This window comes from Amblyomma maculatum, chromosome 8 (assembly GCF_055883805.1).
Source record: "Amblyomma maculatum isolate TAMU_Amacu chromosome 8, ASM5588380v1, whole genome shotgun sequence".
NCBI lineage: Eukaryota > Metazoa > Arthropoda > Arachnida > Ixodida > Ixodidae > Amblyomma > Amblyomma maculatum.
Window position 1 is genome coordinate 114,909,523 of NC_139351.1, and position 144,179 is coordinate 115,053,701.

A 144,179-nucleotide genomic window follows, 5' to 3' on the forward strand; every position below is an offset into this window, starting at 1 on the left:
GTCGTACGTTGACTGGCCATTAAAGGCCCATTCTTTAGGGAATCCAGCATCGACTTTATCAGCGTTTTCAAAATCTTTAACGTACCTGCGCTAGACGTCAGGTGTCATAGCAGGGCACTGATTAGTCGGCTGGTTGTGTGACGTCATGAGACCACGTGACAAAAAATTTGGCAGGGGCTGCCAACTTGGGCGGATCTTTTGAGATGGGAGAGTGAGATGGTAATTAAACCCAGACTTACTACTCCAAGGCGGCGCACTGATTTACACGTTCATAAGGCATGATTAAAGCGGAGCTATCTCGGGAAGTCTTTCACATAACGACAGCGTACGACTACATTCTGTATGTGTGAGATCATACAGAGGAACAAATTCAAGAATTAATGAGTAAGCGAGTAGTAAAACGTATGTACACGAACGATGATTCACGTAGGGAGCCACAGACGAGAGCCAATAACTATTTTGTGTCATTCTGGTAATGCCAGTGGGGAAGTGTCTCTCATTTTGTTTTTTAACGCAACTGCCTCCGACTGCCATAACTCTCTTGAAATTCTGCGACGATAAAACTTGCTTGTACATCATGCCTTTTTTGAGCGTTTTCTGCTACCTTGTTACACGCAGAATATGTTATTACAAGGCATTGGCGCTCTCACTTTGTCATGCTTTTCTACCTTATTCTGGTCTAGGCAGGTTGGTTAATCATAGATGACGTCGCGCCTGTTAATAAGGAAGCGACAGCCATGACCCTTCTCAAGAGGGGACTATCTTTTGATCATCCATCGATTGTGTGTGCGTGGAGAGGGAGATATTGTAAACAATAATTAAATTACCGTAATGAGTGTCCTGCAATAAATAATACGGTGGCCGAGAAACAATACAATGAATAAAGTAAAATACAGCACGTGTTCCCCTGGCATGTCTCTATTCGGAAACGTATCCAGGTCTTCGTCAAGAAGCCCAAATGACGGTGTGCAAGCCCAGTTGCCTACTTTTTTTGCGGGTGGATATCGCTTCGAATATTACCCGGAATCGCTGGATAAATATTTCTCTGTGACGAACAAATTCGTCCACATCTCGCCGTTATTGCACTTTCTGGCCCTATTCCGCCCGGTATGGTGAAAGATCACCCCCGCACGCATATTGCTGCGACACATTAACGTCACGCCGACAGAAGCCAGCCCTGTCGGAATACCTTTCGAGAGACGGCATCACTTGTTATTTTGGTTTCCTGATGAATAAACATCATCACCACAGAGATAGGTTGCAGGATGGTCTCACTTTGCGCATATTCGCGTGGTGCGTTGATTCCCGACGGAAGATGCATACGGGTATTAGACACAACGCAGGCTCCAGATTGCGAACGATCATTACTTGCATATCACTTTCAATTCTTCAAGGTGCACCAGGTAGTGCGTTAGTATTCCCTTATTTTCCTTTATTTATTTATTACAAAATACTCTACAACAATACTCTACAACACTTTAGGTTGAATTCTCTAAATAGCAGAAACATGACGGAACCACACTGCGCCAGAAATGCGGCTGGGGACTCACTTTGCTCATACTATTAAACTCATAAAAAACGCGCGCATAGTGGTTAAGCAGTAATAAAGTTATAAACGCGGTATGAGAAAGTACCTCTTTGCCCAAACATTTCAGGAAGCCGCGCCCAAGTTTCAAAGCCGCTTCATAGTTTTCTTCATGGGTTCGGCTCTTGATATGGCCAGCGTGAGGGACTGAGCCGATCCCAAAATTCTACGACTCTTGATTGAAGAGATTTTAACTGGACTAGTTCTCATTCACAAAGCCTTTCATTATCAAGCTAAATTCTGCTGAATATATTAATGTTTTACGTGTATAGTTCAGGTAAAGAAATGGCCCCGTGCAGCGCGAACAGGCCCATTTTATTTTGTAAAAGAACGGCCACGCAAGATGGTCCGCCAGCAGCGTATTTTAGGATGCATTTCTTGTTCGGGAAAAACAAAAACTGCTATAACACGAGAGGACTCATTTAGATCAGTGCCTGCTGGAACAGCCCCGCTGTAAGCGTCCTTGTGAAGGTGAGACCTGGCTGTCCAATGCCGTAAACCACGACGAGCGGACGAAGGTGTCCGGTGAGCGGCTCAGTGAGCACAGAAGTGCAGCGTGACTGCGTTCAAAAGATATCTTCTCTCGGCGGGTGAACGTCATCACGAGGTAAAGGGACTCCCAGCATTCCAGATCTTTTCACAACACAACTGTGCACCACGAACAGCAGACGTTTCTGCTATGTGCTCTCTCTTTGAAACACAGTAGCGGGAAAATGTTTACAGTTGCTTGTAAGGGCGACGGGCCAGCTCCTTATAGGACGCAAATTATGCCACGAATAATGAGGTACACTTAAATGAGTGATTTATTGAATAATCCATTCAGTGATTGATTGGTTTATTGACTGATCTACCTGATACGCTACCGGGGCTGTTCCTACAGTGGAACAGTTCGTGGTGTCTTAATGCAAGTATCCCGGAACAATCTTAAGGCCTTGGACAGTGTACGTTTGCGGGGAAAACACGCTTGATGTCGACGTAGGGATGACTGCGTATACGAAGAAGCATTGTGAAAATCCAACTGAGCTTTGTGAGAAGTCGTTGCATGGAGTCCGAACTTATAGGGAGAAGAAACAAAGAAAACAACGTACGTTATACAGAGAAATACAGAACCGAGAAGAAACATAATCGCAAAGTACCTTCATTTCAACTCATTTAGGTTGCGCTGAGTAAGGTTATGTTGGCTTAGAATCTTTAGCGCTCAATGCTGGAGAGAAACTTCCAGACGAGGCCACCATCACTGTCATTTCATCGGGCAACGAATTTTCTGCACGAGAGGCTTGAAAGAAGGATAATGGATTTCTTTTTCAATATTCCTCATCTCCCCCCCCCCCCTCCCCTCCCCCCCCCCCCCCCACCTCCCCAAGACTTGGAAAAGCCCGATGATAGGGGGCAGGAGGAGAGAGACCTTCTTTCATCGCTAAGGTAAATCCGCCTAAGCCTGTACCGCATCTTCGATGTTCGCGATGAACCGCAATTGGGATCTGTTAGCGGGAATGGATGCTCTTAATGTTTCATTCTGATAATTTCAGTAACTAGGAGACTCGGGAGATGATATAGATTCGTGCGTGGGCACTCATTGGGCAAGTCGCTTTACTTGTATTCTGTCTCGCAGACACTGACCAACACTAAAAGAACGTGGAAATGGTCAGGAAGTGGAGTGGTCGGATCCCCAAAGCGGCTTCTGCGTAAAATGACGTTCGCGGTTGGCCTGCTTTCATCCATTTACTCATCATTACAACCGAAGCATGAGCATAGTAGATGACTTCAACAAATTACTCTCATGTGAATAGCACATATATGCACCATTTTGGTTTAGTAGCCTTACTGGAAAGACTCATACACATGAGCCGAGCATAGGAGATTAGGGAAATGCGGAGGCCATATGATGTGAAGATAAATGAATATCCAGGGCCCTATTTCGTAAGCATTCGATGGATATTTCCATTTTTTAGTTCCACTTCATTATTTGGCATTACCGACTGCTGATGAGTACTGTAACCACGGCTTTGAAGCATCCTTGGGAAGGGACCGTGCCATTGGCTCCTTGGCGAATGGAACTTACTATTGGCTGCACATAGCAGCCAATGATGAGCCGCTATGTGCTTCGAAAAGCGGGGGCTGTCACCGAAGCGGGGACTTCCTGCATTGTGTTTCTGCGATTCACCGCTTGCTGATTTCATCTAAGGCTGCCATCGCGGTGACGTTACGCCAAGTGAAAAAAGAAAATTTACCCTTATAGCGTACACACCACTCGCGTGTTTTTGAATGTTTTGGGCATTGCTTTTATTTTGTGCTAAATGGTTATCGCGCGAGCTGCAAGGAAAATATGAGAATCTATTGGAACAGTGATACGGAACTTTTCACCGGGGCGTGAAGGCCTAATAAGTGTCCTCATAGGGAATGTTTTATTAGTACCACACGCCAAATATTCGTCGCCACAGAAACTTCACCAGGGAGTGCAGTCTGTGAATAAGCGTTCCCATAGATAAAGTTTTACTTGGGATTGCCGCCAGATGATCGTCCCCGCAGGAAGCGTTTTATGAGGGATTACAGGAAGAATAGAGGTCCCCGAAGGTAACCTTTTACCTAGGATTGCTGACCGATTAGGCGCACCCAACGTTTCGTCAGGCAAGGCCGACCGAATAAGTGAATTCGAAGTCGAAGAAGCAACGTGGCTTACTCCAAATATAATGAAATAAATCTTTCATACAAACCTGTCAAATTACTGCAACTTTTGCTTGAAAGCAAAACGAGGCCATGACAAGGTGATTACTGAATAAAATGCTTGTTAACTGATGCAGCTGATCATGTAAACGCAAATGTCTCACGAAACTGGGCAAGTGCATATTTATATTGTGTATTTCATTCCGAGGAGGGAGCATATCAAGCAAGTCCGCTTGCTGTTCCATAGGAGTTTCTTCTTAAAGGTATATAATGTGCCACGATGCATTCCATTGTGTCTAACGAAAAAGCACCCGAGGGACCAATAACTTCAAAACCTCTACCCTATTCCATCGTCTTTTGCTCCTGCCTTTAAGCTCCCAGTGCAATTTAGCGTGATTAGGTTTCTTCAGCAGACAATGAAAAATAACCGTTACAGCCCCCATTGGCGCTGCTAAATCTAAGGGAGAAATATAAAATATACGCCGATGGCATGTCGATACCGGCAGCAAACTCATTTGCTTGTATCTTCCCAGCGCTGCTATTTATCTGAATCTCATTCTTTTTGAAAATATGCATAATAGTTTACAAATGGTCGGCCTAGTAAGAAAGAAAGAAAGCGAAAAGAACGACGAGGAGTTCTACAGTAGGCCTTATCAAATAAACAATGCCATGCTGATAGCCCTGTTAGCAAAACTAACCAATCTAGCACAGGAAAGATTTCTTAAAGTTTTATGCTATTTACACGCAAAACAGTTAATAACTTCATTTTACAGTACGAAACTGATTGGCTAAGCGCTCGGCCACCGAAGTGTCTCAGGCCAGTCAAGTACACTCCTTGCCTGCTTCTGGATTTGTTTATGAGTCAATCATTGATTATGCATAGTGTAGATTAGATCTTTGAAACATTAAGCGTATTCAGAGATACATAGCAGAAGGCTTGTGTATAGCGCACGACAGGGCATGCAGGCACAAGAGGGGAATGTAATAAGCCTTTCTTTAGATTATCATGCCTCCTGTAATTGTATCACCACCCCCACTGCCATCATCACCACCGTCGCTATCGTTTCCATTAGCCAAATACCGTACACTGCAAGATGGAGCCTCTCTCTTATGCCTCTAATTAACGCTGCCCTGGGCCACGCGAGGCCACCTTATCGCCTGTAATTAGTGCAGTCAAGCCTGCCACAACGAAACGACTTACAACCAAATAATGGATGTGACGAAGCAACAGTCCTTCCCCTCAGAAACCGTAACTGAGGCCCTTGTATTGTTTTTTCAAAGTAATGTTTTCCTACAACGAGATATATCAAGCATTCAGTGCCTTCAATTGGTAATTTCGTGCTGAATATTTATGCTTCTAACATTGCATAACATTCCCCTAGCGTTAGATGAAAAAAATAAGGAGGGCAGGGGCGGGGGGATCCTTAAGCGTTGCCTTAGGGTATGAGGCGACAGCGCTATGACTCCCGTTTGCGGCTCGTGTGAATATCCGCTCGCGTACATGTACTTTGCCATTCGATTCATCGCTAATACGTTGATATTTGCCTCTGTTATCTGACGCACTCTGATATATCGTCGTACGCTTCCACAGTACGCTTCAAAGCTACAGAGGAGGATTGGACTCCATCTCCCCTTGGCGTCTCAAAGGAGCTGCTAAAGACACTAACTCCTGTTCACTCGGTCATATCACGTGGTCGCGTGACGTCACTCAACCCTCCGACGATTTGGTTCTCAGCCATGACACCTGCCGACTTCAACTTCCAGAGCCATGCCAATGAGCTTTCCGCTCACACGCCTAAAACGCAGAATTTTCAGCAAAACGGAGCCTTTAATGCCCTCGTGCTAAGACTGAAATCATCGCGTATAACCTGGTCTGTTGCGCACAGTACAAACCGTGCGGAAAGCGTGCACGTACGGCTGCTGTGTCTCAGGTGCAGAGTATAATAATGCACTTTTCTTTAGTGAACAACACGATCGTCTATGTTGTAACATCTTCCGTTGCTCATAGATGATGGCGGGCATTTCAGTCTAGGTCTAGGGACATTCAGGGCAGACGCACACGTCGTGCATCGTACTGATTATTGTTATACAGCTATTATTTAGTTAAAAAGTCCGACGCAGAGCTCAGTTTTTATGTCGCTCGCTTACTGAGGAGACAAACCTGGCTTCAATACCGGCTGAGGTAGCCGCGTTTCAGTGGAGGCGCAGTGCAAGGCATATCGTTACACTGCGCAAAGCCAGTGCGCGATAAAGAACTTCATGCAGCAGAAATCTGCAGCACTTCCTTCCATTACTCCGTCCGTCATTATATCATGTGTCAATTTCCGAAGTTGAAACCCAGAAAACATAGAATTCAAACCACCTTACAAAATAAAACAAACAAAAAAGCATTCACTAATTTTGGGGGGAACAACATCGTCAACTGTGAAATCTTAACGATGATCCCCAAAAACCTTTTGCGACAATGATAAATTGCCATCATGGTAGTTAATATTATAATGATTCGTGGTTACCTGAGATCCCATCGATTGTTTCAATGCATACCCAAACAGGTATGGTTTGTATATACGTGCCTACCGCCGGATATGGAAACCACGACTTCGCGCTTTCAAGGCAGAGCACTATATCAGCTGATCTATCGGACCAAGTTTCGATCTAGAATTCCGAACACAAAATTTAGCGATGAAATACGAACCGAATTAGGCGGTATAATTGGCCGCCGGCATTTGGGAACATTTCGCATCGGCCTGCTAAATATGCATGAGGTCGAACGCCGCCGGCGCAGAGCAAGTGCTAGCGGCTGGCGAAAAGAGAGCATTATAGACAATTATAGCGTTTGGTTGCACGTATTCACAAAGCTAAATGAAGAAGCAAACAAAACAAAACAATAATTGACGACAAAATATATTCAATAGCACTGCCAAGAAAGCGCCCTGAACTTGAAAGGCAATGCAGGACGTCTTCTAGACAGCCCGAGGGTGTTTACCAGCAAGTAAACTTGTATGCTTGCAACACCGGTCATGGTCCCATGTCGCCGAGGAGGTGGACGACGGCGGCATTGCGATGAACGAAGCGATGCTTAATGACGCGCCGTAATTAAACCTGGCAGGGCGTTTTGAAAAAAGACCAGTCTATAGAACCCTGAAATTAAGTCACCTCGAAGAAGAAATAAAAGCGGAAGAGGATGCCGACAAGTGTACACGAAGGAGTCCTAGTACCGGTAAAGCGAACTACGCGAGTCAGTTCCATACAAATTTCTGGGACATACGTGAGCGAAAAACAGGTGCTCAGCGGACCCGTAATTTAACCCGTGCACTGCAAATCAGCGCGCTTTCTGTTGCACCGCACGCATTGCGCGCGTATACGTCGGATTTAATCACCGTAGGCACCGCGTACAGCAACAACCCCGAATTTGGGGAGGACACGCTCATAAACTTAAAGGTCCGGCGCATAAATTACTTTGCTGCATGCCCCCAAGGGTAAAACAACGCTCGAACACACAACTACCCTTCAGTGTTTCGACAGGATTCGTATGAGTAATGCTTTGGCTCTCATTCATAGCATTTTAGCGAATTTAAAACCCTTCGTTATCACGACGCACGATCTCCTAAACGCCAGGTACGGTACAGTTCTGCCTAGCGCAAGAAAATAAAAAAAAACTTTTATGAAGCATACGAAAGCTTCATTGGGGCAGCATGAAATATGATGCATTCGAGGCCGCCTGCTGTGCTCCTGAAAACCAAATCTAGGGTTCACGGGTATCGTTATAAGCACGCGACTGCTAAGACGAAGAAAAAAAATGTCGACAGTCGTGCGTACAAATTTGTGGCTCTAGCAGCTCCGCACCTAATAGCGACACACCCCTTATTTACAACGTGAGAATTTCACACCAGTTAATGACATATATTAAGCCAAACAGAACGCAACACAAACGTCTATAGAGTAGGGGGCGCAGGCGGAACAGACGCAGCTCTCGACTATGAGTTACATTGGGGGAAACACGCATAGCAGCACAACATTCGCCAGAATGGTTAGGCTAGCATGAATACGTTATAAGAAGCAGGCAGTGTGGAAACCGGTACGTGGGATGCTCCACGCACGCGGACATCACCACCACGTTTCTGCATCCCTCTTGTCGTCTCTCGAGCTGGGAACACCAGCGTACGCTACAAGAGTCGCCTCTTTAAAAAACAAATTGCAGCGGCGCTGGGAAGAGCTAGGCGGGCCTTTACTCAGCGAGACTCTTGCAGCAAACGCAGGGACGTGATTCGGAGAGGCCTACCGCCCGTGTCGCAATAGAGCTCGTTCTGGTTCTCTGCACTGCACTTATTGTTCCCGTGCGTTCGGCAGCGCACGAGTGCGTCAAACGCTGACTGCGGAAGCAACGTTGCAATCAGATATGCAAAGTGGACGTCCAACTACCGATACGCAGATATGCAGGCTGATGCGATAAAAGGATACGGATGTGGGCACGTAATACCACGTCAGTCCGGAAGGCTATAATACCTGTGCCGCATGAGCAACTCGCAGCTCCCTCGATCTTCCTTCGCATGTAGTGCCATCAGGTAGACTCCCTTCAATGTAGTGTCACCGGGTCACATGGCTGACAAAGAGCTTCTCAGGGAAGCCTCCACAGGCCCGTTAGGGGCTGCTCAATTTATACGGGGTCTTTCCTAACTCCCTACCCGTAAGCTTCAGTTTTCAGTTAATAAAGTTTCAGTTAATAATCAATCAATCGATTATTCAATTAATCAATCAATCAATACAATCCAGTCGATCCAATCGATCAATCAAACAAACAAATAATTCCCTCTTATCGTGTGGCGAGCGCGTGTTGAGAGCCTCTCAGTTCGAATGAAGTATCATAATTTTGGTTATAAATAGAAAGAGAAATCATTTCTTTTTCTTTTTCGAAATGAAGTGTTTAGCGTTCAGCTTTGCTTACAGCGCGGTTTCGCCCGCTCTGCTGGCCGGAGCTCCTGGTGTGAAATTCGATTTGAAGGAGCATTTTTATCCCAGCTTAAACACTGATGTAATGAGATAAAATAACTGCCATTAAAAGTGAAACGAACGCCAAAATTTATGTACAGAAATAGCTCAATATTACTAGGGCGAGAGCCTTCAAGGCCTTCGCCTGCTCGGACCAAATTATTTCCGCTAGGAACCACTGCCTTTCTTAAATGGCGTTGCGAGAGACGGCAAGCGCCTCCCTTTTCTTTTTTAACAGCCCAGCTTTGTCAAAGATAGCCGTTGCTGTGTGTTTTGATTTCCTCCCAGAGTTCCAAGCCTCTGAAGCTAGCGTGTGCCACTAATAATCTCCTTTCCTGCTTTCCTTAGCACAGCTGCACTGTATACATAAACGGACACTGAGGAGATACTGAAATTGGCTAGCGTCGATAGAAACTCAGCGGCCAATCACAAAAAAACCAACTACTCTTTCCGAAGACTAACCTCCTGTAATAAAAAGAAAAAGAAAAGACCAAGAACTAATATCAAGTATGGCCGCCATAGGCCAATCTCTGAAATAGTCGTCAGTAAAGCGCGAGGTTGATAACGCCAAATGCAATTGTATGATTAGAATTGTAACACCCTGTACATAACTGCATAACTACTGCACTGTATATATATATATATATATATATATATATATATATATATATATATATATATATATATATATATATATATATATATATATATATATATATATATATATATATATATATATATATTGTATTCTACCACTCCTCTCTTAAATGCCCTCGGGCCTTGAGGGTAAAATAAATGAAAATGAAAATTGATCACTGAGGCTGACACAAATTAAGGCCACGCGTCTGAATATCAAACCAAAATTTATTTCGAAAGTGCCAGTGCATGTATACCACACAAAGCAAACACAAAGCAAACAAGAATAAAAGCAACCTGAATCTTAGAAGCCAAAGTCTCGAGCTTGATGACACCACAGGCTGCCAGTTACGTTTCGGTATGGTTCAGCTACGCGCTTAGCGTGACCCCGTAAGTTCGTTCTTGAGGCGACTCGATTTACAAATCTCAAAAAGCAAATGACGCCCAAGTGTCCAGGCCCCTACGTGCTCCTCAGTCGAAGTTCATGCCTCGGCACGAACTGGCGAGCATTTCGTTTTCTTTTTTTCTTCTTTTTTGCGCAGTGTACACTTGGGCCACAGCAAAGCGCGATACTTCGTGCCTGCGTGTGCGCGTCACTCAAAGCCAAGGCAGGCGGAAGTACTGTCGTAGGTTCTCCGTCCGTCTGACAACAATTCAGCGCTGTGCTAGCAAGCAAGATGGTAGGAGAGGGTATACGAACGAAGGTATACAGAAGTCACCGCGCGTTGTACAAGAATTACCCTGCTTGGTCAGAGCAGGGCCGGCATTGTTGGGGTGGTATCGTAGAATCTCGCTAGATGAGATACGGCGTACTATTTGGTTGAATGCTGTGCCACTGGGAAGATATAAAAGCTGGATGTCGCGCTATGCGCGAGCGTATTCTCGGCATTTGCTTCCTGAAACCTGTGTGTTTGAGTGCAGTCTTTTGAAATTCCTTGCAAACTCTACAGACTATTCGAAGACGCAGTTACGTTCATAGTATCGCGGTATAAGAGCCCTGACTGCAGTGCATCGAGAGCCGTGTTGGGAGTATTCTACATGTATTCCGGGAAAATCATTATGTCATCAGGCAAAAAGAAACGAACCGTCTGTAATAACCATATCGCTACAATTCTTAGACGGGATGGTGACCTGTGGCTCCTCTCTTACTCAGCGTAATTGCTATCAACACGAACAGTCATCACTAGGGTAAAACTATACCAGTCGCAAGACGGTTACTACGCAGCTTACGTTCCCTATTATTGAGGGAACAACCCAATGCATTGTGAATTGCGCTTCGCAATGATAGCAAGAAAGGGCATCTAAAGGTCAAAAAGCAATTAAAAGAACTATTAACCCAGTACCAGGCATCGGAGGTAGCTGCTGTCAGGTTTTAAGCGCTCTTTTCCCGCATTTTGTGGCCACGCTGTGGAGAACGCCTAAGGAAGCACCATTAGCTATAAGCTGTTTTCACTGGCCTCCAGGTTAGCAAACACGCCACTGTGCATATTTGTTTTAGCGAACCTACCTAGACACATGGCTGCATAACCAGTGCTACTAAAACTATGATTACAGAATAAAAAGACCTAATGTCAGCACGTAGCAGTGCCTACTCGTCACTGACGACTGCGGCTCTCCGATGGCAGCTGTCAAATGGATAGCTTCGCTCGCTGAAAGCGCTGCCGATTCGTCACCGCTAGGATATTTTTGGTTTCCAACCAGTCCGGGCGTCTCTGCCCTCAAAAGCATCCCACAGACTGTGCGGCTGACGCCGCAGTGCAGGCCGGAGACTTGTTGGGTTGGAGCCGGGATGAGACAGCAAGGCTGGTGCTAACGGAGCGTCCGCTGATAAATAGTTGTTACGAGGCCAGGCCGTAGGCAGCTTTCCTAGTCCGCGTCCCTCATCGCCAGAAACCACGAAGTCCGCGTTTAACTCATTTATTGGTGATTACTATAGTACAGAACAAGCAGCTTGAATCTGAACGGAGGGAAAAATGTGAGCACCTTTGATCGGTGGGAAAACCAAACCTAAATATAATAGCCTTTTATTTTGTTCAACAAAACTGCAGCAAATTAAGAAAATTCGATAGCTCTGAGATTTCGTCCGACCACTTGTTCGAGTTACTTTCCAGGTTATTTGTGCGTGGTGCAAAATCGAAGCGTTTTCATGATTATTCGTTAGCTTGAGCCACGAAAGAGCTGATTTTGGGAAGAAAATTCACTGCAGGTTGCTTGCTCCTACAGCACACCAACGCTGAAGACCAAAAAAGCATCGTCAAACTGGTTTACTAGCTAACACTGCGCAAATATAAAAAAAGTTAATGATTTGCTTGTTGCGTACGGCGCTACTCGAAGCTGAGTCGACTCCGACCAGCTTGCTTACGTTTACTGACGGTATAATAAAAGTGGCTCAAACGTAAACACCGATCTGCTTAAGCTAGAAATAAACACATCGCCGTACCTCCGCTGCGGTGGGGAGGAGGTATGGAGTGTCACACATTTCCATACATTTGTCGCCGTTCAAGCACGTCCTCAAACAGCTGCTGTTACTGTTGCTGCCGCTGTAATGCGCCGCACTCACAGCCATTCATCCATCTACTGGCAAGGAGGGCGCAGCGAGGTTCTCTCTTTCTCGCACTAAGCGACGCGGCAGCCGGTTTCGTCGCCGTGGATTTCTGAGACGGGTACACGACAGCTCGCCGACAGCGGAGACCGACGAGGCCTGCGAAACGGACCTGTGACCGCCTTCTGTCACTGCGTACACGCCCCGCGCTTGTAAAACGGTGCAGTCGCTCCGAGGAGGTGACTGGAGGCACTGTAACCGAGGATAAAGAGTGTTGAGGGAGTCGCTCGAGGCGCCATAACTAGGTGTATCGAGTGAGAAAAGTTAGCAAGTCTTTAATGAGTTAAAGGAAAGGGGAGCAAGAAGAGGAATACGGCTTATTCATCTTATCTTTCACACTTTGGTGCTTGGTTTTTCTGCGGTGTTCTTTTTTTTTTTTTTTTGTTGTTGATCGATGTACTGCTGCTAATGACTCGAGGGAGGTCCGTTTATCAATTTTTTTACGCTGGGAATAATTTTTCAAACTGATGTATGTACTGCTTTATTATAACGAGGTCAACCGTAGTTTGGTAATAATCCTGATACAAAAGACATGAAGGCAAAGACTAACACTGGCAGCGTGTAACCTGTCATTGTCATCTTGCGCCTCTTTTTTTTATTTATTAAGCAGCTAAATGACCTGACTGATGCCAGATGCTTAGTGTGAGCCCTTCGTGAAGACAGTGCAATTACTGTGCTTCAATCGTATAAAGTTCGCAGAAACATTCCCTTTCCCGACGCCATGCATCGCCATCATCTGTATAACCGCACGGAATTCTGTTCCTTGTTGAGGGCTGTTTCGTACCTAACCGGTGCTGTACCTTCAATAGTAAATGTATTCCCAACACTCCATTTCGACTTCCAGTCACTATCGATAAAAGAACGGCGCGGACTCAAACGTAGAAAAGATCCGACGGACAGTTCAATTACATGAAACCCTGGAATGATGACCCTTCCATCAGCTCAAGCAACTCCTCTCTATTCATTAAAGTTTTTCTTCTCCTCTAGTAGGCACAATGCGTGGCTTTCAACCCGTAGACCTTGAGTTCGAATCGCGACGGAAGACCCCCCCCCCCAAAAAAAAAAAAAAAAATCCTAGTGATAAAATAAAAAAGTTCAATCATTTAACAGAGAGGCGGCGGCCTTTACTTCGCACTGCACGTCATGTTCTAAACCAGGCAGCAAAAAATCGCCGTCCAACATTGGAGTGCTTTGATGATGCCGTAGTACTGCATGTAGAGCCGAATATTGCCAACATAGCCCCAATATTGGGTCAATCATTTGTGTTCCGTAGAAAATTTATTCCACCTGTGACATCAAGTGTAATGCGAGCCTTATGCTGAGTTCGAAATTACCGCGCGAGGTCATGCGGCTGTGATGTCACGATGTTTTAGATGCCACCTTTCCTAGACAACACCAACGGGTTTCGAGGCCGATGAGCAACTAATGCTTTCGTATTTTTGTCTAAAATCAACCAGAGCAATTTGGATGTATCATCTGTATGGGAAGCATTCAAGGTCGCGCGCAGTCTGCGTGATGCAGATCACATCTTTAGCAGTGTAAGCTAAACAGTTAAAGATAAGATAAGATAAGCTTGCAGCCTTTCACCGCGCGTCGTGCACCACAAAAAGGCCATCCCTGTGATGTCGGTGAAAACTTCCTATTGTGATTACAATTAGCGCGATGCGGCCGCCCAGTTAACTACAGCAGAATCCTTATAGTTCGAAACTGGATATGATAAAAAATGTACTCAAATCGTGGAAACCTAGAAATCGTATTAGACGCGTTTCGATTAGTGCCACTTCGTTGCATACATCCCACCTCATGCACAGGGTTTGAGACAGGTTACGTGACAGTCAGCCACATGCTTGTCAACGCTGCGCGGTATTACACGAGAAAGAGCCCAGGGAGCTCGTAACAATGGCTCCTGGCGGGTTCTGTTGCGTCTGTATTTGCATGACCCTGTCGGTCTCGACAGCCGGCGACAGCGGTGCGAGGGAAAATGATTGCGCGACGTCGCCAGTTGTCGTCTACTTCTAGATGGCGGGTCAGAAGAGAGAGAGAAGGAGAGAGGGGGGGGGGGAGGACAGAGAAAACACTGGGAGCGAGAATTTTTTCGAGAGAAGGCGAGGCGCATCATATTTCTTTACGTGCGTGCAAGAGGGCTAGAGGGAGTAGAGGAGGAGAAAGTAGAGGGTCTTGACAGAGGGAGCCGAGCGATGGATGCAGCTGACGAGGCCAATGACAACAATACGCTCGAACGAGTGAAGACACGCAGCAGCAGCAGCGATCCGCGCTCGGCGTCTCGCAACAAAAGGCCGGTCCCGCGATAACGAGTGGCGGCAGTGATCCGGCGTATGTTTGCGCATATGCTTCTAGCGTTCTGTTCTTGCCTACGCCTTTGCACAGATCAGGGGCGCTCTACTCGTAGCGGCAAGCTGTCAATCTAATGCGATGAGAGCGCCGATTCAGCGGGAAAAGGAAATGGTGGGGCGAAATGAACGGAACAGTTGATGACACTTCGGTAAGCTTTTTCGTCCCGATAAAATAAACAAAGAAAAGAGGTGAGAGAACTGGTGCACAATGACAGCGAGCGTTATGTTCGGCCTGTCACTGATAAGTCAACGTTGTTGCCATGTGGGGAAAAAGGATACGAGAAAAGATGTCCAATCAGACGCAGCTGATCAAATTGGGACGCCCTAATTTTTCATTCCATAATTGCGTTTATTTTTGCTTAGTTTTGTTAGACAAGAAAGACAAAGGTGGATGCCACTGCCTTGTATGCAAAATAGCGAAGATGGAAATCGAGCGAACATTTAAACAGGTTGTCTTCATGCATAAGCTTTTTCGTGTTGTAGGATCTTCCACTGACAGTTAAAAAAGTCAAAAAAAAAAACAAAATAAACAATGGCATTTACGTCAGAGAAAAACAAAACACTGCAAAAAAGTTAGTGAAGTGTTTGTCTTCTCGGACAAGCTGATCACATGCCGAGCACGCTGGTATACTTTTGAGGCTCCAAGGGATAACATCTTATATACAACTATGTTGTTGTGTTGTGTTGTGGGGTTTAACGTTGCAAAGCGACTCAGGCTATGAGAGACGCCGTAGTGGAGGACTCCAGAAATTACGACCACCTGGGGTTCTTTAACGTGCACTAACATCGCACAGCACACGGGCTTAACTGCAGATTCTATTCAGATTGTGCGAAAATACCATGCGAGAGTTTTATCTTGTCGTCTGAGTATTCCATAGAGATTTCGAGAAAATGCAACCAGGCGCACCCCCAGTCTTGCTTTTTCTCTCTTTCACTTCTCTTCCCACGCGGTGCAAGGCCGCACCAACAGGGATTAAGTCCCATTATGTTCCATTTATCGACAACGCGTTCTTCGTTTTAACTAGGGGAATATTACTAGCACTTGTTATTTGCATTTGTGCAATGTTTTCTGCCTTATGTCTGATGCGACTCCTAATTACAAAACATTATGTTTATCTTTTAAGATGCGATAATCTTGCGTATTTTCACCTTTCCTATTATCTGATTGTATAGAGATACTTATTGATGTCTTGCTCTGTTTATTTCCAACTGACAGGAACAGTTCCTGATAAAGTCACAGACTTTCTGGGCCATCTTTCGTACGTTGTTTTTTGTAACTATCGTACGAATAAATAACTTTAATTTTGGTTCTGCCGAGGTGGCTCAGTGGACTTCTGAGAGCGAAGGAACGAGTTCGATCCCCCTCATGGCAGCTGCGTTTCGATGTAGGTAGAACAGCAGGAACTCCCAAGTAATGTTCGATGTCAGCGCAGTTTGAAGCTCCCCGGGTGGTTGAAATTATTCAGGAGCCCTGTACTTCACCTTCATAAACCATTCCTGTGGAGAAAGTGTGGGGCATATGCTGCAGCAATAAAATAAATAAAAAATAATTCCCTATATTTTATGCTGAATTGGATCAGCCGCTGCAACTAAATTTTCATCTACAACATTGACGTTTCAGGGCAATAAAACATACGGAAATAATGTTTATATGAAGCTACGATGGCTTATGTACTTTTATTTCTATGTTTTCTTTTTAATGCGTTACATGCTCAGTACGGGGCATCGTGGAAGGGTAGTTTAAAAACCCAAAACGCGAACGGTGACAAACTAGAAAATAGATGATGCTTCAGCTTAGGAGTGAAATGGGATTGCGCCTTTTCTTCTTTTTCTCTTCTATTGTACGCACCTCCAATATACATACGTTATAACGTCGCACACATCCCAACGTATTTTCTGGCCCTTCTCTAACACACGCCCACTAACGAGGTTTTGAGGCGTACACGTGTACCGTGCTCGTCCGGGAACGCCGATGACTTGAGTCCTATCACCGACACCAGAAATTGCACAATTTTGCATTATAGAATTATGTACACCCATTCCAGAAACTCTTCGTTAAGCTCGACTTCGTCTGGCATTTTGTTTGACATTTTACATTCCCAAGTCATAATTTTCAACGAACGCCAGTCGTCCTCGGGTTTTCTGCGCCACGAGTTCCTTAACGATATCGCGTTAAGATATGCGAGGACAATTGTATACAGCAGTAGCTGAGAAAGCTCTCAGGACAAAACAAAATTTTGCAGCTAGTGCTGAATATCAAGAGGCGGCTCATTTAATGACATATTAAGCAACCTCAGCATAATTGGCCAGCGTCACGACGCTTAAACCCGTCGTTTGCCGGCTCCTTAATAAAGTTATACGTACATAATAAGCCGATCTACCATGTAGACCGAAGAGAGATACAGAAATAGAATAGAAAGGCACGGAGGTTAACCACGCGATGTCTAGTAGGCTACTCTATATGTGGAGAGGCGAATAAAGGGAGGAAAAGGAAAGAAAGAGCGCCGATGAAAAGAGTCTGTCACATGTTTATAGATCTATAGTAAAAGGGGATAGAGAGCGTGCACTTAAAGTCTTGAACTCAACCTCGAGTCTTTTAAGAACTTGGGGAGCGGCTTTACTGCTTTCCTTTCAAATGAAAGTGTTGTGCAAGGGCCCAGAATCTTAGCTTGTGTATGAGTGTTGTGCAAGGGCCCAGAATCTTAGCTTGTGTATGAGGCAGAGAAGAGAGTCCAAGCGGCGTAGTGTACAACCAGGAAGACACGCTCAAATGGAGGGCAGTCGCAAAGTATGTGAGAAATCGTTTCAACACATCCGCGCTGCTCACACAGTGGAGAGTCTACCATTAAAGCATAGTTTCGTATAAGCCTCGAGGATTACCGTGATAAAAATAAAGCTATAGTTGTGAGAGAAAGGCGTAGAGGCTGCAACGTATAAAGGAATTCGTCAGCAGAATGCGTGAAACTATGATTAAAAAAAAAAGAAAAATACTGTGCATTTCCGAACAGCCCAGAGGAAACGCAAAGCCCGAGTATTGCGAACGTCAGCAAACTCATCGGGTCCGCTCACGCCAAGATGGCGTGAACGACGTCGAAGTCTTCTCAAAGAGGGGCGCGAGGACAGCGTAGGAGGGGAAATTATATTTAACTCTGCCTTCTGTGGACGGCTTGTTTCCACCCGAACATCCTCCCTTATTTCATTTATTTCTTTCCTGACAGCGCCAACGCCAGAGGCAGTTTCTCACGCTACAGACGCCGGCTGTTCGGCGCTGCCTCCACGTCTGGAGCAAACACCCTCTCTCTCACCTGCCTTCTCTTCCTTGCAAGTCGGTAGAGGAGGCAACCTCCGCAGTAGCGCACGTTGGCATTAGTAGACTGACTGCCTAACGCGACGAGAAACGGCTGCTTGGATAAGCGTAAATATATATAATGCAAATGCAAACAAAACGTCGGAATGCAGATGCTGTCACATATTTGAAAACTGCGTAGTTTTAAGTACGAAACAGCCTGCTCACCAATATGACTTTTAGTGTTTGTCGCCTTTTCCGCTCTATTCCCTACTTAATGAAAACAAAAATTGTACCGTATATTTAATTCAGATTCCAACGGGAGCTATGTGTTTTCTCTTGTTTTACCCACTGAGCGTCCATGGGAAGCTTCTGCAGACTGGCCTTGACGACGTCTCCTAAATTCACGTCAATCACAACGCTTAGAGCCCAACTGCGTCACTAAGTGGCATTATTACTTTCTATTGACTGGGAAAGTAACGCGACTTTGCATTTTTCCTGCAACCTATAGCTTTGCCACGTGATTCCGGAGGCGCTCCGCAAGCGTCTTCGTCCTGCGCGGCGCGCACGGAGATCGCGGAAGCAGGACAGAAGTTGGACCTTACCGACGTCCCTCGTCTGACGTCCGTGGGTTGACGTCGTCACTGCATGCGCCAGCTGACGGACGAATATTCGAGGCAAAATTCTCGTTCACTCCCCCCCCCCCCCCCCCCCCCTTGCCCCTCTACCTTCCTGGTGTTTTTTGCGCTCGGCGATTCCTTATTGTTTTGCACCACATCCAGGCGATGCGTCAGTATTCGCTGTCTTGTCCCACTCCCTACCCGTGCAAGCTAACAGCTGCTCGGACATCACTCGCAGCTACGCAAACGCGAACGTGAAAATCGTCCATGTTTATGGTTGGGTCCGCGGCATAAGGCTTGTAGGCCTTTCTGCGGCGTGAACGCATTCATGGTCGTAATATATTGGGATGTAAAAAAGAAGTCAAGCATTTATAGCGTGCCTCGTAATAAGAGAGTCCAGCTTGGTTACTGTGCTATGTTGCTTCCTATTACTGGCATTGTTTTCACATAGGACATAGAGTTGAGTATTACGTATGTTACCCCCTACTCTCCTCCCTGGTACCTTCACTCCATCTTTCAACTCTCTAGTTGCCTATGCCAACAAACTAAACATATGCACGCACGCACTTTGTATCTAATACGTATTTAACTGACGTATAGAGCGAAGTTGGGTGGAAGGCAGGAGACGGCATACTTTGGAGAATGTGCCCTGTGTAATATTACGTGAGCCTCTTGGTATGGGCATGGGCAACGCGACAGATTTTAAATTCGGGATAATTACCGCTTTTGCACTCTCATTTCGGAAGAGAAAGAAAATTTCGAGTTTGTTCAGCCAGAATAGATTATAATAGGTGAGCCTATAGGCTAGACAGGGGAAGGTTAACAAATGTTTAGCTTACCTTAGGTTAGTTTACGTTAATTTATATACCTCACTCGGGAAGCAGACACACCTCTCCGTATATGCGGCACTACAGATATGATCATGCACAATAGTGATGGAACCGCAACTGCTCAAGTGAAACCAAGGCGCGATGCTCCAAAGACAACGCATTTCTGAGTCTGCAGCCTGAGAATTGCTTTCGAAGCTTCATGATGTTGAAAACTGTCCAATAAAAACAGTAAAAGCGCACAAAAGTCTCAGCATTTTTTTTCTTCGTGTACTATGCATGATTCAGATTTGAGCTGATAATATTTTGCTGCTCTTTTTGGTGTCGGCAGTGAGCGGTAGTAAAAGGGCTGTGTGTGGCGAGCGAGCGAGTCACAAGCCTTGGACCTTGTAATGCGGAAATGCGAGAGCAAAAAAGAGAGAGACAAAAAAGAAGACAAAAAGAAACTTTGGAGTCCATGATTGAAAGCGGCGACAACATCCCGTCCAACGCCTCGTCTGCAGCAGCGGTCGAGAGCAGGCGCTTTCGAAGCGTAGTCTCGTCCCCAGAGTGTCCCGCACGACGCCACGCTTTTCGACAACTCAAGACGAAGTTGTCTGCTCTTTCCTTTTTGCTCGTCTACCACTTTGCTTAGCTCTTCTTCCTTAAAGTAAGTAATTACTTTTCTGCAGCAGAAGGCTCCTCACGAAGACGAAAAGGGGCGAAGGGTCAGCGCAACTGATGCTGACGGCCCCGCAAGTGGCCCGAAGCGAGCTCAATGAATTGCTCTTTAACGCTCCACGAGGGATGCGGGGTGCCGCGGCAACCGCGCAGCGGTCATCAAAAGCTCGTCTCGGGTGCGGGCCGTCATTTTTGCGTTACTCCCCGCAGCCTGGGGACGACGTATAAACAGCCAGAGATGATTCCAGCCGGATGTACTACTCCTTGGAGATACGAATCTCTTGCGCAGTAGCTCTGCCCGTCGCTCTGCAAACAGCGGCGCCTGCAGCACGCACGCAAGCACCGGGGCGCGTATTAGCAAACCATATCCCGTAGGAGCACTCGAGCAGACGACGCTCTGGCTCGTGATCCTCCGAGCAGCGCCACCAGGCGACAAATAGTGGATATATTGTCAAAATGAATAAGAACACATTTAAAGGCCACTGTTCCGTCGTTTTGGTGGCGTAATGGATTAACACCACGTATCTCTTCACTGATGCTACCTAAATATGCGTTCGACTCCTGTGTTGTACCTTTTTTCTGAATATTTTCTTTGCAATTGCCTTCACTGTAATTATATCCTGTCTTCAGTGAGTGTATGTTACCTTTAGGTTGCGTTTACAGACACCTTTAAGTAACAATCGGTATGACAACAGTTCCGCTAAGCAATTACCTTTCCCACAATTATTTCCTGCCTCGGTGAGTGTATGTTACCTTTAGGTTGCGTTTACAGACACCTTTAAGTAACAATCGGTATGACAACAGTTCCGCTAAGCAATTACCTTTCCCACAATCATTTCCTGCCTCGGTGAGTGTATGTTACCTTTAGGTTGCGTTCAGACAGATCTTTCAGCAACAATCACCGTTTAACTCGCTGAGAGCGTCGTCTGCTCCAGTGCGCCTGCGGGATATGGTTTGGCAATACGCCACCGGGGCAGCAGTGGCACCGATGGAGCAATTCTATATGTTCCACGCCAAGGCGAATCATAGTCCGGCTTCAGGCTTCGTACGAACCGTAAGACAACTTCTTGTTGGGCTAGTTGGTAGCTGATCATGGTAAATTTAAAGGCGCCGAAAACCACACACACATACACACAAGCCAAGAAAACGGGCCAGAGCGACCCGCTTTTTGTTTTGCTTGTGTGTATATGTGTGTGTGGTTTTCGGTATCTTTAAATTCACCATGATCGTAAGAACCAACAGAGCTATGGGAGACGCTTACGCAGCGTGTGACCCCTGACGCTGAGTCCAAACAGGAAGCGCGCCTACAGTTTGGAGCCCAAGCCATCCATGGCACACATACACATAAAAAAATAATAAAAAATCCGATTTGGAGGAAAGAAAATGCGTAGAAATTGTCGCAATTATTTGTTGATACTTCAACTGCACCTTTAAAGGCAAGCAGAAAGGACTTAAAGCAGGGAGGGAGAAAATAGGCGTTGTAGCGATGGGATGCTTATTAATTTCGACCACCTGGGCATAATTAAAAGGACACCTTTGATGGGTCTAATTCAAATATAGCCCTTCGCAAAACAAAAACAACAACAACAAAAATGCATTCTCCGCCTCCTTTTGGCTATGCTGATGTCTGTCCAGCAGAAAAGTATGCATTTATAGCCGAGAAAAATTGGTTCATCATCATCATCATCATTTATTTACCCTTAAGGGCCCTTTTGTTAGGGCATTACATAAGGGGGGGAACAACCGTGACATAATACATTGGTCGATAATACAATAATATAAAACAGAAATACATGGTACAGGGTTCATCTTGTAACTATTCTAAAAACAAAACATCAACGTTAAACATCAACATAAAAGACACTGCTGCTCAAGAACAACCTGAAAAAACGACACGCACTAAGAAGCGCGGAAGAATCATTCAGTACTTGAAATGTACTGTTAATAATTGCCTGAATTTATTTGGTTCTGTTTCAGTGACAATGGCATCAGGGAGTTCATTCCATAATGAAATAGCGCTGGGTAGGAAAGATTTATTGAAAGAGTTAGTGGAGCCGTGTATGCGTTGTAAACTTAAAGAGTTAAAGAGTCGGCGTGAAGTGCGAAGCGGCGTGTGGAGGACAGAGGATCTTAGCTGTGGGAAGTTGTAATATAATTTGTGGAATAAACAAAGCTGTGAAATTTTACGCCGAAGTGCCATGGGTTGAAGATAGAGGGATGATTTGATAACAGTTACGCTATGTCGTCTGTCATACTGCGATGTGATAAAACGGGCCGCGCGATTTTGGACGGCCTCGAGCTGATTGATTAGATAGGTCTGATAAGGATTCCAGATCGCTGAGGAATATTCGAGTTTGGAACGAATGAATGTTTCGTAGGCGAGTTGGCGGATAGAACGGGGTGAAAAGGCGAGGGAACGTCTGATGAAACCAAGCAACTTGGAAGCATCCTTACAAAGGTTTTCAATGTGCTCAGACCAGGTTAGTTTATTGTTTATAATGATACCAAGATACCTGTATGATTCTGCTTCGGAGAGTGGTATAGAATTTAATGAGTACGGATAGCTGAGGTTATTGTGCTTTCTTGATACATGCATAAACTTACATTTAGAAATATTCAGTTGCATTAACCATGTGGAACACCAAGTTTCTATGAGATTTAAGTCACGTTGAAGCAGAGACTGATCTTCGTTAGTAGATATGCGACGGTAAAGGACACAATCGTCGGCAAAGAGGCGGATACAAGATGAAATGTCATTAGGAAGATCGTTGATGAATATAAGAAAAAGGAGTGGTCCCAGCACCGATCCTTGAGGGACACCAGAGATAACTTTAGTATTTTCCGAACTGTGGTTGCCAATAACTGTATATTGTAGGCGGTCGCGAAGAAAGCAATCAATCCATGATAAAGTCAAAGGGTCAATGTGGACGGACGAGAGCTTTGCCATTAAACGCCGATATCTTCACGCCCGCCGTCTCATACGTAATGCCCCGAGAAAAACAAATTGACAGAGTTAATTCAAGGGTACCCCTGGAATCCTAACAAAATAACTCTGTGCAGGCGCATAATTTTTCCTTCAAAAGGAGCCAGTGATGGTTGCAAATGTGTTTTGATCTAGGTCTTTTCTAAGTTACGAAATGCGCGTTTTTACCCAGAGGGGTGTCTGGTGATTATAACGCGGCACACTATTGGTACAAGCTGACTTGCATTAGCCCGATAGCGTTGGAGGGGCAGTTGTAAAAATCTAGATGGCATTGTCCGTCACGAAGAAGCCTCATTGGCCGAGGTAGGTTGTGACCGTAGTCATTACATCACACGTAGTCCCGCCTCTTAAGGCAAAAATGAATGATCAAGTGGTAGAACCGAATCTCTCACACTTGGATCGTGAGCCGAGCACGCTACCTCTAAGCCATCAAAGAAGGCGTCGCTAATTAGTAGTATTAATTATTGTAACTTTATAAAGCTCTTTCGTAGTGCCTTCAACTTGAAATTAAGTGATACCTACCCTCATTAACGCTTTCATATCTGACGACATCACATAGCACACAAGAATCTCGCATTCTGCCTAATATAGAATGTGCATGGTTGCTTTGACTATCACTTCTTCAAAGCAACTTGAAAGGTAGCACGGGCTAGGCCACAGTGACACGCGGTTTTAGTGGCAAGAAAGGTACGGCTATATACGTAGCTCCTCGGAATCTCGAAGAAATCATCATCCTCATCACCACCACCACCATCATCATCGTCATCATCCAGGGTATGCCCACTGCAGGGCGAAGGTCTCTCTCCCACATTCCTCAAATTAACTCGGTGAAATGCTGGCGGCATGCACTTGAGCTCAGCAAACTTCGTAATCTCATCCGCCCACCTAATTCTTTTAAGCTCAGTGATAGGCTTTCCGTCCTAGAAGTGCTCTTCGTATATACGTTCGTATGATGTGCGATTCCATCTCTTCGCTCGGCTACGCTTAGCGTCGGAAAGAGGGAGCCGAGGTCGTAAGAAGATTGAGGGCGCACGCATCCCAGTGTTATAGTTGCGCCCAACGTTCCCTAACTTACCTGCAGATGTCTTTATCCAGAAGTATTTGTTGCCTGTTGTAACCGTCGCGCATGTGCAGTAGCAATGATTTGGAAGCCGAATAATTTATAAAGGCGCACTGCTGTGAACTACCGCCCTCTCATGCCACTCGGGAAATAGCGAATGCAACAGAGTTAGCGTCTCATGAGAGGTCGGCCTCTGATATAGGCGCGAAAAATTCAGTCATCAATACCACAGAAGCAACCTTGTTGCGACTTTAGGAAGAAGGAAATGAAAATGCACGGGCCTGATACTGGCTGTGTAGCTGAGCCACCTCCGCTGCCTCGTGCAGATAGAAGAAACAAAGTAGACAAGAAAGAAAAAGAAGAGGGAGAGAAACAGAAAGAGGCGCGTAGCAACAGCCGTCGTCCACCACCTAAGCAGTGGCGGGTGCAATGACGGCTTACAACAGATAAAAAATTCGGTGGCAGGCTAGCCCCCGCTGCAAGCGGCGTTGACCTACCAGTCCCAGCCCCGTAGAGTCAGGAACAGCCACCCATCACCACCGCACCCAACAATACCACGGAAGCAACCTTGGATCGGAAAAATCAAAAAGCGTACAACCTTGCGAGTAATTTCGGAAATGCGGTGTCTACGGGCGGTGCTGATTTTGCGTTATCAGCGTCAATACCCACGCTCAACACCGGTTTTTAAAGCTCTCTATGTTAGTGAAAGGTTAAAAAAAAGAAAAAAAAAAGAAACAGTATAACGAGGTTAAGAAGCAAGAATGAGCTTATATTGTTAGGTACAAAATATTGTTAACATTTCTTACTTAGAGAACACTAAGCGAAAGAGAAGTGTAAAGATGGGACGCAGGTGCCCACATTTTCAGCTAGGAACCCTTTATAAACAAAACGTGCCTTTGAGGGAGGGGCGGGAGAAGCAAGTGGTCACAGCTGCAAAGAATTTTCGAGCAAACAAGATTTCGTTTTCGGCGTTAAATCGATCCGAGGCTTGAGATCACACAGCCGTTTTACCCCTTCTCATCTCCGACTCGAGAAGAATATGTATGCCACTCCTATTCAGCAAAATAAAAGTGGCCCAACGAATAAAAAAACCAGCAGAAAAGAGCAACTAATTTCAGCAGAGAATGTGCAAAGTTGCAGTATTGCACACTTTGATCCCTCGCTTCCAGAACCCGGTTTATGCTGGTCGTAAATTCCATAAAAAAAAAGATAAGCACGCAAATTGAGAACATAAATATATAAATAAATAAGCTCAAAAGGCAGAAAATGCTGCCCGTCGACCGAGAAAGGTTTCCGAAGCGCACCAGAGGGAACACACGCTGAAGACTGTGCACCTCCAAGTTATACACTACGAGGCAGGCCACCCATGTGACATGGCATCTCGCCGAGTAAGGCGCCACGGTTCCATGATGAACGAATTTGCAATAACTTCGCTTACCTTCCGTCATGAAATGCTTGCACGTAGTTCTACTAACACCTGCAGCAAGAACAGAAGTGCCAGCGTCGCAGAAAACGGCAATCAGCAAAATGAAATAAAACCTGTAAGCAAATAGTTGAAAGCAGCTTCGACGCGAGGAAGACAAAAACTAAGCAAGAAAGGCAGCCGGAAATGACTTAGAAAATTGGGTGCGTGAGACAACGAATCGCTTGGAAAGGCCCCCGCAGGCCTGTAGAGCTGGAGCAAAGCGGATTGAACGACTCTATAGCTTCGTCCCGGCTATGAAGTGATCCGGAACGAAATTCCTCGGAGTAAGCGCGAAACGGAATAGAAAAAAAAGAAAAGAAGAAGACAGAAATGGTCACGCAAGCTCTGGATCTATAAAGAGATCCCGGATTCAACCAGTCGGCCCACCCGAAATTCGATTTCCAGTACAAACTCTCCGTGCGTTGCGTATTTCTTTTTTCGCATTGTTTTATTGCATTCGTCTTTTCACCCTTCCTGTGTTGTACTGTGTTCTGGTGCGGAAAACTGTTTCCTGGAGCTATGGGGTTCGGAAATCCTAGGGCAAGCCGATTTACATGAGAACAACACCCCGTGAAACACGGAGTAAGGCTTTTACGCTTGTATATACGGAAGGGAGTATAAGAAAAAGAAGAAGAAAGAACTAGACGAGGGGTTCAAACGCAAGGAAAACGCTGTGCAGGGAATAATTTTTCGATGAGCATTACCGACTATTCCCTAAATATCAGTCACGAAATGATATATTGGTTTTTAACTGGTTAGCTTTATAATATTTATCCAATTAATGGCTTTCTTATTTTGACGCAGAAAATATACTTATATTTTAAGGCTGGACCTTATTGTTTTCTTCAAAACTTTTCCGACGCCAAGCTTATAAACGGGAAATGTAATAGGTGTACAGTGATAAAGAATGACTACAGATGCCCCGAAAAAGTGGCTTCGGGAGTCTTAAGCTGAAGAGAGAAGAAAAAAAGATCAAATAATAGTGCGGCATACTACAGTTTTAAGTTCACACAGGTAAAAAGCTGAGACAACCGTGTGGCAGAGGGATGATGATGACGAAAACGTTTATTGCCTGCCACAACGATATGGACAAGAGGAATGCTCATCGGGTCTCTAGTCCGGAATTGCTGGAAAAGGCCGCTGTCCGTGCTCTTTGGACGAGGCCGCGTGGCTCCTCGAAGTCCGAGCTGGGCAGGGCCGCCTGCCAGCCCTACCACGTTGGCTGATTTGTTATCACTGCTATTTTTCTTACAAGTCCATACTATATGGCACAGACTTGCCTTCTGGGTCCACAATTTGAACTGCGTCGAAAAGGACTCGGGCTTAATGGCGTGTAGGGGGTGCTGGATTATTGAAGGATACAGTTTGCAGCCTTCGAAGGCGACACCCTTCTGATTTGTTAAGGCTCTTAGAAGGCCTCGGAAGTGCCTTTCTTTCAAGGCGAAAATGCTGTAATATCTCTTAATATGTTGTTAACGGAGAGGGAAACCTAAACCAGTAAGGAAACAGAAGAAAAAACAAAGAAATTTGGGAACAATAAGGCTCCGTCTTAAGGGTACGACGAGGCAGCATTAACGGTTCCCGTCTGCAGCTCACCTTGAGCATTCTCGTTCGCTTTCCATGTACAGTACAGTCCACTGTTAAAGGGAACATGAAACCACATGGCTGCTGCGCTTTACAACGCACTCTTGAGATAGCCGGCGACAAACGGTCGCACATGGTGCATTCCCAGTAAGCACGGCCGGCTGATTTTTCCGAGCATACACATGGTGACATCCATCCTCGCTAGCTGTCGACGGCAGCGTGTTCTGAAGTGTTCCTTGTACTGTACCTTGCTACACGCTTAAATAACCAATCGCTTACTTTGTGCCTCTGCCATCTTCCACGTACTCTCCAGCATGCGGTTGCAAGCTGTCCATTTACGGCAAAGCAACCAGGCATATATAGAGCCCAGCCAAGCTGTACGGTGTGCTTGTGGGCGTAAAGGTAGCATGGCTGACTTGCGATACGAGGGCCCAGGAGAGTTTGACTCCTATCTCATCCTCTCATCTCAAACGAGCTTACTGAGTATGCAGCGCCTGCCTGCTCGGCAATGCCACATGGTATTGTGACGTTACACAACCCTCTGGCCAATCAGTACTCGGTCATGCTACCTGCCAACTACCACCTGCCAGAGGCCCGCTCGTAATTTTTCGTGGACAACTTAGCGACAAAGCCGACGTCGGATTTTCTGCACAAGTGCACCTTACACGCCTCGTAAATAATCGTAAATAAATCCGTAATTTGTGAGCATATTGTAACTGAACACTAAGATTAAAAACCGACAGCTCTTGCATATCGCTTGTAGGTTCCCTATTCTAATGAAATGCCGTGAAGTCAGTTCAGAGCATCATATATCCGTTCTGACAGATCGATCACGTCTCAAGTGATGACAACACATTGACACCAGCGCGTGAACACCTGCTCCCAGGGAAATGACTGCGCGTCGTATAACCCCTACCGGATCATTTTCAGAGTAATCTACACCACATATACTTAAAAGAATCAAGGTACCGTCATGTCATTAATTGTCTGGATTATTTCAGTAACCTGACGACAGAGAACAGAAGTGCACTTTCTACCTCTGCTGCAGATTATTTTTCTTCGCGTGACAGGCAGTCATCAAAAAGTTCAACGCGAACGAAAAGTAACGTTGTAAGGGTACACGGCATTTTGCAAATAGACATCATCATCATCATCATCAACCGGACAATCAGCCCACTGCAGAGCGAAGGTCTCTCTCATGTTCTTCGAATTAACTCGGTCCTATGCTAGCAGCAGCTAATTGATCCCTGCGAACTCTTTAAACTCATCCGGCCACCTAACTTTCTGCCGCCCCCTTCCAAGCTTTTCTTCCCTTGGAATTCAATTTGTTACCCTAAGCGACCAGCTGTTGTCCGCTCTACTCACTACATGTCCTGCCCATGCCCATTTCTTCTTCTTGATTTAAACTAGAATGTCATCAACTCAAGTTATTTCTCTGACCCACTCTGCGCACTTCCTATCTTTTAATGTTACACCTACCATTTTTCTTTTCATAGCCCTCTGCGTTATCCTCAACTTAATAAAAACTCTTTTCGTTTCTAATAGACGTCCTGTGACGTAAAAACAGGACGTCTAATAGACGTCCTGTGGCGTATAACCTTACAGGCAACGGGTTGAAGCGTCACGTACGTGACCCACTCAGAACCGTCACGTGCGTAATTCACAAACAGAATTCACTGGACAGTCTCTCAGGCAAACAGGCTGCGCGCGACACGATCGTGCCACGAACCCCGCAAAAAAAGGTGCTCGTTAAATGTCAGCAGGGTGGAGTCAGTATCAACAAAGCAAACGGCGATACCAGAATGGACCCGCCTCGAAACTTTTCTAACCGACTCGGGAGCACGCACAAAGGTGATCATGGTGCAGACAAAAAAAAAAAATAATCTGAATCAATCATACAATCTGATGCAAAAAATTTGTTGTGGTTTCACTCTGGTTAACCCTAGTTGAATTGCGATAGCAACGGCGGAAGCTTCTTTTTCCTGCTACATTATTCACCTATCCCGCCCTATCAGTGTAAGGTGGTACATTATTGAGGGACTCTTCATTTAAGAGTAGGACGCGAGAGCGTAAGTTACCAGTCTTCTTCTTCTTCTGCACCTCCTCCTCCTCGGCTGTTCAAGGTCAAGCGTGGCTTCCGCCGGAGTCACGCGACGGTTCGGAACCTGGCGCAGTATCAATATCGCAATAAAAATCAGGTTTACCAGTAACGGTCTGACATTTCGCTTGCATATTGACCGCTTGTTTGAACCTCTGAGTTTTATTGCACCGTCTTTTTTCTGCTCCGCTGCTGCGCCAGCATGTAGTGGGTGGAAGCACTTCCAGGGTGAAAGTGGGTGGCATTCCTGATGGGTGGAGGGCGGAAGTTAATGGCCCGGTGGTAAAGTGAAGGGTGGTGGGCTTCTCTTATAGATAGCGCAAAAACACGACTATGCTAGCAGGTCGAATGCGGCCGGCGTCTGAGTGAAGCCTCCGCTGAGGTGATGCAAAACAGTTCAAGAATAAAATATCTAAACCAAATCTAAAAGAAGTATATCATAGTAAAGCCAAGCAAACACGCCATCCCCACTTATAACCCCTTTCGTTTTGACATTTCACTTCAACCTTCGGCCTTTCAGAACTACAAAACCGAAATCTAACCGTGACTTTAAGAATGAATACGTGATTTTGTGAAGAAATCAAGTGATTCTCATTTGCAGACTACATCCCCCCGCATGGGTCCTTCTCTTCTCAGTTGCTGCAACGTACACTGCGTGTGTACATCGACGTGTGCATTCCGTGATCAGCCATGGTAAACATTCTCGCTTTTCTTTTTTTCACGGGCCTTGTGGACTTGTGGTAGAGCATCCGCCTTGCATTCGGGAGGTACCATGTTCGATTCCTGGTGCGGCCGGGTACCCATCGGGTTTTCAATTAGTACAAGCTTTCCCCCGGCCTGGTGCTCAACTCTTTGGGGTGTAATGCTTCGGAAAAAGGCACCATATTGGGCTTTTGCCGTGCTAAGCGGATTTATTGTTGTACGATGGCGGAACGGATCACTGTCCCATCGGCACAAATATTTGGGACCAATAACCCCTTTTCGAGTTAGCTTAGAGTTCACACTGTTCGCGCTGCTGGGTAGATGTGGGTTAGTGGGTGAGGGGATGGTGGGTAGATTTTATTGATGCATGGAGACTCCCTATGCCGCCGTGTTGGGGAGTGGTCGCTCTTAGTGCTGATGTAGAAAAAAATTGGCGGTCTAATCCGTACCGGTTACCCAATGCAAGTGGCACTCCTCAGCTCAACTTATGCGTAGCTTGCACTCAATGCACTAATCTGAATAACTACAATGCACGAACGAAAGAACACACACACACACACACACACACACACACACACACACACACACACACACACACACACACACACACACACACACACACACACACACACACACACACACACACACACACACACACACACACACACACACACACACACACACACACACACACACACACACACACAAACGCGCACGCATGGAAAGAGAAAGAGAGAGAACGACATTCGCACGAAAAACAAATTAAAACACACGCGCAAAAAAATCTGGAAAGATTAGTCCAAGAAAGCGAAGCAGGACATTCTCGGAGACAATCGAGAGAATGGAAACGCAACGCATGCATAAATCAGGTCCTTATCAACTGGAATGAGACAAATTGCGAGCTCCTAAGACAGACCCAAAATGAATAACGAGAGAAAGCTTAAACACATCGTCGTATTCTTGACACATTTCTTTTTCCGCGAATTTAAAGCCTATCTCCCGAAAGAGAGGTAGCAGCCAGCAGGTAATAAAGGTGCACGTTTCGAGGCATACACAAACGAGTGAAAGCAAAGCGATGCGAGACGACTGTTACAACTACGGCGACTCCTTGTACCTAATAAGAAAAGAGCCAGCTACAATGTGCTGTGCGTGTAGAGCCCACAGACAAAGAAGCTGAACTGGACCGGTTCGCTATACCGAGTGTACCCCGTGGGACACACTCGACCCACGATACAAGGTTTTCGTTCGTCCGAAGTCCAATTTGGACCCGTGGTCTGCCGAGCGGGTTCCCAGTTCCAGACAGGTCGTGCATCACTCGGCCCTGAGCCGCACGAGGGAATGTCGCGAGCGGGTAGGGTGAGGGGTAAGGCACTCGATCGTGCCTCTCTTGTGGCGGGGCCACGGTGCGGTCAGCTTTGCAGAAAGCATAAAGAAAAGATCGCGAAGAAAAAGTGCAAGCAAAAGAAAAAAGAAAACTTAATCGAGTAAAGGGTTGGCCAGCGAAAACAAACAAACAAAAAAAATGCCCCGAAGGGTGCACGGGACCGTGTCTAGGACTCAATGGAAGGCTCGAGTGTGAAATATCAGTAGCCTTATTGCGACAGGCGCAGGAGAGGTGCAGGGGTTGGGGAAAGTAGCTGCCATGCACGTGTGTATCCAAGAGTCCGGACTGCGGTCATGGGCGATCGAACTCAATCAGGATATCGACCTACTGACACCTTATTAAGCCGTGCATGTATATGAGAAATACTTTATTTTATGTTCTCTATTCCACTGCACTGCAGCGCAATGAGAGCACTGCACTTGTCCCGGCGCTGGCTCGTAAGTAAACAGGAGACTTTGCTGAAATCTCTTAATTTTCGGCTGATAAGACGGACCCTGGTGTTTAAGTAGCATAAGTTGATAACCTATTTCTTCACTGTCAAAAGTTCTAGATAAGACGCTTCATTCTATGAGTTGCGCAAGGCTAGTTGATACTATAGAGTCGTCGTGTTGAAACAACGCTGACACGCATCTATGCTTTGCGGGGCCTCGTAGTCTAAGAATTGTCGCCCCTACTTGCACAGGTATAAATTCTGACCGTATGAGTGTAGCAGTTCTCACAGATTAACAAATTGACATCTTCAAAATCGGTGTTGAGCCTGAGTATCTAAGAGCACTTAAAAATTTATAACTTTCACTGACTAGCTGGAACGAACGAGGAGCCGTTTCAGAAGCTGTCAGCGGCTGCTGGTCGGAATTATTACATATACATATTTATATGTTGTGAGAGAAGGCCAGGTCGAGGCGGCAAGGTCGTCATGGCAAGGCAGGGTATGCCGTGTCTAGCGTTTCACCCGATGGCGAACCCAGGCGCGTGCCGGAATCGGCGCTGCGGGACGATGACGATGGTATGTACAAATGAAAGAAGGAGGAGGAGGAGGACAAACTTTATTAAAAAAAATGTAAACACTCCCAGGAGGACTTCTTAGTCCTGGAGCCATGAAAGAAGATCCATGAAAGAAGATTCATGGAAGAAGATCCAGCAGCTCACGCGACGAGTCGAAGAGGTCGACGAAGTGAAGCCGAAGCCTTGTTGACGCTGCACAGCTAGTTCGAGCGATACCTAGTCGCTAGGTACTCGGTCATCGCCTACCGTCCTGGCGTTCCAATAAACACTTTACACTTGGTGAAGGTATCTCGGTCGTTGTCCCGGTCCCCGTAAGGTTTTTCATGCATGAACTTGTGATCTGCACGCTACCGTATTAGGCAGCAATGCAAGAAGCTCGCCGCCAACCATCAGCCCCCATCCCAGCCACTTTCGAGAGAATGATGGATAACATTCTCAGTGGGCTCAAATGGGACACGTGTCTTTGTTATCTTGATGACATTGATTTTTTCTCGAAAGATTTTTCTTCCAACCTCCTTCGCCTTCAGTGCGTACTCACGTGCCTTACTGCAGCCGGCCTACAATTCAAGCTGAAAAGAAAATGTTACTTTGCCGCTACCAAGCTGACGATATGTTTGTTGATGTCATCTCCAAGGATGGCGTTCTACCTGATCCTACCAAACTTGGTGTCATCGCAGACTTCCCAAGGCCCACCATCTTGAAAGAAGTTCGCAGTTTTGTTGATCGGTGCTCATATTTCCGCCATCTCATCCGCAACTTCGCCAGTATCATCGCGCCTTTAACGCATCCTCTCCTGTTGACCACCAGCCTGTGATATCCTGCGTTTATTATATTACGCCACCTACTGGTCACTCCCCCTATACTCCACTATTTTGACCCTGCCTACTGGACATAAATACACAGTGATGCAAGCGGCGTGGGTCTGGGCGCTGTTCTGGCCCAATGGAAATCTTGATATTAGAGTATGTCGCCGCGTATGCTAGTCGTAACCTCACCAAAGCGGAATCTAACTATTCTGTGACAGAAAAAGAGTGCTTGACCATCATCTCAGCAACTGCCAAGTTTCGTACATATATTTACTGTCACCCATTCTACGCCGTTACAGACCCCCACGCGCTCTGTTGGCTGTCCTCCCTCAAAGCCTCCATGGCCGCCTCGCCCGCTGTGCTTTACGTCTTCGGCTGTACGACATACACGTCGTCTATCGATTTGGACACAACCACACCGACGCTGTATGCCCTTTCCTGTTCGCCGCTTTCAAACGATTCAATGGATGGCTTCGTCGGTGCCTACGATATGTCGCCGTTTAGCATATCCCATCCAATCGGCATGCCATCTGAGCCGTGATAACGAGATAGAAAGGCACTCAAAGCCAACCGGGTGCGCCGGGAGGATATAAAGGGTCCCGACTATGCTTTTGGTAAGCCTGGTTCTCTGTGGTGAAAGAGCGAGCCAATTGCCGGCATTCCTCGGTTTATGTGTGTGCTTCAGACAGTAGATTGGCCTCTGAAGCTTCGGAGCGGTAGGACAGAATGGTATCTATGGTGGACGTAAGTTCACGACCATATAAAAAAACGAACGGGGAGAACCCAGTCGGGGTCTGCGCAGCGGTATTGTAAGCGTATATTACGAAAGACAGCACCTGGTCCCAATTGGAGTGAGCGGTATCGACGTACATGGCTAGCATGTCACTAAGAGTGCGGTTAAATCGCTCAGTCATGCCGTTCGTTTGGTGGTGATAAGCTGTGGTACTACAGTGAATGATCTGGCACTGCTTAAGGAGGGCTTTGACGGTGTCGGAAGGAAACACACATCCGTGGTCACTGAGAAGTTCTCTCAGTGCGTCGTGACGAAGAACCAGGCGATGTAGGATCAACGAAACAACCTCCCCCTGTGGTGGGAGATTGCAATGCCAGTGTTTCCACGTGACGTGTTAGGTGGTCAAAGTCACCTGCAACGATGACCCAGACGTTGTTAGCCGAAGCGGTCAGAAGCAGACTATAAAGATCGATGCCGACGCGGTCGGAAGGGCGGCTCGGGCAAGGCTTCAGTGGAGCGGCTGGCTGGTAGGGTATAGGTTCCTTCGGCGTTGGCAGGCGGTACAGGATCGGATATATTGACGAATGAAGCGGTGCATGCCGTCCCAGTAATATCGCATACGCAGTCGAAGACACGTTTTGAGGACACCTGCTTGGCCGCACTGGGAATTGGCGTGGAAAAAGGCGCAGATGGCAGCACGGAGATGTCGGGGAATCACGAGCAGATACTTTCACCCCATAGAATGATAACTGCGGTGGTATAAAAGCCATCACGAATGGCGAAATGGTGGGCTTGATGACGAAGTGCACGGGGCGGAGACGTCCCTGCGGTCGTAGACAGGAATGTGTAGAGTGAGGAAATCTGCGGAATCTTCCGTACAGGCCCGCACACAGATTCATTAAACGTCATCTCACGACCATCCAGCATCTTCTCTCTGTCCTCTGTTCTCCTGTTGTCATCGCTTGCCGCCAAGTAACATTTGGTTAGAGGTGCGGCGTATGTCATCCCCATCCTCGCCTTGGAGCATCGACGCCATCTGTAAGCCGAGACCATCGACCGAGAGCCCTGGCAGACCGCCGAGCAGCTTCGCCCCAGCCCTTCAAGCCCAGACCTGACCAACTACCACCGCCCAGCCCCCAGCCCGGACCTGAAGACAATGAGAACAGAGACCAGCTAGAACCGAGACGAAGGACCCGAAAGGCCCGAATGACCCGAAGGAACCGATGGACACGAACACGCAACCCCCACCCAAGCTGCCCGACGTGACCTCGAGCCATCGGTCCCATGGACTCTGGTGACGGATGGTTGAGAGCTCCAGGGAAGGCGGATCACCCACGCATCAGACATCGTACCGGAAAGCCATTCTATTCTTACTTCTTCCTCTTCTTCAAGCATCCAGACACGCCCATCATCATGTTGTTCGTCGTCTACGATCGGGACGATCGCTTGGTGGCCCCGGGTCATGTTACGGACGAAGGAGGAAGAAGAGGACAGTGGCGCGGGCAGGAGCGCGCGCGCTAGGCCCGCACACAGATTCATTAAACGTCATCTCACGGCCACCCAGATAGATGAGAGAAAAGATGATAAATGTAAAGCCTGCGAAGCGAGGGGGACCCTCAACCATATACTTTGGGAACGCCCTAAGTCTCCAGGAGCTAGGAACAACATTAAAAGTAGAGAAGCATGGGTAACCCTGCTGCGAAGCGAAGTCCTCGCTGACCAGCAGAAAACCGTCCGCCTGGCGGCTGAGGCCGCGAATAACCAATGTATATTCGCCAGTCCTTAGTCGCGGAGGTTCCAGCCCCCGTTCCTCAGGCCTGCGTGCCAGGAGCGGGGAGTAGAGGGCCTCCTAAATTGGTGGAAATTAGTTTTATTCAATCAATCCAGCATCTTCTCTCTGTCCTCTGTTCTCCTGTTGTCATCACTTGCCGCCACCTAACAATATATATATATATATATATATATATATATGGAGCTCAACCTATTCTCAAACTTTCAATGGGTGTACGGGAGGCCTTCTGGGTTGAGGTCTCCCGCTGCGATGAGAGTGCCAAGTGGGCCACTTTTGGTAAGCAGAACTGGCGCTGTGGGATGAACCAAACCAAGCCGGGGGCTTATATATATATATATATATATATATATATATGTATGTATGTATGTCTCATTTCTTCGGGAGCTCCCAATCAGGAAGGAAATGACACAGTTTTGACCAAACTCACTGCGCATGCTCTTCTTGACAAGTAACCTAGCTTTGATTCTCAGCCTTTGGAGGATCACTATGGCACCGATGGTGACTAAAGGTCTCGAAAGGTGAGGTCAAAGGGTCTTCTGACCCTAAAGAAGGTCATGTGCCCACATTGTGCCACAAATGATCCACTTTTTGACTAAAAAGAAGCCCCATAGCTTGTTTGCTTTTCGGAGAATTCGCACCAGCCCATGGGGTCAAAAGCAGCTGAGCAAAAGCATAGATCGCAACTGACCGCCCTCAGGAAGGCTTACTGATATGGATGCATGCAGCGAATACTTGTACCGGAAAAGAACCCCAGTTCTTTTTCTGCGACTCAATCACAGCCTGTTCTTAATGAGGTCGTAAATATGTAAAACATCCACGAGTCCTACCGTGGCAAGGTACACCGTCGGCGTGACATCGATGTAGAGGTCGCAATCTATGCAACGCCCGAAACCAATGCTCTCTTGGCCGAACTCTGTCCCATCACTTTCGACAGGCCAGAATCGTCTCGGCTCTGATGGGCGTCGTTTGCCAACAGGCTCAGGCGGAATAGAGTGGCTGTAATTGCGACGTCTGTCTAACGCGCCTGCGCAAACCACGCTTGACAGGAGCCCGTAAAAAGTCGTTGGCCGCTGACGCAAAAGCCTCTCTACGAAATAATGCTAGCATATACATGCAAGAACAAGGAATTATGGGCTGCAGCGTGTAGTGGTGTGACTGCTTCGAACGCTGAGCCTAGCGGCTATAGCTTTACCGACGTTGTACCATTTCAACTTTGAAAAGGTCGAGTGTTAAAAGACACCCCGAAAAAGAAAAGTTAGCTACACGGCACCCTGCAACGTTGAAATAAATTCCGACTATTTCAGCTTCGTTCTGATAATATACCACGCAGTCGAAAGAAACCAGCCATAAACCAGGTCGACGACGATGTTTCAAAGTGTCATTTTCCAACACAATATTTTTCTGCTGTTGTAGCAGCTTTGAGGCGGCGTTATTTTTTTACCATTCGGCTCTCTGTCTCCTGAATGATCGCTTCTAGTAACACGTAAGCAATAAAAAACAAAGACGAAGACTAAAAATTTGAACGAAGAATAAATCTGCAGGTTCGCACTACATCATCATCATCAGCCTGATTATACCCACTGCAGGGCGAAGACCTCTCCCATATTTCTCCAATTAACCCGGTTTTGTGCTAGCTGCATCCACTTGACCCCTGCGAACTTCTTAACTTCATCCGCCCACCCAACTTTCTGCCACCCCCAGCTACGCTTTCCTTCCAGTTTGTTACATAAACGACCATTGGTTATCCTCTCTTCGCACTACATGTCCTGCCCATGTCCATTTCTTCTTCTTAATTTCTACTAGAATGTCGGTAACTTGAGTTATTTCTCTGACCCACTCTGCACGCTTTCTATCTCTTAATGTTACCCCTACCATTTTTCGTTCCATAGCCCTCTGGGTTGTCCTCAACTTAAGTAGAACTCTCTTGGTTAGCCTCCACGTTTCAGCCCCATAGGTCAGTACAGGCAAGATGCAACTGTTGTATACTTTCCTCTTGAGCGATACCGGTAAGCTGCTAGACATAATCTGCGAGTGCTTGCCACTCGCAGATTATGACTACACGAGCACTACACGAGCGGACAAAGCCTCAGGGCGCGTTCGAAAAGGCCAAGGAAATATTCAGAAAAATGTACGGAATGACACAGGATCTTAGTTAGGCTTTTAGTTGTGCTCTACAGGTGTAAACGTGTTCCATTAATCCTATTGTTTTGTACCTTGGCGTTTATTACGCATTTTTTAGACATCTATTATGCAATAGAGCAGGGGCTGCAGTATGTGTAAATAACGAAATAAATAAATAAAATCTTTTTCTGCTCTTACAGTAAAGAGAAGGATATTATTACCCTATGTTTTTGTTCGTTTCAAGGACTGCTACCTTCTTTCATATAAGGTACTCTTCTTTCCAAGCTCCTGATTTCACCGATGCATGGAAACGTATTATGTGTTGTTGATTTGTAAGTAACATATTTATTATTTGCCCTTTACTTTTCATGCCGGGGTCATTACATTCGCATCACTGCTGTCATAAAATGAGTTTTATGACTTTTTAAAGTGAACATGTCTGCATCAGTATATGCAGCTTTTCATTTCTTGAAATCCAGCCGCCACGCTATGTATATATATATATATATATATATATATATATATATATATATATATATATATATATATATATATATATTCATTTCTTGAAATCCAGCCGAAATCCAAATACATAGCGTGGCGGCTGGATTTCAAGAAATGAAAAGCTGCATATACTGATGCAGACATGTTCACTTTAAAAAGTCATATATATATATATATATATATATATATATATATATATATATATATATATATATATATATATATATATATATATATATATATATACGTGGATTGAATGAATGAATCAATCAAACCACGTCACGAAAGCAGAAGGAATGCAAGAATGCGGTACATAATTTTAAGCATCCAACATTTATGCAGGGAAACGTTTGGTTAGGCTCCAAGTGCCCCAGGGGAGAGTGTGACCGCCCCGCCGCGCAGACCAGAAATACGTTAATCAAGGCGACCGTGTATCTGGTCTGCTCTTGCGTCATTGTCGTCATCAAACGGCATCACCAACGTCTCCATAGCGCAACAACCATAAATCACCAGAGTACCATCCCCATTCCAAACGGACAAGCAGCACTAAGCGCTGGTTGTATACAAAAAAAAAAGTAATACAGAAGATATCGCATTACTTAAGCGAGCGGAGAAAAGAACCATGCATCCGCCTCCCTCAGCCGACTCGCCGCGCCAGGCGTGGCGGTATCGAGCGCCGGCCCGACACTGGCGTCTCATCGGCCACTGCCGTCACCGAGACGCGACCAGCGGCGAGAAAGAGCGGAGCCAGGCGGCACAGATCGAAACAGTGGATCGAGGAGGCAACGGTGGCGACAACGCAGATGGCCACGCGCAGTCGACGGCGGCGCAGCAGCCGGCAGCTGCACGCTGCGCCGGTGGCTCGCTTCGCCCATTAAGTGCGGAAGTCGTCAGAGCACTGCCCAGTTCGTCAGTGGGCTGTAGTAGAATGCCCCATTCGCCTCCGACTTTAGAATGCGCTCACCATTACGTGTTCCTTCTCCCCTATTTTCTTTTTTTAATTTACGTGTTGAATCTTAATTTGGTTTGATTTAGTTCTAAAGTTTGTCAGTTCCTGGACCTACGGCGTTGGGACGGTAGGTCAACGCCGCTTGCGGCGGGGTCTAGCTATCCTTGGAAGCCTACTCCCAATCAGACAATCTGGCCCTTACATTCAAAGACATCACCGATTACTACAAGGAGGAGCACAGGCGCTACCCGGCCCCTTGTAAAGGACTGGATCGCGCTGACGAGCGCCTCCTCATCAAAAGTTTTACCAATACAGTACTGTGCCTGGCGGTGCTTAAACATTTCAACCCGTCCTTTGATGGTGCGTGTCAGTACTGTGGGAAGGTGGCTGACACCTTCCACATGGTCTGGGCGTGCCAGTCAAACCCATTCATTCCCCCCAACCCCAATCCAACTAGAGAGGACTGGGAGGCGGCCCTGCTCGGCTGTCAAGACCTCAAGGCTCAAAAGGCCTTGGTTCAACGGACGCGGGCGGCGTTGCTTGCCAATGGGGCGCCGGAATAAGGGCTCCACCTAGTATTGTGAGGGGAGGAGACGGATACGTCTCTAAACCAAACACCTCTGTGACAATTTAATTGTTATTTATAAATGTTTTAACCACCACCAGCCAGCCACCGAAATTTATATGTTGTAGGCCGTCATTGCACCCGCCACAGCTTCGGTGGTGGACGACGGCTGTTGTTGCGGCGTGCTTCTTTCTCTCCATCTTTTTTTTCCTTTCTTCTCTACTTTCTCTCTTCTGTCCGCACGAGGCAGCGGAGGTGGCTCAGCTACAGATCCAGTAGCAGGCTCGTGCATTATCTTTTCCTTCTTCCTAAAGCTACAACAACTACAACAACAACAAAGCAATCCAAGCTATGAGAGACACCGTATAGGAGGGCTCCAGAAATTTCGAGCATTTGAAGGATCTTTAACGGACTACGGCGTCGAACAGTACACGGAGGCCTTGCATTTTTGCCTCCATCAAAAAGCTCTCGCCGGCAAAGCCGAAACAGAACCCGCGTCCTTTGCATCAGCAGTCGAGCGCCCTAACCACTGAGCCTCAACGGCGGAGCAATTACAGGTTAAATTTCAGTTGAACAATACGACGTATAATCCATGGTAAAAGTAGCAATACTACTATAACAGGAGTTAGACTGAAATCAGCCTTCAGTTAAGTGCTACAGGTAGAAACAAGACATATAAACAAAGTAGCAACTGCGAAAAATCTGCACTGAGAGCACAAAAATAATAAAGGAACAACGCACTAAATAATGAAAAAAGCAGTAATTGAAATACCGTAAGAATAAAGTTAAGATGAAACTGTTAAGAAAGATATACCAATAAAATGAATACCAATCATACGTAAAATTATTGGTGCCGAGTAATAAAAAAGAAAAAAATTACAAAATAAATACAACAAATTGTGAACATCATACGTTGGAGATGAAATATATGAGATATTCTCAGTATCTATCGATAATTAAAAGGTGGAAGTGAAAAAGATTCAAGAAATATCATGTACGATAGCGAAAGCAAAAAGTATTAGAGGTCATGTTTAAATATGTGCAATGACAATGCCGATTTTACCAGAAGTGGGAAGTAATTTCATAATATTATGACACAAAATGAAGATGTCAGTTTCTAAGAATTGGAAGTAAGAAACACACACTAGCGTTGCACCGAGTGCAGTTTACATGTGTAATTTACCTGCTATTATTTATAAGAAAGTTGGCTGGCAAGTATTCTGTAAAAGAAAACCGTCAGGTTTTGAACTTGAACTTGAACTTGAACTTGAAGACGTTGAACATTTGAACCTGAAGACGTTGGTGACTCATGAAGTGAAATGGTCATGGAGTAATTTTCTGATATTAAAATAAGCCGTGCTGCGTGTAATAATTAGGGTCGCCCCGTTTTGAACTTTTTGAACGGATGATGCACAGCAATAGTAGACGCTGCCATATGTAACGTTGATTTAATCAATATATGACTATGAATGAAAGCTAAATAACGTGATAACAGTGATAACAATGCATCTATGGAAAAAGAATAGACGTGCTTTGAATACTGCTCGTACGTCGAATGCTATTTTCTGCTCGCGGAGGAAATTGTGGCGAGATAACTTTAGATGCGTATGTAGTTCCACGCCGTGGGATTACGAACTATAGGCTGCATGAATAGGATGACAGTGGAGAGCTATGTTATGGCGAATTTCAAATGGCAATGCGAGAACGGTTAAACGGGGATTCTTGCGAAATCCTCGTAGGAGCAACAAGTCTAGAGATTTTAGGGACGGTACCGTCGCCGTGTATTCAGAGCTCGGGATGCGAATCTTAATTGCACATTCAGACAGTTATACGGTTAGATGAAAAAGATTGCTTTAGATCGCCGTTAGGAATTCGCCATTACATATATTCTACAAAGGTCGTTGGTGGGCCCTAAAATAAATAGGAATTGTGTTTTTCATTAGTTCAGGAATTAATAGTTACGTTGACGCCATTCAGCACGTGCATAAAGATTTGCTTAATAACTAACGGTATCGAAGGGTTCAGTGCAAAAAGATAACGGCCGCCAAATGGCAGGAATCGGTGGAATGGTTAAAGCTAATGAAATTATTCCTAAGCTCGTAGGTTTTCCGCACAGAAAACGAAAGTGACAATGACCTAATAAATTAAATTCTGCCAAATAATTTTCGAGGTGCCCAAAAAACAAATCCTAAGCAAGTTCACTAAGGTAGGAAGAATTTAGACAGGGCTGTAGTTACATGCATGAAACGTCGAAAGGTAATGGAATGATTACTTTAAATATCAGGTTTATTACGTTGCCGGTAAAAGAAAATTATGTGCGTATTTGAAGTGTCATCTAAATATAGCTATATTATAGTGCATTTTGAAGCGGAACCTTTCAAATGTTTTATATAATAAAATATTGTTTTCACGGCTCTAAGAGTCGCCTATTTCACAGTTTGGTCCTGAAAGACTTAACGCAATATAGGAAAATTGCATATGCGCATTCTTTACTTTTTTTTAAAAAAGAAAGATGTATTTAGTCACCTTTTGCATATCGCAAAAATTTTATCACTTTTCCTAATTTTTTTTCGATGCTTTCTTCTAATTCTATCAATATTTTTTCTAAAAGTTGGAACTGGAAGATCTCTTTACGTTGCGTAAATGGCTCAAGTAAATATAATACACGTGTATAGAGAGGTACTTAAATAACTGCATTGTGGTATACGTAACACTAGTTTTGGTTAAACTTTACGCATAAAAAGGTTTGCCAGAACCCCTCCGAATCAGCTGCTTTTTTCACGATCCTGAAAGAGTTAGAGTAGCCATACTTCGGACGACGTGTATAATCCAAATTTCATAACTTTAAAATAACAACAGCTGTTCGTGTGCATATAATATTTGTCGTACTGCAGCAGCTTCTAAAACTATATAAATTAACGTTTTACGGAATCGGCAGGTAGAGATTGTTCAGGCAAGCCGGTCACCTAAAAAGTGCCAGCAATTTAGTATCATTATAAGTATAATCATTTGTATATCTGCCGCAAGCACTGATCTAGTTTTGGTGACTCGGCGAATTCTCGGGTTGGCGGCCACCACCCCTAACCTCTCATGGTGCCGTAAGTATGAGCAATATAAAATATAGTACCGTTTCGACCTCTACGTCTGTTAGAAACCATGGTCGGATATGGTAATTGTGTCCCGAGGCTCGAGATGCTGCATTCATTACATACGCTCGATAAAAGCCCAACGCACCGTGATGAGCCATTGCTCGTTAATTGGCAAAGCTTGTCCGTGGTAATCCCGCTAAACTGAGACAAAATTCGAGTGCTAGAAATGCTTGTTTCACTATTCCTTCAACTTGTAAACGCGTAAATTTTACTGCGATAATACGCCAATGTGAAAGTAATATTAATGGTGATGGCCAAAGTGCAAAAAGCTGGCAGAAAAGAGTCATCAATGGCAATGTGAAAGAAAAAAAGAAATCACTTTGAATACCAAGAAGTATAACAAGAATGCCTAAAGAGGTTTATAGTGTTCACTTTAGGTCGTTCCCTAAAGATGGTTCATACGTGTTTGAATTTTATGCTCTAATGAAGAAATCGCAAGTACTTTGTTGCGTGAGCTCATACGCTACATAACCTGACCGCCAGCAGGCGCATATACTCTTAATGACGTAATCAGTTTCTTATTGCCCAGTAATTACTTGCCATTGTTACATTGTGCCCCCGTTAGTGCTAAAAGCAGCTTTCAGTAGAGGTGCTGTATTCTCTGCGCGCGTCAAGGATGCGCGATGGATAATTGGGATATAAGCGTGGCCCGTTCAAACAGCGGCTGGCGCTTCGCGAGCAGGAGCCGACATTTGCTACTAACGTCACGAAGAGACATCGTTTGATCAAAGGCTTGGTTTCAGAATGACACTCTTATTTTTCTTCCAGGTTGATTTGAGAGGCTCCACTTTCCTTTTTTTCTTTGTCGGCACTTTGAGCGCGCATGACTATCTACATTCGCCTCTGTTTTCTCAAGGTGCCGCGAATTTCAAATTCGTCAAACGGTTTACTACATTACTGCAGAAAGCAAATGTCAAGAAACTTAGCTGTTTTATATTGCTTATACTTCTCGCTTATTTCGCCTGCTGCGCACTTCACGTCAACCGCCAGGCTGACCTTTTCTCTAACCGAAAAACAAGGTCCTTTAGCGGGCAAAGTTAACGCTATAGATCCAGCGCTGATGGACTGTGCAAGCTACTCGCACACATGATGGGAAGCTACATTCACCCTGCGCTTGGTGCACCTAAAGTGGTGTCCATAAGTCTGCCGCTTTTCTCACAACGACTAGATATACCCACCAAAGGCCGTCAGAATGCCATTTTCAGCGCGAAAGCACCTATTTCGACCGGTTACCATCAGCCTAATCGAGTGTTGCTGTGGCAACAGCAAAGCCTAGCTTTGCCGTACATGGTCATACTACGGCTTGTTATGAGTGACGGTGGATACCATGATCATGGCCAATGTCATGGTCGAAGCTAATTAGGCCTAAGTAACAGTAATTAAACCTATGTGAAGCGCAGAATAAAAAAGTGAAGTATGAACGTGTCTGACAGCACACTCACGTAGTCATGCCTTTCGAAGTCTGAAAGGGTTACACTTAGCTAGGCCCTATAGGGCTAGCTAAGTGCCCAATAGGGTGATCGGTGGACTGCGTCTCTTCTTGCCGTGCTTGAGCCGACACGCGGGTGCGCCGAGAATCATGCCCTCTTTTCCCGGCATGGCTGGGTAATCGTTGTTTGCGTTTGAGCTTTGAGACCATGGGGAAAACCAGAGGAACGAAACACAGGCAGAAAAGACAAGAATTTGAGGAAAACACGCAAGAAGATCTGTGCTACGACGACGATAGAAATGTAGAAGGTGTCCCTGCAGCCGCTAGCCAGAAATTCAGCACAGCATCGATGGAAGACGAATTCGGGGCCAAGGACAATCGTTCAAAAATGCAACTCAGATTTTATCATGCATCCCATCCTCTGTGGGTGGCTACCGATGGCCACATTTTTTGAGGACATTTTCCCCAATTCAATGTATAAGCATGCACACGACGTTTTGATAGTAATATCTGAGCCAGTTTGTAGGCCTCAGCACATTCACGAATACTAGCTGACATCAGGGTCAATAAGGTCACATAAGAGTAGCACGTTGCTGTTGCAGCATTAGCTGGTCGCAATAACACTTTCCTATGGCTAATAAACTTTATTAGGCTCAGCCAACTCTTATAGGAATAAATAGCGGATTTAGCGCGAAAGCATGCATTGCGGTCTTTCACACAAAACTTGCGCTTATAGCTATGGCTAAACCATCGCCATTTTTCTTTTTTCATACTAGCAGTCGTTCCATTTGGTCTGAATTTGACCCGGTACACCTAGCTCCGATCAAAGCAAGGCTCCCCTGTTAGTAAAAAAACTTGACCCACTAAAAACGACACGAGTCAGGGGCTATATCTCGAGTGGCAGCCACGTGCTGCGACAGTATACAGCCCTTCATAGCATTTTCCTCGCAACCACCGTTCCCAATGCTAGCGCTATCGAGCATCGAAGTGCGCTGGCTATTATTACCGCTAATAAGGGTACGCTTTAATCAGGCCGTCGACTGCTCTCTGCGGTTTCCTGCTTTCGTTTTATGTTTTTATGCGCCTTTTATCACGAGCAAGTAAAAGGAAAAGAAACCTTCATTAGAGAAAGCGCACTGTCTTCAAACTGACGATAGCAGCGGACGCTCGGCGGGCGTCCTCCCCGTAATAGCACGCCACCACACACGCACACACTTGGCGCCCCCTTCAGGCCAGGAGAGCAGCGGAAAAGATCAGCGACGGTGCACTACATACTTAACGACCACTGTCGACAGCAGATGGCGAAGGGCGCAATGCTGCGCGCATCCTAAAGAGAGCACCGAGCAGAGCAGTCTGGTGCGCGTCATCCAAATTAACGCTTTCAATCCTGCCGGCCGCAGGACGACAGCGCGGCGGAGGCCGCGGAAGCACACAGCGCCTGAGCGCTCTTTTCAGAGCCAGCGCGGTGGTAGCGCGGTTTTGCTAATTAGCGCTAATTGCGAGGAAGCCGCGCCGCCTGAGCCTCCGTAGAAGTGCAGCGTTTGCGTGACCGCAGGAAATGTTGTTTACTTGGGGGCAACGCCAACGAGATATTGCCGCCGAGCAGATCAAGCTATGTGGCATGATTGCAACGGCATTCAAAGTAGCAATCTTTGTATGCCGCTTGTATAAGGCACGGTGTCCGGCTGCTGAAGATGACACGACAGCTTTAAAATCCCTATTCGGCGGAATATGTGGCCTCGGCACTGTGGAGAGAAACTAATGATCGGCTGAGAGCTACAAGGTGATGTGAAAGTCAAACAATTTCTCTGAACAGAACAATCGGTTGGTCGAGTCCTGGAGTCTAAGTTCTGTGCCTTGAACTGCGAACCGGGAACGCAACGTCTGCATCAGCAAGGAATCATGTCACGTAACGTTTTTAAGGTAAAGTTAGGTGTCCAATTTAGCCCCCCCCCCTCCCCCGCCCTCCCCCTCCTGCTATTTTTGTTGCGAGTGACTGTATGCTCGCAGTAAAGTAACACACCTTTGCTTGCTTGTTCATCCTGGAACGCCCTTGTAGAGAATGTTTGCTTTGTGTAATGTGGTATACTGGAAACGGTACAGATATATTCCCCTTGTGCCGCTTGTATCTAGCACATACCCTGACGGCTACAAAGCTTATTCTGAATATGTGGTATGTTTGCAAAAGCACTCAATGTAGCAGTCATTTAGGCGCCAGTTACCACCGGCCCAGTTCCTAGCGGCGAACGCCTCTATTATTTGTTATATGGCATTTTTCCAAGTCGATCTATCCGGACTCCAGAGTAACACTCTTTTGCGTGTACTAAGCGAAGTTTTTCAATTGGCATTTATGGGAAATTTGGCTTAAGTCGTGTGCCTTTAGGTTACTTATTCGTATCTGACGCCACTTGTAGTCCCGTAGATGCGCATTACCGCTTTAACGCCATCATCAAGAAGAGAGGACTTCATATACCACTGATCTTATAATAAATTTGAATGCATGATAACAATGGAGTTCTTGCAGTACCTTCAGAACTAAATTGAATTTTAACTAATGACTGATTCGTGTCTCACTCAATGAAGAGAAGTGACGCAAGGCAACCATAAAATAAGGCAACTTTAAAGCTGACTATCTGCCTCACCATACGCTCTTTAGGCTCCTGTGTGTTTTGCCTCGACGAGGTTTAAGGACAGGTTGGCCGTGACGCCGATGGCACTGCGTCACCGTATTTCCCCGTGGTAGTGACAGTGCTGTAGGCAACCAACAGAAAGACTAGCGTGGTACTGAAAAGAACTCTTTATTGGGTTGACTTGCGCCCAACTAATCAACTCCGCGGCGGCGGTAGCAGCTAAAACGCTCGCTGGCCGTTGAACTACGAACGCCAGCGGCACTCTCAGCGCTCAACCTAAAGTAGGCGCAGAAATATCTATATAAAGCCGCAAAATGCGATTGGAAAAACAAGGAAAGTTATGGAAACGCACAAGAGTAAGTTGAATCCCACAGATAAACCTCAGCTCACCTTGCGTTTCAAAAGAAAGTGATAAAGCCGCGTCTCGGCGACAATGGGCGTAAACAAATAAAGAACACAAGATCTCTTTGTGCAGTGCAAGCAACGTTCTAAGAACGTTGCGTGCAAACAAAGTGATAAGGCTGCACAACAATGGCTGCCAACACTAACAAATGGAAACTGCAAGGAAGAAGGCTCTTGCTTTCTTGGTCTAGTCTGAGAGGTTTAGTGTCCCAAGCAACTCAGGCTATGAGAGACGCCGCAGTGGAGGACTCCGAAACTTTCGACCACCTAGGGTTCTTTAACGTGCACTGACATCGCACAGCACACAGGCGCCTTGCTTTTCGGCTCCAGCGAAATGCGGCCGCCGGGGTCGGGACTCGACCCCTTGGGAACAGTAGTCGAGCGCCGTAGCCACTGCGCCACCCCAGCAGTGTAGGCGCAGTGGTTAGGACGCTCGACTACTGTTCCCAAGGGATCGAGTCCCGACCGTGGCGGCCGCATTTCGCTGGAGCCGAAAACCAAGGCGCCCGTGTGCTGTGCTATGTCAGTGCACGTTAAAGAACCCCAGGTTGTCGAAATTTCCGGAGTCCTCCACTACGGTGTCTCTCATAGCCTGAGTCGCTTTGGGAAGTGAAACCCCACCAACCAAACCAAACCTAACATTGACACATCATGTGGTTGAAAAGTTAACTGTTATTTGGCTTCTAGTCCTGTACCCTGCTTGTCAGCACTCGTATTGTACCCCTTATTTGTTGTGCGCTATGGAACCCCACGGGCCATGTAGTGGCCAAGCTCTACTGGGACTCGAAAGTTTGCTTAACCCAGGACGATTCAAACAGATCGGGACAGACCGCTTCCCCGCGCTCGGCGAGTATGATCTTCCCGGCCTCGATCCGCTGCCGGAGATGCTTGCCAAAGCCAGAATACTGCCCTCCGACGCAACCGCGGGTACTTATGAAGGCGCCCGCAGCACCATATCCCCTCCCGAAGAGGCCTCATTATCAAAACTGCTTCTGCCCGCGCAAAGCCCAACGAGGCAGCGGGCGCGCGCTGCACAAGAGAAGCGAGTAACCGAACGAAGCAGGATTGCACAGAGAGGGAGGAGGGAGCGTGTTTCTTTTGGAGAGAGCGAGGCTTAGAGACTCCAAACAGCAAGAAGGAGAGAGAGAGGTGGTTATGCCGCGCACACAGCAAAGCACGCGGGCGGCTAATTACACAGTAGGGACGCAATTTTCTGCGCCACCCTCTCTGGTCTGGCACCTGCAAAAACAGAGCGTATACGAAACACGACCGAAGCACCCGGAGCGGCGTCCACGTCAGCGGTGATTGAGTTAACGGGCCTTTCATCACGACGCCTCGGCGGACGCTATAATACCGTCATTAGGGTACCAGCGACCGACTCCAGCAACACTGAATATGATGCGAGCTCTTCGCCGCACTGGGATGGAGCGTCCACTGCTGTAGCTGCGTGGCTTTGCGAGAGTATGTGTTCTGTGTGTTGCGTACGTAGGCGAAACGAGGCAAACGCAGGTGAGGTACGCGGCGAGGCGGCAACTTTATACGGAGATAACGCGTACAGCGCCTCTGTATGCGTGAAGATGTTTCCGCAGGGCTTGCTCCCGATCTCTCTATCAGATGCCCCCTTTTGTGCATCGCCTGTATACTTTTCTTCACTCTCGTTCTGCAAATGACTATACTTTGTACGCTGAGGACCTCTAACGAAGCGACATTGAACGGCCAAACAGTAGTAATGACCAAATGGTTTCCCGTTGCGGTGTTTTAAATGGCTCGCATAGTGGTGTTACACGCGCAGAAGCAAGGCTGTGTCTCCGTTTCCCCTCATAACACTGCCGAAGGATAGTGTAATGGGGCGACGAGATAGCGTGAAATGAGTACAAATGTCGAATAACTACAGTAAATGGGGGACAAGGACGTGTTGCTCTTTTACGCTGTTTCCGTTCGATTAACACCCAAATGAGTAAGGCCAACTTTCTGTGAGGCCACATTTAATTGTTGGGAGCTTGTGGAACATTTTAAGGTAGTTTCCAGGCACATGCTGATGGAAATGGTCTCAGAATCCTATAAAGGGCAAAAATTTAATTCTAAAGTTTTCCGTGGGCTTGCACCGAAAGATTGCCTTAGAAAACGAATGATGTTAAGAACGTTTTTGAAAATATATATGAAAAAAAAAAAATGCATGCCTGCGGAGAGAGCATCTGCGGATATCTTGACTGTTAAAGTGCGATTGTACAATGGTATAAAAATTACGTTTAAAGACGTTTCCTCAGAAACTGCCCTTAAATTCTGGGTATGCTACACGCAAATGAAGAACGGGAATAGAAAGACAGATGCTCAGGCGGGCGAATAGTTGGAAGCTTTCTGATTTCCTTTTTAGAAGTAAGCGTAATAGAAACATCGGCAAAGCTTTAATATGACTTCCTGCTGGCGAAATGTGTTAATCTGAAGCGGCGCAATTGATGCCGTTGTATATTACGATCATGTGCCTCTTGTACCAACTCGCAGTCATACATGTCTCTATTATCGCCTTTCTGATGCTTGATTGGAATTCGTTCTAAGGCTGCTTCTTTTCCTTTCTCGGTCTTCACGAAAAAGAACAATGTTAATAGGAGTATGACGTCCATTCTTTTTGCTCGTTTTGCGAGTTCAGGTAACGCAGTAAATCTTTAAGGAACTGTTCCCCCGGTTGAAATCTACGCCACTGTTGAAATAACACTAAGCGCGATGCGATCGCGCGTAGCAGCTTCTGCAGAATTATGTTTGCCGCTTTGATGAGTACGAAAACCGTGCGCACAAAACTGGAGCTTTAAAGTACACTTTGAATTTTTACGCTAAAGATGGCGCTACATACGAAGTTCCGAGATAGCCCCCTCGACCTCTTTCCTACCACCTCTTTCTGCTCCCAGATGATCAGCCGATCTCCCCTAGCAAGTGCCCTGGCTCCCTCTATCGGCAGCGCCATGAGACTGCCGCTGAGGCTGCGGTGGATTGAGGTTGCAGTGGATGTGGTGGAAAGTTTATTAGAAGTGTCTGCAAAACTATTTACTAAAAAAGCTTAAAAGACTGAGTGGCCACTGACTGGCTGGTCAGAATGATGACACTGAGTCAGGTCCGACATTAGTTTGCAGGCGGCAGACAGTTTGAAAGTTTGTCAGCAGTATGAAACAAGGTGCACTTGCGCAATTGAAGTTTTCGCCAAGTCACCATTGACGTTTACTCAACATGGGCCCGAGATAAGTACGATGTACAGAAGCGTACATATGTACACTGTGGCCTTCCACACACCACAGCAGATGCTATACGCGAAAGCTGTACATAATACAAAGAAGTTAAACCCTGCAGGGTAGACCTACGCCAGAAAATTCACGATCAGTAGGTCTGGATTAAAAGGATCTCCTAATTTGTTGTGTAACAGAAGGACAATGGCATGTTTTGAACTTCAATAGAACTCGTTGGTCGAAAACATGTGTTAGCTCTACCCACAAGTGAACTGTCTATCGCCTACGGTGTTACACCTCACCGCGTTGCTACCTTTCTTCAGATGAGCCAGGAAAGCGTTAACATAAGAGTTGACCCGCAAACGAAGAAAGGCTTAGCATTTCTGCTAAGCACCTCTGCTTAAAAACGAAATAACGCTGTTTCATGCAAACATGTTCTCTCCTCATCCTTTCCTCATTACTTCGCCAACATGTTTTCCTTTTCCACGATAAACCAGGTTGCCCAGCAGACTGTTTTCATTGAACATCTGGTTCGTCGCATCTAAGCGCACAAAACTCAACAGGCTGACGGCCATCTCTTCATGCGTATTCATTTCCGTATAAGCGCTTACGGACAATGGGGAGAAATTGTTCTTCGCCGGTGGAGATGCATAGCAAAAAGAACATTATCCCCGTGGGCGGAATATTTACAAGAAAAAAAAAAAAGATTAAGGAGATTGAAAAATTGTGAATGCAGGTGGCTCCATCAGAGATGAACTTCGCAAGTGATCTGAGGTGGGTGACAAAACGTTCAGTGTCGGTAGCCCATAAAATATGGGCTATATCTCTGTTGAATTAAAAAATCTGGTTACGGAGTTCTCTTCGTTGTAGATGTCTCAGGTTGCAATCTAGAGGCGGGAATGTTATATAGCTGCAACCTCCCACGAATACGTATACGCTTTTTTTTTCTGCCTGACAAGCATCGACGAAGACAAAAGTTCCAAAGTATTGATTTTTATTTAAAACGAAAAACAGAGAGTTTCCTTATATGCAATTTACAGAAGAAACAGACTTCTGCTAATCAGGTAATCAGTGCAGCACCTCCTACCTGTCCTCACCTAATTCAAGAATCTCAAACGCAAATCGACTACTAAAACTCAAAAGTGTTTCTTTGAAAGTATTTATATCTGCTGCCGCAACGGCTTTATGGCCACGATGTCTGTAAGCTGAACATGTGACTGGAATTTCAATATCTTCGGCTATGACTGCATATTCCGAAGATTTTGCTGGATGTCAATTACTGCTATTCTAATTAGTCGGAGACCTTTCCCTGGATGTGAAACATACATTAACTACCATGACCGTTTCATTTTCGAGAAAGCTCGTCACTGCCTGGAGGAGGAGTGGGATTACTTCAGCCACCGTGATGCTGTCGTCACAGCCACCTGTAGCAGTATTTTGAGGCAGCCATTCAACAACGCGCGCTAGGGGCAGTGGATGTAAAACTAACAAACCCGATACACCGAATGTGCTCATCCCTCTGCTGCGGCGCGTGGTGGTAACAACGAGAGCGTGGTGGTAACAACGGTGATTCGGGAACGAAGATGAAGGTCATACCCACTGGGAAGGTAAAAGCCTCGGAGAAGAGTGCGACGATCGTTTAGCGCTTGAAACCAGGCTGATATGCGCAAGCGGAGACGAGCACTCTGGAAGATTAAGGGAATGCTTATGCACCGGTGGAATGCTTACAAAGTGGAGTGCTTATGCACCAAGGTAGCAACCGAAGGTGACCGGAGATCGCGTGTCCTAATGAACGACATTGCCAAAGCGTTAAGCCTTTTTATGGGGCGTAATCATATATTACATGACATCATTATCCCACCATCTTTAGGACTGCCCAAATTAGGCCTACTGAAAGGTCAAGCCTCTTTCTTGCTGACCTCCAGTTAACCCCGTCCGAAGCCGCGGCTGCTATTAATTACCTCAGGAGCCCATGCACCTCTCCCTCCTTCTCTCTTCTCTGCCCAGTCCTGATTAAAAAAAAAAAAAAAAAAGCTTCTAAAGATCAGGTAAGGCGATTGGCCCAACCTCCCATAGATTATTGCGGCAGCTTGTTTTTCTTCAGTCATAGACATCCGGGCAGCTCCAAAGCGTTACATTACGACAATATCAGCATTTTCTCGAAGATGATATTTTCTTATTGCAATCACAATCTTTCCGCTTAGCTGCGGCCTCAAATTTAGCGGACTCACATCTGTGGACAAAGATGCTGCCTTCTAAGACAGAGTCGTGAAAAAAAAAAGGTCAAGTTTAATTGAGCGGTCTCTGAGGACGGTAGGGCACTGTTTGAATCTGTAATTAGATGCTGATGACCCTGGTTGGTCAAATCACAGAGACGTCATCAGTCATTTGAAACCTGTGTTCAATGCAAAGGGCTTTGCGAATATCTCTACGGAGTCGGCGGCAACTACACAGCTTCCATGACACTGCACGGTTGTTGTGACCCGCTAGCGTTCGTCAAGGGAACACGCCTACCTCTTAATATCGGCGAGACGCTCTTTAAGTATAGGGAGCGGCTCGATCAAGCGAACGCCATTTTAGGCGATCGTCATGTAGTCTCACAAAATGACAGCAGACACGGGCCTTCTAAAGCAGTTTCGCGCCGACATCAGAAAGGGAGCAGCGCCTGCAATACCACGCTTAATACAAGGCGCGGCCCGGCGTCACGGTTAGGCAAGTTGTCGACTAATTAGCTAATTGGCTGCTTCTTTTGGTTGGGACGGTGCTGTTGTGGGGACCAAACATCGAGATATTGAATGCATGCACGTAGCGTTTGAGGGGATTGTCTGACAAAGCGGAAATCATTTATTTACGAAAGTTTTGTACAGGGAAGGTGCGCGAGTGGTCCTTCAGGTGTCGCCCCTTACAAACACTAGGTGGGCATTCCTTTACGGGAGCGCATTGCCGTCACCAGCGACCCTGGCCCACTCGACCAAGGCCCGTTGGGCCGTCAGGTAGTCAGAGCAGCCAAAATAGGGTCGCCTCCCAGACCTCCCGCGGCGGGTGCTTGCGGGATACCTGACAAGATGCACACCTCACGTAGAAGTTGTTGCTATTCAAAGAAAACGTCACCAATGCTTCGGGCCAATCAAGAGCGCGGTGACACGCCCGGACTGCATACCTGTGTGACGTGTCCTTCTGTACGGGAGAGCAGTTGTCAGACATTAAAATAGATCAGACTGGTTAGGTGGAGATAATGAAACAACTGCGCTGGCGAAATATAATGAGAATTACTAAATGGTGTTCTCCACCTTTATTTCCTTATAAGGCCTTCTATACTTTCACCCCTCGTTACAGCGACTTGTGAGGCGCAGTTCGTTGTGTAGACTTGTAAAAAAGCAACAACGTAGTTCGGGTAGGGCTATATGGAATGCTAACTAGATGACAAGTATAGGCTCATAAGATGAGTCAGTGACCCTCCTGTAATCAAGGCACGCATTCACAAGTTGAATGCTCTTTGGTGGCAGTACCGACTCCTAATTGGTAGGCATGTCCGTGCTACATCCGCCAATGGCGACATTCAAATGGATACAGGGACGGGCTGAAGCCCTATGACGCACTGGCGTTACAAACGAAAAGCATGCTTTGTCAACGCAGCTCCTTTTAAATTCAGATGCGTTCATTTAGTGCAAAGTTTCGCTGATCACACTTTGCTTCAGCTGTGTGCCCCTTTGGACTTCTTTTTTTCTTTCTTTTTTGCAGCAGAGTTGTGCCAGGTTTGTTTTTCGCCGTATCTTTCGTTATAACCATAGCCAGTCAAGCGTAGCAGAGTTCCATTACTTTGCAAATTCTGTTGGCGCACTACCTAATGAAAGCAAAATATCTTTTAGGCAAATACGATTAACTCTGCGTCGCATAAGGCTTATTTTGAGCGCAGGTGTAAGAAATAATAATGAATGTCATCCGAGAGCTGAATGACGTATTTGATGACGTCCTAAATGCACATTTCCTCGCGTTGCGAATGCGACCTTATTCAGCTGCCGGGAAAGTGTAGACGTCAATATTCGTTACAGTAGATGTATTCATGATGATGTACACCTTGTATATGCGAGTGCACACTGACTGCAATCAAAGCCTTATGCAGCTTCACGGAGCCCAATTGTGCAGCTGTTCGAGCAGTGTTCCTAAACATCAGTGAATAAGGTTGTTACGGGAGGTGCATTTGCCTGATTCTGCATGCGGAAGGGAAAGTCTGCTGCTAAGGGCATGTATAAGGAACGCGGGAACGAAAACGTCATTTCCTTGTGACGTGGAGGTATACAGCCCAGGCCGGTTGAGTTCAAGGTGCGGCACAGTGCGCGAACATCACGCGGCAGTTTCATGAACCGAGAGAAAAGCAAAAAAGCTGCTTGGTGGCGTTACAGTGTGTCACGTGCTTTAGCCGGTACACGACAAAACACGTGATTTTCAGACTCTTTTAAGGTCAAAATACCATTTTAAGTATACGTAAGGGTTTATGGTAAGGTCTTAGAAAGCCTTTCCAAACAAACGCACACTAGGTGTCGCCATATTGGTCGTGGACCGTGTGGTGCGCTCGGATAAAATCTGCAGCAGAAGGAGTTATCTCGCCTTTTCGCTTGTTCGAAAGGCAGGCGTTTCGATACCAGCAATCGTATCCTTATTTCTCCTGTGCTTTTTTTTTATGGCACTAAGAAGGGGAGGGCGCCATCATTACCACCAGCGGATGTTGGTAGAACGACTTTTTTTTTGTTCTTACGATAAGTTCCACTTGGGACTTCAATCACGTTATTCTCCATGTTGTTTAGGATCGAGAAAGAGGCGCATATAAAATCGCGGTAGACTTAGAGCTTTTTTTTATTTATTTCCTTAGCGACTGACTGAAATTACACCTGAATTTTAAGCGTAGACAGCAAATGTACCTGAAAAAAGAACGCAACTCCCAAGACTGAAAGCCACACGCAGTGGATCAACACCACTTGTTTCGAAAAGAATTAGGGGTCTCGAACCTTACTCACGCAGCGCAGGGAAGACCAAGGCTCAGCAGGCCAAATGGGCACAAGAACACTCACCTGTAAAGAGAAGGAAACGAACAACAGTGTTATTTAAAGTAAATACAAATGCACAGTAATGCTGGAGACGTAACCGCAGTGTCTCCGTAATGACAAAGCTCCTTTATTTTTAGTCCCATATATCACATTTGGTTGCCTTAATTAACGAGGGAAAGAGGTGGCGCGATTTCTGTCAATCGTTGAAAGACCACTACAGTACCTGATTCCAGTCGCAGCGGGGCGCACGAATAGATTCCAGGAAATTGGGGCTTGTATTACACTACATATATTATGGTGAGGCTACCAAACAAAAAATAAAATAATAGTCGTTTTTGTTTGTTTGTTTGTTTGTTTGTTTGTCTGTTTGAACAATTGCTTGTTATTCCATTCAAATCTTATCCACAGTTTCAAATGGCCGCTGCAAAATAGATTTCTCTGCATTGCTCTCTCAACTATCTTTTCCGATCCTTGGACGTCATCACAGTGTTTGCTACGTTGCTGGTTGCACTTGGTGAAAACGTAGTGAAAGTGGCGCCACGGGGACTACACAACAGCTCAGCGAGCGATACGACCGTCTCCCAGGAAAAAACATCCCCACGGAACACAGTGGCCAAGGCCCTTAAAGAGAGAACCTGTAACCAATAGTGTCGGCCAAATGTCACGGCGTCACGCTCAATCACCTTGCTCTTTTCAGAAAATTTCTTCGGGTTGCTATTAGTTGCAATGCAGTTGACCGCGATGTCGTGGCAATAGACCGATGTGTCATTAGTCGCAGGGCTGCTTTCGAAGGATAATTAGCTGCTGCGTCCTTGAGCTGTATCCGACTGTAGCGAAAACATCTGTTTATCTTTGCCTCAGACGTTGACGAAGCGCGGGTGGAAGTAATATGGTATGACACAGAAATTAAGTCGAACTCTCGCGTTTTCTTTGCCAGGGTTAGCGCCAGTCATATTGATTCATTTTTCAAGAAAGGGAGGTTCACTCAGACAGGAACTAAATATAACTCAGTGTTTACCCACGACGTACTTTTCGACCGTGCACTGTCAAACCGCAGTACGCGTATAAAGCAGGGCTGCAATGTAATGAGGTAACTATAACTGGCTTGCCATGCGTCTGGGACACGAACGCAACTTAGCCTGCATTAAAGGGGAGCGAGAAACGGCTGCTAATTTGGTTAAGCACAGCCAACTTGACAAGCCGCAGACACTGGAAGTATGAAACTACAAACCACTGTGCAAATGGGAACTGACGGGACAGCAGCCGAGATGAAGAGGACGACTGCTGCGCGGAACTCTACGGATCCAAGCACAACTGGACATTGTTTTCAGAAACATTACCAATGTAACACGCACATGCCGTAAATGCAAATGCGTATAACATGGCGCTGTTCAATTTTGTGCTCCGTCGTGGGGTGCTGCAATGACACAACCCGCTGCATGCGTTACGTAGCAACACCAATGTATAATGTAAATTCGCCGAAAAAAGGTTACAGAAATGGGCTGTGGGGAAATGCTCTAATTAATAAATTAATATAAGGTTTATTATACACTCTATTTCTATCTTCTTACCCTTCTCTTTATAATTCACTTCTACACAATCTCTTCTCAAATACGTCAGTGGGTATGCACGGCCTCCAGATCCGAGTCAGATCGGTTTCTAATATAGATGTTGACTCCAAATAAGCTTCTATCCAAATGAAGCTGATGAAAATGAAAATTAAAATGAAAATGAAGAGTGATGAAAATTATGACCGCATAGGAGATCCGCCAGTGGAGAGGAAAATTGAATCGGTTGTTTTTGCTCTCCCTTTTGACGGAGCACACTTGACCGTAAATGTAATATTACAGATATGGTTTAATTTATGTTACCTGATTATCTAATTAGGCAACAGTTAAATATACTCTGAAGAGTGCCACATGGCGGGGCAAAATTGTCTTTGTTCTCACCCAAGTACGGTGCTCTGCTTTTCTTACATCCTTTGCTAAAGTCGTGTGAAACGCCCTGTATAAGCAGTCATATCCGGCTACTGCGGGCGGATCGAGAACATCTAACACCAATTAGGCAGATATATTGGTAAGCCTGCAATCTTCGGTCCCCTCAATCTGAGAAAACATTACAATAATACCAGCCCCATTGTCACGTAGTACAGAGACGAAGCGCTTTGTTTCCACACGGTTTTCGCAATGCTTTCTTGCCGCGTCAGCCAGTGTAGATGGCTTTTGCATTGGAGGTACCTTATAGCCCCCGCCAACGCTATAAAGCGGAGGCGCTAAGATGAGCGTTACAACAGTACAACTCTTTTAAAACAGTATCCTAGCAGTCAAAAAACTGTCTACGATGATGGTGGTGAAACATTTTTTGAGACACAGATAAGAATTGCACAAGCCCGGTGGGACCTACAGTCCAGAGCATCCCTGCCGAGTGCCGCTGCCTTGTTCCGCCCCACTAAGCGACGTTTGTCCCCTTGTTCTTAGTGGAGCAGCAGAAATGGAAATGGGTGAAAGATATCGGTGATGTTAGGAGGCCGATTTGCTTTGGATTAAGAAGAGAACTCATAGAGGTGAGGGCACTTGTTCTATTATTGTGTAGGGTTGAAATGGTGCAGTAATGCGAGACGTTTGCATGTGTGGGATTGAGGTTGTTTTCAGGTCGTGGCCTCCCCAGCGAGAGGCATTTGTGTGGAGGAGGGAAACAAAATCTCGGTTCTCAATGGTGGGCGTGGATTTCAGAGTAATAATTGGGAATGGACGGCGGTCTTGGACACTATGTTTACGTCCGTGTGTCTGGCACCCTGTTTACAGAGCAACCTGCCAGGGCATGAACTTGCCCCTTTTTCTGGTACACACTTGAAGCCAGGAGTCTAGATTAGTTTGGCTTGTGTGCTCTGGCTGGTGAGTATCCCCCAAGCACGGATATAAGCTTGACGTCACGATAGCTACGTGAGGCGGCTTGGGAGTGAGAGAGGATGGTTATATATTCTTCGTTTCTAGTGATCGCCAGGGATACGGCGGCTTCTTCGGCGTCTGCGGAGTTGTTAGTCGCCAGTGAGACGGCAGCCATTGTCAGGAATTGGTGGTTGCCAACGCTCACTGCAGTCGCTCTGCACTCTGCGTACATGGCTTCATCGAGATAATTAACGTCATCGTTGGCGCCACATATTTGCTGCGGTACTCTCGTTCTATGCATTGAAATCTGGCCGTCTAATCGGGTTAAAGGTCGGAAGTTAACAGACTGTCGCAATCCCTATGCGCGGTAAGGAGAACTCTGTTCAAATTTTGAATTGTGAGATGGTATCTTTAACTGCATAAATAGAATAGTCAGATATGCAATTTAAAGCGAAAAAAAAAAAAAGAAAATTTCAGCTTCCAGATGACACCTTCATTTCTCAATGTGCGCACGAAGAGGCCAAAGAGGCTAGTGATTTTTCGAAGCTGATTTCGTCAACTGCTATAATCACTATAATCAAAGAGCTCAGAGCTATTGACAGGCGTGTTGTAATAGACTTCGTAATATGAGCTCATTTAAAATAAAGCATGAAGTAAATTGGGCCTCACCTTTAGTTAATATAGTGTATAGCAGGCACAAACCAATTTTACACCTTATGTTTTTGTGCCATAGAGCGCCACAAGAACAAGCGATCAGAAAAAGAATGCGCACTCGCTTTTGTATTCTTACGACAACATGAATTCTTAAAAACGTGGCCAGTTTTTTGCCTTTTGCAATTTATACTCTAATGATATAGCTAACTTCTGTGCACCACGTGGCGCCATGTCGTTGCAACCTTAACACGTTTTCAGTTACAATCGCAGTCGGCTCTTCGAAGCCTAGCGAAACCTGTTTCGTACAGCATGCATAACCAAAGAAAATAAAAACTGACACGTGACCGACGGGCCTATCAGCCGGGATTGCGAGTCTTAAATTTCCCTTTGAGTAGCGCAACACATCACACACCTTAATTTACATTTCCTTGCGTTGTAAATCTCAGTCTTCTTGTACTTCATTCCACTTACACGCTTCTACCCGCTTTGCATTGGGGAGCAGTATCCTCAGTTTGTCGCTGACACGCTCTCCGAAGGTGCTGCTATCCGGCTCGCCGGGCTAGCCGCAAGCCTTTGACACTTCGCAGGCGCTCGCTGGGGACCCATTTTCAATTAGACACACCCACAGACCACGCGCAGCGCCGCTGAACTGTCAAGTGAATAGCGCACGCAACCACTTCAACGGATGTAATGAATTCGGCGTGCGCATGCCGCTGTGATGCTTTCGCTTCTCTTCTCAGTTCCTTTCTCTCCTCACCCTCCATCTTCCACATTATCCACCCAGTAAGTTTTCTAATGGCAGCCATTCTTCTCTCTTCTCCCTCCTCTTCTATCTCTCAAGCGGAGGGAAGGTTCCCTCTTGCTCCACAGCCACCAGTCCACCCTAGTAGGTGGTAGGTGGTTGCGGAAGGCTCCAGAGAACACCAGACCCCGGACAGTGTTTCGCAACAGTGGGATTTTATTGCTAGCGTGTTAAAACAAGAGGTGGACTCCGGTAACCGGTTCATCATTGCCTGATAACTACACGCTGCAGAATCATCTTGCTCTGTCCTTTACAGCATTCTGATCACAAGCCTTCGCTATTGGATAACATGTTGTGTACAAAGCAATTACAGCCTGAGGAGAGAGAGTTTCGGGGTACGTTTGCCGTTTTCCTGAGGGCGAACTGCTGTGTTCTGTTTAGTTTAAAATAAATTGCGCTGACTGCACGCAAAATTGAAAATTTCGTTGACACGCTAGGTGGTCTGGTGAGTATGCTGGAAATCTCCGGTGATCCAAGTGCGGAGTCACGAAAGAAAACTGCCAGAAGTCTCGTTCTCCCAATACTGAAATCGGCAATTATGCCGGTCACGCATTATATGAATGTACGAATTATGCAAGCAGAGATTAAGTCTTTCTATCGTCCTCTCTATACAAGCCCGCCTTGAATTATGTGATACTACTATTATCGAAAAGTTTCGAGAAGTAAGGTATTTCAATTTATCGAATGTTTCCCACATCCTAAAACCGCAGTACATACTGCCCCGTACAAGATCATCTACTCTTAGTCGGAACACGCATGCAGATGATCGCTCTTTTCAAATCGCTACTGGATCCGACCCGACTGCTCATTGAAGCAGATTCGCAGACCATTGCAGGCAGCGCCTTAGGGTCTCTGTACGCCAGCGCCATTTTGCTTAGCTCTGCGGCCACATAGACGTAATGGCGCTTTCAAAAGAGCGACCACCTGCTCGTATGTTTGCACTAAGTGTGGACGACCCTGTACATGGGAGGGCTATGCACAGCTGCGATTATAAAACGGATTACCACTCTCCGGAGGTTACCCAACTACCGGTATCCGATTATTACAACACCAGTGTTTCCGTCTAAGTAAATCACTGAGAGAAAACGCCTACTTGGCGATACTGCTCAAACAGGACAAGCAGCCGCTCCTGCCTCAATAAACCTCCCGGCAACCTCTCGCTCACACACCGCGGTGCGGAAAATTAAATGTCGATCGGGCAATCTCTCAGCCACCGCCTTCTATATACACCGCATGTATCGACGGTGCGTGTAGGAGCCCGTGGCTCGACTTGGGAGGTTAATGCACGCACGTCGAACGCTAGTGAGAAAATTGACGACGAGTAGAGAGAGCTACGAGGGCGGGGCTCACTCTCAAATGCATAGGCTTGAAAGAAAAAGACATAGAATCAGTCACGCTACCATGCCACGTACGGCACAGGTGTGTACACACTATCGCGATTCCATCAAAAGTCGCGGTCCCTTAGGTACGCAGGGAGACATGTGTTAGCACGGACTGGAGGTGCGGCCAGAACGTCACAACGCATGCGGCCGTTGCATCGAATGAAGTTGGGGTAATGGAATGTACGGCTGCTGTCACTGCTGGGACTCATTATAAGGAAGTGGCCCAAGCCCTAGTACCGGAAACAAAGAAAAAATACCAAATGGCACAGTTATCTCGGCTGAGCTGACGAGGTGTCAAGACTGAATAATGATTGAATGCATTGATGACGATGATGACGCTACAAGGGTAGAACTGACACTGTAATGAAGTGAACGTGAAGCTAGCGTCCTATCATACAGCAGACAACATGCAGTCAATGTCACCTATAGGTGCGTACCACAACAACATTCGTGGAAACTGCTCGGGAGAATGAATGTATAAAGTGTTCTAGCGTCGTGCAATCGTTGGACTACAGTGGAAGCAATAAGGCAATCAGTAAACAGGTTAAATAAATCAAAGCGAGAGCAATGAACCTGTCAGTAATCTGATTTTAATTAGGATCTTGGTCTGGGCTAGTTGGTTCATAACTATCACGAAATAAACACAGCGCGAAGAAACAGGACATAGGAAGAAGACACATACAGCGCCAGTCCCGTTTTGTGTCTTCTTCCTGTGTCCTGTTTCTTCGCGCTGTGTTTATTTCGTGATAGTAATCTGTTTTTCGCGTTTTGTTTTATCCCAACAACTTCTCTCTGCTCCGTTATAGACACTGATTCGTAGCGACAGTGCACTGCTTACAAAAAGTATTCGTTGTTTTTTGTTTTCTTTTAAACCTAATTTAATCTGCGGAGAAGGAAATTTTACCCTCTTTAAATCAATACTTTGCCAGCCACACGTTCGAGTACGCATTGCATTTTCTTTCCTTCCGCAAGGAACATAAGCGACCGCCATCAGAACCTCGAATGTAACCGCTGTTGCATCGAACAGCACAAAAGACAACATTTGTGCAATCGCTGTATAAACAGGGCTTGCCGAATGCGCAATCTATTGTCAGGAACATTGCTTGCGAACATAACAGGATAGTGCTAGAACAAAACAATTCCGCGTGATTTCCACTTTCATTATAGCAATACTGAAATGTCATGGATCAGAAAGACCAGTGTTAGAAATGCCTCAGCGGGTTGGAAAAAGATGATCGTTGAAACACCAGAGCATCCGGCTGTAAACAACATTACGAAAACCGAAAGTTGTCGTTTTTTTCTATACGAAAAGGAAAATATTTCGCTTGTTTCAGGGACGATCATGCAGCGCATTTGCATTCTAAGGCAAATGCGGAGCCAGCGGCAACTCTTCACTTGTATTCTAAGGGACTGTTTGAAATAAAAGACAATCTGATATTATGATCGTCAGAGAACAGAACCGGCGTACGTAAGAAGCTAACCAGAAAGGCACACTTGCTTCCTTATTTGTATTACTTTGTCCCTGTTCGTGCAGTCCAAAACAATTTGCGTCTTTAAAAGCCACTCTATATGCATGGGCGTTTAAATTGCCGTTGATGCTTCCCCTCACCAGCTGGAATTGTGCTGCTACACAAGGTTTTCAGCGGCATTAGGCTTAATTGTAATTCGAGTCGACGGAACGCCGCGAAGGCACTTAAGAGGTACATATTCTCCGAAACGCGAACGCGTGCACCCTAGAGCACAATGTATTCAGGCATAATTAGGAAGAGAAAAGTTATGCGCTGATAAGTGAACACCGTAAAGATAGTTCAACACACTTTACATGAAATAGTTCTTTTTCTTGTTCTTATTTATTCCAGTTCCGAGGCCGCATGTTTGCCCATCCTATTTATTAGGAAGTCGTTTTCAAGGAAGACAAAGTCTTCAGCGGCAATAAGTTTTTCACTGTCAGAAAACGAGCGTTCGGAGAACTACGAGTGGGCATAAGAAGAACGAGTGCTGTCATTCGTCGAAAAGAATAGATGCTTATAAAAGAACAGTTCACAAGAAAAAAATTTTTTTTTTTGTAAGCGTCGCCATAGTCACTACCGCGTATGCGCCGCAATCATGGCAACTAGTTGCTGCGAGCCACACAACAACAACAACAACAACAACAAGCCGGTCGAACGGAGCAAGATTCGGAAGACGCCAAGAAGAGTGATTCCCTTTTCTCAACGGTAGGGTCCTCTGCGCAGCGTCACCTGGCGACAAATAGCGCAAATACTGTCAAAACAAATAAGAACCCGCTTTTCCCGTCGCTTATGTGGCACAAGTTAATATCAGCTTCATAACAATATATCAGCACTTAAAATGTCTGCTCAAATCACCTGAGTGCAATTTTTTAATTTTTTTTTTTTTACAATTCACAACATTCATATGAATTACAAACATTTTTCCTGAGGTGTGTTCCCCTTTAGGTTGCTTTAGGTGTTAGTTTTGATTCATAATAGTCGCAAAACCAGCAGTGAACAGAGCCAGGAGGTGATGGTATGGCAACGGTTCCACTATGAAATTACCTTACTGCAATCATCTCCTGCCTTCAGTGAGTATATGATACCTTTTGGTTGCGTTCAGAGACACGGCTTAACAACAACCGCCGTTTGGCTCACTGAGAGACAACCAGTGAGGAGAAAGAAGTTGCGGGGCCCTAACGTTGAGAGAACTGAATTACGCTGCCAAGAGGACGACAGAAGAAAGAAAAAAACAAAGAAGGAGAAGACGAGAACAGAGAGAGAAGAGGAAGAAGAAGCCGGTCAAATGCAAGAATATTCGGATAAATGCCATATCCACAGAGATGAGAAGAAGATTCGGAAGACGCCAAGAAGACGCGCCGAATCGCCGATGACACCATACGATTTGCAGCCAGTGCATCGGCGACTAGAAAGTTTGAGTCGCACTTTTTGAACAATCCGTCTGGTAGCTTTCGCTACGCATATCCAGGCTTTATCGAGTTGTGCCGCTATCAGATTTTCTTCTATTTACAAATCGCATGTAGAATAAAAACAAAAGGTGATGTGAAATAAGCCCCATATATGACACATTCCTCCCTGTTATGATCAGTACTGTGTGCTAAAGATTAAATGTTACAAAAATGAGACCGGACTGAAATAGTTCGAGAAAACGAAGATTACGACTACCTTAAGAATACATGCCGTGGAGTAAAACCAGCGAAACGTTGTTTTGTCCGAATTCCACTCTGAGTCTGCAATGACATTGGACTCAAATGAACTAGAACGCGTCCGAGTAGCACGGGTACAATATTCGACTAATAGGTCATCCCCCTATGAGCTAGTGCTGAAAAGGCGCGACGGAAAATGTAAAGGTAAGCCCATCTATACAGAGTGAGAAGTTTGGGCTTAAACTGAACATTAAAAAGACAAAGATCATGGCGTCTTGCCCTACCAAGTCCTGGAGCATCAAGGGACAAGAAGTGGAAGCTGTGACTGATTTTCTCTTCTTGGGCTCCAAGATTACCTCGGAAGGAGACTGCAGCCATGAAATTAGGAGACGCCTGCTTCTGGGAAAGAGAGCAATGGTTAGCCGTGACCGCCTAATAAAGAGCGGAGACATTAGTCTGCCAACCAAGATCCGTATAACTCGTGCTATGGTCTTTCCAGCTGGGATGTATGGATGCGAGAGTTGGACTGTGAAGAAGGCTGACCGGCGAGGAATTGACGCGTTTGAATCGTGGTGCTGGCGGAGACTCTTGAGAGTTCCTTGGACTGCCAGAAGATGAAATCAGTCGATATTGTCGACCACAAACCCCGACTGCTCATTGGAGAGTCAAATTCTAAATAAAAGCTCAGCTACTTTGGTCATCCGATGAAAAGTGAGGAGTCGCTGGAGAAAGATTTATGTGGGGAAAGGTTGAGGGTCGCCGGAGAAGGGGTAGGCAGCAAACGCGATGGTTAGATGGCATCCTCGAGGCACTGCAGATGAAGTGAGAGACCGCAAAGCGTGGAGTGACATGGTCCATAGGGTCACGAAGAGTCGGACACGACTGAACGACTGAACTGAACTGAAGCCCATTTATACACTTCGAGGTAGATGTGCCTGAATACTGTGGGAATACATCATCATCATCATCATCATCATCATCATCATCACCACCACCACCACCACCAGCCTGACTATACCCACTGCGGGGCGAAGGCCTCTTCCATATTTCTCTAATTACCCCGGTTCTGTGCTAGCTGCATCCACTTGACCCCTGCGAACTTATGGAATATAAAGCTCTGCCAAATCATGGAGCACTTGGAATGCGGCACTGTCCCTCCGTTAGCGTAGATAACACCTTGAAACGTCCTGTATCAAGCAGAAGCGGTCGAACTCTGCGTGCCACAGGCGACTGGAAACAATTTCCGCTCGACGTTATTTTACGTGCGGGGAAAGCCGCCTATCTCGTGTGGCCTCGACACGGGGCCTCTATTTTTCGAAGGTTCGCCTAACCCAAGCGCCTCTGCTCTCGACTCCTCTCCACCTAGGACGTCTCGGCGTGATCGAGAACACACGGGATCTCGGAAGATGCTTCCCTCTGCACAAACCATTCTCATTAACTTCGGGTCATCAGCGAAGTCATTTGCTGCGGCGCGAACGAAGACTGGGTACATGTTTGTTTGCACACATGGCACATAAATAGAACGCGCATGAATGTATACGCCGCATTTTTCTTTCTTTTCCGTTTCCTTCGCCTTCTCACCAACGATGAATGTGGTCACGCTTAATGCGTAGCTCAGTCTCCTCATTATTTCGCTTGCACGCGAGAAGTTTGGACCTTCTCCCTTCTCTTCCTGTCCCACTCCTCCTCTAAACCACGGCAAGAAATATATTCGCAACCAAGCGCCGATATAAGTGAACGACTTCAACGGTTACAACACTATAGTGTTGTCATTGGCGAGGGAACACAGAGCGCGAAAGCTTTACATGAGGAGGGGGCTATCATTTTTCAAAAGTGTATCGCAGGTTGTGTATATTGCCGCTGAAGACGTCACGGGGCATTCGTACTGCTTTAATAGAAGCCCACGTAGTCAAACCAGAGTCATAGTTACGAAAAGTGGAATGTTCTGATAAAATATGTCGCCTGTGGTCAAGAACATGTACAGCCACTAATAAAATGAACGGGGCGTGCATGCTCGGGAGAAAATTTACTGTACTTCACGACCAAATTGCCTGGTGCACATTGGTAATAAACTTTTCTTTTTTTCTTTAACCGGCCACATTTGTTTGTCTTTGTGAAGAATTCGGCGTGGACGTTGCCTAACATCAACCTTACGATTCTGGACCCATATATTCTCTCAGTTATAAATACAAAGTAAACCACAACTCTGTCTATTTACAGGTGGAAGCGCTAACTCGGTTTGACTTTTTTTTAGCATAAAATTACCCAACGTTTTCACGATGACCCAAAGCATGAGACTGCCTGCACTACCTGCTTCAAATAGGCCCAGTATATTTGGACTGCGTAGAAATTCGCCTCGGTAGAGGGTAAACAAAGGGCAGCAATTATTCGAAATAAGTTCGATAGTAAACAACCGTACTAAGAACCAACAGGAACACGATGACGATGATGTAAAATGAACATGATAACCAAAAGGGACACGAATAACTAATAAGGGTGTGATGAACCAATAGGAATACAATGAACAGGTAGGCCACCAGTATGACACTGAAGAACAAAAATGAGCCCACAACCAAATCGGACATGAAGTACCATCAAGGATGTGATAGACTAATTAAGGTGACGATGATCCAAAAAGAGCACGGTAAGCAACCGACAAAAAACAAGAACAGTGCGATTAACCAAAACAGCATGATGAACAAAAAGGGAATGATGTACCATTATGGCCACGATGATTTGAAACCAGCATGGTAAGTAAGAGGAACGCGATAACCAGAATGGGTACAACGCACAACATGCGCCACGGCGATTCGATGTGAGCACAATTACCAGCTGGTACACGGAGAACCAGTAGGGGTGCAATAAACCGATAAGGGCACATTCTCTAAAACACCTATAGTGCTTGGTCTGCCTAGATAGTGTTTTCACTTATCATTTGAAAGAGACGGTTTCTCGGAATAGCTGCAACACCTCTTCTAGTTACCTTTCAAGGGAAACTTAGGGGTTTTTTTTTTTTCTAACATATATTTAGTTCTGAGTCCAATCCCATACCTTAAATTCACCTCTCTCCGGTAAAGAAAAAGTTACTCAATATATTACGTAGAAGCATTTTAAAAGAGCGAAAACGACGAAACCGAAAGCGAAAGTTGGTTTCGGCCAACCTATGACGTAGTGACATACCAAGCTATGACGATGACGTCACAAGAACGGTCGTAAAAGCAGTCGTGCACACGTTGATTAGCTAAAGTGACAATTGTAAGTGACAGGTGGGGTCAGTATTTGTTTGAAGTGACTGAAAACAAGATAAAAACTTTGTACCTTCCCGATCAAAACCATGAATTGAAAATTATTAAAATTGACTAGCGCTGTAACAAAATAATTACAGTGCTGCGAAATTTAGCACAAATGACCAGGAAACTAGGAAGAACGTTCATTAAAATCCTTGGAGGGTGAAAAAATGCCGGAGTCGAGCTTTAAGAGAGAGCCCATTGCACACAGGCAATGCTGTTGTAACAGGAAGTGAAACAGAGCCTGGCTAGCAAGGTTACAGAACTGCGTGCTTCAATGGTAAAAAAAGGTGAAGTTGAAAGCCACTCTAAGAATGCAACGCAACACTGAATTCAATTACCGTCGAACCGTCTCACCCGTACTGTTTTTGTCACGGTGTACAGTGCTCTGTTCACCGCACCAATCCTAAGGAAACCAATAAGAGGCAATGCCAGAAAGACTCTCCAGTTGTTTTGTAGTTTCACTGTATGCTGAGTGAAAAGCTATGAGTATTCACAGGACTGGACAAAACTCGAGTTAGCGACTGAAGCAGAGCAAACAGAGCCACTGCGCCAGCAAAGAAAGTTTGCCCGCTGCGGAGGCACGTGCCCAGCATTAGAGCGCTGTCTGCCCACACGTTGGCTTCCTCCTATAGGAAATAATCTGAGACAATATTTGCTTAAGCCTGTTAGCGGCGCGTGAGCTCTCCGTACACGCTCGGGCTCAGATTTCTAGCTGTCGTCTCAGAGGGACAGCACAGCGAAGAAACGAAACGGAAGACCAACTCCCACGGTAGCCAAGGACGGTTTTACATCATGGTCTAAGCTCAGCGCACGTTGCCAGCTATATCTAGCTTGCGCATGGGTATTTGTTCATGCATTGCAAAGACACTCACTGGCCGTTGCCTCGGCCGCCCAGCTTAAGACATGATCTGCGCACACACTGGCTCTTCGTCGCTTGTGTGCTTTGTATACCCGGAAGTAAGGCTTTCGGCCGCATTCAAGAATTGGTACATGAGTGTGGTCAAAGGCATCTTGGCTGGGCACCAATCGATTGCTGCAGCACTGAACCATTCCGCTGCTACTCACTGGCTTGACATAATCCAATTAACTCTTTTCCGTCAAAGCAGCCACGTAGAAACGCAATCTCCTATTGACCTGGGAGGTAAGAATTAAGGAAGGGCGAATATAACAAAGAAGAGAAACATGTATGATGTTTCATTAATATAGCAAACACCACCTGCCGCACACTTGACGTCACTTTAAACCAATAGCTGAAGTACAATTTGTGTCAGAGGGAAAGGGGAAGAAATTACTCGTGGTGGTTGCGCGTAAAAGTAACATCTTCTTTATTTCAATACGGTAGCATTAGAAGACTAATCAGGAAATAAAACGGAGTGGTCAGCCATCAAATTTAGTGATTGGTCCAAACTCTGTGTCATGGATAAGTTTGCAGGCACGCTGGTCACATGGCATAGCCGACCGCGATGGTGGGCTGGACTCGCACCGTGAGTATCCGGCTCCTCTCAAGGGGCTAGGGAAAGCGGGCGAAACAATACTTCTTAGACTTGTTACTAATGCTCCACTGTGCCCGGCAGTACTCAAACATTTAGACCCTTCTTTTTCTGGCCTCTGCCCTTTCTCTGGAGAGGTAGCTGACACATTTCACATGGTCTGGGCACGCCAGCTAAATCCTTCTCCTTTACCCATAACCCCTTCCCCTACCCGAAAGGACTGGGAGGCGGCCCTGCTCGGCTGCCTGGATCTAGCGCCGCAACAAGCACTGGTCCAGCGAGCTCGTGTGGCGGCCCAGACCAATGAATTCCCGGAATAAAGGACTCCACCTAGTATTGTAAAGGGGAGCGGCCCACTAGGGGTGGCTCTCCAAACAACCTCTCCTTTTGTAATAAACGCTTTCCACCACCACCACCACCAGTTAGGAGCTGCGTTTGGCAGTGTGCAGACGAACATGGGCAGCTCCTCCTTTCACATTGGTGGGGCCAGAATCAAAGCCGCGTGTGTCTGTCGGAGTGAATGTGGGCAAAAAATCGAGTAGGCGACTACGGAAGTATGTCGACGAAGACGCATCAACAGCGGCGCACGCACACCGTATCTGGCGAGCAGCAATGATATAGGAGAAGAAGGCGCAATAGGCTTCAGACTGTATTGCTTTCGCATTCTCAACATGTAATTAGGTGTCCCCAGATTGTTTTTTTCTCTCACAACAGTCAATGGAGTGCAGGCAGAGGAACAGCAGGATATCGTGGTGCGTACACACAGATTCTCTAAACGTGATTTCAGCACCTCAACGGTTAAAATCACCTTTTGCATGCTGCTAAAAAGCAGCACGGATTTCGGTGTAGCAAGCCATAGCGTTGTGTTGTGTGCTTCACTCTGCGTCTGCGTCTTCCCGTTGGTTTTAATCCTTATACCATAGCCGGTCTTCTGAGGGAGTGTCGGTACGCTGACATTTGCAGAGATTTTTGAAAAGAAGGCGGCCTCATCTCCTATAAGATGACACCCATTGGTGAAAAAGGAGCGCTGTGGAAGTGTGACGGGACGTCATGTAGAACGGCAGCCTCCGACCACAAGCTCCCAGCGCTCGAAATCAATATATAGGGGGAACGTAAGGTGCAGCGCCAACGTTTCCGGCCTGAGACTCGTTATAATCGACGGCCGGTTATAGCCAGTACAAAACGTCAGGCTAGACATTGACTCCTTTTTTTGTAAATTTTTCATTTTATACAGTTTTTGACGATAAAGCACAGGATGGCTTTTTTTTCTCTTTTTTTTTTTTTTTTTTTTTTGCTTTTGCAGGGCCCCAAACAAGAAAAACAAGGGCATAAAATGACTCGCTGAAAACGCTGTCGATGTAGCGAATATTACATTTTCGTCGGCGAAGTTGATGGTGGACTCTGCTTCTTTTTACTAACGAGAGAGGAGGTAGGAGTAAGAGGAGAGTAGATATATAATAATATTTATTGTCTATAGCTGAACGTTTTTTTACTATGTTCCTTTGGACGGTGTGAAAGTCCGGGCTAAGAGGAACCAGGCTGGCGTTCGTAACTAACATGAACTACACATGCGCAGTAGGAGCCGAGGGTTTCATTTTTAACGAGAGACGCTCATGAACAAAGTGGCCTTGTCAAAAAGGCTAATAAGGCGGCGTTGTCCGAAAATTGGTACTGATTCGTGGCTTAATAGTGCGGCAGGAAACCTAAACTTTCTATGTGCTTGCACAATAGGGAGGTAGTACCTGTGCGTTTTATCTGTTTTATTTTTTTTTTAAGTTATTTGTTGTTCATGATGTAAGGAAAATAATGTATAAGCAACGTTTATTAATGGGTATCCTCCGTCGCTGTTAAACCATTACTGAGTGCATGCAAAGCCTATCGACAAGACCCCAGCCTGATCTCATCATTGCATGTTGCAAAGTAGTCATCCGCATATGTGTTTTGAGCGCGTGATTACAACGGCTGTGCATTGTATCACCCCCCCCCCCCCCCCCCAGATAAAAAAAAAAAAAAAACGTTACTGTCAATTTTTCATTTGTTCAGTTAGCTGTATGGCGCCGAGATTGCCACAACAACCCTTATCCTTTTGCCGACCTGTTATATAAGACGGATCCTGTTATATAAAGCGAAAGTGCGCTTTTAAAAGAAGCCATAATAAAAAGCAAGGACCATCATCAACATGGATGTTTAAAAACGTTTCTTGTAGCGTCCCAAGCAAACTTTTGGCGACATTTATCCCGAAAAAAAGCAATGCAATCTGTTCCGAATCTCCTGATAAACGGCACTACTGCAACAGACCGACGAGAAAGAGCTGTAGCCTTGACCTTAATTTTTGTTCCGTCTTCACAAGGAAATATAACGTCACCCCACAGTTTAACGGCTTTGATGGAATTCCTGCGATAAGTAACATCTCTATCAGTGAAGAGGGTGTACTAACACTTCTGCTTAGTCTATAGATGTTATAAAGTCGCCGGGCGTTGACTGCCTTCCTACCACCTTTTTTTGTTCCGTTAGGCTGAAGGGTGCCCAAAGTGCTTATACTTGATATAGGGAAGGTGCACTGGCTAAGTGGCGCTGCATTTGTTCAGCGACTCTCCTGATAAACTCGATTTAGTGTGCCGCCATACTCTATCCGCAGCGCGCCTTAAACATGCTGTTGTTAGCCGCCTGTTTCGCGATAAATGACCGAGCATATTAATCGCTGTTATAGATACGCATGTGAAAGAGGTCCTTGCCTAGGAGCTTTCGATGCAGCCCAGTTACCTGACACATGCCATGCAAAGCTTCGACAGAGCGTGCGATATGATTTCTGTCAGCTCATGCAGGTGGCGTAAAAACATCCTACGAAAGCGCCCTAAAAGTATTTGCTGCTCTCGCTAGGATATGTTACGGCGCGGCAATCGCCACAGCAAACTTCATTGCATGGTGCCTATATGAAAACATGGTAAATCATTTCAATACCTAAAACAGACGGCATGTTTCCTGTCTCCTCCTTGTTACGACCAAGCATCCGCAATTGCGCGCTCTATTGTTCGCCTGTGGGCATGGATAAGTTTTGTGAATATGTGGTGATGGTCCAATGGCTCTAAGTGAGCCTGTTTCCAGGAATCCTGTTTTGTAAGCCTGTTTTGCTTTGTGGACACTCTGCAAATGCCAAATTGACCCTGCCAAGAGAACGTCTGGAAAAACACAAAGAAACGTCCCCCTGCGGGAAATAGCAGGAAGTGCTTTCTTTCTTTTGTTCACCCTTCCAGTCGAGAAGTGCTATCCTCCAGTGATGAATGCCTCCTATCCAAAGGAGACGACAGAGTGACATGTCCGCTGACGTGCAGGACAAGAAAGGAGCATGACTCATACGGCCATTAAGTGATTTCCCGGGAATGCAGGAAAGATTTGCAATTGTCGAAAAGGGACCATGTTGGGAGCCCTATGCGGCGCCACGTGCACTCGGGTTTCTGAGAAGTAAAACCCCTTGTCAGAACCAGCCTGTGGTTTCTTTGCTGAAGAATAGAAATGTACCTCCTCTCCTCGCCGTTCCCAAGCTTTTCCCGCCAACAAGTGATCACGCCCAACGAATGAATGCCGGACCAGTCAGTGCTTCAGACCATCAGTGCAGTGATGTGTTCGATTGGATGCCGATACCTGAGGGGCGTGCCCTGGATTTGGTTGGTCAGCATCTTCAGAGAGGGGCTGGACATAGGGGGTTTTAAGGACGCTGCAGAGCACGAAATGTCGCTCTGGGCCCTGGGTAAACGGCTCATCCAGTCGCTTCTTGCTATGAACTCTTAACGCTTGCCATTTTGCTGATGTACCCTTCTTTTTCGTGTAAATATTCTTGTAAATACGTTTTCTCAAAGTGCCAGTAAACCTGCTTGTACATATTTCACCAACTTCGAAGATTCAGTCCTACTTCAACCCCGAGTCTCTGCACGCTACCAAGTGAAGGCCGGGTCGACGTAGCCCCAGCGTCACGACAACTGGTGATCAGCGGTGGGATCTGAATCTACAAGCACGACAACTGGTGACCAGCGTTGGGATCTGAATCTACAAGCCACAACATCTGGTGATTGGAGGTGGATCTGAAGCTACAAGCCACAACATCTGGTGATCGGAGGTGGCATCTCAAGCAACAAGCAGGCGCAACAATCGGCCAACAAGAGAGCAGCTCGGAACATCGATCGCATGTGTGGGTGAGTGCTTGGCTTTTCTTCTGATGTGGACCAGGTTCTAGAACAGGGTTAGATTTTAGAACTGGTAAAAAGTGTTGAAACGCCTTTAGGTTTGGTAGTTTGCACAGTTGTTTTGGAAGTAGCCGACACTCGGAGCGATCATGGACCTACAAAAGCTGCAGAAACCGGACCTGTTGCTATTGTGTGAGGAATTGGGAATTGATACAAGTGGTTTGGCACGAAAACCCTTGATTATAAAGGCAATCACTGATCTGGGAACCGATGATGAGGAGCTCAGTGAAGCATGGAACCTGATCGGTCAAAAAAAGGAACAGCTCAGACAGCAGAAAGAGCGTGAAATTGAAAGAGAAGCAAAAAAGCTGGAGCTAGAAATTGAGCTCCGGAAATTAGAACTAGAGTTGAGCAAGAGGTCGGGCGATTGTCCCCAGCTAGCGGTACCTCGTCTCAACAAGGAGGCAGATTTCAAGATGTCAAAGTACATGCAGCCATATGTGATATCAGGGGATATCGGTCTGTATCTGGCTAACTTTGAGCGAACTTGCGAAAAACTGTCCTTCCAGCGAGACACGTGGTCTCAGAGATTATTGACGGTTCTGCCCTGCGAGGCAGCGGAGGTTGTCGCGCGGCTAAGCAAGGAGGACGCGGACAACTACGAGAAGGTCAAAGCTTGCCTTCTGAGAAAGTATAGGCTTAGCGCCGAGGCGTTCAGACAACGTTTTCGGAACGCTACTAAGTCCAGAGACGAGAGTTACCCTGAATTCCTGTACAATTTAAGAGTAAATTTGGGCGAGTGGCTAAAGAGCACAGATTCCTACAGTGATAGGGACGCTGTAGTCGAGCGAATTCTTTTGGAGCAGTTTTATAACTGCCTCCCAGAAAAAGAAAGAAATTGGTTACAGGACCGAGGCGAAATTAAGTCGGCAACTGAAGCTGCCGAACTTATTGAGGAGTATGCTTCGCGCCGACAATTCAGCAACCCAGCAGTGGATAGGCCCCGCAATCCCAAGTTGAGAGTGAATAACCGTCAGGAAAGGCACTTTGCTAGAGTTGGAAACGAAGAAATGAAGGTTTCTTCAGGCAAATTCCCTAGAAAGGACGGCAGTGAGAAAAGTGGGGAAGTGACCAACGTGCAGAACACAAAGAATAAGCTTGAGGCTAGGAAGCCACTCACATGCTTTAGGTGTAATGAGCAGGGTCACATTGCCGTCAACTGCCGGAAAGAAAAGATTGCTTTCTCGTATGTCAGGGACTGCGATGAAAATATGCAGCTTTTAGAACCCTACCTGCATGACCTAGTAGTCAACGGGAAGCCTTGCAAGGTACTGCGCGATTCGGCCGCAACGATGGATGTTGTCCATCCGGCGTATGTGTCGCCTTCCGACTATACAGGACAGTGTGCATGGATCCGACAGGTAGTGGAGGAACAGAGTGTGTGCTTGCCAATCGCGAACGTGGTCATCGAGGGCCCTTTCGGCGAGTTAACAACCGAGGCTGCCGTTTCAGAAAAGCTGCCTAAGTGCTATCCGTATTTGTTTTCCAACAAATCGGACATGCTACTGCGAAAGAGGGGCATCCTTTTCGGAGACAGTGTTGTGCAAGCATTAACACGTTCAAAGGCGCGAGAACTAGCTACACTGCTCATACCAGAAAATTCCACAGCGGAGGAAACGGCAGTTAAAACAGTGGTCTATGTGGAAGATAGCGGGTCAGAAAACTTTGAGAGCGAGGCATCTCAGATAAATCAACTTGAAAGTGAGCTTGATGAGACGCGGAATGAGGACGTTCTTGAGAATAACCTCTTGCCGCCAGTGTCTAGTAATCTCCCGAGATTTTTAAGTGGAACCCGAGAGGACTTAGCTATGGAGCAAGCCGAGGTAAATCTAACGTTAAACCTTCCCGAGGAGATGGGGGACAACTTGATTTGCCTCAGCGGAAAAGGAAGCAACGCTCAGGAGCTTCTCAGAAAGACGGAGCAGAGAGGAGAACTAAAGAAATCCCAGCTGTCCGATCTGGGCGAGATAATAACAGAGTTTGAGGCCTGCTTCGTGGACAGGCCAGGCAGAACTGATTTGACTGAGCACGATATTGAGCTGACTTCAGACGTGCCAGTGCGATCAAGGTGCTACCGATTCTCTCCAAGGCAAAGAGAAATTCTGGATAGGGAAGTAACTCGCATGCTGAAATTGGGAGTAATAAAACCCTCGGAAAGTGATTATGCTTCGCCTATGAACTTAGTAGAAGCTCCAGGTAAAGACCCTAGGCCTGTGGTAGACTACCGAAAGCTAAATTCTCTCACCAGGGATCAAGTGTATCCTATTCCGAATATTGAGGAGAGAGTAGAACAGGTCAGTAGAGCGGCATATGTGACTACGCTGGACCTTACTCGAGGATACTGGCAAGTACCGCTCACTGAACGCGCCAGCAGATACGCGGCTTTCGTCACTCCGACGGGCAGCTACCAGCCAACAATGATGAGTTTCGGGCTCAAAAATGCTCCATTTTGTTTTTCCCGACTCATGGATAGGGTTTTAAATGGGTGTGAAACATTCGCGGTGCCTTATTTAGATGACATTGCGGTTTTTTCCGACTCATGGGCGGACCATATGGTACATCTGAGAGCTGTACTGAGCCTTTTGCGTCAAGCTGGACTAACCGTAAAGGCCGAGAAATGTTGCCTGGCAAGGGCGACCGTGGACTACTTGGGTCACAATGTAGGTCAAGGTTTCAGGAAATCCAGCGAGATTAAGATTTCTGCGGTAGCAGACTACCCGCGGCCGAGCACGAAGACGGAAATTCGAGCATTCCTGGGTCTGACTGGGTACTACAATCACTACATCCCTAACTATTCAGCTTTGGCTAGCCCTCTGACCGACGCTCTCCGCAGGACAGAACCGACAAATGTAGTCTGGGACGAACAAAAGGAAGCCTCCTTCGTAAACCTGAAGGCTGTGCTGATTAGCCGTCCGGTATTGCGAGCTCCAGACTATGACCGAGAATTCACGGTCCAGTGTGATGCCAGTGATCGAGGGTTAGGTGCTGTTCTCTGCCAGAGAGATGACGACGGTAATGAGCACCCCGTGCTCTACTTGAGCAGAAAACTGAGTTCTAGAGAGAGGGCTTATTGCGCGTCAGAGAAAGAGTGCGCTTGCATTGTATGGGCCATTCAAAAATTGCAGTGTTATCTTGGAGGGGCCAAATTCACCGTAGAGACGGACCATTGTCCCCTGGCTTGGCTGCAAACTGCGACATCGAAGAACAGTCGCCTTCTTAGGTGGAGCTTGATTTTACAGCAGTACAATTTTGAAATAAGATACAAAAAGGGGAAGTTAAATGGGAATGCGGACGCGCTTAGCCGCTCTTTCTAAGCGGTCCGAGATGTTCCTCACCATGTATCCAAATTGATAATCAGGTTTTTTTTTTTCGTGCGCTTGTATATGTGTGACTATGTAAAGCAGCACGTTTGGTTTTCTAGGAATACGTGGGTCCTGAACGTCTTGAGAGTGGGCTTTTCTCGAACAACAATGGCAGTTTTCTTTTGACCTGGTCTCTTCAGACGGGAGCCGAGTGCTTGCTTCGACATGTGGTTGAGTTTCAGACAGCTCGAGCAATTTGGCCTACAACAATCAAGACAACGCGACAAGCAACAGCGAGCTTCAAGCGTTCACGTACAGGCCATTAAGTCGTCTCTTCATGCAGCAGCTGGGACTGCTGCCCTCCGAGACTCTTCTGGCGGGGGAGGAGGCTGTTACGACCAAGCATCCGCAATTGCGCGCTCTATTGTTCGCCTGTGGGCATGGATAAGTTTTGTGAATATGTGGTGATGGTCCAATGGCTCTAAGTGAGCCTGTTTCCAGGAATCCTGTTTTGTAAGCCTGTTTTGCTTTGTGGACACTCTGCAAATGCCAAATTGACCCTGCCAAGAGAACGTCTGGAAAAACACAAAGAAACGTCCCCCTGCGGGAAATAGCAGGAAGTGCTTTCTTTCTTTTGTTCACCCTTCCAGTCGAGAAGTGCTATCCTCCAGTGATGAATGCCTCCTATCCAAAGGAGACGACAGAGTGACATGTCCGCTGACGTGCAGGACAAGAAAGCAGCATGACTCATACGGCCATTAAGTGATTTCCCGGGAATGCAGGAAAGATTTGCAATTGTCGAAAAGGGACCATGTTGGGAGCCCTATGCGGCGCCACGTGCACTCGGGTTTCTGAGAAGTAAAACCCCTTGTCAGAACCAGCCTGTGGTTTCTTTGCTGAAGAATAGAAATGTACCTCCTCTCCTCGCCGTTCCCAAGCTTTTCCCGCCAACAAGTGATCACGCCCAACGAATGAATGCCGGACCAGTCAGTGCTTCAGACCATCAGTGCAGTGATGTGTTCGATTGGATGCCGATACCTGAGGGGCGTGCCCTGGATTTGGTTGGTCAGCATCTTCAGAGAGGGGCTGGACATAGGGGGTTTTAAGGACGCTGCAGAGCACGAAATGTCGCTCTGGGCCCTGGGTAAACGGCTCATCCAGTCGCTTCTTGCTATGAACTCTTAACGCTTGCCATTTTGCTGATGTACCCTTCTTTTTCGTGTAAATATTCTTGTAAATACGTTTTCTCAAAGTGCCAGTAAACCTGCTTGTACATATTTCACCAACTTCGAAGATTCAGTCCTACTTCAACCCCGAGTCTCTGCACGCTACCAAGTGAAGGCCGGGTCGACGTAGCCCCAGCGTCACGACATCCTACAGGCCTGTTTCCTTGCTACGTACTTGTGTGAAGGGACTAGAACACTTTACATTGGAGAACATTTCCACTTTTTCAGAAAAAAAGACGGCATTAGTGATAGCTGACTGCACCGTTTCCGTCGAAAACACTGCACTGTGACACAACTGCTGGAAACTGTCCGTCAACGTGCAGCGGCTCTGGATAAGGGTAGCCAAGTAGACACCTTAATTTTCTGGATTTTGAGAAGGCTTTTGATAGCGTGAGTAACAAAAATTGCTTTTGAATCTTTAAACTATTCTTATCAATGATTCACTTCTTGCATGGCTAGTCGCGCATTTTACATTCAGGCGTCAGATAGTATCTATTGGTGGAATCAGTTCAGACACACTGCCTTTGTACAATCCTGTGTTCCACAGGGCATGGTGCAACAGCTAGGTTCTGTCCTGGGACCACTACTTTCTTTTCACTATTTTGTAAATGATATCGTTTGCGATATATCAGTCGAAATGCTTCTGTTTGCCGACGGTTGTAATATTTATCATAAAATTGATAGCCAAGACGATCAGAAGCTATTAAATATTATTTTGCGTAAAATTCAGGCCTGGCAAATGTGCATCAATTATAGAAAACATTAGCTCTGACTGTGACACTCAAAGTCACTACACCAATAATTACAATGACCTAACTCCGGTCCCTAAATATAAATACTTAGGAGCCATACTTAGAACAGACTTCAAATGGGACGTATTTGATACTTAAGAAAAACCCTTCTCAAATCCCCAACAGAAGTCAAACTGCTTGCATACGAATCTCTCATTAGACCCATATTAAAATGCGCCAAACCTGTATGGCACCAACATAGAGGTAAATATTACCAAACTTGAAAATGTCCAGCGTAAATGTGACAGGTTTATTTATAATTGTTATAGCTGAAAAACATCCCCATCAGTACTTTTGCAGACTGCCAATTTAGAGGCCTTGCCGGCCAAACGACGTCACGAAAGAATGAAACTGTTTTACTTGATTTACAATAACCAACTTGGAATAAACAAAAACGCTTATTTTAAGTCAGTCGCCCAGCGTCAAATCAGTTCTCTTCATTCGAAGAAAATAAACAAATTATGTAAAACAACTGTTTTTAAAGCCTAATTTGTTCGCTCGAACAATCTGCACCTGAACAACCTACCTGCAAGTTTGTTTGAGTATTTTACCGTGTCTTCTTTTCTGAACGCATTTCATTCCATACTACAAATCAGTGTTTCAAACTGTCGCAAATATTTGTTTTCTGCTTTGCATGTGTTCTTTATCACGCCATCCTTCGCTGGACTGAATGTACAGTAGGGTTCACTGTTAAAGGGAACGAGCGATCGCGTAGCAATAAAACTTTTCAAAGGGCTGCCGCTGACAACTGGAGAAAATGAGCGGCCCTATGTTCATGCTCGGGAAGAGCAGCTGGCCATTCTTAGCGCGCATGCGCCTTGCTCGATCGCTTGCCACCACCACACTGGGGATTGGTTTGTAAAGAGCGGCAGCCCCGAGATCTCTCGTTTCCTTTAACAGTAGGCCATAATGTATACATGTATAGGCTGGCAGCATGCAATAATATATGTATATATATATATATATATACCGAGAAGAGAAAAATAGGTATAGAAGGTATATATATATATATATATATATATATATATATATATATATATATACCGAGAAGAGAAAAATAGCAAACGGCAGCCTGGTCAAAGGTACCCTGCCACGGCTCCGATGATCCGTGGGTGTAGTGTTCTATAGACTATTTCTAGCAAACTGTACTCTTGGGCGGGCCGAAGAGGCATCAAGAACAAATGGGGTCCTGTACCAAGGAACACCACTTGCAGCTCAGGACCCCAACCCGTAAACCCCTTCCCATTTTGCGGAATAAAGTTTTATACTACTACTACTGTACTCTTGGGAAACGGGCTGTTTCAACAGTATACGTCTGTTGGAACTACGTCTGTTGACAATTTATTTAGGCAGCAAAGTGCCAATTCACTGCTAGTTCCTTCAATAAGTGAGCCTTCGAATGATGGGTCGGGTGCTGCCGCCATATACGTGGCACATCACGGTTTGCCGGGAACGAGCCGCTCCCTCTTTCGATCTCATCAGCGTTACGCGACGCACCGTCGCCTACCTGACGGACGGCCACAGCGGGAGGTCTTCTGGGGTCGTTGATCGAAAGACCGCCTCACCGGGTACCGCTGCGTGCATGGTTCTCCAAGAAGCGGTTGTTCGTCGAGCCAACGCGCATGCAAAGTACTTCAGACAAGGTGTTGTCGACAAATGCGCGTGGCATTCACAGTGGTGAGCTTGTGCAGGGGTTGGAAGCCCCTATGCGAGAAATGGTAGCGAGCAACCATTACTGTTCCCTTCAAGGGAAACCCACTAATATACCCTTGGTCACTCATGCAGCGCTGCATACAACCGTATCAATATAGTCTTTATCAATATGAAACTGTGTGGACCTCACGCGACACGTTAGTGAATCTTGTGAAAGCCAGATATTGCATTTTGGGTTGAACGTTGCAGTCCTGTGAATGGCACGTATTACACGCTTTCCTGCTTACGCAATGTCTGGTTTACCCTTGTGGTAAGAAGTAGCCAGCATTACTGCCACGCGCCTATTCTCTGTTATGCGCTTGTGCCGATAAACAAAGGCAAGATTACAAGGCAAAATTCACAGCCCTGTTCACTCATGTTATAGGCTGTCGAAATTTTCAGCTACATTTGCTGGCGAAAGGTGTGCGGAGGAGTCTTCAACATGAACGTGGTCACTGTAGGGGGGGGGGGGGGGGGGTAAGAATTGCGGCCAACGGCCTGTACCTGCGCAAGAAAATCCCACGATTCACGAACAATGGTGCAACAACCTACCTGAACGCAATGACATGCACATGGAGTGTGCCGCACAGCTCAAGAACGGTACGGAAAGAGATGCGTTTTTCAAACACGTGCCTCGTTCTCGGGCCTTCAAGAGAACGACGAAATACATTCTTTATCTCGCTTCCATTGGCCATGCATTACAGTTTTCGTTGTAAGCGCACAAAGCATCACGTATACACAGTGTTCCACCTAATATGAACTAAGATTAAAAAATAAAATCGTAATGTGTGTGTGTGTGTGTGTGTGTGTGTGTGTGTGTGTGTGTGTGTGTGTGTGTGTGTGTGTGTGTGTGTGTGTGTGTGTGTGTGTGTGTGTGTGTGTGTGTGTGTGTGTGTGTGTGTGTGTGTGTGTGTGTGTGTGTGTGTGTGTGTGTGTGTGTGTGTGTGTGTGTGTGTGTGTGTGTGTGTTTGCGCGCGCGCGTGTGTGTGTCTGCGCGAGCGTGTGTGTGTCTGCGCGAGCGTGTGTGTGTGTGTTTTAGTCTTGGCTCGTCTTAGCTGAGACATGCATGCATATTTGCAACGGAGCATATGCCTCTCTGAAAGCATGACGACATAAAATACAGCTCACATTAAAGAACAAGCTGAAGGGACGTGACAATATACGAGGGGGTGCCCAAAAGAAATCGAACTAATGTTTTGGTGGGCAGCGCTTTCGTAGTACCGTGTTTTGCCACTAAAAGCGCATAGAGTGAACATTCCAAAGTCAGGCAGCCGAGTGGCATTGCTAAAGGTCAGGCGTACCAGCTTCGGCAGAGTTTATAGTGACAACTGTTTTCTGTGAGTGTCGTTTTTGCAATGGCTGATTTTCGTGAACAGCGTGCGGCGGTGAAATTGTGCTTTGCTCGGAAAAAATGAAACAAACTCTCGAAAAGTTAAAAACGGCGTACAAGGATGATGATATGAGGAAAACTCAAATGTGTGACTGCTTCTTACGTTTCAAAATTGGTGAAACGTCAATTGATGACCAGCCTCGCTCTGGTCATCCTTTCACGGCCCGAACACACCAAAATGTTGAAAAAATTCGTGAAATCATTAATATTCAATTTTTGACCAAAAAGGGTACGACCCCTCTTCCTCACCCCCACACGCACCGGACCTTGCCCCGTGTGACTTTTTTGTTACCCAGAATGAAAAAAATACATGAAAGGAAAGCGTTTTGCTGATGTTGCAGAGCAAAGAAAAAAGCGACGCAGGTGATGTCAAACATCAGAAAAGATGAATGCAAACAATTTTTTGAGAAGTGGAATCAAATATTAGACGAGTGTATTAGTGCAAGTGGAGATTACTTTGAAGGAGATTGAAGGGTTGGGCATAAAATGTGAATAAATAGGTTCAAAAGAAAATAAGTTCAGTTTCTTTTGGGTATCCCCTCGTATATTGGTTTTCCTGCCCCGTGGTATCTCCCTGAGCAAGCACACGACTTGCAAAGACAAGCTGCGCCCTCGTTCGAAGAATACTCCCTACACGGCCGCGTGGTTTCTGTCGACGCTCCGAAGGTGGCAGCACCGACATTGCGCGTTGCCGTTACCCACCTTTTTTTTTTTCCCCCCCTTGAAAAGGAGCGAAAATTAAAACGCGTTCAGTAAATCCGTCTAGCTCTGCCATTCCTTTGTAAGCGAGCACTAGAACCATACAAAGTATAATAACTGCTTCAAATGACAATGTGGATTATCAAAACCTGGGACGCTGTAGCTGCTTTACACGATATCGTAACAGCTTTTTCGGTCGAAAAGGCGTCGTCGTAACCCACAATTGAGAAAGATTGCGCCGGAAAAAAATACAGACGTGATTTCCTGTCAAAACTGTGACGCAACCGTTTCTTGTCTAGATTTCAAGGTAGTGTGATATTATTTAGCTTCCTACTTAGCATCCATCGGCTAGTGACGTTAGAGGCTAGTTTGCGACAGGGATTCGAACAGACGACATGTGCACTTTGAAGTGCATTCCGCCATTTTAAGCGTGGGTGCCCACTGATAAGTGAGAATACTCCTCTCCCTCAAAATAAAACCAACTGTCCCGTCTACTGTGCCCGACTACTGTGCCGGAGTACCCGGGTTCGAACTCGACCGCGGCGGCTGCGTTTCGATGGAGGCGAAACGAAGTGGCATCCGTGTGCTGTGCGATGTCAGTGCACGTTAAAGATCCCCAGGTGGTCGAAATTGCACCAGAGCCCTTCACTACGGCACCCCTTTCTCTCTTTCTGCTTTCACGCCCCCCTTCCTTCCTTCTCAATGGCGAAATTCCACGGACATGGTGATTCTTAAGGTAGATGTTGAGTGTCCCTTCTATTTATTACTTGTCATTGTAATAGAAAGAAGAAATTGTTACAAGTTAAGGGGTGCCTTCAGAAATTGGTGTGTGTAAGGAAACGCTGCGTATAAATCCCCGGCTAGGATTAAACTATTCAGCTATAATTCATTCATCAGGCCTAAATTCGAGTAAGCATGAGCGGTGTGGGTGCTATATATTAAACCAATATTTAAAAGCTTGAAAAGACCCATAGCGAAATCGTAAAATGTAGTTGTTTCAAATTTTCACGTTTCGATTCGCCATCTAAAGTGAGGAATTATAACAGTATCCAAACCCTTCAGTTAAGAAAAACGAAACTCCGCTTTTCATTGGAGGCGAAAAGCAAGGCGCCAGTGTGCTGTGCGATGTCAGTGCACGTTTAAGAACCCCAGGCGGTCGAAATTTCCGGAGTCCTCCACTACGGCGTTTCTCATAGCCTGAGTTGCTTTGGGACGTTAAACCCCCTAAACCAACCAACAAACTTCGTTTTTCTTTTTCCCGCGTACCATAAGAGAGTTGAATTCACCCGAACAGTGACTGACATTGCGTAGTGATGCTGCATGCTTCTCTTTAGTTTTTAATTTTGCTTCTTAGCCCGCAATCTGTAATTTGCCTTTACGTACCTCTTCTGTTTGGATCTGTAATATGATCTGCAGTATGAAAAATAATAATAAATACCCTTGGACGGAAGGAATTCTATCCTACCAAACACAATGCACTGGAAATATTTCTACTGATAAAGCATCCACTGCACTACTCGCAGCTGTATAACAATTAACTAGAATTTAGCTTTAGTTAAGCCCGGTAGGTTGCGTAAGCAAGGCCGACGTAGCTTCTCTTTCGGTTCTTGTTGTTGTTGGTCTTCTTCGTCTTCTTCTTCTGCAGCTCGGCGTGGCTACCGACCGGGTTCACCCGACGGTTTAAAGAGGGGCCCCATCTGAAGTCTCTCTAAAGGTCAAACGTGGCTACCGACCGCGTTTACGCGACGGGCTGAAACCTGGCGTAGTATTGCTTTGGCAATAAGAGCATGCGTGCTTGCAGTCATATATACGACATTAGCGTGATAGCAATCAAAACGTCGGTATTCAGAAGATACTGGGAGGCAGGACTTAGTAAACTGCGCCTTTAAGAGCTTGCGTACATGGACTTCGCTTCTCACCTAATCCCTAATCGCTTAATTTGTTCCCCCAATATCTTAAAGTGTATACGTTTTAGTATACAGAAGCTGTGAAAGGCTCTTCGAAACAATAATCAAGCCCCGCTTAACCAAACAATAAGAACCATGCCAGCGTGGCGTATGCTCGACTCAGAATGCAAGGGTGCGGGAAGGCTTTCCACCTAAAAGGAGAGGCTTGATTTGGAAGCTCCTTTTAAATAGGTGGCCAGTCACGTGATCGCGTGACATCATGCAACCTTACAACCAATCAGTGCCTGACCATGCCAGGCACAAAACTGCTACTTGCTAGAGCAATGTCCGTGATTTATCGTTCACGACGCCAACGCAGAGAGCATCGACGCAAGGTTATGTCCAGTACGGGTCCTTCGACGATGTTGCGTTAAAATCCGACCTCGATGTTGTCGGCGCCGGCGTTATGAGCGAAACATCACGACCGTAGCGCCGCCACATGGTATCTGGCAGCACATATGGCTGGGCACTGTCCGGCCGTATGGTGCGAGACCTCACGCTACCTCGTCACATGACCGATTTGGCGGCCCCAGACAATCCGGGCTGCTCAATTCAGATGAACGAGTGAGAACCATTCGGGGCCCTTGCTCACCATAGGCCACGAAGAGCATTTTCATACGCTTGGTTACGCGGGGCTTCATTTCATTGTAGAGTCGTTTCTCGCATAATATGACAGCGTTCGACTGTATGGTAACAAGTATTTGAGGGATAATACCGGCACCAATTCAGAGACAACCGACAGAGCGAGTTACAAAGTGTATGTACGTGAACGAGGGTCCGCAATAGGAACAGGGGACGTGTGCCGTTAAAGTTGCTGTGCTGCGTCCTATAGGGGGAGCTACGTAACTGGCAGCTGCTTATCCGAACAAAAGTGACCAAAGTACGATTATCGTACTCGCTCGAAATGTATGCAGAAAGGGACCTTAACGAATAGAAATTAATATGAAGCACCACATTACAGCGTTATTCATATCCCAAGTGTAGGTTACTGGAAAAAAATATTCGTGTTGGTGCATCACGGGAAAAACACGGAGCAAGCGAAAAGAACACATAGCATGTGGTTTTTGCTCGCAGCAACGACACAGACCAACCCCTTAGAACGCTGACTAAATTTACATTTGGATAACGTAAGTCTAACTTGGAAAATACACCACAGGGGTGTTTGCAAAAGTGATGAAACTTGCGTCAAGTCGCTCAATTTTCCTTTTATACACATACATTAGAACATTTTATAATATTTTTGGCGTTGCGTGAATATCTTATTTAGATATCGGGAAACAACTTGATGAACAAGTATTTGGAAGTACAAAGCATGTTTGTAATTACAACCAAATGAAACAATCTATGTAGTTAGCAGACGTCACGACTCCTGTGAAAGCAAGGCAGTTGGAGAAATAGAGACTGAATGGATGAAGGCAAGGAAAACAAGAAAGCATATTGACAGGGAAAGCGGAATAACAAGGCATTCTGAAGAAAAACAAATACGAGTGGCCTAACGGAGGACGGAGGACAAGACACAGAGAGAGAAAGGATGGACAGAAACAACAGAGAATACAAAAAAGGAGAGAACGTAAGAAGAGACAAAATAAGCGGGACAAGGAAATAAGATGACGCAAAAATAACCAGGAAAGAGAAAAGCTAGGTGATCTTTAGCTGCTCGAGTCGGTTTTGGCAGGCCTGCTTTTTCGTTACAGTTACCTCCCTCGATGAACAACCCTGAAAGCAACACCGGTAGTACTGGCTCCACAGTCAGCCTAGTTTACTTCTGTGCCCACAGATGGCGACCTGTGGCAACAAACACTGGTTCGATATAAACCCGCTGATCCTGAGACATGAGGGGTATTGGGGGAAGGTCTCGCTGGCGATATGATTGAAGGACCTTCCCAGAAAAAGAGCGACAAGCAGCCGGCCCAGCGCTGCAACGACCGATAAAGAAAGCCAGCGTCGAATTTCTTCGAACGCGCATCCGTTCGTTCGGTCGATTTGATTTGTAGCTGCTCCCGCTGCCCCACTCTTTCGTTCGAATTTTTCTCTCGACAGTACTGTTGAAAAATGCGGTACGTACAACGCCCGGAACGGTAAGACGTGATTGCGGGATCGATATCGTGCAATGGCTTAGCAAGGGCGCTCTCGGCCGCAGAGGTAACCACGAAAAAGATAAATAAACGAGGAAATAAAAAAAAAGTAGAGGCTTTTCTAGGGCGAAAGTGAGTGGAATGGATAAAAAAAATAAAAAAAAAAGGGAGGGGGGTCGGCTTGAAATAGCACGCAGTCATTTTTAGCGAGACGAGGTCTACGTTTCGGTCTTTATGTTTATTTAAATTTTTACTTTCATAAATTCCTTGTCATCGTTCGTAGAGCGCTTCATTTCTTTTGCCTTGCGGAGCATGAATGTTTGAAAAGCGCAACCGTCCGAAAAGGAAACTTTCTTCGCGGTGACGTTCTGTACAATTGTTTTTCTTACGCCAGGAAATTGGGCGGAAGAACCGCCTGCGTCAGCGGTAAAAGTGGCCAAAGTATTGTTCTGCCCCATTTCGGATCGTTGGAGATTTCAGCGACAAGGTATTACGGAAAGAAAGCGCGGTTTGCTACTTGCCGCTAAAATTCGCAGCAGGCGCTCATGTTTCGAGCCTCTAAATAAGGAGCGTAGAAATGGTAAGGCCTTAAGAAAAACCCAGCCCTAAAAAGGGTGCGAAAAGATGCTTCTGGTCGTCGTGATCCGGCGTTACCTAGTAGAGCTACACGAGTTTGGTCAAAACTAGAACAACAGGAACATTTAATTGATACGCAAATGAGAATGGCACCATTCTACGGTCACTGCTTGAAGGCAGCCATACCTCGGATGATTGTCATAACTGAGTTTCCCTCCTTTTAAACTACCGGTACGAGATAATGGCTACCAAATTGCACTGTCACAATCAGATTCAAAAGAATGATCGGAGCGTGCAAGCGGTAATTAATGAAAGCGAGATACGTCTGTTTGCAAAAGCCCGCCTGATGCCCGCACAGCGTTCGCTCTACCGTGTCGCTCCATCACTCGCACCTACAGTGCTTGCGCACGGACGACTTGTAAACAAGTTGTTTTGTTTTTACTAACAATACCCTTAAAGACCCGTTTAGGGGTATTGCATAAGGGGGGGGGGGGGGGGGGGGGGGAAAGCAAACGCGAGAATTTGACCACAGTTAGTTCCGAAATTCGGTAGGTATAATTTGAATGGATGGTCGGTGCGATGAGAGATGTATGATGCAGAGCAAATATGTTAAAGTCGAAACGCGTAAGTGCTATGGTATAGAGCTTAAATAAATATAGAAGTAAAAAAGTGCGTTTGCACTGCTGAAGGGCTTGTATATTCAAGTAGATGCGGAGTTGTGCAATACTGTCGTGTGTGTAGTTGCTTGTTATAAAACGAATTGCACGATTTTTCGAAAATTCCAGGGACTGTGTTAAATAAATCCGATGCTGAATCCAAATAATAGAGGCATATTCGAGTTGAAGTTCCGACTAGAGTATTGTATGCCAAAAGGTTTGTGTCAGGTGTAGCCACGTAGAGTGTTTTTCGAAATAATCCTAGTGTTTTACTCGCTTTGCTTGTGATATATCAAACGTACTTATTCCAAGTTGGTTTAGTCGACAAGACTACGCCGAGATGTTCAAACCAATAAACCTATTAACCTAAACGAGGCTTCAATCCACCGGAGAGGCCGGCTGATACATGTGGTTTTGATAGAGAGGTTGTTTAACGTAACCTGAGAGAGGGATTCCAAAATGAATTGCACTTCGGAAGCGGATGGAACCGCAAGCATGAATTTCGCACTAGCCTATTGTAACTCAGGCTAGGTAATTATTTTCCGCTTAGCTAAGTACTTAATTTTATCTAATCTTGCAACGTTCTTGAATATTGGCTGACGATCCCAAGTGTGATCCAGAACGATGTAGAGTACCTTTAGAAACCTATTATTAAATTGTTTTTTTACACGATATGTCTCATGTGGTCTTCCTAGCTCCCAAAAAGCACGAAAAAATATCCTCGCGAAGGGATGCTCAAGCACTAATATTGGGCTCATCTTAATCGCGCAATGGATTAAAACAAGTTCGGTTGCAGTGTTAGCGTGGCCACAGTGAATAGACAGGGCTTCGCTTGGGTAGTAGGTGTTTAGGGCCTTCGGATTTCGTCGTGTGATGATGCAAACGCACGCTGCTGGCGGAGCGTTCCTCTTTGAAGCAGAATATAAAACTATTATTCTCTTTCACAGACTTGGACGGTTTATCACTTCCGCGACGCTCAGCCAGCAACACCCATTCCCGACATGGAGAGGAGGTCCAAATACCTACAACTGGCAGAACGCGTGTTGCTTCTGGGTAGAACGAGATAAAGAAGATGGCTGCGCAATATGAAAGAACACTGAACAAGGGTTGAGGGGGAGCCTCAGTTCGCAGTATTCACACTGCAGCCATCCTTTTTATCGGTCACCCGATTTAGATGATGATTGGTTTATTTATAGGGTTCAACATCCCAAAGCGACTCAGGCTTTGAGAGACGCTGTAGTGCAGGGCTTTGGGCCACCTAGCCGGGTTCTTTAACATGCTCGGACGTGGCACAGCCCACGGACGCCTTGCTTATCGCTTCCATCGAAAGGCGGCCGCAGCGGCCAGGATACGATCCCACATCCTTTGGCACAGCAGTTGAGAGCCATAACCGCCCCTTCATCACGGCGAGGTTCGCTTTAAGAGGGGCACAATTGTTTTGCGCAAGCGCCTCGTTACTGGAGTTTTATAGCATTACCTCTACTCCTCCAAATGACAAACCTCGAGGTCAGTGAATGGCGCAATCGTTACCCTGAACTCTTGCGCTGTACAGCAAACATCACCGTCTTCATCGTCGTGCCCTGGCATGAGAACACTACGCTATCACCACAGCCGATCACGCCTCGTGTAAAACTGCAACATACTCTCGCGCTATGCAGTGAGCCTCATCGTCTTCATGAAGTTCCTTCTGCACCGCTCCTTCATTCAATCTAGCAACATAGCAACATACGCCATCTACCACAGCCGTTCCAGTCAGGCTGCCGAGACCACCGAACAAACAAAAGCCAGGCTAGCGCGTTGCTGAGGAGATTACCAAGCGCAGAAGCAAGCTAACATCCAAGCGGCAGCAGCAACTGCGTCTGCGGCTAATGGTTAAGGCCCCCGAGACTTGGTTCAATGACAGTGGAACCTGTGCAATTCTTTTTCATATTTCGTGGGCTTTCTTTTAAGGCGTTTAAGACTTTGCATACGACACTTGGCCTGTATGTAATACTTAAAAAGTTGAGTAATTGAAAATCAGCAGTTGGCAAAGGGAAAAGTTAAAAATAGCCGGAATGTATCTAGGTTGGTGCCGGCTTCAAGCAACCAGTTTCATTCGCTGTCGAAATGACTTCATTTTTTAAAGTTTTGGTTTAATTTGCTTGGGACAACCTGTATATATGCTAACTGTCCTACTAGACCTTCCGGGACGTACTCCCCCATCAAAGGACACATACAATACGTTTCCCATTAATAACATGGCACGTCGCAACTGGTATTCTTGTGACAACAGCTTACAACTGTAATTGCTGCACAGAGTCACAAGAAAGCAGGCGTTGGATTTAGTTTATGCCAGCAGCTCCTGGAGCTCGTTCCGTCATACCGTGAAAGCCACCACCGTAAACACTCATCCATTGCTCTCCTTTTTAACTAAAACCAGTGAAAACATGCGTTACACGCAGCTCGGCTTCCGGCCACAGAGCGATGATAACAACGTTCAGTAATTCAAGCAACCTATTAGCTATTCTACGCAGTTTCCAGTTCAGTCGTTCAGTCGTGTCCGACTCTTCGTGACCCTATGGACCATGTCACGCCACGCCGTCCGGTCTCTCACTATCTTCCTAACATCACATAACTTCATCTGCAGTGCCTCGATGATGCCATCTAACCATCGCGTTCGCTGCCTACCCCTTCTCCGGCGACCCTCAACCTTTCCCAACATCAACTCTTTCTCCAGCGACTCCTCTCTTCTCTTCAGATGACCAAAGTAGCTGAGCTTAATCTTTAGAATTTGACCCTCTAATGAGCAGTCAGGGTTTATGGTCGACAATATCGACTGATTTGATCTCGCAGTCCAAGGAACTCTCAAGAGTCTTCGCCAGCACCACAATTCAAACGCGTCAATTCTTCGGCGTTCAGCATTTTTCACAGTCCAACTCTCGCATCCATACATCACAACTGGAAAGATCATAGCACGAGTTATACGGATCTTGGTTGGCAGACTAATGTCTCTGCTCTTTACTAGGCGGTCAAGGCTAACCATTTCTCTCTTTCCCAGAAGCAGGCGTCTCCTAATTTCATGGCTGCAGTCTCCTTCCGAGGTAATCTTGGAGCCCAAGAACAGAAAATCTGTCACAGCTTCCACTTCTTGTCCATTGATGCTCCAGGACTTGATAGGGCAAGACGCCATGATCTACACCATTAGACGAGCGCAAATGCTACACGCGTTTTTGTTTTTCGTTTTTAAAACATCGCAGGCAGGCATTCGTTTGGTTGTAGCTTTGGTTTGTAGGTTTGGTTTGTTAACGTCCTAAAGCAACTCAGGCTACGAGAGACGCCGTAGTGAAGGATTCCTAAAATTTCGACCACCTGGGTTCTTTAACATGCACTGACATTGCACAGCACACGGACGCCACTTCGTTTCGCTTCCATCGAAATGCAGCCGCTGGCGGTCGGGATCAAGCCCTGGTACTCCGTGAATGCAGTCGTGCATTTTAATCACTGCAACACCGCGGCGGGGCAGGTATTAGTCGTATATAGCTTTCTATGGTGCTCGCATCTGTGTGGTGAAATCCGGAGAACCGCAGCACTCTTCCAAAGAAAGCACTTAACGTTAAGTCTGCCACGCTGCGAGACACCGCACAGCGCTGCCGCCAAGGCACGACGGGGCCAAAGTGAGCAAACAGTCTAAGCCGGAGTAGGCGCGAGCCCCACTGGCTTTTCCGCTCTCTCACGCGCCGGCTGCTACGCCCACTATATAGACCGGCTGTTTAAACAGCGCCGCCATGCATCGATTTTGCGACGGCTATTTTGGAGGCAGCCACAGAAAGAAATACGACGGCGGAGGGAAGCCGATGGCAGATTGATGTGGGGCTTTGCGGGAGTGCTTTTCGACGGCGCACATCGCCGACGTCGGCAATTCCTGGACACCTCGGTGGACCACGGCGAACCCTCTCTTCCGGTCCAGTTGGCGCTGAATGCGGGCCCAGACCTATAAACGGCAATCATAGAAATCTGCTCACTACCGCCTATAGTGCGGTACCCTTCTAGCCCCGGAGAAGAACACCTTTTATTGTGAACCAAATAAAAGATCCATAGTAGCGAGAGGGCAGGAACCCAGACAGCGCAAACAGACGGCCCAATATTGGAATGCGTTCAGTGCACCGTGCTGTGTAGACAGGAAATTTCCAACACAGTGCCACAGTACATTAGATCTCCCGCCTGTGGGTTTCCGACCTTGGGACCTCCTCCCGTATATTCACATTCTCCGTGTAAGCAGCTCATACTTCTAAAATAAAGTTTGAATTGAAAAAAAGTATGAAATATTGGGTCGGTGGGCTTTGCTGCTTGGGGAGATAGAAGTTTCTTGGAATAAAAAGCAGTATAAGGAAGGGTTAAGGGAAGTCTGAGCAGACTGATACTTCCCCGCAACTCTTTTCCAGTAAAACGCAGATCAAGACCAGGCCACAGACATGTTTTGCTTAAAAAGGGGTGTGTTTCACTTGGGTTATAAAATAAATATGATTCCAGAGTGCCAAACCTTCAGGACGGAGGTGTCGGATAGAGTAAAGTCATCGCTGTCACGTGACTTTCTCTCAACGGGGACGTAAACACATCAGGCGTTCAGAGGACCCAGGTCCCAAACAATGTTTACATTTATCGCAAAGCCAAGTAAGGGTGGAATAAAATGCGCATTTGTTGCGACGTGAAGTACACAAGAATTCATTTTAGGTCGCATTTTTTTCCTTGGGACGCTTTTTCCTACTGGCCGCCTTTTCAGGGTGCCTTTTCTTCCGGGGACCATTTTTTCGGAGGCATTTTTACTTACACATGGTATGGGCATGCAAAAATATCTTGTCGTGGGTAAGCTGTTTGCTTCTGTGTGCCATTTTTCTGGCCCTGTGGTCAGAATGAAGTGAAGCTAATAGCGAATTCCAATTCGCGTTTCCGCGCAAGCTTGCTCACTTCATGAATCCGAAGAGTTGTTTCACTGAACGATTTGGATGTACACCCCGAGCTCTGATTGTACCGCTAAGATACACTTCCTAGACATCCTTAGACACATTTCTCCATTGCGGATTCGGAGCGCGCAAAGGATCGCTCACTGGAATATACCATGATGCACTGAAAGTAACCAGCGAGAAAAAAGATTAAGTGATTTCTAGATTTAGTCGTCGTGTCGTCCCGCCAACTGACCCTTCCAAATGAATAAGAACGGGCATTTTTATTGCCATAATCAATGAAAGGTTTTTAATGAACAGCATAGATTCTTGTGAAAGGACAAAAAAGTTAGAAGAGTTCAACGCTGCTGAACCAAATATTGAGCGAAAGCAATGGCTGCGGGTGGCCGAGCATTCTTCTAATTCTTCTTCTTCTGCTTCTTTTTCTTCCCCAGCCAACACATAAAACCCCGCTTTAACCAAGCCGTATGAATGTGCCTTAGTGGCCTAGAGGGGTAACGAAATGCCAAGGTCCTGGCAGGCTGATTCTAACATAAGCGTCCCGTGTGAAACGAGAGACCCAAGTGGGCAGCTCCTGCCAGCCCACATATAAAGCCCTTCTTTAACCAAGCCGTATGAACGTGCCTTATTTGGCTCTAGGAATAACGTGAATGCCAGGGTCCTGGCAGGTTTATTCTGACATAACCGTCCCATGTGAAGCGAGAGACCCAAGTTGGCAGCTCCTGCCAGCTTGGGGTCGTCTACGGGGGTCGTCTAAAGGTCAAAGGTCTATGGTGGTCACCACCGTTCCACGCTGAAGGCTCAAACTGCGAGCAGTATTGCTTTCGCAATAAAACGCGCCTTCGTGCTACAGGGCGTAAAACGAGGTTTAGGGAGAGAAAACCCCAAGGAGAGGAAGCTGAGGAAAGCAAAATGGAGGACATGACGACAATATTACCAGGCAATTTTGCTGCTGTCTACGGTTTTTGACCCACACCTTCCTCCCAAACCATACAAAGCGAAAATAACAAGTACCCCAAACACATTATAATGAAGTGCCGATATCTCTTATCTGGGTCGCCTCTACGCAGGTGACACACCCATAGACGGCGATCTGTCGAAAGGGCGTAGAGAGGATAGCGAGCGGAAAGCAACGCTCAGCGAGCAGTGCCCGCAAAGACCTCAGCGACGCCACAGGCTGGTAATAATAGCTGGGTGGGGCTTTGAGCGCCCGTACACTGTGGATTCTTTCTCTTTCTCTGGCTCTGTCTCCGTGTCCACCCAGCCTTCCCCGCCCTCCTCTGCCCGATAATCCTTGACCTCGCACGAGGGTCCCAGGACCCCTCGCAGCCTTATACCAGGATTACCAGAGCGAAGGCACAAGGCGGGACTGGGTCACCGCCACGCTTGTGCACTTCCTAAGCAGTCATCGGCTTGTACTTATGTGTGACACCGAGAACGCGAAGCCCAGATGCGGGCCCTGCTCGCAACTCTGATTACAATTAAGAGAGATACCACATGGCTGCGTGAAATACATCTGCTTTATCGGGGAGACAGGAGTTTAGGTCGCCGGGTTTAGCGACACCCTCGAATATTAGATAGTTAAACATAGCGCTAGCCTTTATCCGCTACCGTGAGGAGATACTGCGCATGCGAAAATCACCGCGAGAGCGTAAAACGACATCTCATGTTAGCCCGCGGCGAGTAAAACTGCCGCGTCGGGACCACGGTGTTCCGAATGCGGTGTCAGGAGCCATTAGCGCATGCGCATCAAGGCGCGCTCTAGCGGATCGCATTCTATTGGTACGACGCTAAACTTTTCAGAAAACCTGGCGTTCCAAACTAAGTGCTTGGTATTCCATCAACAAACAGCCTGTTAACGGCTTCTATACGTCAATACAGGTAAATCTAAGTGAACACTAATATAATGCGCATGAATCTGGTGCTGACTACAGGGGTGGTGGAGGTAATAATAATGACCGCGAGGCAGCAGCTCCATTTGTACGTGGAAGTGTGCCAGGAATCATAATGACAGTCTCAGTAAACCACAAATAATGGTTAACGCTCATGACTATAACATCGGAGGGCACGCCACACTGTGACTTCAGTTACGATCGCCGGAAGTTACAGAAAGTCGCAGGCGCAGTAAATTGCATACAGTGATCCAGTTTTCCTGTCTTTTATGTTTGTGTCGAAAGATGTTGCACTTTTGAGCCCGCTTGAGCGTTCATAAGGTGTAGCCAATAAATCAATGTTCTAAACAAAATCGGTCATCGACACTGCAAGCAAGGGGAACCGCGAATCCTTTCTCGGATTAGAAACTTCGCAGGCGCAGTAAATTGCATAAAGTGATCTAGTGTTTCTGTTTTTTATGTTTATGTCGAAAGATGTTCCGCCTTTCGAGCCCACTTGAGCGTTCATAAGGTGTAGCCAATAAATCTGTTCTAAACAAAATCGGTCATCGACACTGCAAGCAAGGGGAACCGCGAATCTTTTCTCGGATTAGAAACTTCGCGTGTGCGAAACTGATAGGTGGCGCACTATGGCGACATAACGATTCCTTGTCATGAAGAGGAGGGCGTTCGCACTCAAGACGTAGCGTGCTACAACCCATTACAATCAAACCCAAATGCCGCAGGTCATCATCACCGCACGAGATGATAATCGCGTGAGGTTTCTAATTTCGCGGCAATATCCACCCGTCCGTCAGCGAGCGCCGGCCGGACCTGGAAGGGCTCACTTGGCCCGCTCTCTAAAAGAGTTCTCAATCACGCACTCAGCGTGTTCTCGAGCCCATGTGTCCACAAAGGAAAAAGGGGTCAGGATCTTGGCCATTTCCTGCTATCACTCACGCGACTGTCCATGCTCCGACACAATGCCGAGCCCGCCGGTCGAAGCGCTTTGTAGTGTCGCCTGTCAGCAGTAAGCAAGGGCACCATGTTTCAAGATAGAAAGTAGTGAAAATACATCCCTCCCAGCATCCTCTTGTCTTAAGTTTAGTACATTCTTTTTTCAACCTATGTCGCTGGCTCTCCGCTTTCAATTATTGATCGCAGTTATTGAGAAAAGCAATGAAAAGCCAGGGCCCTAAGCCTGAGCCTGAATGGTTGGTTGGTTGGTTGGTTGGTTCACAGGAAGGGAAAGGCGCAGTATCTGTCACACTTGCTCTGTGGACACCTGAACCGCGCCGTAAGGGAAGGGATGAGGGAGGGAGCGAAAGTGGAAAGAGAGAAAGGGGAGCCGTAGTGGTGGGCTACGGAGTAATTTCGACCACCTGGGGATCTTTAACGTGCGCTGACATCGCACAGCACACGGACGCCTCTTCGTTTCGCCTTCATCGAAACGCAGCCGCCGAGGTCGGGTTCGAACCCGGGTATTCCGGACAGCAGTCGGGCGTCTTACCACTCCACCACCCCGGCGGGGCCTGAGCCTGAATGCATAAAGCAAATATCCATACATTAAGTATGCAATAAGACGCGCTGTGCGTTTCGGTCACGAAAAGGGAATCTGCGTGCAAGTTATATACGTGTGGCAAATAAGCGCCACAGCAGGAAACTCTTAGTTTATTTCTTTTTTATCAAACGTTAGGTTTTGAACAATCAATAGGTTCGCGCAGCTATTCTGTACAGGTATAGGCAGCTTAAGAACAGGGTCGTAGAAGATAGGGCCACGTTAACCACACCTAACCACATCCTACACCCTTTTAGCGAAGTATTTTGCGCTTGCGCATCTGCACCCCGCTATTTCCCTATCCTACAAACTGATAGGGTGACCCTATTCGAAAACGCCCAAATAACTGCCAAAATTATAGTCGCACACAGCGAGCACTGAAGCACCAAGCTGTTTAAGAGAGATGCTTGCACAAAGTGCATCAGTGTAAGAGTATAGCTTCTTCTGCACAAAGATAACGTCGCAAATAAAAAAAGGCTATAAATAATAAGATGAAGGTAGAGAGCAACTCCTTTCCAATGCATTGAACGTCTGTAAGCATTCCTTGGGGTCACTAGCAGTATTTATGGCAGCTGCTTTCTGTTTTCAGTTCAGATGGGCACAAGGACAAGATGTGTATTGTCGATAATCAAGTCACCAACTTTGCTGTCAGATATTGCTCCTCTCGCTACTCGTTCTTATATGTGTTAATATTGCTATTCTCATGGAGCGTTTCTTTTTATTTAGGGAAAGATACAGACATAGAAGTCTAGAGGGATACATGATGCCTACCCGAAAGCGCGGCGCGACAGACGGATGGAAAGAGAGAGAACTGGGATACACTAAACCAGAATTAGCTTTTTGCCTGATACGACAGCTGTCTACAGAAACGCTCTAAGCCCTCCCCTACTTCTTAGACCTCGCCGGGACCAAGGACGCTCATCTTCTTCATCTTGTCTGCCAACATTCGTCAATACCCTAAACAACATCTCGGAGTCATGGGAATACGGCGCATCTGTCGGACCCCGAGGCAAGAAAAGGCGCAATACTCGCTATCCTGGCTTCTTCATTACAGCTTTCTGCCCACACGAAAGTGTATAGACTCCTCTCCGAGCGAAAAAGAATATATACGAAAGGATCTGAGGGAAAAGGAATATATACGAAAGGAGTAATAGAGAAAATAAGAAAGAAGTACATAAGAATAAAATGGTTACAGCGACGGGGTTGCTCTTCTTGTGGTTCTTTGCGCTCTCAGTGACGACGATCTCAGTAGTGCGTGTGAAAGCCCCCCCCCCCCCCCCCCTTTCCTTCCTTCCCGCCCTCTGTGATGAAGCTGCTATTTCTTTGATGCAGTGTTCCTTTCATCTCAGAATATCCCGGAGCGCTTCCTTCCTAGTAGCCTTTTTGCGACTCGCCCTCGTATGAAAAGGGATACATCTTTCGCATCGGGAGTTCCAATAACCTCCCTTCTCTTTTCCCTCCTTGCTCAAGGGCAGTATTTCTCGCTGGCGCTATTTAATTCGGCGCAGCTGACGAGGCTATATTATGGCATACAACTTTTGCAAGCACATACTTGCAAGAATCAGAGCTAAGAACGCATCCGTCTCGGTCTCCGAGGATAAGAGACGCGAATACCATGCGCATCATATGTGTACATGTCACACCTCTTTGTCTGCCATATGACACCGAGAGTGTTGTCACGAATTCCAATGTGGTAATTAAGTTTTCGATGATATAATACCTCGCAAGCGACTACACCGGACCTTTAGTGTTCTCGGATTCGATCCTCGAATCAGGACGAATTTTCCCCAATCTGCAAAACTTCTGCGAAATCTGTAGAGATTAGCCATGTGATCGTATGCCTGTGCTCAAGCGTGGTGTTAAGAAGCAATTAGTTTCGAATTTTGTGATTGTACCGAAGCCTCGTGGGCTGTCATACGAGTCGGCCTTTAACCTACTTGAAGCAGTTCGGCATCGCCCACAGCCTTATGTAAGCCCCCCCCCCTCCCCCCCCTCCCCCCCCCCTCCCCCCAAAAAATGCAATAAAGATTTTTATTAAAGAACTTGAGAGTTCTGCCGACGCAATACCGCCGACGTGCTATACTCTTCACGGTAGACGGCGTTTAAGTCAAGATAAGCCTCGAGCTAATAACTCGACAACGAGATAAGATAACTGGAGCTAAGTAGAGCAAATGGTGATGCTAAACATGTGACGTTTTTCGCAGAGGAATATACTGCTGCATGAAGATGCGAATCTTGGCAATAATCTCCTAGATCCCGATGTTGTCAACTCCGTGTTGGGGCTGTTCAGAACAAGAGCTCCCAGAACTAGCGAATCGATCAGCGAATGAATGGCGCGGAGGTTTGGACACAAGTACGCGTTTTTCTTAGGCCCTCGTCGGCAGCCTTGAACTGTTGTTCTTTATTCTTTTATCTCAGTAATGAAGCGAGGCCTAATGACGAGCAGGGTCATTAGTGGGAACGGCAAAGGGAACGCTAATGAGTCCTGAGCGTTTAGCTAAATGCGCAGTCTCTCTATTCTTGAACAAAAGCCGCCAGCGTGCACATCCTCCTGCCTGAGGCACGCATCCAGCGGCCTGATTAAATGAATGGATGGGCGAGATAATAGATTTATAAAGAGATCATTTTGTACATTTTTTTTGGAATACTCGGGAAAGGGCGTGAGTTCGGCTCAAACACCGGACGTAAAACTATAATTACATAGAGGCGTGTAACTTTGTACCCATTTGAGTAAAACATAGCGAACTCTTAAGCCACAAACATACCCAAGCAAATACATCAAAAGATGATCGTCAGTGAGTGGTAAACGCTAAAACTCCTGGAAGCTTTGCTTCTCAAAACTCGCTAGCGGCTTTGTTTTAAACGCTTACTTGAATCGCTGTTACCGCCCATTCTTTTAGAAAAACAGGTGCAAAAAGTTTAAAACAAGGGACAGCAAATATTATTGGTGGGTTGCAAAAGGCTTATCTACGGCAGGGACTCCTAAGCTGGCCTTTTACGTGAGCAGAAAAAGAAAGCGCACACGATGGCAATCTCTATAAACAAGTTGACGGTATACCTATAGACGTCTTCGCATTGGATTGCTCCTTTGAATCAATATTTGGCGTGAAACGGAGGCTCAGGAGTAAAGTGTGTTCGAACGGAAATAGGAGCAGCGGGTGTATGACCTTTTAAGTGAAATTGCAGGAAAACGTTTCAATATGTTTGGCGCCGTGCAGCAGCCGAAGCTTCTTAATTAAACTGTGGGTGTCGTGGATCACAGTCGATGCCACAACTTGTTGCAAGTTGAAATAAATAAATATATTAAGAAAGAAAATAAAATAATGAAATACTTCGTTGCCGCGAGCAGGATACAATGCTGCGGCGGCGGCGCAAAGAGATCAGCTTCGCTGGCCACAGCATTACACTGTTAAACCATCGCCGCAATCTAACGTACCAACTGTTAAACTTGAAAGCCTCTCTGGTTGTGCTTTCAGCATCTTCGTCCTCATTCGAGTTTCCTGCACAAGCTACGTCCCACAGTCCACCCTAACTTATATCTGCACTGTGACCAATACTCCTCCTCGTACCACAACCGCGTGGGGGTGCCACTCCATCCTATCCCCGCTGTGAGATGTCAGTGCACGCTAAAGAACCCCAGTTGGTCGAAATTTTCGAAGCCATCCACTACGGCGTTTCTCATAGCCTAAGTCGCTTTCGGACGTTGAACCCCACAGCTAAACTAAGCTATTTATCCTCATCGCCGTCGTTTCAGTATTCAATCGCGCGCAAATCAGTCGAAAACCAGGACCACCCGGGTACTTGTAAGTGGGTAATGGTAATTACGCGACCACGAGTATTTTTAAAAATCAAGTTTGTTCATCATCATCAGCCTGACTATACTTACTGCAGGGCGAAGGCCTCTCCCATATTTCTCCACTTAATCCGGTTCTGTGCTAGCTGCATCCACTTGACCCCTGCGAACTTCTTAACCTCATCCAACCATCTAACTTTCTGGCGCCCCCTGCTACGCTTTCCTTCCCTTGGAATCCAGTTTGTTACCCTAAGTGGCCGTCGGTTATCCTCTCTTCGCACTACATGTCCTGCACATGCCCATTTCTTCTTCTTAATTTCCACTAGAATGTCGGTAACTTGAGTTATTTCTCTGACCCACTCTGCACGCTTCCTATCTCTTAATGTTACCCCTACCATTTTTCGTTCCATAGCCCTCTGGGTTGTCCTCAACTTAAGTAGAACTTTCTTGGCTAGCCTCCCCGTTTCGGCCCCATAGGTGAGTTTAAGCCTCCACCTTTCAGCCCCATATACTGAGAAATATGCATGAGTCCAGTTTTTAGAAATGAGATGTAGTGTGAGGGGAGGGGGTGACGCTAGAGCAGCTATCCGCGGTAAAAATTCTCGAGATAATTACCTTAACGGCAGTGCGATGTTCAGTACCACTAGAGTTGTACGAAACGCAGACGCAGTAAGCAGTGTGGGACAGCGTTGTGTAGTAAATGAGTGTGAGTGTGCAGAGTCGTCCACTGACTCCGCAGTGATAGAGAGACGTTAACAATACTGGCAAGCAGACAACATGTCGAGCGAGCAAGCAATACGACTAGTACGTACTGAAATTAATAAAGCAATATGCTCCAGTTCGGCTACACGGGACTAAATGTCGCCGTTCGCTGACGTCACCTTGAACCAGAATGATATATTGCAATGATCTATCAAGCGCGCCTCTAACTATAGACTAAAGGACACCTAGAATGGCTTACTCGGCTGGACGGCACGTGTCGTGTGAAAAACTACCTTGCGTTTGCGAGGTAATCCGCGAGGGAGCAATCGCTGGAAGGAATCGACTGCTCCTTGTGAAACTCTAGCGATGGGCCCCTGTGGAGAAATATCGTAGCGGGCTGAAGCTGAACTCGGCTTCTTTTCCCACATTGTGATTCTGGGAACTAAGAGCATGCAGTGTACGTGCTTATTACTGTGGGGCCCACGCTGCCCCTACTTGGCGTGTGCACGGATCTATAGTGTGCACTACCTCCATTTTCTGGGCGAGTCGGCTCTATCGACGACATGACCGCCAAGTTCATCGTCGTCATCGAGGTGCGCATTCACCTGATATCAGCAGCAGTTAGATGACGGCCGATAAAGGTGTCTGTCGGGGAGGGGATCCGTAGAAAAAGCGGAAGACAAAGCAGCACACAAATAACAGGGAAAAGGAAAACGTCATCACAGGTAAAAGTAGTACAGCGACGAGAGAGCCCAAGTAAAACAAAACAAAAAACAGAACGTCTCAAAACAGCATACCGGAAACAACCGCATAGCTAACAACCAGTGCATCGAAAAATAAAAAAAGCACGGCGACAAAACAGCAGACGGAGAAAGCTGCAAAATGACAGAAATTATGGAGGACACTAAATCTCCGCCTAAAGGATAGAGTTGCTCACACTAACTAGAGGGAAAGCCGAGGGCGCTGCACTTCAGCCACCATGGGCGCGCTAAGAATCATGAGCCGGTGTGCTACTTGTTGCGGGACAGTCGGTTTTTCTCGGGTACGTGGAGTGGCGTTACTGCGATGTTTCTTTTTCGTCATCATCATCATCTGAAGGTGCGTACATAGACTGCGAAAGCCATAGTAGCGAAGGCGCAAAAGCAGACGTCGCCAATAAATGTTTTTTGTTTCCCGAAATGCCTCTAAAAACTTCCTTCAGTGATTGCACAACCACGAATATTTTTGTAACGCTTTTTTATTTGAAATTTTGCCTATTAAGTGCGAAATATTGGTATTTGTGCTGCTCAAAACTAAACCAATAGGAGAAAGATCCATCGCTTATATTGGATAAATATCACACTGACATGCTGTTTCTCTCTCTTTTTGCAATTTATAGTCACAATATTCAATCCTTGGACATTATACGGTAGATCAACGTTTACCTTTGCATTAGTTTTGGCCAAAAGTTGTAGTTCTGCACTCGGCAGCTCTCCGGACCATGATGCTTTGAGCACCCATGGTGGCTGAACTGGCCGTCTGCAAACTCCATGTAAACTCCCATAGACGGCAGCACAGCTTTCCCTCTAGGTAAAAGTAAGAAACTCTATGGCCTAAAGGGTATGACGCAATGGCGTAGTCTACCAGACCACGTATAAAGCCCCACTTTAACCAGGCTGTATGACCTACACTTGCGTGGTCTAGGGGCAGCGTGAATGCAAAGGTCTTGGCAGGCTACTTCTTATATCACCCTCTCATATGAAAGGAGAGGCCAGAGTTGGCAGCTCCTGCCAAACGAAATGGCAGGAAGCCCTACGTCCAGTTAAGTGCTCGGCCATGTCAGCTGACAGCTACCGCCAGCCAGCGCCACGCTCGTGATTTTGCGCTTCCAACGCCAAAGCCGGTGCCATCAGCGGATTTTCGGCGAACGGCGCCTTTAATAATATCGCGTTTAAACAGCTGGGCGTAGTGCAGTCCAGCGCTGCGGGAGCAGTGTATTATCACAGCCATAAAAACAACCCATACGGCAGAGGCCATTTGCACTGACCAATCAAAGGAGTAGTGTTGGCTAGCAGGACTAGGATAAGACACGACCACCAAGGACAAGGACATATTTCAAGAACAAGAGAACGAACGCCGTTGTCTGTTCGCCAGCACACGTTCTCTTCCGACACATTTAGTGCATCATTTCGAAGGCCATTAAAGGGAGCTGCTAAGATGGATGTAATTCTAGGATGAACACGTAGACTGGGGCAAAATAGAGGACGTATCGAGATGGGGAGGGGTCACTTTGCAGATACACTGGTTGGCGCGACATAATCAAGGATGGCTCCTGAACAGCAGCTGGTGGAGTTATGGGGAAGGCATTGGGCAGCGGAGCCCTGTTTATCCGAATTCTTTTGCGATGAGATAGTCAAACCATTGCACTCACTGAGTCGCTGTACTAAGGGCGAAATACTTAGGTGAGAATGTATGAAAAAGAAAGCACGGAAAGGGTGATTTCTAGATTGCACCAGTTGTTAGTCATAAAAGTAGCAGGTGGGATGTCTCTGTTTCAGCTTCAGACGGCATTTTTAGCCCTAGCCCGCATCTAGCGGCACCTAGCCCGTCAACAAGTTCTTTTAAATCAAATGTCCCTTTTGTACACACTAAGTAAAACAATATCTGTAATATCGACTTACTTAAATTCGCGAAGGCGCATTCATATACTTTAATTAAAATAGTAAAACAAATACTGATTAGTTACTCATAACGATTTACACTGCACATGTACGCTGCCACAATGACGCAAGGAGCTCAGACAAATGCACGCAGCTTGGCATGATAGCGAAGACGGCGGAACACTCGAAAGGGCTTTGTAATTCGAAAGGCGGAAGGGGGACTTTCGTCTGGCTTGCAATCCTAAAGGGATTGCTTCGCCCAAGGGAGGGCTTAGGGAAACCACTTACGCGCCGGCACCGGTGGGAGTCATTCAATTGCGGCAAGAAGGGGTACCGATAATATACCTCCACATTGGGCTGGCCGCAGACTCGCAGATACACAACCAGACCGGACAAGAAATGACAAACGGGAAGGAGAAAAGATTAAAAAAGAGGAAAAAAAGGAAAGGGGACGGTGGAAGGGCACAGGGCTCGAGTGCGGAAGATTGCGGGTATGGAAAAACGCTTTTACCAAGCCTGAGGGCCCATTTAACGGAGCGGGGCTTCTTTGAAGTCCGAAACCAGGGTTCCGCGGAGCAGATGGAAATACGGCAGGACGGAGAGCCCTTTTCCCACTAGCACTGCCGCTGCCGCAGGCAGTCAGAGGGATTGAAGTAAGTGGACAAGGGGGCGCCGACGTTGGAGTGGACATAGCGGGTCGTACATGCCAAAGTTTTCGAAATGAATCCCCTGCGCATTTTGAGCGCGCCATGCACCAAGCGGGAAATTACGAGCATTAAATGCCTATAAATGGTGCTTCAGAGAATTCAGCTACTAATTTTTAAAAATCGGCCTTTGGGAGTATGAGGACGGCTTCTGCAGCACTATAATAGCAGTGTTGGCGGACACCAGAGAGAGAAGGAAAGAGAGAGAAAAAATTGAACAGAAAGGCAGAGAGGTTAACCAGACGACGCCCAGTAGGCTACCCTACACGTGGGGACAAGAAACAAAGGGATAAAAAGGAAAGAAAGACCGACAAATAAAGGAGTCTATAAAATGTCCGAGATCTATAGTAAAAGGGGCTAAAAAGCTTATACTTAAAGTCTTGAACTCAAACCCGAGTCCTTTAAAAACTTGAGGAGCACCATGACTAATTTCCTTTATGATGAAGGAGTCATCAAAAAAAAAAATAAACTGAATGATGGGATCTAGAGAGCTAGTTTTTAATAACTGATAATGAACTCCTTAACTACTGCAGTTAAGCACCTGGTTGTAATTAGATATTGTGAGCCTTTCGTGGACGTTCTTTAATTTGTACATGCCATGATCTTCCTCTTTCATTTGTACATACCATCATCATCGTCCCGCGGCGCCGGCTCCGGCACGCGCCTGGGTTTTGTCATCGGAGTAAAACGCTAGACAAGGCATCGCTGGCCTTGCCGTCACGACCTTGCCGTCTCAACCTAGATTCCTAAGTGACCGCGGTACAGCCTTCTTATCGAAAGTCGTTGCCGAAGTTCTTCACGCGTCATCCACCCTTCATAAGACAACCTCAAGCTACCATCCCCAGACTGACGGTCTGACTGAGCGATTTCATCGCACCTTGTCGGAGATGATATCCATGTACATCACACCAGATCATCGAAATTGGGATACCGTTCTACCATTCGTCACATTCGCCTATAATACAGCAGTACAGCGAACTACCGGTTACTCTCCATTTTTCCTTGTTTATGGCCGTCCTCCCACTACAATTCTGGACGCTTCCTTCTTCTCTACGCCCGACTACTCCACATCAATACCTACCCATTCTTTATCTCGTGTGGCCAGATGCCGTCATCTTGCCCGCCTCACACGGCAGCGTGCCAGGAATACCGCAAGACTCGCTATGATTCTACACATAGAGTGGTCTCTTTTCGTCCTGGTGACGAAGTACTGCTTTATACACCATTGCGCAGCCCTGGCCTTAGTGACAAATTCCACCACCGCTACGTAGGTCCCTATGAGATCATAAACCAAACTACCCCAGTGAACTACAAAGTGACGCCTGTTGATTCCCCAGCTGATCGACGCCACCGTGGAACTGAAATTGTTCATGTGTCTCGCTTGAAACCGTTTGTGCGCCGTGATGCATCGGTTAGTTAGGAGCGGCCAGGCTGGCCGCTTCCGACCCCCCGGGCAGATTGTGCGAGCCTTCCGTGGACGTTCTTTAATTTGTACATGCCATGATCTTCCTCTTTCATTTGTACATACCATCATCATCGTCCCGCGGCGCCGACTCCGGCACGCGCCTGGGTTTTGTCATCGGAGTAAAACGCTAGACAAGGCATCGCTGGCCTTGCCGTCACGACCTTGCCGTTTCAACCTAGCCTTCTTTCACAATATTTCTAGCGAGCCGTTAGCAATGACGACGTCAGCTTTTCGAGTTTTGAAAGCGTGGTTTACATCGGCTCAGTGGCTTAACAAAATTCTGCTAGTTCATGACAAAGAAGGGCGCTTATCTGAATGCAACGGCTCGGCGCCGTCAAGCAATGTCAGCGTCATTCCTCTGTTCTGCGCGTGATGAAGCAGCGCCAAACACCGGAGCGCACGCGGGGGAGAATGAAATGAGCCAGCCTTAGCGAGGCTAAAGAAAGTCATAGGGGTGATTGCTTTTTGTTTTTAATTTCGGCTGTTGAGATAAATCAGCACTATAATCAAGAGGGTGAAGAATAACTAAATAAAGATTAGAAGAAGAAACAAACGCTGCCACTTGCGGAATCCGAACCCACGAAGTTGAAATTTCCCGTCTGGCGCTCTTACCAACTGGGATACGACGACTTTTTTTGTCTTTATTGCCTTTATTGCATAAACGCCGCAGGCTGGCCGATTTTTCACAAGTGAGCCATTTTACATTCAATACCTCTAATTAAAAAAACGTTCAAATTGATCACTTTATTCAATACATTGACAAATTCAGCTACACATGACTGGGTTTTCAAAGGATCAGTTACCTGCAGGATAGTTTGATATGAAGATCAGCATGGCGAACAGCCATTCGGCGTTTCCACACGCTATGCAAGACTAATATTATTATCATATATCATAGGAAACACCGTCATCGTTTTCCACAGCTAAGAACCGCATAGCATGGGCGTTTAAAGTAAAAATATTTGTGCAAAGTTTGCTGTAGGACATTCAAAAAGAAAGCCCCATCACAAGAATCTATAAACACATGTTCAAAAGTCTCCAGCTTCTTACATATAATACAGTTCAAACCCCATGGCACAAAGATTTATTTCTGTGCCATCAATATCGTCACAGGCAGTACCCCTGCATGCAATTAAGAAAAAAAAAAGAACGTTTTGAAAGTAGGCTGTACGAGCATTCTTTATACACGTTTCAATACAATTTGCCCTGGCCCACAAGAGCGTAATGACTGCTTGTCAATTACGCGTGGCAAGAGCTTTGCCAACTGCTTGGCATGTCGCTGACGGAACGCGTGGTTACTTTCGGGAAATCGTTCAAGCAACGTGGTTTTTATGCACACGATTTTCAATGGAATATTTAACCAATATCACCTGAAAAAAGGCTGTACAAAGACCTTATTGAAATAGCCTTACCTGTTCCTGTACACCGGTTTAACTAAGGTACGGCGACAACTGCGCATACTTATACTTTATTCGTAGTTACTATTTGCTCGTAACCGAAACTAGAGAGTGTTAATTAGCGCTACTACCATTCGGAGCAGCGGAAGTATATGTCTTTTGTTATCACAATCGTCACGGGGAGTGTTATCTACAGAGAGAAAGGGATGGAGGGAAGGAAAGAAAGAAGGTTGAAGTGCGCTGTGCGAGAACCCTCTTATGCTCCCTATGGCTTCAAGACTGCCATAACCAAGACTCTCGAAAACTAATAACTCTGGAAACATGCGCCATTGCGCAATAAATATCTATCATAATAGTTACTGCAATCATCATCAAATGTTCACGCCACATATATCTGTTAGTCATAACAAGGTAACGCTGTGCAATGAAGAGATGCTCAGGGTATTTGGGCTCATGCGTTGGAGCTTAGAGGTTCTCAAGTGCGTTACTGTCCGGTGCCAAGCAAAACATGTGCCATCAGTTGTAGCTTAACGGTTGTCCCCATGCCCGATGCCTCGGGGGACGGCAGGAGGTTCTTCCTATGCCGTACCATCAAGGAGGTGTACCTCCAGCTCCTTCCAGACAAGTACCGGTACACACCCCCACACCCATCACCGACCGTATAGGACGCTCGCTTTCTCCGACACTTCCAAGTAAATAACTATGGTTATCCCCCGCCTACTCTTCCTCTATTAGTGCCGATCCGACCTGGCCTGTATCTACTGCCTCGCTATCTATGTGGACCTCTTCCCATGCATCTTCTACTGCCCGTCTGATCAGCAGTCACGTTGCTATTCTCATTCCGCCTCATCTTCCTTTTGTTTCTATCACCGTCTGGTTCAAGTGGCTTGGCTCCAAAGAGTTAAGAACCGCGTATACTTGTCACTGAGGGTATTGGCATGCTCGGAATGTAATTTTTGACTGATAACAGACCTTATATTATGACACTTATTGTCAGCTTATAGGAAATGCTGCAAACCTGCTTTCCAGATTGCAGCCTTTTACCGCCTCCTAGTAGATTTATGGATGTATGGATGCGAGAGTTGGACTGTGAAGAAGCCTGACCGCCGAAGAATTGACGCGTTTGAATTGTGGTGCTGGCGGAGACTCTCGAGAGTTCCTTGGACTGCCAGAAGATCAAATCAGTCGATATAGTCGACCATAAACCCTGACTGCTCATTGGAGGGTCAAATTTTAAAGTTAAAGCTCAGCTACTTTGGTCATCTGATGAGAAGAGAGGAGTCGCTGGAGAAAGTTTTGATGTTGGGAAAGGTTGAGGGTCGCCGGAGAAGGGGTAGGCAGCGAACGCGATGGTTAAATGGCATCCTCGAGGCGCTACAGATGAAGTTATGTGATGTTAGGAAGATAGTGATAGACCGTAAAGCGTGGCGTGATATGGTCCATAGGGTCACGAAGAGTCGGACACGACTGAACGACTGAACTGAGTAGATTTGACAGCTGCCTTCATATATATCCTGGCCCCAAACGCGCTTTGGGAAAACACGTAGAAGACAGGTATGGCTCGCTAGGTATAAACGTGAAAAGACTACAAAACAGAAGCACATAAATCACCCCTTTCTCTTGTCTAAATTCTTGTAAAAGGAAAAATAATAGGAAAGCCAGGAAAAACGCTATAAACTTCAACGAAAGTACAACGAATACGAATGATTTGACGCGGAGCATTGACTCGGTAATAGAATGGAAAGGACTCAGTTAAAAAGCAGGGAAAGACCATTTCTCAAAGTCAAGCTGGCTGCGGAGTTGCAACAAATCGCATTTCGGTAACCCAAGGCGGAGCAGAAACGACAACAAACTCCCACAAAGCTTTACAGCCATCCAAGACGCGGCGTCAAAGCAGCAAAACGAGAACCACGTCTGAGATTAGACACCAAACAGAAAGAAAAACTATGACGTCACGGTTCGCAGCCAAGCGGCCCTTAGCTCCAGCCCTGACGTCATTGAAACGACACACAAAGCCAGCCGCCAGGAATGTTCATCTTCCTTTGCTTTGGCTGCGTCAGCTGGAAGATCACTGAGCAGCCGAAACGACCGAGGATATCGGTTTCAAGAAGGCGTTCCAGTTCAGAAAGAACCTGAAAAAGAAGACAAGAGAGGGGTGGGAGAGGGGTACCCACCGGTCGTCCTTGCGGGTCCGGGATAACCAGCTGGAGAACCACTTGGTCGAGAGCATTTGTTTCTTTCGGCGGCGTGGCGTCGAACAGTGCAAGGTTCGGCGCACGAGCGATGGGGACAACCTGGCGACTCACAGGAGACGACAAAAATTGGCCGCTCCGACACAGCGGCCACAGCTTCTGGTCGCATTTTGTTTTTTCGCTTTTGCATTTCTTGTTCCGTTTTACTTCTTGGCATCTTCTAGTTTGGACAGTGTGCGTTTCGAAGGAAACAAGACAAAATAAAGCTACAAAGAAATACTAAGGCTTGGCTGGTTGAAGTGAAGAAGCGAGGAGTCAGCGCACACTGAACGCGTTTCATTTGGCGGCCCACGATTCGCTTATTTTTGGGTCCACCCTCACCCTCCGCCAAGGAAGAGGGAAAAGGAAAGGCTCAACTTTGAGACAAAATAAACAAATAAAAGATATGGGGAGCAAAACATGACGGCCCAACGTGCGTTTTCGCGCGCAGCTTTTTGAAGCCCCCAATGTGTCTTGCAAGGGGTGTCTAAGACCCTCGCACAAGCTTATGCTGTTCACTGCACGAACGAATAACTTTATATTTTTCTCTTGCTGTCGGGGAAAAATGATAAAGTTTTCGGCGCCATCTTTCATCGCGTCTTCGCCGCAGCCCCGCGCATAGCGCTCGTTTCACGGCAGCACGCGGAGGCCAAATATACACGCCACGCATGTCGACTGCGTCCTAAGTGTTGGTCTCGGTCCCGCCACTGCGGAGTCAACGCTGGCCTCATTTCTTCGGATGCTTTCCCTGTCCGAAGACAGCTTGCTTCTCATCTCTCTCTCTCTCCTCCCATACACACACTTTTTAGTTTCACCCCTTCTCTTACTGAAATTCCAGAAAAACAAACAAACAATATTATTTGGGTCAAGATTTGCCTTTAAAGTTCTAATCTGTCGCATTTTGAGGCAAAAAGAAGCTTCGATGGCGTCTCCAAACCGTGCTCCGCATGGTTGTGTGGCGGTGAAAAGCTTTTATTGCATAATAACGACAGGTGTGGACCCCCTAGCAGAAGCAACATTGTATGTGGTGTCCCTAGTCCGGAAGCCCATTAGAACCCATCGTCCTGTCGCTTTGGACCAGGGCCCTTCGGGCAGCCAAGCACGGTAGCCGACCAACCCTCTCGTGTAGAGTGTGTGTTCCAAGTCGTATGTGGAAATTGTCTGTCCCAGCTCACCACACTGAACTAATTCCGAACCTATCTATAGCCTTCATATGGGGCCCATGTACAGAATCCGCTACTCTCAGTTGGTCAATATTCGAAAGCTGCAGAATGTCACACTAGTTGAGGCTACTGACCAAAGATGTTGAAAGCATGGGTGTGATGTAAAAAGGAATTTTCCAGGACGCCACAAACCGACGGCTATTAAGCTCCCAGGTGGTGCCTTAGTCAGCTAGCTTCAGTTTCAGATTATGTTATTTGTATAAAAGTATAACCAGGGATAAAGGCTGCATTTAAAACGTTGAAGGTCATTGCAGTGTTTACGGAACGTCGAACATGAAAACGCGTTATGCAACGCAAGTAGCAAATGCAGCCTTTTTGCACTTGAAAAAAAAAAAAAAAAAAAGTCACGCGCTTTGTATCATGCAGCAGTACTAAAACGGCAACATTTCTAACACGAAATTGTTGCAACACGGAATACAATTTTGTGGTGGACACATTTAATAGACTTCTTAGGTTGGCTATCCGGGTCGAAAACGCACGCCGTTAATCTGGTAAACAAAGCAGGAAATGTAAATACGGACATTGTGTATTTTAATCTGGCCAGCGTGAATGGATGCAATAGCGCTAGAGCAATAGCACTACTATTCTCACTATCACAAAAACCCTATGGGAGTTGACAGTGCACGTATTGTGCCGTCCTTTCCCCCGTGTTTTCGTGCGCTGTTCGATGCGATGGATCGCCACTAACTAGCCCAAATCGCAGTACTTCTACGTGAAAAACCCCATCTTAGTCTCTAATCTAACATTTGCCTTTACAAGCATTCACAGAGTGAGGGGTAGGAAGATCACAGCTGCGCCACGTAGTAGCAAATAAGAGGCATGTGCCATACGTGTAGTCAAAGGCGAGGCAACCAGTCGAAGAGCACTTGCCCTACATTTGACGTCACAGGCTGCAACGTCGAAGCTCCCGCGCGGAGGCAATCACATCTCACTTCGCATTAGCAGCTAGACGTGCTGGAACACGATGTACCGGGTCTATGCATGGATATAACCCGACAGTTACAGGAAAAATGACGATGGCAGCGGAAACACATCAAGCATAACATAATAAATATGTAGCTCTTGCTATCGTCGGGCGGCACTATCAGCGGCCTTAAATCCGTGCTGTTGTAGCCAATTATCACACAGGCGCTCCAGTGCCGGCGCAGTTCTAACCCCTCTTTCACGCGTACCTTCGCGAAGTGCCTGCCATCTTTTATAGATCTATAAACATTGATGACTCAGACGCTCCACCGCAGTTGCGTTTGTTCGGGACGTTTTTTGTTTAAGTTAAGCAGCATGCGGAGTGAGAGTGCGAACTCGCTATGTTGAAGGTTCTACATCTTGGTTTCAAACCTACCGATGATCTAGAGAAGGTATTCTCGGCCATTAGTACTGCAGAACGAACGCTGTTTTCTGGAAAACATTTATGCTTTCGAGGCTTGGGAAGTGAACGGCTTATTTTAGTCGTCCAGGAATACCCCAGATTCGATTGTGACAGAAAATAAATGTGAATGCAGTGGCACCTACGCGCTCCGCTGTCCGCGCTTGCATCTGGGCGGTCACAAAAGACGATGTAATCATGGATTATCGTATCGTGGACTAATCTAGTGCAAGTTTGTCACTACACAGGTGCAGGCGCAATGGGAAGAAATGCGAACAGTGGAGCGGATAGATATGGCGTTGTTCGTACTTCATCTTATTTCCCCTATACATAACCTCTGTGGCTTTTAGTCATGCTTTCTTCATCATTCACAAAACGTTTAGAGCAAACCCTCTAATCCTGATCAGGCGCCAGCTTGAGGAGTTCCAATAGTAACAGTCATGAACAAAACGTGAGTAATTACCATCAACCTGCGGCAAAAACTGACGCAGAATGCAGTAGTAAAATACTCGTAATTAAACAATCGTAATACACGCATACCATTATAAATAGAACCTAAATCTGGTGTCGACTATACCTCAACCGATGTTTATCACTAGATAGGGCTGCTACTTTTTTTTTTTCCTAAAGTGAGACGTGTGAGATATCATTGGTTTTTCGTAGGTGACAAGCTGCTGTTTTCATCACTACATGTGCTCATATACAAGCATAATGAGTTGTATTAGGAAGAGAGCAGTGTGCTACATATTAGACCTGAAATCATGATTTTGCTCATTCTTGAATGCATCTTCAAGATGACGCTTTCATGTAGACAGCTGTTCATTCACTTAAACGCTTCGTTCAAGATTAGTTTCGGTTGTGTTTGATTGACCAGGTTAACGTCAGCAAATATTCACGTGTTCTCCTTTCACAAGTCTTCACGTTAAGCACACTGTTAAACCTAATGTTTAAGTAACTGTCGTGCTCTCTCTCTCCTACTTTGTTTTCCTGCTGGAATAAAAGCACGTTTGCAGCCCCCCCCCTCCCCCCCCATCTCGATAAAAGTAAAATACATCGCAGTTTGTTTTCCTGTTCACGTGCGCGCTAGAACAAATTTTAAGCAGTTTATCAAAATGATGTTATTTTGCATTTGCATTCCATCAGAGGTACTCCTTTATCTTCATCTGAATTGATCGCCCAAAAGATTCACTCTCCAATGATCTATAATCGCACGTGTATGCTCATGCAAACGATCAGTTGTTGCATAAAACTTGTTTTCAGACAGCCACCATGCAACATAACTGAAGTCTCAACAGCTGATGGGCTTGATTTCATCATCTGTAGGCTTAACCACACAAATACAGCATTCTCAAAGCAAGCTCGCGAAATCGTCGTACGCAGCGCAGTTGCTTCGTGCAATCTTCCCTGTCGCAATGGAGCCTATCAGCCTCGATTACACGAGCGCCGCTAAGCAGGGGGCCGCGGTCACGGTTCCTGCCCCCGCGAACGCAAGCACAGCGTTCCTCCACAGAGGGAGGGTTTAAATAGAACGCCCTCGAGAGGCACGTGAGACCCAGACGCCAGCTCTCGCCTAAATGCGCGCATCGTGTTTTCGCATTTGCGCTAGTAAAACAACAACAACCAAAAACAACAACAGCTATACATTTGAGCTGGCTTCCAGTTTGCACGGTTGTGTCAAGTGTGGAGCACCATCTTGCCGCTAGTGATCTATTGGCGACCCTGGACCCGTGACGTGCAGTGATAACACGTTGGTAACCCTTTGCACCTGCTTTTCCTGGTGCCACATTCTTGACCTTTGACGATGCGCTCTTAACACCTGAGATCTGATGGCCCCTGATGACATACTTGTGATTCTTGATCGCTGATGGCCATTTGTGGCTCCTTCTTGACCTCTCTCAGCTGGTGACAACGGTGATGACTCCTGATGGCATGCTCTTGACGTCTGACTGCTGGTGTCAGCTGATGGCCCGTTCTTGGCGCGCAATATGTTCTTGACGAATGATGACTCCTTATGACGCATTCGTGACGTCAGATAGCTGATGATCACGGATAGTACTGTACATACCCTACACCCCTCTATACTAATGGTGCAGTGACAAAAAAAAAATAAAAAATAAAAAAAAAAAAACAAACAAAAAGGCTCGCCGCAAGTCCCACCTAAAAAAAGCCGATCGTTCGACCACTATAAAGATTTCTTATGCAGCTACACATTCTTGATCTTCTGTCATCGAGAATTATGATGTAGTCATTGCAGACAAAACACCAAGCAGTATTAGACTGCGAATATTATGTCAAAGGCGGTGCTGACTAATGGTATAGTGAATATAAATTTAGTGAATAGTAGTAACAAGCGTTATGGGCAATGGAATTTGGACATAATAATGTGTAGCCACCAGGTAAACGCAGTAGTTTTTTCATTTTATATCCATATACTGCGAGAAGTCAGACAATAATGCTACCCCGGTCAAGAGATGCAAAAATTAAGAGCTTAACAGCCTCGTACGCTGTAGTTATAGACATGAACACTGAACTAGCGCTATCTAGCACATAAAGTTCTCTGAGAGATATACTCGTTTACAATGGAGATGTATTTTGGGCTTTCTATTTCTTCGGTAGGGATAAATAAGCAACCATAGCAACATTAGTAACGACGAATTCGAGGCGTTTCTTTCTTCTCGTGCAGATACTGCTTGCCTTCCAGTGAAAACAATTCGACTTATCAAAATGTCAGTTGGGCAAAAAAAAAAAAACAATCAAGCAATAATTTAAAATATTGCTACCAACAATGCTTCCCTGGTTGTTCTCACACAAACTTTCACATAGAAGCGACAGACGCGTGATACCCCTCCCTTTTTCCTTACAGCCAACATGCACAAAACATAAAATAAGAGCGGGAATACACTAAGAAACAACCTCCAGAGAATGTGTAACGGCCACAATGACACCTCAAACACAACACAAGTGCATCACTGCTTCTACTCAGACACTTGGAACGTGCGATGTCAGTGCACGTTAAAGAACCCCAGGTGGTCGAAATTTCCGGAGTCCTCCACTACGGCGTCTCTCATAGCCTGAGTTGCTTTGGGACGTTAAACCCCACAAACCAACCAACCAACATTTATCGTATTAACGGAATGGGCCAGTTGTTGGGACTTCCGCGATGCAGCTGATCTTACCGAAACACCTCCCGGGTAAAGTGATCCTCCACTGAATCTCCCAAAGCCAGCAAAAAGCGCAAAACGTTGAGAAGCAGGAAGAGTGCAGAACGGGAAAGCTAGGATGAGCAAGTAAAAAGAGCTCGATGAAGGATCCCCGTAGAGCTGCACTGCTACTCTTCCGAACGACCCAAGTTCCTTTTTATTTTTGTTCGAATCCTCGGTAGTGAAAAAATAGTTTGGACTGAAGATGGTTATCTGACACCGGACTCGGCGTTGTGGCGAAGTCTTCTTTCTTCCTGTGTGCGTCCTTTGTCACAGAAAGAACAACGATGTAACATACCAACTCTCTGACATTGGAAATAGTAGGCTGCTGTTCTAAGTGCAGTTGTATGCAGTCTAATCCCACACGATCCATCACGCTTGCCCGCTCTTAAGCCTCTGGGTCGTTTTTCCTGGGCCCCGCGTCAACACCGAGACCAGGAGCTCTCTGGGCGTTATTATACGCCTGGAAGGAACGAATGACTCACTCCTTTCAATTGGGTGCCCTATATATATTTCGCCCTATTTTCCGCTGACGCCCAAAACAATTTAGATGACTTGGGTTACTGCTGGAGGTGGCAACTCAAGCCTTCATGTGGGGACTCCAATTGTGAGCAACAATGGGTAACATACTGCAATTCAAAGAAAGTCATGTGATGTTCCTTAGCAAATGATAAAAGATGTTGACATTATCTCCCCGCAATAATAATAATAATAATAATAATAATAATAATAATAATAATAATAATAATAATAATAATAATAATAATAATAATAATAATAATAATAATAATAATAATAATAATAATGACAATCAATCAATCTTAATTTAATGAGCACAGGAACAACCACGTGGTCTTTGTGCTGCCGCACAAAAAAAAGAAACAAAAATGAAAAAGCACAAACATGTTTACACACACAGAGAGAACACAAAAAAAGAAATAAAAAATACATGAAATGAAACTGAGACGAAAAGTATCACGGCAAGTTATCAATAAATGAGTAGCATCACTTATATACACACTGAGAGAATTTTTGAGCACATCAGGAAAGAAAAAAAAAAGAAAAGAACTGTAGATAGAACAGAAACAACAACAACAACAACAACAACAACAACAACAAATAACTGACATTGACTATAGTAATATAGAAATATACATAAAATAAACAACCATTCCAATATAATAATAATAATAATAATAATAATAATAATAATAATAATAATAATAATAATAATAATAATAATAATAATAATAATAATAATAATAATAATAATAATAATCGAAGACTTGAAATGAAAGAGATTCTAGTTTAAAGAGGCCGATTCTATATTGGGGAGACCGGATGCTGCATCAGTGAGCGACTGCGGGAATACGCGGAAGACGCCGAAAATCAGTCACGCTCAAATAAAGCAATTACTCCTTCCGCCGATTGCGAAAATTGTGGGGCGTTTTTGAACGCGACCACAATCATCGTCAAGCTTAAATATCACAGATTTCACCTCATATCAGAGGTTTTTCACATTCCCGTACTTGTTGACACGTGTGCTACCTAACCATTAGTGGCTCTATTTCCACAAGAGCTGGTATTTCTTAATAAATGACTGTTTTTAATAGCTCACGTACGCATGTCCCGATCATGATTGTGCCGCAAACGTTTCACTTGACCAATTACAAGTTAAACAATTTTCGTTAAAGATATATATTTGTTACAAATTGTCGCTAGCTTATCAGTATACAGTTACTTATATTATTCCCTTTTATTGTTATATAAAAAAAAGCAAAAACAAAACTTTTATCCAGGTGCTCTGCCGAGATGGCTTGTTGAGGGTGGGATTACAAGCAGAGCGACAAAGGAGAAGAAACAAGGCGACAGTAATCAAGCGCCCGAACATGACCGCTTGTTTCTGTACTGTGCAGCAGCTGTTTAGGTATTAATTACTTTGTTTCTTTTGCACCTTGAGCTTAGTATTTCGGAATTTCTGTCTCTACGTTAAGTAAGTTTAGTGTTTTACCTTAATATTTTGTTTGTGGGACTACATCGCTGCCTCTGTGCTTAAAAGCCGCGCCCCCTTACTCAACGTTCTGTCTAGGTTGAATGAGATGGTATAAATAAGCAAATCAAAAGTACATACGATGGTTTAGTGCTACTGCCTCGCCACCTGTGCCTTTGCATCGTATTAAAGATCATTTTTATCGCTTCTATGATTGTTGATTGCAACCCTCAGGTCCGGAGCAACAAATAGAAATTGCAACCTTATTTGGAAACGTTTATTTTTTCTTTAGTGGCATTGTTTCAACCGCGGAAGTTTCAACCAAGCACTGCGATATACCCTGGTAGACGACAAAACAATCTGTTCATACTTTATCTCTGTATGTCGTTGTCACGGCATCCAGCGAGTAACCTCGCCCGAGCAGCCTCGTTTCAGCCGAGCGTGGAATAAAGAGAGGCTAAGGCAGTTGCCTAGAATAGGCCGCCTAAAATACACGGGGTGATGGCAAATGATTTCGGTCCATGAATTTCATTCATAGGTTCCTGTAAAGTATTGTGACAAAGCCCCGAGGCCGCAAACACCCGAGGAATTGGAAAGCTGGATTTCGTACTCTGTCGAGAAGATATTCTCCGACATCATCATCATCATCATCATCATCATCGTCGTCATCATCATCATAATCGTCGTCGTCCTCATCATCAGCCCACTGCAGGTCGAAGGTCTCCCCCATATTCCTCCACTTAGTCCGGTCCTGTGTTACCTGCAACTTGACCCCTGCGAACTTCTAAACCTCATCCGCCTACCTAACTTTCGGCCACCGCTTGCTAAGCTTTCCTTCCCTTGGAATCCAGTTTGTTGCCCTAAGCGACCATCGATTATCCTCTCTTCGCTCTACATGTCCTGCCCATGCCAATTTCTTCTTCTTGATTTCCAATAGAATGTCAGTAACTTGAGTTATTTCTCTGACCCACTCTGAACGCTTCCTATCACTTAATGTTACCTTTACAATTATTCGTTCCATAGCCTCCTGCCTTGTTTTCAACCTAAGTAGAACCCTCTTTGTTAGCCTCCCTGTTTCAGCTCCATAGGTGAGCCCAGATGCAACTGTCGCATAATTTACTCTTGAGAAATACCGGTAAACTGCTAGTCATAATCTGCGGGTGCTTGCCAAATGCGCTCCATCCCAATCTTATTCTCCTTGTTAGTTCCCTTTCATGGTCGGGATCTGCGGTTGCTACCTGTCCTAAGTAGACATATTTGCCCACTGCTTCCAGTGCATCGCTACCTAACGTAAACTGCTGTTGCTTTCCGAGGCTATTGAGCATTACCATAGTCTTCGGTATATTCATTTTCAAGCCTACCTTTCTGCTTTCCGTGTCTAGGTCATCAATCATTGTTTGCATTTCATCCCTTGAGTTACTTAGCAAGACAATGTCATCAGCAAATCGCCGATTACTGAGGTATTCTCCATCTAGCCGTATCCATGACTGCTCCTATTCCAAGTATCTGAATACTTCCTCTAGGCAAGCTGTGAATAGTACAGGGGAGACCGTGTCTCCTTGCCTAACACCTTTCGTTTTGGGAATTTTCGGATATCATAATTCACGCTAAAGTTCAGTGCGACAATGACTTGAGTAAATAGTTGGCAAAGATGTAATGGTGCACATTAGTTGGTCTTTTATTTAACCTGATTGCTGCCAATAGCGAAGATGTAGCTTAATTAAATTTACCAATAAAATTTAGCTAAGAATGCACTTTGTCCCATACCGAAACGTGTTCGGAGCCTCCCTACCGGGCATGGTGTATTTTCTGGAGCCTACCACTAAGTTATCAATGCAAGCCATATTAGAACAACAATAATAATATAACGTCCAAAACATCACCGAGAGTAAACAATATCTGAAGGCGTAGAGTACAGACAAAGACAGCAACCCATAATCTTGAGGTTTCTTTGTAAAAAACAGCACCTGTACAGTACTTTCCACTAATACATTTTTTACATATAAACAAGGGCCAAAATAAAATGGGCACGCAAGCCTTGTGTGGAGTTGCATATTTAAACAGGGTCACATTTCTGATAGGACAGACTGGGCTTGCGCGTGTACTTTAGTGGTGAGCCGAGCCGCTTACAAAAACAGGAAACCAGAACAAAGAACACGGGTTTGTGAATGCTACAGCAACCCACAGGCGGCACAGCAAAGTTTCTTCGCGTCGGGTTAGGCTAGGTGGAAGCCGGAGCTTCAGGCTTTTATGATAGGCATGGCAAACAGTTCTGCATGTAAAAACTGTGGATGCGACGAGTCTATAGGCCACATTCTTTGTGACTGCCCTATATACAGTGAGAAAATACAGGGTCTGTGCCGTACGATGGAGCATCTAGATGGACGCCCATTGACTGAAATTAAGATTTTAGGTCCCTGGCCACGGAGATCGTCTGTGGTGCAGGCCTCCCAGGCACTGCTCCGCTCTATGAAAAGCACAGCCCTAATCGAAAGACTATGAGTTTGCTTTTATCTTAAGTGATATGACTGTGACGTGATGTGATGTGGCCTGTCTGCGATGTGGCTGTACTAACTTCAATCATCCCTCTCTCACGACTTTTATATCCACTCACCCCCTTCCCCCAGTGCAGGATAGCAAACCAGTTGCTGTTAAGGGTTAACCTGTCTGCCTTTCGTCTTCATTGTTCTCCTCCAGAACAAAGAAGGAAGATCCACATACGAAGCTCATACAACTATAATTTAAGTAAAAAATAAAACGCTTTTGGACGTAACGTGCAAAGTGAAAGTGGTAAATACATTGTGCAAAGTTGGTGAAAAGGGTGAAGTATAAAGGCTCGAAGGGCACGTGCAAACAGTACGGCCCAATGATAAAGTGAAACAAAATAGACTTAACATGTGAGCAATTTTTACGCGCGCTACATATATTCAGTAAGCACTCGCAGTATTCTGACGGCGTGTAACGGGACACTGAGACAAGGGTCAAATGAAGAAGACAGGACCATCATATCCTGTGATTTTTCCTTTTTACCTTGTGTCAAACTTGTTATTCGCCGTTAGAAGGAACCATCTAGCTATAAGGTTTACTTGTAATATTGCAGCCAAGACGGAATGAAGAATTCCGCAGTTCACGTAGTCATCGCAGCGCCTTAACGCATTTCGTGCTGCACACTTACCTGGTCAGCCGCTTTTCCCAGCAAGCGTTCCTCTTACGCCACGGCTGAGGTGAGGATAACGTATGCTTCCAAATCGTAATGAATCGCAAGGCGAGATATTCAGTATTGCGATTGCCTGTACAGAAGTGTAGAGCCATTCAGGTGCATTCGGCCCAACCATTAGTGCCACATGCCATCATGCAAATGGCATAGCTGCGTCAATAAAACAGTACAAATGTGCTTCTCCCAATCACGTGTAATTAGAACCGAGACAGACTAACACAAGAAGTTGTGGTGCGGTGCGACACCCAAACACTCGCTCTACATGCACTATCAGCACGCGTGCAATTACGCCGCAGAATGAACAGGACGATCCACTTAGATGGCGCGAGTCATTTTTCCGGGATGCAATGATTCGCACGGCGCTAGTGGTTCGATGGCTCTTATTGCAGTAATGTATTTCCGGACTGCTTAAGCTTCAGTTCTTGCTGTGCCGTTTGCCGAGAGCCGATCCATCTCATTAATTAAGGTGCATTGATACGCCGGATTTATCATTCTCGGAGCTACCCCACTTAGCCCTTCAACCCCAGAAGGAAGGTCTGTCAATGACTTGCATCAGTAGAGAATGCTTATACACGGCCGCTATATGGTGCAGTGACACTTTATGCATGAAAATTGCTCTAACCGTGTGACAGACCAACTGAAACAAGCCGTTTATTAGAAACCCTCCGTGTGCCCAGAAATGAGGCATTAGCGTCCATGAGGTAGTAAAAAATGCCAACCCGATGCCTTCCAGCGCATAGGAGCGGCAGAAGACGCGAACTATACCAACTCAACTGAAGCAGATTAAAAATTGAGGCATGAGTCATAAAAAGAGGAAGAAAATGAATGGACACTTGATTCAATCTTGATGCATCCTTCGGTAACGGTTGAGTAGATAACTGCTGTGTGTGAGCAGGTCTTTCTCAACTCTGCCTTCGCCGCAGCGACCGGCCGCAGAAGCTGGAGAAAGTAGGCAAATCACGATTAGCGGATCCCGGGTGCAACGTCTACTCTGTCATGACGTACTGCCGGAAGATGAAGAGGGAGGGGGGGGGGGGGGTGCAGATTTTGCTACAGTTAAGTTCTTGAAGCAGTAGTCTAGTGACCATTAGAGAAATTCACAGGGCAGAACGCGAGGTAAAGGGACAGCTTGTGAGGTATTTATGTATTCTTAATTTGGCTGATAAACCACGCGTCTGTCGTCTCCGGCTTCTCGCATACGCGCCATATTCCGGTATTTACGTATTCTTGCTTTGACTGATGCACCACGTGTCTGTCGTGCCGCCTCCGGCTTCTCGCATACGCGCCATTTTCCGGCTCATACTCGGCAGCTTTTGCGAGCACCGCAGAGAGAGCATTGAGCTCAAGTGAGTGTGCACCCGCGGCACACACTTCTCTGCATTCCTATCTGGGCTGCAATTGCCTCCAGCTCATTGAGCTCAATGTTTATGAAGTGCGAAGGACCTCCATAACTCATTGTAAATCATGAGTTGATCATATAACACTGACTCAGCCGCCAATCATGAGCAGCAGCCGTATATACTATGCGCAGCAGTTTTAAGAGATGAGGAGACCATCCATGAGGTCAACTAGAGCTTCTCCCTTGCTGCCCATTCTTGTGCCGGAGGGTGGGACGCATGGCCGCAGGATGCCTTTAAATTCTTCAAAAGGTGTCATTTATCTTGAAGTCTGTTTTGGTTACCTCGTGACTATTTGGGCATTCGTAGGCTTTAAAATTTCCTCTTCTGACGGTGCCTTTTCGGGTGCATCCGTCCTTGTGCTTCAATGCGAATAAATTAGTTTTAGTAAAGCTAAAGCGGTTATTACTGCACTAACTAACATTGACTTAGAAAGCGTCTTTCTATAATATACCTGAATATCGATCAGTCGAGCTCCCGGATTCGGGAGGCATCTGTTTCTCTTTCAGTTTATTGGTTGTCATAGCGGCTGCGGCACACTTCTTTCAGTTTCTTTTTTTTTGTGTGTGTATCTATTATTCCACAGCATTGGGCACTGCGTTCTTCGACTGACGCAACTGCCGGTGCACCCCCAACACAGGCGGTGCCCTGCTAAGCCACCTGCTATATCACGTAGTAAGGATAGTACAGCTATTCCTGCACAAAGAGAACAGCTAAGTCCTACGGCTAAGGCCCATATAGACGTAGTATTAGATTAATGTACGCATTAACCATGTCTGGTTTGCACGTAAAACTACAAGAAAAAATTAATTCCATGCTTTTACATTCGGTTGGGTAGTTAACGAAGAAAACTGGCAACCTACGATTTCTTGTTTTTAATTCCCCATGCTAAAAAATAAAAACAAGAAACGTGCTACCAAGACCCGTCAATGATTGCTGCCTATGTCAAGGCAATGAAAACTACACCTACAACATGCCTTATCAGAAAGTTTATCTTTCTTGCGTCGCATATATTACTTTCAGTGGCTACATCTTCTATCCTGGAGTAAAACAAAAAACACCAGATTAAGAAAATGTGGCCTAATTAAATAGTTTTATTTTCCTTCTTAGCTTGTCAGGCGTTGCTGTTCTTTTGCTTTCTTTTGCCAGTGCAGTAACAAAAAATAAAACATGCAAAGCAAAGAAATGTAAAATTTGATATCGTCAGTATCTGTTGAAATCAGTAATAAAAACTGTCGCCGCTCAAACCTCTGAAGAAAACTGGCTATGAGCGGCTGGAGGGCGTCGAGAAAACGTTACAGTGGGGACTCGGAGCGGAGGAATGCGGTTAGTGTTACAGCGCGAAGTGAGCCGCGAAGAGTTTGCTCCTGAGTAGTGGCAGGGCCGAGAAAGTCTCATAACATGCAAATGACTCGCTGCACCGGCCTGGAACGTGAAAGGGAGTACACGATAATGGTGCACAATCGATCCGCCCACCGGAGTGCTGCTCCCACATGCGACCTCTGTCCCTTACTACATTGCAGACGTGAGGGGCTTAAGACTTAAGGACACAGCCGCTCGAATATATTATCGTTTCTTTTGGTCGTGCGCAGCATGATGTAAAAGAAACTCGCCAGAGAAATTGTGGAAGCTTGGGCACGCTTGTGATAGTTTCTTCCTAAAATAACCTATAAAAAGAAAACGGCGGAGGGAACAGACAGCGCCTGTGTGTACGTCTGTTCCCGCATTGCCTGTACAAGAATAGCTTCTTTCTCATCCAAGGGATATCTCATTTTCTCGGAATAACCGGCCGTGTCAGAGTTCAATGTAATGTCGGAACTACAGCGGCAACTACAGCACCTACCCATTCGTCACAAACTTCAAATGATGACTACGACTGTGTAGCACGAGACTTTATGATAGCAGTTCACGATGCCGCATGTAAGATTGTTTATTATCCGCTGCCTTCCTTGTTTAGGAGCATAACGTCACTATGCGGCCCGCCAGTGACGACAATTTCTTCTCGCTAAGCGTGGCGTCTAACCAGTGATGCCATTATAGTGAGGTGAGTACATATTGACTCGTGACCGTGGTGCGGCGTTATACGAACGGCATTGTCGTAGTCATAAAACCGGAAAACGTATAACTGCTATGGTTGTGAAACAGCTTGCCAAAGGCGTTTTGCTATAAACCGGTTAATTAAGGTGATCGGAGAGTAGCTCGTCAAGGAAACGGGCTGGCTGCGGTCATGTGACCATGACAATGAACACACTCACGGCGGAAGAGGTTGGCTAACCAAGATACTTTGTTGGGCGAGTTGGTAAACATCCATTATTAATTTAAACAGAGCGAACCAGAAGACACAGGACAAGATAAAAGGAAGCCACCGTACAAGTGCTGACTCACAACTATGCCTAAGCCTATACTTCAAGGCCCAGATAAAAACAAATATGACGAAAACGAAAACGAAAAAGTCACCTGAAACAACCCCTGGGTTCACCTGCTGCCCAAAACGTCAATCAAAGAAGACATCTCTTTGCTTGAAAGAGCAAGAGAAGTCTTGCTGACACACTTATTGTCCGTTGAAATAAAATATGATTCAACTATCTCTCTCGTCATCTTTTCTTTGTGGCGATACAAAATCCTAGCCTGGTCAAACATAGGAGTACACTTCTTCTACTTCTTTATTGTTTCGCGTGAATGGCAATGTGAGACCAGAAATGTTTTGTCCTTGCCACTTTCGAAGTTTTTCCGGTGTTCCAGTAGTTTCTTGTTAACACAGTGACCTGTTTGTCCTATATAATAGGCTCCAAAAGAGAGTGGAAGCCTGTACACAACGCCAGTTTTGCATCCAACAAAAGGGACTCTATGTTTCAGCCCACATTCTTGCTTCCTCGATTCTCTTTCCCTTTGAATGGCCTGGCAAATCCTCTTCATCTTGCGTGGGGCGGCCAATGCGACGTCAACATTGCCTACATTTTTGAGGCCATGAGAAATTCTGTGCACATACGGTACCACCGCAACCTTCCTTTTCTTCGCACACTTGCTGGGCAGGGATGTCTGTCTGAGCATTCCTTTAAGGCTCTTCAGTACCTTGTTGAAAAACCAGTTGACGAACGGTTACAGTTTTTAGATTTATTGATGAAGTTCGGTGAGGATCATGTTTGTTTAGAATACAACACGAGATCGGTGAAGCCCTTGCTAAGCTCCAATTCGGGGCATTCCAAATTAGTGAAGAATGTGATGATCAACACATGCTTGTTAAATGCGTTGCAGAAATCGTGCTACCACGGTATGGGAAAGAGTTTTGAAAGACAACTGACAAGAATTGCAAAGGCCGGTTATCGGGAGTCTGTTAATAATGAGGCCAGTTGCCGGGTTACCTCTATTATTATTATTATTATTATATTATTATTATTATTATTATTATTATTATTATTATTATTATTATTATTATTATTATTATTATTATTATTATTATTATTATTATTATTATTATTATTATTGCTTCCCCATCTTGGCGTCTTCGTTTGGCAAGACGTTCTTGTCTTTGTTCAGGCCTTTCTGATGAGTTGGCGGTGGAGTCTGCACGCGGCCGGGGTGGTCACGAGCTCCGATGTCATGAGCAATGCGCCTATTGCTTCTCTACGGTTCCCGAGCATGCGCACTAGTGACCTGTCTTGCACACGGAGAAATGCGCTGCTGACTAGCGTAGTATAGTAGTAAAGCTCTCGCTACAAAAGGCGTCATCCACCGCGGGTGGACGGGGAGGTGGCTGTTCCTGGCTCTACGGGGCTGGGACGGATAGGTCAACGCCGCTTGCGGCAGGGGCTAGCCAGCCACCGAATTTTTTACTGTTGTAGGCCGTCATTGCACCCGCCACTGCTTACGTGGTGGACGACGGCTGTTGCAGCGCGCGTCTTTCTCTCCCTATTCCTTTCCTTTCTTTACTTCCTCTCTTCTGGCCTCACGAGGCAGCGGAGGTGGCTCAGCTACAGAGCCAGTAGCAGGCCCGTGCATTTTCTTTTCCTTCTTCCTACAGCTACAACAACAACAACAACATCCACCGCGCTTTGGTGGAGCAATGGTTAAGGCATTCGACTGCTGTACCCGAGAATGTAGGATTGAATCCCGGCAGCGGCGGCCGCTTTTCGATGGAGGCGGAAACCTAGGCGATGTGGTGTGCGATGGCAGTTAACGCTAAAATACCTCAGGTGGTCGAAATTTCCGGAGCCGTCCATACAGGCGTCTCTTAATTGTTGAGTCGCTTTGAGCCGTTAAACTCTATAAATTAAGCCAGCAAGCCAGACAACGCGTCTTACAAAGCCGAGAAGTCCTTGCTAACATTTTGTTGCGAAAGCAACACTACGCTAGTCGGCAAGCCCTTTCGCGTGGCAAAGCGTAGGCCAAGCTGCGCATGTGCGAGGAGCCGCGTGACGTCAGAGACAGCAGCTAGAGTGTCGAAGCTGCCGTCGCGTTTGCGTTTCGCCGCGTGCTCCGCCCGTGCCGGAGAAATGAGGTCATAACAACAGCCGGCGCCAGCTGCGCCTCACTCTCTCCGTTAGTTGTACGGAGAAGTGTGTGGGGTGTATATATAGCTAGGAGCACGCGGCCAGAATCGACCAACTATGAAGAAGGACAGCCCGGCCGCTGCTCAGTGCGTAGCCTAAGCTGTCCTAAGCGTAGTCATGCAGCTGTTGCTTTCGAAACTCAGCTAGGTTTAACCGGAGCTAAACCACTGCCAATTTTTTATGTACAGTGGTGATCTTAATAAGTGTGAAAAGTGCTGAAGTTAAACCGGGGTTTAGACAAACAAAACGTATTGTTGCGAAGAAGATCGGCAGTGGCGAGAGAGGAGCCCTCGCGCTAACTCATCCATTATATAATCCTTAACCCTTTCGGTATGTTGTGCCGTGTTCTTGCTTGTTGCCACGTAACAGTATGACAGTGCTTTCTTTGAAACCACAATTCTACTTCAAGGCGTTTCATTCCTAACCATTACGGATTCTACAAGAGCGCACTGTTGCTTTCCCTCAGTACACATACAGTTTCCCCACACCAAAACACCAACTGCACCCCAAGTGAGTTCCATGCACTCTGAAAATGCACGCAGACCACCATGAGCGCATGCACTCTTTATCATCATTCTTTGAACGGTTTTTCGCAAACTGATTACACACTAATGATTCAATAAGAATTAATAGTTACCTCAATTTTATTAAATATTTCGTCTTCCTGATATCATGTTGCCGCGAAACCTTCAAAACTGTATTTGTTGTTTTTTAGCAGCCACCAGCACGCGGCCTTATCACTGTGATCCAGGCACGCGTTTCGATTGTGTATCCCGTGTTTGTTCATGCTCGTTGTCGCGATACGCGTTATCATTTTCTTTGTCGCGAACGATGCGCCGAGATCTGTCTCGAAGATTGCGATCACTTGCGTATGTTTCTACAATGTTCCAGGTTGTGCTAGTAGCAGTCTGCGACGTTATCTGGATTGCTCTGAGCAGCCTTTAAATTGAGCGTTGACGAGTGTGACGGGCATTCTTTGTTCGACGATCGACGAACACGTTTGTTGCTATCGCCGCCACCGAGTTGCTTAGTTCTTTTGCGGGCGCAAGTCAGCCCAATAAAGAGTTCATTTCCGTACCATCAAGCATGTGTCTTCATTTGGTGTCTACGGCCTTGTCACCACTACGTGACAATATCCCACCTCGGCCTCCTCGTTTATGACAGCCCCATTTGCTAAGCAGCGAAAGTAAACGCGTTTAACCAACGTCGTCCCCGTGTTAGGAAATTGCCAAGCCTCCACTACATTATTTCACTGGAATGCATAATAAATATTTCTCCCTCCTGCCTCATGTTAACGGCTTAATTAAACCGGGTTGCCTAACGACTCCGTTAGCGGCCACAAGGCTGCATCGTGCTTAAACGTACGTGAGATGTTTTCGAACGGCGCGATCAGCCACTTATACATTAAAAAAGCGGTCTGCTCTCGGAACAAATTACATTTTTAAATCAAACAAAACTATCCAATACGAACCATTATAACATGAAACGGCCGTGACGTAGACCATTAGTTCATCCAGACAGCACTGAAAGCACTCCGAGAATCATAATGCTCCAATACCAAGTCACAGCACGTCCGCGGATTCATTACGAGTGAGCAGTATAATGCGCACGAAACAATATTAAAAAAATGTGCAGAGTACTGACACTTCAGCCTAGTCAAAGAAGGAAACTTAAAGAGGAATTAAGCAGCGTAGGCAACGCCGCAGAGTGGCCCGTTGCTCAAATGCGGAAATACAGGGAGAATGCGCGTAAAAAGCAGAGGGGGGATGAGGAGAAGGAGGGGGGGGGGGGGTCGTTTGGATTACGAGTTGTCGGAAAAAACTTTTAATTGCCAATAAGCACAGCATTCCGGAAAGCCCTCAGGAGGGTGTTTTATATCTGTCGCCTCCGCCTGTCGTTTTTCGCTCCGCTGCCGTGACAGGAAGACACAGGAGTGCAAAAAAAGGTACACGGACATAGAAAGAAATTAGACAAGCGCGCAGGCCCTGACGCACAGACAGTATGACGCGGGCGCGCATACCGGCACGCAGGATTTTCAATAGCCCGCCTACTGTGGACAGGAAACGAAGCAAGAAATAAAAAAGAGGTCCAATCTGCACTACGCGTGCAGATTTGACGTGCGAATAAACCGACGCAGCGTATCTGCACTCAATTCCACTATATCAGCACTGTGGTTGTGGAAGCTGTAATACAATTAACCTCTACCTTTGCTATGGGGTGATCACCGGAAATGCCATGCAAAATAAAGGCCCTCTATTGGCTAGGGACTAGATGACTGTCGCACTTGGGCGCCACCCATTGACATGCCATTATCATCGTTCGCTAAAACGGCGCTGTGAATTAAATCATTGATGGTGTGGTCTAGTTAGTTTAGCCTCCGCATAGCTGCAGTGCATTTTTCGCCGGTGCTGCCGAGCATTGGAAGCTTCGTTAAAATCTTGGCGGTAAGGCTCAAAAGATTAGTGAATGGTTTCCTGAAAGCGGATAAGTAAATACGAATGAAATTGAATTTAAACGTTAATGCAGGTAGAGAAAAGGCCGAAATATAAAGAAATAAGGAAAACGAAGAAAAAAATGTACAGGTAGGAAGGAACGAAGAAAGACACGGAACTAACCTCGGATAATTAGGGAAGGAATGAATGAAGCAGGGAAAGAAGAAAAGCAAAAAACAATGAAGGTCTCCGTGTTTTACTACAGATTGTGATCTTGTAAAACTGAAGTTCTTAACTGCGTCTCCTTGTGCTGTCTTGAATATTGATTTTACAATTTTTTTTTCTTTTCGTATGCTTTGTTCGCTTTTGGTGACGGCAAAAAGTGAAGCTTTTCAAGCAAACAGCGGCGATACTGTCTTACTAATAGCTTGATGCCCTCCAGAAAGCGAATGGCAATGAAATAATACGTCGCTATAAGAAAACAAAAAAATCTTCGCAATGAGCTATGCCTTCACATCCAACACAGGAGGCAAACATTCGCTCGTGATCATGAAATATTAGGCCATGTATAACAGCGCTGTCTAAATTTCTCTCGTCCTCTTTTATTTTGTCTGTTGTGAATACGTGAAGAACTTCGATTCTGAACAATGCACAATGAGCGACACTCACAAATACTGGCTTTGTATTGGCCCACAAATTCAGGGTAACAGTTTATGATCTAGTGAAATCCCACCAAGTACTCACGCAGGCCGACATGTTCATGCGTTTTCCTAACTGGTGTATATATTTTTCACGCCTACCTCATTTTGAAATTTGTGGTATGAACGAATTGCCTGCCGTGGGAATAAATGAACAAGTGGGTAAGCTGTGAGTGAGAGAAAGAGAGTGAGCAGGTGACACACCTCTCGACGTATCGTGCGTACGTAAGACAGCGTACATATTTGTACTTTATAGCCCAATGTATAAAAGCAGATAGACTAACAATGCAGTACGACTAATCGGCTCCGAGAAAGAAGGTAGTGGCGGGAACACTACGCTTACGCGCATCTATGAAACCGGGAGGCGCCATTCATTCGTCACAGACCGCCGCTTCGCTGTCACCGAACACCCTGCTAGAGGCAAGTGTGGAAACGCCAATAAGCTGCGGTGCCAAGCGGGCCAGAAGCAAAGAAGACAAAAATCCAACAGATGCGCAACTGTTCATATCGTGGCATCGTTTGGCGCCCGGAAAGGCGCACGCAGTCGCGGCAGCGTGGCCTCCGACATCGTCACAGGGTTGAGCAACACCAGTTATTAGAGCCAAGGAGGAAAATTGAAGACGGAAGAGCAAAAAAAAAAAAAAAAGAAGTGCTAAAGAGAGAGACATAAACGACGCGGACTTCATCCTTCCGCAGCATGTTCCGCAGGCGGACAGCGCGACAGCGGAGTGATTCGCACCAGGCCAATAAGGGCAATAAGCGGGACCGCTGTGGCCGCTTCCTGTCCCCCGACGCAAAACAAACTGCGGATGCCTCTCTCTCCCTCCCTCCCTCCCTCCCTCCCTCCCTCCCTCCCTTCTTCCCTCTCTCACCCCATCCTCTATCCCTCTTTCTCAAAGAAAAGAGGGCATGACTGGTAGACAAAACAAGAAACGGAAAGAGAAACTTATATAGCGAGAGAAAGCTATGGCCACTTTCTGTGGCGACTGCTCGTATTTATTTCCTGTCGCCAAGACGACAGCATTTGTCGGTGATGTGACGCGAACGCTGCCGTTCCCAGGGGACTCGCTCCACAGGGACTGTCATCGAGCCCGCAGTGTGCGCGCTTCTCTCTGCATGCGACTGCGCGAAGGCACGATTCAGAGCAGTGCACGGGAAGCAGCATTTCGGAACAAAGGGTTGACGGTAGAATGCTGGGCATGGAGCTATGCTCGACTCGCTGTAATACAGATGCAGAGACAAGATGAAAGTAAGAAATGCGCCTTGAAGAAGACGAGAAGGGGGAACTCGGAGAGCGAAACAGGAACCGGGTTTACTCACTCTGACAGGGATGTAACAATGGCGACTTATTTCATCACCTCATTGAAACAAACAGCACCCCTCAGCACTTAAGCAGCCTTGTGCTTGTCTGCAGTCCCGGCAGCCTGCAAAATGCCCCTGTTCTCATCGTACCTTTCGTGCAAGCAAAGCAGTGACATCACAACATTTTGAATAGAGTCAGGTAAAGAAGAGGCAATAGCGTAAAATTTCACCCATCTCTCTAAAATCGGGGAGAAATTCCACTAACAAGGAATAAAAAGTACACACACACACACACACACACACACACACACACACACACACACACACACACACACACACACACACACACACACACACACACACACACACACACACACACACACACACACACACACACACACACACACACACACACACACACACACACACACACACACACACACACACACACACACGCGCGCGCACGCACACGCACACGCACACACACACACACGCACACGCACAATATATATACACAAGAAGGATGCCTAAAGCTTTTCCCATTACCATCGTTTATTATTTTTTTTTACAGTTACGGGCGTTGAACTGTCCTTCAATAAGTGAAGACCTGATGAAGGACGGCCGACTGTCCGAAACTGACGGAAGAATAAACTAAGGTAAGCGCGAAAGGTTTTTCATCCTCATTCTAGTTCTTCTGGCCCAGTAGTAAAAAACAAAAAGTTAAACTGAATCGATCTAGTTCATGCTACTGAGTGCACGAAGTAACTAATGTTTTTGAAATTGCATAATCGCGTACTTCGTTTTATTGGCAATCCATAATAATTTGCGCTCTTGTGTTTCGTATCGTTCTTTATGTTCGTTTTTCTTGACCGCAACGATTTTTGAACATACTAATTTGTTCTCAAAAACAAGGTATTTGGTTGGAAAATTTAGTGATTACATTTAATTTCCTGTACATTTTTGCGTTATGCATGCAAGACTTTTCATATCGATAGGTCATTTGCTGCCAGATGGTGACCTGCTGAAGAGAATTGGAGTCATCGTCGAAGAGCGTTTGTGAACCATTTATTACAATTTGATGTACGTTGCTGCATTGCTGACCCGTTCATCTATGATCACCACTGAACTTCACCCTGTCTTTAATGGCCATGGAAGTCACGAAATGATCTTGAAGGCAATCAGAAGTATAACTGCCCTGGAGAGAAGTTGGGCTACCAAGTTACTTTGTAACTGCCGAAGTAGAGAGAAAAATCCAGTGTATATTTGGCGTGCATTTTAAAAAAGCAACAAGCTACAATACGCCAAAATCACATTACCTGCTATTTAGAACAGCGTAATAAATGTCCCGTTCTTCCCAGAAAACAGAACGAGAAAAGAAGAAGCTTGCGTTAAATTGCCTACATTGGCTACCACAGCGTTTTTGCCTACGCCCACACGTCGCTGCAGACCGCAGCGCCACCTTCAGTTACAAATATGAAGGTTACCTGTTTATGAGAGGGATACCTTGGTGGCTTTTACAAGGGGGTGTGATTATTTGTAGTGCGCACGTCGACAGGATATAGCATGTAGTTGCAACAAGCAATGTAAAAAACAAATCGTTACACTTTACCGGCAACGTTTTAGCAGGTCCTCGCTTTCGTAAGTCACCTTTCAAACAGTTCCTTGCTTCTCGACCCTTCTTTAGCTAGCTTACGTTTCACAAAAGCGCTAAACAATACGATAAAGTTGACGAAAAAGAAAAATAGAAAACTATTTTAAAAGCGGAATCGCAGTACCGTGATTTCTGGAAGGTAAACAAAAACATTCTGTTGAGCCCGCAGACCACCCATACCAAAACGGCCCGAGCTCTCCAGGCTGAAGATGCCGACGCGCAGTTCAGGCGGCTCCAGTGCGCGCACCGACAACGCAGAGGCCGTTCCCTCAAGTGCTGCAGCGGGGCCGCCATCGAACTCCCTATACTAACCCTTCTTCCCTGCCTTTTCCGCTCCCGGCGGTTCCTGCGCGGGCGCCCATCTCCCCTTTCAAGGGTGCGCCCAGGAGCCGCCGTGTGGCCGGGCACTGATAGGGTCGTCGTGCTTGGACGCACGAAATAGGCTGCGCGGGTCTCACACGGCCAAGCATGGCCGGCTCGAAACGGGAAAGTGCGAGGACGTGCTGCCATAAACGCGCTCCCTATCGTTCGAAATTCTCCACCTCTCCCATTCTAGTGTTAAAAAAAAAAAAAAAAAAAAATTGCCCATAGACAGTCTCTATACCGCGTCTCCCAATTTATTCTGAAGAGAACACTTATTTTAGTAATGTAGTACGATAATTTTCGGGCGGAATTCTGGAGGGTCGCCTTTCCAACCAGGTAAATGTTTTTTTCTAACATATTTGCTAGTAAAAATAATTCAAATGAACGCCATAGATTTACACTGCACTGTGTTCAACACATGTGTAAAAGAGATAAAAACTGAGTATAGTTTTCTTTCAAACATTTTAGGCTATATTATTTACAAACCATGTGGACGACTTTCACGTTGCCTCTCATTTAGCTAAATCTTCTATGCCTTTTCACATGTGTTTATCTTTTGAATTTTACACATTATAAGATATATTTCACAGATGTTTGCTTGGCAAGTCATAAACTTATGTCACTAGAGTTTCAGATTACCAGCAGACAATGCTTATAGATTCCTTGCAATATTACTGTGGCTCCCTTTTTGTTTTCGGTTTTTTTCGCAGCTGTACGACATAAAACTTCCTGCCTGATAACAAGGCAGTGAAATGAAAGCTGGAGAGTCTTCCTATATTGAGTTGTATTAACTGTGAAAATTTGTGAAAATTTCAGGAAAGCCATTGGCGATATTTTTGACCACTGAGAGACTGGTTGTATTTTGAAATATCTTTAAAGGTGACATAATCAAAATGGCTTTTATCTGTGCCAATTCATGTTTCCAGGTTATTTGTAGAAGTGGGTCTGTGCATGACATACAAAAATTTCTCCTTTTCTTTGTTATTTCGTCTTTACCCTGATTTTGTCCATTTTCCTTGGACCAAGAAGGTCTGCAGTGTCATGTAAATAAATAAATAAGATAAATAAATAAATAACTTACGATATAAAATATTAGTGCGTAAAATATTGCTGAAAATGGCATCAGGCATAACTAGCTGGAAAGCAGCAGGGGGATTTATTTGATAACACTACTCGTACGCCTGCATCAGGTGTAAGAATATTGCCTTTGGATTATTGTTTGTACAACTGATTGGTTGACTGACACATAGATGGATTTAGTGAGCCGTTTACGTGCATTAATTAAGACTGGGCGCTGAAATAGCTTTACTCAGCGATCACGTCTCAGTTTTGAACGGTAGGTAGTACAAAAAGAATTCATATTAATTACATGCAGATTTCGCACATTCGACTCCTTCAATTTAGCTAGAGTTTGGAACCTCCTCAATGCCTCTTGAGGAGTTACCGCTGTATTTAAGCCGAAAAAAAAATACCCAATAAGAATATTGTATGCTGCAATAACTTCATGCATGATTTATCACAAAATTTTATATATTATGAAAAACAAAAAACAAAATGTGTGACACTGCATGACAGTTTAATGAAAATTGTATGATACTCACTATATAAGGTTATCTCCTAATAGAACTGTCGCACCAAGGACCCAGGACATGTTCAAGGCGCAAGGTTGTGTCTTTAGGTAAGCTTAAATTATTGCGCAGTGTCCTGCGATGTGCAGTAAACCGTTGACAGGAGGTTACCAAATGTTCAAAATTTTCACACACATCACATGTAGAGCACAGAGGCCTGCTCGCTATGCCTATTTTATGTAGTAAGTAGTTTGTGTATGACACATTCAAGCGGATTCGGTGCAGACAGTTTCGATGCCACCTGTTCAAATTGTGAGGAATTCGAAAGACGCAAGTGGGATCTATTCGGTGTAGAGGTCGATATTGATGGTTCGGGTCACACCACAGAGAGCGTTGCAATCGCCACGATTCAGTTGCTACAAGTCTTGCTGCATCTCTTCGTGAGAATGGTATTGAAATTGTCCTTGTGGAATCTTTTAGTTCTTTTGCAGCGGCGTCTGCGAGGTCGTTGCCCGCGATGCCGCAGTGAGCTGGTAACCACTGTAGCACAATGCTGTGACTCAGGTCATAGGCCTCTGTGTGTAGCTCATTTATGTCAATGACGAGCTCTTCCTGAATTCTTGATGATTGTAGTGCAGCGCGACAATCGCTGAAGATAACCCATGCTGCTACCAAGGCCTTACTAACTTTTCTGAAGGACACAGGGTTGATTAATACCCTTTAAAACTCATCTGTGTGTGATTATGTGCGTATGAAAGTTAACTTTTCTTAAGGACACAGGGTTGATCAATACCCTTTAAAACTCATCTGTGTGTGCTTATGTGCGTGTGAAAGTGTGCGACACCGATTTTCTTTTTTTTTCCCTCATTTATTTCCCCTTCCCCTCCCACAATCTGTCACCCTCATCCCTCAACCCTCATCAGGAGTAGCATGCTAGGCTTACCACCAGGCAGACATCTCCTGTTGCCATTAAAATATATCTCTCTCTCTCTCCTAATAGAACTTTTTTTCAGTAGGAATATTTCCTTTGATAGAACAAAGAAGGAATGTGAAGGACAAACAATCTCCGCAATCTAGTATATTTATGCCCTTTTTAAGATACAAATATCGCAAGCAGAGGGAAATTCAAGGACAGCTGGCGTTTGGGAAGCCGTCACCACGTGGCGCAACCATCGCAAACACCTTAAACGACTAGGGCGTAACCACACGCCCGTTTGAGCCCCACATGCCTCCCCTCGCTGTATTAAGCGATGAATGCTGAACAGAGTTGGCCGTATGCCGTCGAAGACAGGATCCATTTCAGCTGTGTTTAATTGCGGAGCTCGGAACGGTCTCTGGAGGAAGGCGGAGTGAAAACGGAGGAGCCTACGCCAGCTCGCGATTATTCGAATGACGTCATCAGCGCGGGTTTTTCAGATGAAAAGCATTCGGCGTCGTCTCAAGTGCAGCCTCTTTCCCACTGTACCCCGAAATGCCTTCTTCCTCTTCTCCATCCTCTCTTCCTTTCCTGTTTTCCATAGCCCCGTTCTTTTTCACCTCGGCCGATTCTGCGCAAACTCCCTCCTCTTCTTCATTACACTCCTCCTCCGTCTCACTCCGGGTCAGCATTTCCCGCCTCATACCCGTGGTGTTTGCTGGGTGTGAGCAGCGCGGACGTTTGAGCCGATATTCACGCGAAGAGCGGTATGTGCTTCGAAGAGCGCACAATAGAGATCGCGGTGGAAGTTTGAAAGGGGAAATATCTCATTTTAGTGTACCAATCGGAGACGAGCGAAACGTGAATACAACTGTAAACAAAAAGTACACAAGTATACCGGATCGATAAAACAGCCACAAAGTTGACTTACGAACACAGAAGAGAATATCAGGTTCACCAGTGTTCAACTCTTCTGAGCTATGTTTTCTCGCTTCATACGACAGCGTACTGAACTCGTTCAGCCGAAATGCCACCGCCGTAGCCCATAACTGAGAGAAACGAGCCAGAAAATTATGCAATTCAATAAATTTGCCACCATTGGGGTTCTAACCCAGAACCTCTCCATGACGAGCACGAAACGCACAGATCGTTGCCAACTCAAAAAACAGAAAACCCGCAACAGGATGACCACAAACCCGCTAAAAGTCCCTAAATGCAATATTTGCACCTAAAGCTATTTTGCACTCACTTTAGTTTGCTATATGTTTGTAGACAATAGACGTACTTGGTAGCTAGGTGTAGTCACAAGAAAAAAAAAGATGCTTCATGCTGCTTCTGGTTTTATTTTTATTCTTTAGTCGACGTTCCCTGTGTTGTAAGAAGTCAAGCACAACCATGAACATTCAGTCTTGAGAAAAGAAGGGCTCCTGCCGAAATGTATGAACCATTGTTTTACTTTTGTTTCATAGAAAATATATATATATATATATATATATATATATATTCTACCTTGAAGAAGGACGGTCCACCGTCCGAAACTGTTGGAATAAAATAGATAATTGGGAAAATTGTGTAACTCTGGCCCATTAGTAACAAGCAAACCATGTAAATATATATATATATATATATATATATATATATATATATATATATATATATATATATATATATTGTCACGCATGTCCTTCGGTGGTCCTTTATTGGTGGAAGATGAGGTGTTGCAGGAGAAGCTGAAGAGGAAGAGGAAGCTGGTTTGGTTCGATCTGGGTGTGCTAACGACCAGCGCAGGACATGCGTGACAATATATATATATATATATATATATATATATATATATATATATATATATATATATATATATATATATATATATATATATATATATATATATATACGTAACCTCTTTTTATTTTCCTTTTTGAGTAAAACAAGTTCGGATGAGTTCTGCAGGCTTAAAGTTACAAGGACCCTCCGAACTTTACTGGCCCAAACTCTATACTGCGGGCACTGCGCTATCCAAACGACGTTGCCTGCTTCATCGTGGCTTGCAAAGCACTCGAGGACGACTGTCCACTCTCACTCCCAGTTCTAGGCGGCATTCCTGCAATGCTGCCAACGTAAACATTAGTATCGTTCCGGTCATTTGGATTATATTTGCGAGTGGACAGTATTTACTCTGCATTTACTCTGCGTTATAAGTCCGGTTCGAATATTTAAGATGGGACGCTTCATGTCTGTTCAATTAGGTTCTCTGTTTACATTAGATAATGTTCAGGTGACTGAACGCGCGTAGAACCTCTGCGTACTAACAGAGCAGCATCAGCATGGAGAGGTGAATATCGATTGGCTTGAAGAAGGGATTATGTCGGAAGCATCCTCAATTGTTCACGTCGTCTCGGAATGCAACTGTGCCCCGGCGGTTGTTCCAGCTGACGAGGATGGGCTTCCTTCTTCGCAGTTGAATGACAGCCGTTATTTCCCGTGGCGACCTTAAATTCTATAATGGGCACCGACGACTCCTTAAATACACGAGTATCGTTCATTTTTGTTTGGAACTTGCAGCACTCGTCAAAAGCAAACTCGATGATTGCGTTAAATAAAATTGCTTAAATTAAATTCAAGGCCTATGGTCATGTTGTGGTGGTTGTGCCCTTCCAGCATTCCCCATATTGACATATAATCGACGTCATGGGCTCACAGCGAATTCCCTTTTGCAGAAAAGAAAGTAATTTTGAAGAACTTAGATTATTTTTAACAAAATCGGCAGTGCTCCAAGAAACCGTCAGAAACAAAAATGCAGCAGGACCTGAACACCGCTACAACTCCCCCCCCCCCCCCCCCCCCACACACACACACACCTCTCGTAATACAACATTCCATCTAAACGGTGTGATAACCCTCTAATTTTGGCGGGAAAACCGCTTTGTAACACTGAGACTTGCCAGCACCAAGCGTGTTAGAGGGGCACCTACTCAAAGTGTTGTGGTGCGTACGGATTACTAACAAGTGTCTGCGATGTGTACTGATGCTAACGTAATAATATAATGTTAATAATATTTTAAAGAACACATATTAAAAAAAAACGGGCAATGGAAACGCAGAGTTAAATGTGCTGTTATTGTTATTGCTATTAAGGCGAAGCTTAAGCGTGCTCATAATGTTTTCGCTTTGTTCGATCGTAGTAATCCTTTTCGTATTTCGTTTGGTGCTGACAGTTTATCGAAAGCCGTAACCCGTATGAATTATTGATAGAAATACAACATAAATATTAAAAATAGAAGAGCAAGAAAAGAGGCAAAGAAAGAAAAGTAAATGATGAGTCCAGAAAAAAAGAAACAAAAAAGAAACATGCGAGGCTGATATAAAGGGAGCGAAAAAGAAAGGAAAGTATTTGGAGAAAGCAGTAAAGTAATAAAACAAAGACAAGGTTTTACGAGGCGTTCGGCAGCAAAGCCTAACCACCGAAAAAGAGCAAAATTTCAAACAGTGTGCGGCAAACTTCAAACACAGGCTGAAGATGTGTATTCAGAACGCCTAGAATCGGCCGAACTTAAATTATAGCAACACTGCAAAGTTAGAAATGACAAAAAAGAAACAAGAGGAACTCACACACAAGGAAAGTTCCTTTCGCTTGAAGAGAGCCGGAAAAAAAGCGATGCGAGAGACTAAGGTGCGATATACGCGTAGGGAATTCAACGTTTTTGTTCAGCATAATGCATTCGCAGCGCGGCGGAAGAAGGCCAACCGCAATGAAAGGAAGCCGAGCAGTCGCGCCAAATACATCACTTATTCAACGGAGGTTCTGCGACGAAGAAAAGATGTGCCGGCGAAAAATAACCAAATAAGGTCCTTTCGTAAAGTTCAAAAGCGAGAAATTGTTTCTTTGCCCCTTCACTGAGGTGACGCTTTTAGAGATAGAAAAGGGTCAAATACGGTTTTCATACGACTTTTGGAGTATTGAAGTCTGGAATTAAATGCTTGTTGGGCCAAATTAGAGGCGCGGTGTACGCACAACAATCTTCCATCACGTGCAGTGGGTTTGCCTGCTCTTGTGCCTACAACAACCTGGCGTAAAGTGGGTCTCCCGCTTCATTAAATCGATTAGTGTTTTATTCATTTATCTTAACACTTCCTTTCCATCATCCTTCATCGCATACTTTTTTTACGCTCTTAGAGAAAAACCAGTACTTAAAAAAAAATAACCTAGTCTCTTCAAGCGCGCTTATGTAAGAATGCTATACTGAAGGAGCTTGTGCGCGGTAAGAAATTCCCAAAAAGCGAAAAGGACGACGGGATTGAGAGATAAGAGATTTTCTCCGGTTGACGAGTTTTTTGTTATCAGCAGGGGTAACAAGGAGGCAGCGACACTCAATATGAGCCCGGCATCACAAGACAGCTCTTGTGGCTTGTTTTTTAGCGTAACTTTGGCGTAACGTCCATCGTCTTTATACTTCTCGCCATCTGGGTGCTCTTGGGTTGCTTTGAGCTTTACGATGTTCTTAAAAATTAAGCCCATGCCTGATTGCATAAAGCTCAGGCAAAAAGTGCCGCATCAACTGCGCTCATGCCGATTTCCGGTAATCCCTCCCTCCCTCCCTCCCTCCCTCCCTCCCTCCCTCCCTCCCTCCCTCCCTCCCTCCCTCCCTCCCTTTCTCTTTATATAAATGAAATTCGCTGCTCAAGCATATGGTACTTCCTTTGGATATGTGCGCCCCACCAAAGAAGACGAGAGAAAAAGAGCACGACATCTAGAGTCAAAAAGCGATAAGCTCATGCCTGCTGACTAAGGGATTTGATAGTACAGGGCCTTGCTCTATCCATCTACTATGCTCAAGCCATTTTACCACCTTTTCTTGTACGCGACCTTATGCATGGCAATCTACTAGAAGGCTCGATCGTTTGACATTTCCCCGCGCCCCTCTGCGACGCGTAAGGGCCGAGGACCATGAAGCCCAGTTATTTGTTCCTTATCTCTGTTTATTTAACCTTGACACCAAGTTGGGTTTCGATATATCTCTTTTTTTTTTTTCGGATACGAGAAATCAAATAGGTTGACAGACGCATTGCCTCGTCTTTATTTATGCTATAACTGCTCCATGTTTTTACTGACGGCTAAGCGATGCAAAACCAATGCGCAAATAGGAGTTCACAAAGACAGCAGTGCTGGGTGAAGGAAGCGTACAATAGAGCCATCATGTTGTTACGTGTGCTGTTGTTATCTCTTCTTTATGTCACACTGTTTCGCAGTTACAACTAACAAACTCGTCAAACAGGAATTAATTATGAAATGTTTAAGACCCCAAGTTGCTACCCGTAGCAAATTAAAAAAAAAAAAAAACGTTTGCTATATGTGAGGCAAATTAAGGAGAGTGGAAGAGTCATAAAAACGCAGCCAAAAGTGCAGAGCTCCAAAGCTTCTATTCGGTTCTACGCAGAAGATCTGCATCCCTGCATTGAGGTTCCGTTTTCGTCTTTCTTATGCTGCTCTTATTTCTGCGCTGTTTTTTTTTTATTTTCTGCACCAACTAGCCCGCCAAATAGAGTCCGGTAAATAGCAAGAGGTGACTGAAAGGCGTAATAGTATGTTTCTAACCTAACACTAATAATGGCGTTAAGGAACATAACTCTACTATGATTTACCAGACTATCCCGTTACGCAGGACGAAGCAGGAATTGCGAAGCAAGAGCCAGCTCGTATGCGAGATCGAGTGGTGGTTGTGCTGATATTACAAACAGTGGATGAGTAATGGCGATCTGAAAGTATAAGCATGGTGCTAAAATATTGGTTACCAGTGCTACATTGCAGCATTTGCCGCACGTGAGGCAGGGTATGTTTTGCGTGCATTGCATATAGCAGTAAACGAGGTGGGAGTGAGTTCGGGAGCCGCCGAAAGTACACTCCGTCCTCAAGTGAGAGGGAAGGCCAGGTTACGGTTGAGGTATACAAGGCTACGCGATTGAAAGAATCGAAACTTTGCACAGGTTTCACGCTGAAAATCAGTCACGTCGTATCGTAGCTCAGAGCTCACAGCAGCGCAGCCTTGAGGTCGACAGTGAAGTGTTTCCTAAAGACGTCTTCTTTACAGGCCTGACTTGCGCAAAAAAAAAAAAAAAAAAAAGAAATCGGTAGAACTTCGCGGCGACAATAAAAGCAAGCAAAAAAAAAAAAGTTCGGCGATTGTTGAAGAACAGACTCATCGGCCCTTTCGGCCGCGCTCAATTTAAAACCATAATTTTCGAGAGGAGGCGTAGCAAGCATCTGCCATGATCTCGAACAACGTAGGGTCAGTTGAACGCAGATACAATTATTCTAGATAAACCTGGTAGAATCTCAAGTCACGAACTGATAAGGAAGCATGCTCGCGGCTTTGGAAACACTGCAAACCTATGCAATTCAATATTAATAGTGTTCCACAACGCTCTGTGCATTATAAACTATGGTGCACTTCAAAATGATTGTTTGTGGCTGAAAGGAACAGGAAACAAAAAGAGGAAAACGGACCAGTTGGGACGACAGCAGCCCTAAACGTGTTATTTGTTTTAGTGCATTAACGTAGTACAACGAAGCGCTTATGTCATTCTTTTTTCAGAAAGGCAAAATTAGAGCAATTCTGCTGCCATTCGTGCTCTGCTGAGAAAAAGCTCTAAGAGTCGTGCGGTTTCACCTAATAAGATTTTTTTTTTTTTCATTTCTGAAACATACTAAAAGACTAGCGTGTGTATAAACGCTTGAAAAAGAAGTGCGGTAACTTTATAAGATGAACAGAAAGCTTCAATGGAGGATAGACAATGAAGAAAATAACAATGCGCGAAGAGGAAAGCATAATCGTTCAGCATTCGTGAGCTACGCAGCGAGTTTTTATTTCTTGGCAAGAACGCGTAATGTACCTGAAATGTAGCAGGAGCCACAACACCACAAAAAATTGGAATGCGAATGCTCTATTCTTCGCAGCCGCAGCGCAGGCACAGAACAAGAAATAACTGCTCTGTTTCTACTGACACTGCACTAAGCATGTTGAAAAGAAACTAAAGTGCAGCAAAAAACTAGGCGGAAAAAGAAACATCAAAATTTTCACGGAGTCAACCACAAGTCTCCGCAATCATATGCAGCTGAGAGCTCTCAACGAAAATGTATTTTTCCCTCCTCTATAGAGTAACCCTTAAACACGAACTACAGACATGCTACAATAAAACAATATGCAAGAAAATAGCTTTTCAATCTTCCGCTCACTTTAACCTCACTCAAAGTTCTTATCATCGGGGCCGCGAATGTGAAAATAACTGACGCACCGAAGAACCACTCAAAGTCAGAAGACGGAAAGTCGCCCAACTGTCGTTCCAGGGACTTATGAGTATACGTTGTGGAGACGAAAGGAATCCAATTTGTGGCAGCAGCCGACGTCGAAAACATTTCTCCGAAATAGTTTCTTCAAAATAAACCAACCACTAACATTTCACTCTGGAAAAGCAAGCCGTCAGCTGATAGTAAAAAAATCTCATTTTAAAGTTGAAATGTCTCTGTATGAAACATGTGCGCGCACGCACGAACTCACTCAAGTTATTTTTTATGCATGGAGGCATCCGCAAAGGTGGAAGTACCTGAAGCCAAACTCCGCTCTCCGAAAGCAAGTCTCTTTCGAGTTTGTCCGAAAAAACGTTCTGCGCACTTGGCGTAATTGAGCCACTTGAATTTGTTCACTGGCCGCTTGAGAGTTTGCAAGGACGTGCCGAGCGCGACAAGAAACGAGCATTGTATTTATCCCGCTAAAATAATGGTTCACCCATGAGCAGGCTCTTTTCTGTACTAGCTATGGTTCTAAACAGATATGTTCAACATCTGACTCAACTAAAAAGATCATTTAACGCTACGCTGAGACCACCTGTGCACGTGTGGAGACAGCAGTAACATCATGAATGAGAGCGTCCTAACGAAAATACAGCAGGCTGTTTAGAACAGCAAGATTAAAAAACAAAGTAAGCTGAAGAGTGTTCACTCAAATGTTGACCATTCTTAAAATTTTCTTGTTTAGTGCCTACAAACACACTAAAAGATTAAAAGATCAAAATATTGTATACTCGAGAATCAAAAATGACCCCCACTAGATTACCAAGATAATTAAAAGCACTATTCAGCAAGATTCACAAAATTGATTACACAGGCGCGACTTAAGAAAGACCGCGCGAATGATGAAAATGAAAGTAGGAGCAAGGCATAATTTTTTCCAAAACCAAATAAACAAGCAAAAAAAAAACAAACAAAAGAACCTGATAATTGTATGAGGATTCAGAGCAAAAATAATAAAGCATATGTTCGAAATATTAGGATGCCATCGTTTTCAGCGTAATACGGCATTGTGCCAGTATATAAGGAAATGCTCTGGGAAAAGTCAATTTAAATGCAGTTTAGCACATCCATAATAGGTATTTTAAAGACGGGAGAGTGCGAATATTTGAGAAAAAGACATTCAGCTCAACATGTTCAAACAACCGCAAAATGCAGATTAGGTAAAATTGGAAAATATACGTACAGAAAGAAAATGCAGCAGAACAAAGAAATGCAGGTCACGTGAATTCTGATATACAGGCGTAAGGGAACAAAAAAGTAGGAAATCTACCGTCTTGAAAGCCATCTTGAAAGCCATGGCTGGAGAAAACTTCGCCAGGCAAGCCGAAACAAACTCGACTCGTACTCAAAAAAGGTGATTTCTGACGAAATGACCAAATAAGCTGAGAATGAATACTCTTAGCAGGTTGGTCCAGTATATTGGCCTAATCATTATATAAAACTGAATGATAACTTTATTCGCACTGAGAGATCGTGTGCTGCCTTCTGTACTGAACTGAATGGAAGAGAAAACAAACACAAAAAGACATTTTTGAAGCTTATGTGATATTCAGATAGATCGTA